General features: G+C 40.6%; 7 protein-coding genes across 9 annotated transcripts in view; 4 read left to right on the forward strand and 3 right to left on the reverse strand.

The window, feature by feature from the left end:
• Positions 1 to 3,844: 3,844 nt before the first annotated feature.
• Positions 3,845 to 8,816, forward strand: LOC133131549 (mesoderm posterior protein 2-like). The gene is made up of 2 exons (XM_061246924.1): positions 3,845 to 4,450; positions 8,790 to 8,816. Exons 1-2 carry the CDS (start codon positions 3,845 to 3,847, stop codon positions 8,814 to 8,816), a joined length of 633 nt encoding a protein of 210 aa, XP_061102908.1.
• A 54-nt stretch (positions 8,817 to 8,870) lies between these two features.
• On the reverse strand, positions 8,871 to 23,282 carry LOC133131550 (aminopeptidase Ey-like). The gene is made up of 21 exons (XM_061246925.1): positions 23,141 to 23,282; positions 22,597 to 23,059; positions 21,062 to 21,204; positions 20,823 to 20,959; positions 20,017 to 20,143; positions 19,363 to 19,517; positions 18,434 to 18,547; positions 18,107 to 18,250; positions 17,400 to 17,465; positions 16,807 to 16,872; positions 15,972 to 16,147; positions 15,199 to 15,275; positions 14,514 to 14,647; positions 14,234 to 14,289; positions 13,985 to 14,132; positions 13,524 to 13,615; positions 13,053 to 13,163; positions 12,268 to 12,435; positions 10,312 to 10,452; positions 9,790 to 9,871; positions 8,871 to 9,083 (listed from the first exon to the last, which is right to left on the reverse strand). Exons 1-21 carry the CDS (start codon positions 23,280 to 23,282, stop codon positions 8,871 to 8,873), a joined length of 2,955 nt encoding a protein of 984 aa, XP_061102909.1.
• Positions 23,283 to 24,614: 1,332 nt separating this feature from the next.
• Positions 24,615 to 48,223, reverse strand: LOC133130206 (aminopeptidase N-like). Its single transcript, XM_061244593.1, has 21 exons — positions 47,904 to 48,223; positions 41,102 to 41,862; positions 40,786 to 40,928; positions 39,829 to 39,971; positions 38,666 to 38,792; positions 37,582 to 37,736; positions 37,003 to 37,116; positions 36,643 to 36,786; positions 36,428 to 36,493; positions 36,178 to 36,243; positions 35,355 to 35,530; positions 34,917 to 34,993; positions 34,202 to 34,335; positions 30,660 to 30,715; positions 30,412 to 30,559; positions 30,021 to 30,112; positions 29,625 to 29,735; positions 29,135 to 29,302; positions 28,108 to 28,248; positions 26,554 to 26,635; positions 24,615 to 25,412 (listed from the first exon to the last, which is right to left on the reverse strand). The coding sequence occupies exons 2-21, from the start codon at positions 41,707 to 41,709 to the stop codon at positions 25,260 to 25,262; spliced, it is 2,904 nt and encodes a 967-aa protein (XP_061100577.1). The 5' UTR covers positions 41,710 to 41,862; positions 47,904 to 48,223; the 3' UTR covers positions 24,615 to 25,259.
• A 665-nt stretch (positions 48,224 to 48,888) lies between these two features.
• ap3s2 (adaptor related protein complex 3 subunit sigma 2) lies at positions 48,889 to 59,781 on the reverse strand. Its single transcript, XM_061246787.1, has 7 exons — positions 59,569 to 59,781; positions 59,040 to 59,131; positions 57,297 to 57,408; positions 54,324 to 54,395; positions 51,998 to 52,105; positions 50,894 to 50,995; positions 48,889 to 50,406 (listed from the first exon to the last, which is right to left on the reverse strand). Exons 1-7 carry the CDS (start codon positions 59,635 to 59,637, stop codon positions 50,380 to 50,382), a joined length of 582 nt encoding a protein of 193 aa, XP_061102771.1. The 5' UTR covers positions 59,638 to 59,781; the 3' UTR covers positions 48,889 to 50,379.
• Positions 59,782 to 62,805: 3,024 nt separating this feature from the next.
• On the forward strand, positions 62,806 to 81,818 carry LOC133131421 (aminopeptidase N-like). Of its 2 annotated transcripts, XR_009709015.1 has the most exons (21): positions 62,806 to 63,608; positions 65,352 to 65,494; positions 65,852 to 65,994; positions 66,961 to 67,081; positions 67,982 to 68,136; positions 69,004 to 69,117; positions 70,565 to 70,708; positions 71,009 to 71,074; positions 71,451 to 71,516; positions 71,663 to 71,814; positions 72,069 to 72,151; positions 73,029 to 73,162; positions 73,496 to 73,551; positions 73,903 to 74,050; positions 74,374 to 74,462; positions 74,633 to 74,743; positions 76,376 to 76,543; positions 78,493 to 78,627; positions 78,725 to 78,774; positions 79,040 to 79,115; positions 80,122 to 80,259. XR_009709015.1 is itself a non-coding variant. In XM_061246786.1 (20 exons), exons 1-20 carry the CDS (start codon positions 63,031 to 63,033, stop codon positions 80,284 to 80,286), a joined length of 2,847 nt encoding a protein of 948 aa, XP_061102770.1. In that variant the 5' UTR covers positions 62,806 to 63,030; the 3' UTR covers positions 80,287 to 81,818. The 2 variants fall into 2 exon arrangements, 1 of the variants encoding a protein (XP_061102770.1); XM_061246786.1 differs by lacking the exon at positions 78,725 to 78,774 and having other exon boundaries at positions 80,122 to 81,818.
• Positions 81,819 to 95,500: 13,682 nt separating this feature from the next.
• On the forward strand, positions 95,501 to 121,065 carry LOC133131420 (aminopeptidase N-like). Of its 2 annotated transcripts, XM_061246784.1 has the most exons (20): positions 95,501 to 96,323; positions 96,938 to 97,092; positions 98,901 to 99,043; positions 101,920 to 102,040; positions 102,942 to 103,102; positions 105,699 to 105,812; positions 107,333 to 107,470; positions 108,107 to 108,172; positions 109,153 to 109,218; positions 111,286 to 111,434; positions 112,438 to 112,520; positions 113,225 to 113,358; positions 114,294 to 114,349; positions 115,170 to 115,317; positions 115,451 to 115,539; positions 116,821 to 116,931; positions 118,970 to 119,137; positions 119,553 to 119,693; positions 120,236 to 120,314; positions 120,552 to 121,065. In XM_061246784.1, the coding sequence occupies exons 1-20, from the start codon at positions 95,749 to 95,751 to the stop codon at positions 120,720 to 120,722; spliced, it is 2,868 nt and encodes a 955-aa protein (XP_061102768.1). In that variant the 5' UTR covers positions 95,501 to 95,748; the 3' UTR covers positions 120,723 to 121,065. The 2 variants fall into 2 exon arrangements, with proteins under 2 accessions (XP_061102768.1, XP_061102769.1); XM_061246785.1 differs by lacking the exon at positions 120,236 to 120,314 and having other exon boundaries at positions 120,552 to 120,635.
• Positions 121,066 to 137,998: 16,933 nt separating this feature from the next.
• The window catches only part of LOC133130240 (insulin-like growth factor 1 receptor), a 107,145-nt gene continuing 100,964 nt past the window's right edge, over positions 137,999 to 144,179 (forward strand). The window contains exon 1 of the mRNA XM_061244655.1: positions 137,999 to 139,024. Coding sequence (XP_061100639.1) covers positions 138,931 to 139,024 — 94 coding nt within the window. The 5' untranslated portion in view covers positions 137,999 to 138,930. The remainder of the gene's footprint in view (positions 139,025 to 144,179) is intronic.

Raw genomic sequence — 144,179 nt, forward strand, 5'->3', positions numbered from 1 at the left:
GCTGGGTAATGGACTCGGTGACAGTTTAGACGGCTCCTTCGCACCTCCACGTCTGGGGGACCCGGTCCCTTCAAAGACCCCACTCCGAAGCTCCTTATCTCCCTAATCCTCTAATGCGTGAAGGCCGGAGCTGGATATGCGTGTGCTGGCAGGAATCCAGGGATTTAAGATATTTAACTGCTTGTTTTATTGGTTGGATAGGTGCATTTGAAGTGCAAATGCATGTAGACAGACCTCAGCCCACACAGTCAGACAGTGAAACATTTTTTAAACACAGGCTAGCATTGCAGGCTAGCATTTTACCGGATGTCAAATAATGAAATACTGTAGCCCTTCAGATAACAGATATTAAATGGTGAAACAGCTATTTTCATGAATATTCCAGAGAAAATTTCATATGATTGTACATATAATATTTTTCAAGGCTCAAAGGGGATCTGCAAGGGTGTTTTAAAACTTCACTCGCATCAAAAGGGTTTTTCAGACCTGTACTCGAACCAAGTCTGCTATCGCATAAAGGATATTCAAAATTAAAGGATCCCCATTAAAAACCATTGAGGCCAAATCTATACTTGCTCCCCTATTTCAACACTGGCTTATTGCAGAAGTCCAGAAGCTTGGTGAACATACTGAATTAATCTTGAAGTGACAATAACAGATTTGGCAATGATGAAAACCCTGCTGAGCAAATCCTACCAAATATAGATTACAATGTTCTGTTGTGCCTGCATACTGTCCTGGCCACAGTATATCACACAAATATTTTTTCTGGTGACTGAAATTAATGAAATTAACAAAAAAGAAATAATAAATAAAATCAATGACACCAAAATAATACAAAAACATATCTGGTTCCATGTAATTCATTTTCAAATCAAGTGTAAATACCTCCCTTATCAGCATTATAGTTTTATAGTTTTTCAGAAAATGCTTAAATGAGAAAAAGAAGACCAGGAAGACCACATTCAGGGCCATTTAAAGCTCACTTGGAATGGGCATTATTCCTGTCTTTGTCTGAGGAGTGTTTATCAGATCTGCATGTTCACATTCGCTGGACAGAATCACTTTTCTGTGTGTAACTGAGCCCTGAAGATTAACGGCCAAGTGTACCATGGTCAAATTTAATGTAGTTCGAACCAAACTGCCTCAAGTTAAACAACCAGATTTAATTGAATTGAACTGAATATAACAGATCTGAATTCAACAGAACTGAACTCAACCAGATACGTATAACAGAAAAGAATGGAAGTAAACAAAGCAGCTGAGAACTAAAATTAACTGAATTTGAGTCGAATTGAATTGAAATGAAAAATGAAAAGATTTTGTTTACTGAAAATGCCATGTGCTATATCCCTAACACTATATGTTGAAAACAACCCCAGAAAAGTTAACTTCACCGATTGACAGCTGCTCTCTCCTGCTCATCGTGAATAATTGAGCTTTCAGGCATGGCAGGGGAAATGTTACAAATTAGACAGTAAAATTGGTAGAAAACAGCAAAAAAACGAAGAGAAACACCACGGTATGTCTGCTCTGGGCTCGAAAAGCTCCATCACCGAAAACTCTGTGTGACAGAAAAATATAGCACTCTCATATGTGGGAACATTACCACCCACAGGCCCATTCCACAGTCCCTGCAATCCACTACCCCAGTACTGGGAAGAGCTGAGGTGTTACCTAACACCTCCAGGCAAAAAAACAACTGAAGCCTGCTAACACACAGGCTTGTTTCTGTTGATCTTGGCTCTGCGTTTGGGTATTGGGAGAAATATTAAGCGATTCCAGCCAACTCAAAGCTATTCAGCCTGACTTTGAACAGGATGGGTATTGTGTGAAAACTGACAGCAAGGAGCCCTCTCATTTAGCATCTAGCTAACAAGCACAAAGTAGCATTAACGGTTCAAACGGACCTCTAATTAGCTCGTACCCACTGTGTAAAATGTTTCAAAGCAGTCTCGGACACCTCTGGCGGATGTGTAGTCTACAGACCTTGATCTTGGGCCTTTCCCAGAATGCTTTGCCAGATGAAATGTTACCTCTTACATCCAGATCCTGGCAGGTATGACTCCACGTGATAAAAGTGATCTTCACATTTATGTTATTTCTGACAATGGATATGTTTTTTATGGAATTCTAGGCCAAATCTGTATTATGTCATTAGCAGGCACTCATCTACGAGTGCATACAAAAAGGTTCCAAAAATACCAGTAACTTATTTGCATGTACTGTATGTGTATAAACATGTATATGTGTGTATTTGACATTATAAATTTGTCAGCATTGATGTTTTTCTAAGCAACGGACTGCACTATGGCACATAAGAACTGTAGAACTATGAACACTTGGAATATCGTTTCCATAAATGCCTGTAAGTAATTAAAAACTGTAAAAACAACAGTAAATCAGACGCAGTGACACAGAGAAAGAGACGGGTGCCAAAAGCAACCCCCAGTGCTTGGACCAATGTACTGCTTTAATATGAAAAAGAAAACAAAGGAAACATTATTCATATGAAAAAGGAAAGACTGAGGACTTATAAATTCCCTTTGCAGGTTTCCCATAGTTACAATTCAAAACATGTTAATTCATCCAGTTTATTCATAGTTGGGTAAACAGTTCATTTGATTGAACAAGTATCCTAGCATTAACCTATCACTCCATTACATTAATCCCTCACATTAAATTCACTTATGTTTATTTGTATTACTTCACTTATTGCTGTGTCTTGCCATAGTATTAACCCCTCAAGGCGTATGATGACATTATGCGAATATGTTATGTTGAACTGCACATTCCAATGCTGATGAAACAACCCATGATTCACAATGATCATTGAAAGCAATGGTTGTTTTAGAAAATGACTTTTGAATTTTGAGGAAACATTCCGAAGTCCAGTCAGTCGTTAAAGTAGGAGGACATCACTCCCAAGATGCAGCAGCTGCTGTCTCCTGAAGCTGCCGTCAGCATTTCACAGACCAAGCGGTGCATCTCCTCACACCTTACAGCTGCTACGCTTTATGGGCTCAAGTGTGACCTGTAGATGCCATGGGTACTCACAAGCAAAACGTTCATAACATATACTCAGCAAATATATACTCATCACGAACATTGCCATCAAATTTCAAGTCGAAAATAAATCATTTTCTCCTCTGTATCAGAAAATAATACTTATTTACTACTGGATTATTGGATCATTATAACTTTGAGACTAAATATCACAGGTGCTCGAGCCAAAACCGGAAAGCTGAGGCTCGACATCATAACAGCCACATCACATGACCCGACATTTAACCCTGTCTCTGTGCTCTCTCATTGGTCACTAATCCTGAATACTGCTTACACCTATACACAAACAAGCTGTGGAGGAATACATTTCAGCAACAGAAGTATGTTTTTATGTGTGTGCCGTTTCATTTACCGCGTCTGGTATCTCACGCCTGAGTCTGTGGCTCTGCCGTTTCCCAGGAACCCCCTGCCTGCAGCGTCAGCCCTCCACCGGCGCTTTGAAGTCCCACAGTGGCCAGCGGAGGTGCAAGCTCACACCTCCAACACCTCCCTGGGGATAAATGCAGGAGACCAGGCAGGACCCCTCAGAACCAACACTGCTCTACCACAGAGAGAGCCTTCCTGCTCCACACGGAAAGCATTCATCCTTGGATCTTAGAGAGAAAGACCGCAGAAGACAAAGAGATACAGACATTTTCCTGCAGATTACTGTTGAATCCTTGAACTCTAGAAAGCCGGCAAAAGACCAAGATACAAAAGGAGATATTGAAATCTTCCTGCAGATTGCTGTTGAATCCTTGAGTCCCAGCGAGAGACAGCAGACACTCTTTCTCCAGCCATGGATGCAGCACTCTCCCAGTTCCTGCTCCAGGAGACCCGGGCCCCGGGGTGCGGGGCCACGTTGGAGCAGGCCTGCTCGGGCTCTGACCCCGGGTACCACAGCGCCTGTGGCAGCCTCTCCCCGGCCTCGTCCGTGGACTCGCTCTGCCTCTCTCCCCCTCCCGCCGACAGCCTGGTGTTCAGTGCCGCTGCCACGGAGACGGGGCCAAGGCCTGCACCCACGGCCCGGCCCGCCAGGCCCTCCCGGTCCCGCTACCCAGGCCACAAGCGGCAGAGCGCCAGCGAGCGGGAGAAGCTCCGGATGAGGGACCTGACCAAGGCCCTGCAGCGGCTCAACGCCTACCTGCCCCCCTCCCTGGCCCCCACCGGCCAGACCCTCACCAAGATCCAGACCCTGCGTCTCACCATCAGCTACATCGCTCAGCTCTCGGCCCAGCTGGAGGGGGTCCCTTCCCAGGCATGCCCAGAGCTCTCTCCCTCCTGCTCTGGAGCCCAGGAGGACGACCAGCGATCATTCTGCCAATCCACAGAGCAAGCCGCTGTGTTCCAGCCAGCTCTTTCTCACTCGATGGATCAGTACTCCTGTCTGCGCCAGCCTTACCAGGTAGGACTGACAGCAAGTTTTATATACAGCAGTCCTTCATATTATGTCTTTCTGAATGCCATTTCCTATAGCTTTGAGAGAAGTGCTTTGAAATGTTTTACTGCTTTCTCGGGTATAATAATTCATATCCTGGTAGTGATGCCAAAACTTGACATACTCATACTTGACAAACTTGACATTATTTGATTAAATGGGGAATAAAGGGGAACATTTAAATGCAAACTTTTTCTACAGAAATGTTAGCAGTAGTAGTTGTGGGGTTGCTGTGGTGTTCATTACAACTGCCTAACTTTCATTACTTAATTAGCGTAATGTTTTGCGATCATAAAGCTATAGAGCATGTAATCTACAATGTGGAGATAACACAATCACCAAAATATGCTGCGTAAAAATGAAATGCAAACCACTGGGTAGTCCACTAACCTTTGCCCCTATGTTCCTCTCTCCCTGCAGAATCCCTGTGGTGACTACAGCATTGCTCAAACGTTTACAGATGGATATTATACCCTGCAAAACCAGTTGCCTCTCTCCTCACTTTAAGAGCAAAAACACCAGCAAACTTTCACATGAGCCATGACTTGGACTGTTTCAAAGGACCTGACTATACACACACTGTTTAAATTATTTAATACTCAACTGTATTTTGTACATAGAAATATTTATATTTTGATATTCATATATTTTTTTTTACAATGTGAGAAAAATAAACAGATATAAACATTTCAACATTGTGATTTGCCTTCAGATGTTCTGTATGGTGCCAAAGGCCATTTTGAAGGGTGTCTACTCTCATTCTCTCATTAAATAAAATAACTCATATAAACCTGATATTTAGCTTCATCAAAGCAAAAGAAGGACCTTTGAGATTTTAATCTGTCTTGCAAGAGAGACGTGGACAAGGCAATGGTAGGCGATGGCAATGTCAACATAATAAATAAGATATTTAATTCATGATTCACAGGATATTGTTATGATATAGTAAAAACTAGTACTGAACTGGTATTGAACTCCCAAAATTAGAAACAAAAAAGCAAGCAGTGCATTTAAATGAACTCCCTTTTTCTGAAATGTATCATTCAGCAATGTAATTTCATCGAATAATGGTGGAGTATGTCAAGTTTTGGCATCATCACCAGGCTATGAATTATTATCCTCTAGAAAGCAGTTCAAAATTGTATTTGGTTTCCTTTAATCTATAATTTTTTAGGCTTATGATTTGGCTGCGCTTTTATATAGAATAATAAATAGAACAGTTATTTATTTAATCTTCATAGCTCACTGTCATAATATACATAGAGAGAATACACACAGTCATTCTTCACATTGCCCACCCACCTCATTACACATGATAGGATTATTTATTATCTTTAACTGATTTTTGAGTGCATAAACCAGAGAATGTTTTCTTTGAAGTGCACAGCTTTTGGCATCACTTGCTGAATTATGGGTGGGTATCATATCCATCTTATTTATTCCCACATCCATAGTTGTCTGTGTGTGTGTGTGTGTGTGTTTGTGCCCACAAAAATGTGCAGTGCCTTTGCTTTGCCTTTGCGTTTATAAGAAGCCTATCTTACAAATCACTTAAACTATTAAAGCACCCAACATTTCTTCAAGCTATAACAAGACCAAATTATAACTGTCACCTCCTAGTTTTTTATATTTGGAAGTCTTGGCCATGTCCACAGGCTAGTGATCAGAGGTTTACAGATAACCGGGCTGGTGCTATATATGGGGGAGATGTTCTTTGTATCCATGTTCGTATCCTGCTGGTGGCTGAGATCTAAATCTGCATTTTTAAAGGAGTTATATACTGATGCGGCTGTCATATCTATTCTACTGCTAGTCAAGTGAAGGACATCAGACAGGAACTGAAATATACTTATTTTGTGTGTATGTGCGTTTGTGTGTCATGTGTGTATGTGTGTGTTGTGTGTATGTGTCCTGAGGGGTTGCTAAGTTGTGTACTCTATTACTAGGCTGTCTGTGGTGAGTGCATATCTAAGGGGGACTCCCTGCTGTGCTGATGGGCTCTGTTTGTTTGCTGATCCTGACATAAAAGACCCATTAAGTGTCAATTAGCCTCACGTCCTGCCCACCCGGGGGGGGGGGGGGGATTCCTTCAGACCTTTTTCATGATGCCATGTGATCTTTCAATTAACACCAGTCTAAAGCGATGACAGAGTTCACGCTTGCTCGCCAATCACACTCCCTCTGGATAAACAAATGAAGTCTTCTGAAGTGTATCAGACGATGTGGATTTATTTTAGAACAACATACTAAAAAATGCAGTATTGAACACCCACACACACACGCAAGCACGCACACACACACTTTCAATTAATGGTCAATTCTCTGTCTTTATTTCTCAGATAAAACATTCGGCTGGCTGTTCAAACCACCTTTGTGATGCCCATCAATTTTCGCATTTCCCTAAAACCAGCCGAAAATAAATATTAACAAATTTGAACTTCAGAAATCTGAGATTGAACTCATTGATGAAGCTTTTTCAAGACGGCAAATGTGCTAGTGAGGTGAACTGGTGTTAAGTTTTAAGGAGAAACATGATATGAAGCGGAGCTTCAAGTACATGCATACACCGGGATGTGTAGAGACCCACCAGAGAGTTTCAGAATGTGTAGGAAGACTATGGACTATGGACTATGGACTACACTGTGTAGGAAGTATAAGAATGTGTAGGGAGTATCAGAATGCGTTGTGAGCACTAGAATGTGTAGGGAGTATGAGTATGTGTAGTGAGCACTAGAATGTGAGATATTGAGCTTCAAAGATACCAAAATGAATGGGCTCCAAGTAGATACAACCTTTTACATTTAGCATTTTTCTGTGTAAAACGTCACACATATAAACTATATAAACAAAAAAATTTACAGAACCTGACCCAGTGGGTGAACCCATCTGCCGCTGTTTGGTTTGCTGAAAGAATGGTTTTAAATACAAACAGACTCCAATTAATTAGTTGAAGCAGAGAATGGATAGGGGTATCAGAATGGATGGGGGTATCAGAATGTGGAGGGAGTAGCAAAAAGGATGGGGGCATCAGAATGTGTAGGGGGCAGCAGAAAGGATGGGACGCAAGCGTTGGAGTGATGGACAGAGGGGGCTGTGAGGTGACGTTTCCTCCTGTCCCCAGATCCTGACCAGCGACACTTGTGGGGGTTTGTGTCGGTGGTGAAATGTCACACATGGAATGGGACATTCTTTTCTGCACTCAGGGTGCCAGCTCTCCACCTTTTCATTCCATTTAAAAGCTTTCCAGTTTGATTCAAAATATAGACTTTGTCTTTGATTCAATTACAAAACAGAATAAAGCAGAAAGACAGCCCAGCGTTGGCCCAAAATGTGCCCCTGCATCAGCCTGTATGGTCACGTCAATAAACAGGTCAAAACTGCATCAGCGTGTATGGTCACGTCAATAAACAGGTAAAAACTGCATCAGCGTGTATGGTCACGTCAATAAACAGGTCAAAACTGCATCAGCGTGTTTGGTCATGTCAATAAACAGGTCAAAACTGCATCAGCGTGTATGGTCATGTCAATAAACAGGTCAAAACTGCATCAGTATTTATTCTTGCAACTGCATTTATTCATATTAAAAATATACTTTAGAAAATTATTTCATATTTACAATATCCAAAATCTAGTAGTATTTAACAATAATTATTTTGACATTGACTATACACATTATTTGAAAGAAATGTATCATACAATATGAATACATTCATAAGTATATTTACACATAAATGTATTAAAAAATGGCAACTTTAAAACACCAAATGTATTTTTGTTCCACTTGCTATGCATTTAATTATTTTGTTACATTGGTATTGTTCAAACAAGAGAAATTGCATAATTCTTCTTTGGGAATATGGGTTTTAGTGGTTTTACCACATGGAAGAGCAGGAAACTGTAAAAAATGTACCTTTGCTACCTTCATGAAAAATACTACAATTTGTGACTGCCATTTCTCTCTAAAAAAAAAAAAGATTAAAAAAACTTGCAATACCACAAATTACACTCTAACCCAGCCTTACATAGCTTATTCAAAGCGACTTACACTTGATTACATTAAGTAGGGGACAATCCGCCTTGGAGCAATGTGGGGTTAAGGGCCTTGCTCAAGGGCCCAACAGCTGCACGCATCTCATTGTGGCTACACCGGGGCTTGAACCACCAACCTTTCAGGGCCCAGTCAAACACCTTAGCCACTAGGCTATATGGTGCCACAATCACTTATTTGTCCCAAGTCTGTTAAAGCAAGTTGTACGTGTTTGTGGAAGTGGGTTTGTAACTCAGGGCATGTGGGTTTGATTCCCAGGTGTTTCCCCTGCTGTTACACCTGTGATCAAGGTACTTAACCTGCAACTTTTCAGCAAATATCACAGAACGAATGTAAACGTTAAGGCCTCCTCAGGGAAGTGCGCTGCAGCCGATGCAGGCTGCGGCTTGTCGTTTCCTGAGCTGGGATTTCGCTGAGGAACCAGTTCATCACAGGGTCCTTGTTCTCCGCCACCCATTTGATGTTGGCCACGGTCCTCTCGATGGCCTGCTCCAGTGCCAGTGCCCCTGAGCCAAAGCCTATTTGCGCATTGTCCTCTTTAAACCTCCTCAGCTGGCAGAAGGACAGAGCAGAGCTGATGTCACAAACGCATCCCCGAGACATGTCCACGTGCAAACCACATCATTATAATCATTTGTTCTTTCGGTGACACTTTTATCCAAAGAGACATACAGTTGATTAGACTAAGCCGGGACCAATCCCCTTGAACCACAAACCACAAACCATTTGGGTGCCAGATACTGTATGTACCTTAGCCATTAGACTACAGGCTGCTCCACATGTTTCAGATTTCATTCCTTTCTTGCATTTCTTCCAAATAAATAGGTCATGACAAGTGAATTATTAATGTATTTATATTATATATGTATTTGGAAATGCCATACATAACGTTGGTTAAAATTTAGACTTAATTATGAGAAATCTGTGGATGCACATTTAATGTATTCTGAAGTGTGCAGCATCATGCCGTTTTTCACAGAACCATTTAGTGCCAGGTTAAAAAAAATCACCACCAGATGGCACCAATTACAATTGCGAAAGATCAGGGGTATGTCCCAATACTTGAAAAAATGTATCCTTCTTTCCTGTGTGTGTCCCCTCCCCCCATTCCCCAGTACGGGGGAAGAGACACAAACAGGAAAGGAGGATACATTTTTTCAGAGTATTGGGGCTAACCCAGATTGTTAAGAGACTTCTGGGTGTGGAACCTAGAGCACATCCAATATAGAAGCACAAACAGACAAGGGTTAAGGCTTACCTGATTCAGCTCAAACTCTGTAGAGAACCTCTGGGTGACTCCATCAATAAGATTGGAGAACGAGAAAGAGCCACCACCATACCTTAGAGATGGGAGAAGAGAGTATATCAGAAACCTGAGGTATATAATCACCCACCCACACACACACACACGCACACACATACATAATATATAAAATTTTCACAAGTGTTATTTCATCTGTTTATTGGCAGAGATGGAAAATCCAGGGGTCGGAGAGTAAAAGTCCTGCTATGGTTTTTCACCCATCGTCAGCTGGTTTCAATTAATTAGTTCTACCTCCTGGCTGAGCAATTGTGCTAATTTGCAAATGACTAGGGAGGACTTCTGTGTTCTGAACCTATAATTTCCATCTCTTTTGAAGAGACAGAAGTACTCTCTTCAAACTGGCATCGTCTCATTGGCACATTGTTGTGTTCTTACTGCTCTGGCAGGGACAGAAAATTAACTTATTGTGTAATACTCATGAGATCTTTTGTAATAGGAATTTTGGGTGCAACTCACTGTGTGAAAATGTACTCCCATCTCTCTCTGATAAAGTCCCAGGCCATTGTCTGTCCCACCACATTTCCAGCGATGTACATGATGGTGAAGGTGGCATCCTGCTTCCGAATTTTATTTGGGTCCAGAGTGTATTCCAGGTACCTACATTAAACAAACAAAATAAATAAATAGATAATTAAGTATATATATATATATATATATATATATATATATATATATATATATATATATATATATATATCACAGCATATTAACATTGTGCTTTGTGCATAGGAAAGCATATTGGCTGAGTGATGTCTCTGCTCTCTACAGAAGTGATATTGAGCGAGTGCTGCAATCAATAGTCAGTGCCATAATGCAAACTTTCAACATAACTTAAACGAGGGCCATATGAAACTCTAGAGGGAGAATATAAATGTTAGTGCTAGAAGTAACATTATGGATTTCAGAATATGATGTTATAAGTAACATTATGGATTTGGAAATATAGTGCTATAAGTAGCATTATGGATTTGAGAATATAGAGCCATGAAAAGCATTATGGATTGGAGGATATTGTGGTAGACGTACCATACAAAAGTTTACTTCAGAAGATTCATCTTTTTATAGGTTTTTGCTTCAGTAACACATGTGGACTGCAGGAATGTTTTCAACATTTAAAGCATTTCTAATAGGAATTAGACCTAGGGTGTCCATCGAGGCTGTCTGAGAGTGTTTTTGTTTTTGCTGCCTGCCCTCACTTCACTGCATAGGATTCCTCCTGTCCACCCTTGTTCCCTCTCCATGTGTTTCCTGTCCTCTCTCTTCTCCCCAGGTCCCAGTCAGGTAGGAGGTTTGCTTCCCGCCAACATGGCCAGAATATCTCAAACCTCATCTTCCCTCCCAGATCCACTGGTGTTGATCTCTGTGTGGCTGGTGGCCTCTGGAACTGCCAGTCCGCGGTCCAGAAAGCAGACTTCATATCAGCCTATTGCCTCCCACCTCAGCCTTGACTTTCTTGCCTTAACTGAAACGTGGCTCTCACCAGAGAACACAACCACCCCGGCTGCCCTTTCTTCTGCCTTCTCTTTTTCCCACACACCCAGAACCTCTGGCAGAGGAGGTGGCACAGGTCTCCTAATCTCATCCTCATGGAGATCTAGTGTCTTCTTCTCATCCTTCTCCTTTTTTGAATTTCATGCGGTTTCAGTTACTTTCCCATGCAAACTCTTTATTATTGTTGTTTATTGCCCTCTGGGGAGCTTCTTGGATGAGATGGACATCCTCCTTAGCTCCTTACCAGTCAATGGCACTCCCCTGATCCTCCTGGGTGACTTCAACCTCAACGAAGAGGGTTTTTGAGAGTTGGGGCAGCCTGTAGCCTAGCAGCTAAGGTACATGACTGGGACCCGGAAGGCTGGTAGCCCCGGTGTAGCCACGATAAGATCTGTACAGCTGTTGGGCCCTTGAGCAAGGCCCTTAACCCCACATGGGTGCCCACTGCTCCTAAATAATTACGATGGGCCAATTGCAGAGGACAAATTACCCCACGTGATTCAATAAAGCATAAATATCTTCTATATTCTTCTTCTTCATAGGTTCTAATATACCACATAAACGTAATGCTAATCTGCTCCATGACAGCATGTCCGCTCCCCAGACAGCATCAATCTGCTCACATTGTTAACTGTAAGTCACTTTGGATAAAAACGTCAGCTAAATAACATGTAATGTAATGTCATTTTGGGAGGTGCAGGAGAGTTAAAATTTTAGTGGGATGACATTAGCTCAGGCGGTACGAGCAGTTGTCTGGCAGTCGGAGGGTAGCCGGTTCGATCTCGCCCTGGGTGTGTCCCTGAGCAAGACACCTAACCCCCAAATGTGTGGGTGTGTATGAATGGGTGAATGAGAAGCACAGCACTTTGGATAAAGGCACTACATTTACTGCACGGTGCCACAGAGCCAGGCCGAGCTCACCTCTTCAGCAGCCAGGGCTCCCTGGTGCAGGCCAGGGCCGACAGCAGCTTATCCGCCTCGGTGGCGATGGTGGCGCTCATAAACATCTCCCAGCCAAAGTCCCACTCTTCAGCGCCCCCTGCTGCGATGGCGCTGCAGTACACCGTCGTCCTCAGGTTGGGTGCAATCCTGGAGAGAGTCAAGCAAGGAGTCACAGGGCAAACTGTTCCCTCCCCTGGGAGTCATATGACTTCTTTTCAAGCCATAAGCATTTCCCAAAACCCACCCAAAACAGTAGATATTGACAGTTGGTGATAAAATAACCCCTTTCATATGCTACAGCAGAAACAGACAGCAGACCTGGGTCAAATACGTAATTGTTTTGGATTCAAATACATTTGATTGATTGTACCTGGTGCAGCTGATGGAGAGGGCCAGAAGGTGGGTTTTTTTAATTGCATAAGATCCAATACAACTGGCACGCTCAGTAAAGTGTAGAAAAGCATTTGAATCCAAAACTATTACATAGTTGAGCCAGTTTTGACAGACAGGTCTAACAAGATTGATAGCCGAAAATGAAGCCATCTCTGCAATGGCTGACATTTTCCATTTATTTGGAAATACTTGGCTTATCAACCTATTTTCTTTGAAAACCACCATCAGCCTCAGCGGCATATCTGTACATCAAAGGCAAGTATAAACGCAAATGATGTGTAGCCATCCAAAGTTGTACATGTGGTAGGCCTGCAGTGTTATTCATTCAGATTTGCGTCAGTGGAGGCTTAGTCACTAAGTGCTAAACTCACAGGTTATTGGCTGGGTTATTCATCCATTGACGATACCAATTTACGGTCAGTTCCTGGCAACCCTCCACTCCTGTGCTGCAGGCCAACCAGATAGCATTCACCTGGTTATACCTGAAGGCAAGAGGAGAATTTGTGGTTTCAAGTTCTGGTAGTAATTAACAGCAAAATGAGACAAAATACAGTGGAAGAAGCAGATGAGGTAAACAGCTTAGATCATGGATCATCAACTCTGGCCCTGGAATCCAAATTGAGCCCTGGTTTTCTTTTCTCCCAGGAAATTAGTGTTACTGATTGGTCAGACCGTCTTCCCACCTAACTCCCAGGTAGAGGGAAGGTGGAAGATGAGCAGTTGCTGATCCCAGGCCTAGATGATGATGGTGGTAGATGGTGTATATTTATCATTCATTTTAAAATCCTACATAGGGTCTCTTTGATTTCCACCATGGGCTTACAAAAACATTGTTGTCTTACTGTTCAGTGTGTCCAGTGGGTAGTTCAGTCCAGTCTGAAGTAATATTCTTGTAATACATGAAGAGATCTCTGACTTGGTTCTTGAGGTAAGTCTACAGAACAACCAAAATATAAGTACACATTTTTTGTTACATTTAGTATTATTATTATTATTATTATTATTATTATTATTATTATTATTATTATTGATATTGTTATTGTTATTTATGATATTTTTTTTATACTGAAATCTTATACTGTAAAACATGACAACTTTCAAGATTGTTTGAAAACAATAAATGAAAAGTGCACAAATCAAACATCCCAAAATGTTATTAGAACTATTTAGTAAACTATAAGCCACTCGAGAGTCATTTTTGTTAAATCAATACTATACTAATTTAGTTAAATTATACTAATGGTAAATTACTGTTATCACATAACACTAAAAATCTGATGCTGATTCAACTGATTCAACCCACCTGCATGGGGCCGTAGACCTCACTGCGGTCGAACATGAGAAAGAAGTAGTCTAGGTTGCCGATGGCTGACTCCCATGGCATGAAATCTCTTTCTTGGGAGAGATACTTGGTTGTTCTCAGAGCCAAAGTTGTGGCTACCATTTCTGCCCTTTAAAGAGATAAAATTGTGTTTTATATCTTGTGCTTTATGGATTGGAGCATTTGGAAGAGAAACTGACAGCAATGGCTGTTTGTGTGCAAAGGCCTCACCTAGCAAGGTTAAAAGCATCATCAATAATCTGGGCTCTGTTGATGACAGGAACCATCTACAGAGAAATCAGAGAGAAACCAACATAAATCCTGTACAGATATGTCTATGTCCAGAAATTCACTGCTACATTTCTTTCTACTGATATGGAGCTGGCAATTAAAATAATTAGAAGTAGAGTTTCATTTATTGTTTTAGGCAAGATGTTTTGTCCAAGTGAATATGTGATGTTTGAATGCCAGAAAGCCGTTACAATGCTCCATGATTGCTGAAGGTTTTTACTTGGTGGTCTGAGCTGAGTTGCGCGAGGAGGCGTTCCCAATTGCTGATGTCATAGTTCACTCTGTAGTAGCCAGTGACATTGATATTGGCCAGTACCCACCCTGGCCCAGTGATTTTCAATGGTCCGTGGATTGCTGTGCATTTAAAGAAGAGAACAATGTACAGGGATACAATTTTATTTTCAAGTATGGCATTTCTAGACATGAAAGCTAGGTAAGATGATGCATATGTAAGGAACTGCATTTCCAAAAGACTATAACACAAATCTCATGTAGTGGGTAGTATCAGAACATTCCTGCTTTCAGTTAAAAAAAAGTAATTGAAACTCTCAACTGAATACAATATATGGCCTCTTTTCATGGGAAGTCCCACTTCTAACACCCTTTCGCAAGAGGCAAATAAAAATATAGTGCAACATACCAAAACATACAGTGGGCTCCAGAATTATTAGCACCCTTGATAAATATACACAAAAAGTGAAGTAAACTAAATAATAATACAGTTACTGACATAAGCTTTATTTTCCAACCAAAGTAGTGCGGTTTATTCAATGGAATCAACCAAAGTCTTACACTTTCAAATTAAAAAAAATTCCACCAAAAACAGGTTCCACAATTTTGACAAAGGACAAAGGATGACAGCTATGAGTCAAATGAGTCATGAATGACCGGAACCCAAGCAGTACCTGTTTTCTGCAGTAGCCAGAATGATTCCTGTGGAATACCCATCATGGTCCAGGTTACGGGAACGTACCACTCATAGCTGAGGGCACAGAGAGGTGAAATTAGGAAATCATATGAAATGATTCCAATACTTAAATAAACACAACTTCCCCTTTGACAGCTCGTGGTGTGCATAAGTAGGGACAGGTGCGGGATGCTGAGTAACGTTAATATGAATGGCTGAGGTGCACATTAATTGCACAGTGGAACCACTCAATCAGCAGCAATATGGGGGTAATGACCTTGCTCAATGGCCCAACAGCTGTGCAGATCTTATCATGATCTTGATCCACCAACCTTTCGGGTCCCAGTCATGTACCTTAACCACTAGGCTACAGGATAGGCGACAGGCTGCCCTTATTAGCAATCTTGTGATATGACTCTGTCAAGGAAGTCCACCAGTCCATCAACACAAGCATGCATGGATAAGGCAGGGAGGGCAGCAGCGAAACCCCTCAGAGGGGAGCACAACAGATCCAGCAGCAATGAGAATTGTTATTATACTCTTCTCAGAAACACAGGGAGAACATGCAAATGCCACACAGAAAGGCCCCGGATTGGAATCTGGGTCCTTCTTGCTGTGTGGTAACTATGCTATTCACAGCACCATCATGCTGCCCCTGTGCTGCAAGTCCCACTGCTTAACTTCTCTCACTACATGCCACAATGCCTATACTGCACTGTATAATCAGCTGTCCCTGCCCACCCTGTTCAGATTGGCCAATTCGGGACTTACTTGAATTCTGACGGCCTATCAACTACGGACTCCGGGTCGAGGAGGAAGTGCTTCTGGGAGAGCTCCCCTGTGCGAGTGTCGATGGTGACAACAGGGAAGCCCATCTGGAGGATCCAGCGGTTCATTATGTCGTTCACGCTGTGCGGGAGAGACAGGCTGGGAGTGCTGTCCACTGCCTGAAAACGGTCAAAGACAGACCTGGGTCAAATATGTAATTTTACATTACATTACATTGATGGCATTTGGCAGACACTCTTATCCAGAGCAACGTACACCAATGTGCAAAGTGCATACCCATCACCAGGGATAAGCATGCTGAAAAACCCTAGAGGGAAGTACAATTTCAACTGCTACCTGTACAACAAAGATAAGGCCTAGAGCCTATTTGATCATCAGTTTTTTTTATTGAATTTTTTTATACCGCAACTCGCAAATGTATGAATAACCTGCTTATCAAACAGAACTAGCAAAGGTATCATTCTAATACACAAGTAGATAACACAGGTAAAGACAACATTTAAGGTTTACAGGAAGGTAGGGAGAGGTGCAACTTGAAGAGATTGTTTTGGATTCCAAATGCTTTTCTATACTTTACTGAGCCTGTCACATGTGTTGGAACCTATGTAAGTGCAAACCTTGCCTTCTGTTCCTCTTGGTTGGCTCAATTGCCAATAGAGAAGGAATCACAGCACAGAAAGTGCCATGAACACTGAGCTTCATTGGGGCTCTTACAAGGGTTGACCTGCTACCCTACAGTATGCATCACACTGTCTACAATGCTAATGTAACACAGCTAAAGTATGTTCTATGTTTGCTTGCAACCAGTTGAACTTACTTGTTGAAGGTGATTCCAGAGGTCTGTGTATACGGTGTTATTGAACGCAAACTGGTTCAGGTAGGTCTGCAGGGAGAGATTTTATATTTCAGTGAAGATATAAGCAAAGTCCTGAATTACAACTAAAAAAGGGTACATTCTTGGTACAGAATTAGTGGCTAGTGTAATGCCATTTAGAATCATTAGGACCAAAATAATGTTCAATAACTAGAATAGGTTATTCAGCTCATCGAGGTAAATTCCATTTAGGCATATTATGATGCATCAATACTGTGTCAAGCTTGGGTTAAAGCACTACATCAACTGTAAACAGAGCTTGTGTGGGTTCAATAGGGATGACATTCCCTTTAATGGTTGTTAAACATACTCAAGAGTACAGAATTGTTTTTACTGAACATTTTGCCATAGTAAGTTCATTAATGCATTATCAACTTCCTATGTGGAAAACACATCACAGAATTGGTGTAGAATTGATCTTGTAGCTTAATTCTAACTTTACAGCCTTGTTGTTGTGGTGGTGGAGCTCAAATGTTCTCTGAATTCGACTGTTTTTCATGATTGTTATAGCACGCCCAAATTGCGTCTCGACTCACTTGGAGTCCTTTGACGAACACTGCCTCTGACAGGAAGTTAGAGAGCATCCTCAGCACCGACGCCCCCTGTGGACCAAAAACATCATCAGCATACTACTTTCTACATTCTAGTTCTATGTTGTGATTAACGTTTTGCTGGTATCATTTGAAAATGTTCATTGATAAATGATATAGTTCCGTCAACATATCCACCAAACCCACATTTTATTGCAAGTGGCTAGTGCACACTATGAAGATATTAACAGTGTCTGTCCACTACAAGAAACACTCAATGAAACTGTGCACTGAAGTATTCAGACAGGTACTCTGCCTTGCTTTAGGTGATGTTCAGATATGTTACTTTACATTAGGAGTTGTCAAGATTGTAGTGAACTGTACCATAAGCAGGTGTTTATAGTTCCCCTTCAGCAGTCAGTAGGCCTTAAAATTCAGGGGTTTTAACTCAATTAGCGACTTAAAAGTAATCACGGTAGTACTTTAACCAAGAGTCAGCACATCCTGTTAGATGAGTTTTTATTTGCTTTCTCATATAACTCACCTCACTGAACCTTGATTTGTGCAAATACAGCAAATACAAACTAAAAGCACTGTACATGGCCGTAGGTGATGTACGTATGCGGCTGTGTACTTTTGCCATAGGTGATGTGTACAGTATGTAAATGTGGACTTTATCTTATGGGAGAAGATGTTTGGTTGTTCCACTTTACCTTGCTGTAGGTAATGCCATCAAATAGCTCGTTGATCTGCGCTGGCTTATTGATCTCCTCCTCTCTGAAGGAGAGAGGGTGAGAAGAGGCTAGGGCATCGACTGCAAACACACTGTGGACGTCATACAGAACCATCAGGTCTTTCTGTGAAGGAGAAGCAACATCACATCAGTGCTGTCCACTGCATGGATTTCAAATAAATGTGGCGGTTTTAGAACACATTTCTATGGCCTTAAAGGTGTAAATTAGCCATTACAGAAAAGAGCTTTGGGGAGTGGCAGGCATGAGTTGGATAGAATTAGACAAAACAAATAAGACAAAGCTTACCACGCCCCATTCTGGCTCAGCGTCGTTTGCCCCCAGGTATGAGACGTAGGTGGCGAATCCTTCGTTCAACCACAGGTCATTCCACCACTTCGTCGTCACAAGATTTCCGAACCACTGTGAAGATGAAAGCAAGCAGCATGTAAGTAGGCCAGGGCTAGAGTAGGGACAGGAAGTTGAAGGCTACATGAATCCCCACAGTGGGTAAAGCTACAATAAGCTGTAAATCACCAAATAGCCTTGACAAATCAAAAGGCCCGGGTCTCAATAGCAAAACACATTCTTGGGTTTACACCACTCAAGTCACTTTTTAGCATACCTTATGGTAGTATACACGTTTATGGTCTCATAAAACCCCGTCATGCCTTCAATTGCATATTGCGTATCATGTATATACACTCACTGAGTACTTTATTATTTTGACCTTGGCATGATTGTTGGTGCCAGATGGGCTGGTTTGAGTATTTTTGCAACTGCTGATCTGCTGGGATTTTCATGCAAACAGTCTCACAACAGTGTTTACTCAAATTGGCGAGAGAAACAAAAAACATCCATTACATTACATTATATTACAAAGCATTTAGCGGATGCTCTTATCCAGAGCGACGTACAATGAAGTGAGCAGCAGTAAAGTAATACTAATAAAGTGCTAGGTAAGTGTATCTGCACAGTATATGTATACAGTATATTATTCCAATTCAATTCAGTGAGTTCAAGAAATGAAATGACATTCAAAAATCTCCATAGAAAAATATGGCAATTTTTCAATTCATTAAATTCATTGTAATTCATTTGAATTGACTCAATTGAAAGGGTACCCCAACCTGTCTTGGAACATGTTTCTTGTTTGAAGCCGCAAAAAATGAAGACAAATTGACTGGTAGCATTCCCTGGCAATGAATGTTTTGAATCTGAAAGTCAGCCTTGCGTACCATATGAGCCAGTTCATGAGAAATGATGGTGGCAATGGTCTCTTTGTCTCCGTTGGAGGACCTTGTTGCATCGTAGAGCAGAGCTGTCTCTCGGTATGTAATAAGACCCCAGTTCTCCATGGCCCCGGCATTGAAGTCTGGCAGGGCAATCTGATCTGGAAGAAACAAGATTTAAATGTAAGTTTAATTTTTGCATTTTCTTAATATTCCAATAGTGTTCATCCAGATTGACTTATGTAACAGTGCAAAAGTTATTTTTAAAAAGTGACACAGACCTGGTTAAGAGGATACAGATAAAAAGAATACAAAAAAGTGGGCAAGTCTTTATACAATGTCACTACCAACATGGGCTGGGCCTTACTGCCTGTATATCGTTGTTTTGAGCCTGGGCTATGTCTTATTGGCTTATTAGCAAAATGCCAATGGGTAACTAGCTGTTAGCAGTGAGAGATACATGTAAACATCTCCTCCAATTGGTGCTAGCTCCCTGCTAATATTGTGTGTTCTGTTGGGAGCATAATGCTCATGGTTTCAGGCCATCACAGGAGCGAATGCACTTCAGATGCAGCCTGCTTGAAAGGGTGTGGATTTATTTAAAATATAAAGGCTAAAATATGACAGCTGAGGCTACTACCTTGTCTATCTCTGTATTACCTGATTTAGTGAGGGGGTAAGTGGCATTGTAGTAGCTTTCAAAAAACTTTAGGATTGGCCCTGTCACATTAAGGGCATATTCTCCCTGGCCTTCCTCGATGGCCTTTCTGCGAGCCCATACTCGAATCTGCAAAAGAAAAAAAGGATACAATATATAAAATTACTTTAAACCACCATGTTGAATCCTCATTCACTTATTGACAGCACTTTATGCAAAAGCAATAAGCAACTGACCTCTGATCTGACAACCAGACCGTGATTATGCCTGTAAATGGTCAGAAAGATTGAAAAAAGGAGAGAAATATGACCTGCGGCCATTACTATTGTACAGCTGCACAAATGCCGAATGTTTGCATGAAGAGAGAGTGATTGGAAGTGAATGCATTGCCACAGCAGAAGTGTGGTTTCACCTCAATGAGCCAGGAGGAAGATTCATTTCACCCACAGCAGACCTATTCCCATGACACGTGCAAGACGTGCTGCTGTTCATCATGCAGAATGCAAAGAAAGCCCACGCAGACTTTGCACCACAGCCAGCTGTCAAATGTACTCAGTTTGATAAAAAACAACGAACAAACGAACAAAGAAAAAGAAAGAAAAAGAAACAGCACATAACAATTCCCAGTCTTGCACATTGTATTCTCCATACTGGATTCTGGACTCTGAACTGAACTTCCCTCTAGGCTGTACCTGGTCACCACACACTTAGGCCTGGCATAGAATGTAGTTATAAAATGTTTACAGGTCTTTGTACATCAAGATAAGGAAAACTTAACTTATAACAAAATATTTAAAAAAACAATTACCAAAACGTCTTTCTCCATAGACTCTATAAATGTGAAGTCTGACACAATGAAAGCCAGAAGGTAGGTGGACATTCTCGGTGTTGGCTCAAATGTGGTCCTAATCACTGCAATGCCATCTATGGTGGTGTTCACCATCTCTACAAGAGAGGATAGAAGGCAGTGAGGGGATCAAAACTTAAACAATTAGAAATGTTTTTCCATTTAATACATTCTTCAATGGATTATTGAGCCGCTCGAACCCTTATCCATGCCGTTAGACAGAGCCACGGTCCCAGGCTCGTGGATCAGTGTGATGTAGAAGACTGCTTTCATCGCCGGCTCATCAAAGCAAGGGAAGGCCTTCCTGGCATCCGTGGCCTGCATCTGAGTCGTGGCTACCACTCTGCAAAAAATTCAATGTGTAAAGGTTAAAAAATTAAACATTAACGCAGAACAGATGCAAAGTCCAGAAATTTGGGTGGAGAATGAACCATGATCGCATTGGGGGGGTCGAGTACAGGTTGAGAATCAGTCACCATACGGATTCTCTACTACTAAAAGCTGTACAGTAGGTGAAATTGGTGAGTTTAATAATTTACACTTCTTAAAGGGACAATAGGTTTTTGTGTTAAAACATTGTCACAAGAAATCCCTTCCTATCATTGAAAAAGGCTCAATGACATTTTGATTCACTCTCTGCCTGTGTTTAGTTCTTAATTGAACAGCTCTACAATAATTCAAGCTCATTGGTGGAAAAATGGTTGTAATTGCCACAGGCAATGGCGTGGGGCCTTATTATGATTGCTTGTGTGTTGCTGCCCAAATTGCACTCCAGACTAGCTATCACTAAAACTCTGTATACCATACTATTGCTTAGCTCAACCTTTATTTGTCTAAACCTTTATTTGTCTCAAACTGTTATTTGCAGTCGCATCGTTTGTGGTACACTGTCATATCTTAGTTATATAGCCAGTTAGTTCCATAGCCAAATAAGTTGCTTGCTCATAATATAGTTGACTATAAATATATAATAAATATATAATATATAATAAACTTCAAAAACACAAAATAAATAAACAGTGTTGTGCAGCACACTAAAGTCAACATTTCATAAATCACCTGTTCTGCGAACATTTTCTTACTAGAACACTACAAAAAGACGTAGTCAAAGAACGGGGTGGTTCAAACGCAACCAAAAAGTTCATGTTGGAGTCCCTGGCTAGTGTTTAGGCAGTTAGCGAGACAGCTAATTCACAGAGTTTGGGAATGGATCACAGAACTAGAATGGAAACGGCATTACAAAGCTCGTATTTTCACTGCTTTTGTGAATCTAGTGTGGAGTAGGGCATACACTACACTTCCACAGATCTGTCTGTCCGTAAAACCCACCACAAAACGGATGATTAATTGTACCGTCAGAACCCACTGCCATGACTTTTTGTCGTCGATTAATGCCATGTATGGGCTCGAGTAATCTCATCTCAGTGAAACTACATGAATCACTGAATCACTGAATCACAGGTGGATACTGTAGTACTCTGGGTGAGTGGAAACACACTTTAAGATAAATTAATATTTTAAATAATTTAATTGTGATATGAATAAAAACAAATTTTCGACTCTTATAATTTAATATGTTTCTGTAAGGTAACATTCTTTCTCAGGCATCTTCAGGATATTTCATGATACTCAAGGAGTACTTCTGATACTGTCTGCATGATTTCACCCAGGTCTGTATTGCATACACAATCTGATTATACATTACAAATAGCTTCCTATAGAAATAATTCCTTACTTTTTGACTCCATCCTCGACATACTCGCTCCTGTAGAAGCCTCCGAGGTCATCGGCCAGCTCCCCCTGAAACTCGGTGTCCAGCTGGTAGGCCTGTCCCACAGTCAGCATGCCACTGAGCTGCACCACCAGGTACTGCGTCTCCGTCTGGAGCCAGGTGGTCTCCACGGTCGGCACGGCGGCAGGGCCAACAGCGGTCAACCTGGCCATGTCGAAGGTGGTGAGGTTGAGCTTGTTGGAGTGGATGAGGATCAGGTCCGTCTCCTTCACGCAGGTGAAGACCACGCTGGAGCTCCCGGTGAAGATGAACATGCCGTTCTGGTCCACGCTCAGCCTGGGCCACAGGGTCACGTTGTAGTACTCAGGCCTCAGTGTGTCCGGGAGCCTGTACTGGTCCCAGGGGTCATTTGAGGGTGCTGGAGTCAGGGTGGTCAGGGTGAGACCAGTAGTAGGAACATTGGTAGGAGCAGTAGTAGGAGCAGTAGTAGGAGTAGTAGTAGGAGCAGTGGTAGTAACAGTGGTGGCAGCAGTGGCGGTCGTCACTACACCATCAGTGGGCTTTACCTCATTTTTTGATTTTTCTTGGGTGTAGACCACTGACAGGGCAATGAGGGCAGCTATGGCCCCCACTCCCAGAATCAAAGCCACCACCCCCAGGGTCTTACTGATGTAGAAGCCTTTAGCCATGTTGAAGTGAGAACTGAACCAAAAGAAGGGAGATACATTGCACTTGGGGGCTTTTTATTAATTCTGTGGTGCAGTCTCCACCCCTGCTGTTAATAACTGAACGTGGGGACAGACGGACCTTGTTCACTCCTATCTGCAAAGGTCATAAAAACCCAGGGGATAAGATAAGTGATGTATTTCACTAAGTCACTCCTCTTCATTGTTACGTTGCCCACTGGCATCATTGCTTTTGGATCTTCAAAAGAATTCTAAACGCAAATACATAGTTTAAGTACATTGATATGTGAGCCCTCATTTTTATGAATAATTGGGGGAAATAATACATAAGAAATTTATATACTCTAAATATAACATTGACAATGAAACCGATCACCTACTGAAACTGATATTTTTGATATACATGTTCATAATCTCAGCCCTCCATAGTTTGTCAATTTAGATGTTATTGCCCGCTACCATGCCACTATACAGCATGGTTCTGTAAGTTTTGTAAATAGGGATTGTTTTGTACGTAGGCATGCATGGCTTTATTAGTTTTATATGTAAGCATATGATTGCCATTTATATAGCACTGTACAATTGATGCTTCTCATTCACCTATTCATACAAACAAACATTCACACACCAACGGCGATTGGCTGCCATGCAAGGTACCAACCAGCTCATCAGGAGCATTTGGGGGTTAGGTGTCTTGCTCAGGGACACTTCGACACACCCAGGCCGGGATCAAACCGGCAACCCTCCGATTACCAGATGACTGCTCTTACCACCTGAGCCAATGTCGTCCCATGGCTTGGTTTTGTATGGTTTTGTATGTTTTGTAAGTAGGCATGGGTTTGGTCAGTACCTGGGTGGTCTTCCATCTGAAGTAATGTGTACAGTACAGTACCGGAATGTGTGTGGTCGGAGATGCCATCTTTCTAATGAAACTAAGGTCCTGACAATGTTGTTAATTAATGATCCCAAATCCCAAAATCCCAGCTGATTATTCCCCCATTTAACTGACTGCATAATTCCCTCCTTCTCCACCTATGCTAATGTACAATGTCTAGGAATGCTAATGTATAGTGGACAGGACTGCTAATGAATAATGTACAGGAATGCGCATGTATAATTGATATAATCTGAGTCATTGTCGTTGTAACCTCTGAATTTTGCCCCCTGCATTTTGGCTGTCTTTATCTCCGAGAAAACATTCTAATGTTCTGCGTTGACACTAACCTGTGATTATATTGGTTTAGGACGTGTGTGAAAAGGATTCATTACAATCAGAATTTCATATTTTGACAAGCATATTTATTTTCACTATCAACATATGAAAATAAACTCCAGTGTCTTTAAAAAAACAGATCAACAATTTAGAGCTCATATTTACAAATATTAACATTGCTCAGTACAGAGAAAATATCTACTTTTATCATTATTGCTTCTTATCAATTTTAAAGTTTTTAAGAAAAACAGGAAAAAATGTAATACATGAGTATAAAAACTGATTGATGTCTACACAAGCATATGCAACAGTCTCAACATCTCAGCCTGAATTGGCCTCCTTCATAAGCAGTTCATAATGCAATTGTAAGAGCTAAAAGAGCATTCCTATACAGTCGATGTACTGCAGTTGATTAAATAAGTGTTTGGTCAATATCCATCATGTGGTATGTGTATGGTAATGTCACTTACGACATGATTAATAACTCATATGCTTATGAAGGGTTTATACGGTTAAGTATGTATGAACATGAATAGAAAGCTTTCCATTGACCACAAAAGACATGAAATAAAAAATGCTCACTACAAAGCTTTGGGACTTTGGTTCGATTGGTTCTGCATATTATTGTAATGCTGGGCTAACTGGCCTGCCGATCCTTCAGTGCATAGTATATAACTCATGTGAAAATAAATCCAGGTACATCTCACCACTGTTAGCATCTGCGCCAGCATAACGATACTTTGGTTTCCTGAGTTTCCAAAGGCTCTTCATTTTGTTTGGCTGATGAACCAGTCCAGCACAGGCTCCTTATACTCTGCCAGCCATTTTAAGTTGACTGTGGTACTTGCGATGGCCTGCTCCAGTGCAAGTCCACCTGATCCAAACCCGACATTCTCATTGTCCTTCATGAACTGTTGAAGCTGTGAAATAAAATGAATAGGTTGCTATGAAGTGGAAGTGGTAACTTTGGTGTCATTACCATGTTACATTATTATTACATCATTGGCATTTGGCAGACACTCTTATCCAGAGCGACGTACATCAACTGTAAGTCGCTCTGGATAAGAGTGTCTGCCAAATGCCAGTGATGTAATAATAATGTAACATGGTAATGACTAAGCAGGAGACAATCCTCCCCTGGAGCAATGCAGGGTTAAGGGCCTTGCTCAAGGGCCCAACGGATCTTATCGCGGCTACACCGGGGATCGAACCACCAACCTTGCGGGTCCCAGTCAGGTACCTTAACCACTACACTACAGTATATACAGGGTATATACTGTGCTGTGAAAAAGTATTTGCCCTCAACCTGATTTCCTCTATTATTGTATATTTGTCACACTGATTGGTTTCCGATCTTCAAATAAAATGTAATATGTAATATTAGACGGAGGAAAGGAGAATCTGAAGATATCATTTTATTGATTTAATGAAAAAAGTTATAAAACATCCATATCACCCGAGAAAAAAGTAATTGCCCCCTTAAACTGGCTGCACCACCTTTAGCCACAATAATTGTAACCAAACCAGTCTTTCAACCTGAAACCCATCAGGTGTGATTAAGAGAAGCCCATGGGAGCCTCCCGTGGCTCAGAGCAGGACCAGGCTGGGCCACCACCTCACAAATTATGCTTCAGCTTCAGCTCACCGACAGAGGACCAGACATTCTCCTTGAGAATTTCCTGGCACAGAGTGGAGGTTCCTTCTATGATAACAAGTTGTCCAGGTCAAGAGGCAAGTAAAGCATCCCCAGAAATATTCAATAATAGAGGAAATCAGGAAGGAGGCACCATTTTCACAGCACTGTATATTGTTTTTGTTTTTTTTACAGTGCCAGTAATTCTCGAGTCCACTATACGTTTCACAAGATACAATTATTCTGACATATTTCGCAATCCAGCATCAATCAAACAGACAGAGCAGTAAACCTAATCAATAGTCAGATAGCACTGAGGTCCAATAGCACACTTACCTCAAAATAAATGTTACTTAAGCTATTTTTGTAGAAATTCATATGTGAATTATACCTTTTTGGACTGCAAATGCTTATGTTGCCATGCTTACCTGCTGGAGCTCAAATTTGCTTGAAAATCTCCTGGTCACTCCACTAATAAGATTTGCAAATCCAAAGGAACCGGTGCTAAATCTAAGAGAAGGGAAATAGTTCAAAAACAAGTAACAAGAAACATTAGAAATTAATGTATTGATACCACAGAAAATGAAAGAAAGAAGCATCACTTCTAATGACTCAAGAAGCTGACTGCATGTTGCACCCATGGGAATATGATACTGTATGTTCACCCTATATGTTTGTGTATAGGGTGCAAGAGAGAGAACATGATACACTCTTAAATTCAACGTGTCATTGCCTTCAAAAACTTGGCTAAAAGTTAAAGCTTCCCAGGCAAGGCCTCCCAACTCTGGCCTTCACAATACTTCTTGGAACACTAGTTAATCTATTAATCACTCAGCTGTATCTTACAATGTAATGCTTCTGTTCATAAAACAAGTATTAAAATGTCTAGATATTTTGCCTGTGGCTCTCCAAGTGAATAATACAGATATGTTTAATAAAGGTAAATATTTACAACAATATCCTGTTGAAACATAGAAGAAAAGTGCTGGAAACATGCTGTGGATTAGTATTGCTTGGAGACTAACTGGAAACACATTTGGGAAGGAAATTGTGCTTGCGTTTTCCAAATTATGCTGACAGAAAATCTTAGTCATTCTGTGGGAATCAAACACATGCAAGCCTGCTTACTGCATTGCAAAGCTCTAAAAGCAGAAGTTTCCTCACTATGTACTGCAGTTTTTGAAGAATGCAGTTTAATGTAATTACAGCAAACATTGAAGGTATCAATGAATTTTTTTTGGTGGCTATACCTCTATAATAAATAAAACAGACATTAGGAAAGCTTATGGAAGGAAAGAGGTTTCTCTATCCTAAACTGAAATGGAATCATTAACTTATTAGACTTTTTTTTTTGTTTTTATGTTGCAAAATATTTTACATTTTGTCATTACATCTTGAATGGACAGAGTGGTCCGTATATATTTGGACAGCTGAAAAGCCAACTATCCAATTACTATTTGTCTCCTAAAATGGGGGGCCCTATGTATGAAAAGGGATGTGATTCCTACATGCATCACCAAATATGGATGTAAAAACCCTCTAAACAGGACAGTCTGTTCTTTGACCTCACATTTATTGTTTCCTTTCAAATCCAACGTGCTGGACTACAGAGCCAAAAGAACAGAAATTGTACCAACTGGCCAAATACATACAGACTGCACTGCACATCTTAAAACAATGTGGTTGCAAAAGTGGGTTTCCGAGCCTCTAATCAAGTTTTTATTATTCAGTGTCTATAAAAATTCCAGATGCATTTATTGAATATTCTTTCTGATTGAGAGCGTTGGTGAATTCCTGCTGTGATCCTTCTTTTTTGGTATTTATGGCAAATAAATGTAGAAGATACTACAAAATAGCATGCACTAGATTATGCATCTTCTAAAAAAAATCCTTATAGCATGTATATTTCATTTTGTATGCACAAGTTCTGGATTACTTTTGTCCAATGGAACAGACAGTTCATCCAAGGGGGGGCAACTCACTGTGTGAAAATGTACTCCCATCTCTCTCTGAGAAAGTTCCAGGCCAGAGTCTGTCCCACCACATTCCTGGCAATGTACACGATGGTGGAGGTGGCGTCCTGCTTGCGAATTTTAGTTGGATCCAATGTGTAGTCCAAATACCTTGGTAAAACCACCACAAAAAAGAAAAGAAAAGAAAAAGAAAATATAATGAATTAGTAGGTCTGTAGTAGTTCTATAAGTGTGGTGACATTTGATTTCTTTCACTTTGACATGGTAGACGCAGGAGCAGAAATATTCAGAAAAAAATATCAGTATAAAAACATTCTCACAAATATCAATGAAAATAGGTTAGTGCTCATGGTGTCATTCACAAATATTTTCTCAGAGAGTAGACAGGGGTTTCATTCCTTTTTTAATACATTTTGCAATCTCCTCCACCAGTTTGGAATTAACAAGCCCCTCAAGACAAGAAACCAGTCCAGCAGGGTAACCTGTGAGCCCGGGAAGGCCTCTGATAAGAACCAGTCCAGCAGGGTAACCTGTGGCCCCGGGAAGGTCTCTGATAGGAACCAGTCCAGGAGGGTAACCTGTGGAATCCTGGTCAACTAAAAGATACGTATTTCTGCAATTCCTTCATACTGGCTGCTATGTGAAGGTGAATCCTTGCTGTACCTGGGACAGCAGAGGTATGGGAGGTGGACAATGGCAAAACTATTGCCTTGTTAATCACTGAACATATGACTCCTTGCAAGCAATTTGATCCACTGGATGACAGTTCGTCTTCTGTGTCTTCTGACGTCAGACATTGCGACATCCCAAGAGTTTGCTGGGAATTACAATCACGCAACGTATAACATGACAGCTGATTCAGGGCAGACGTCAGACAGCACACGATTGCAATTCTGCATTGTAGTTTTCCCAGAATTGCTATCATGCAGCGCACGATACGTGTTGGTTGATGCACACACCAGGTGACGCGTTTGGCGATTGCTTTGGCAATGGTTTTGGAACTTTCCACTCCCCTTGTGCGGTGGGTAGAGCTCACCTGTTCAGCAGCCAGGGCTGCTTGGTGCAGGCCAGGGCGTAGCGTAGCTTATCTGCCTCCGAGGCAATGGAGGCGTTCTTGAACATCTCCCAGCCAAATTCCCACTCTTCAGCGCCCCCTGCTGCGATGGCGCTGCAGTACACCGTTGTCCTCAGGTTGGGATGTATCCTGCAGAGCGCAAGGGGGCCCGTGTCATAGGATGTACGGGGTTATTCCCTCCATGTATTTATTACTATTTCAAAAATTCCAGTTTCCTTTCTAATGTTTTGTTTATGATCTCTGAGGTTCTACTGTATTATTATCGTTGATATTATTATTACTATTATAATAATAATAATTATTATTATTATTATTATTATTATTGTTGTTGTTGTTGTTCCTGCTATTATTATTATTATTATTATTATTATTAGTGTTATTGTTGTTGTTGTTGTTGTTATTATTATTTCAGGTCTGCAAGCAGGTGAGATTAGTTCTGTTTTAAACTCACGGGTTATTGGCTGGGTCCTGCATCCACTGTTTGAACCAGCCTTTGGTGAGGGCCTGGCAGCTCTCTACCCCAGTTTTACAGGCCAGCCAAATGGCATTGATCTGGTTGTACCTGAAGTGGAAGGAGACAGGTATACATTTACAATGGCAAAAGACAACAGTGCAGAGCAGCAAAGAAAGAAAAATGGTTGGTTGATATTGACAGAGTGATCAACACTCAGCATAATCTTTTATTCTTATATTTTGTAAAATACATGAAATATCAATAACACATACAGTATAAATGTAACACGCACACATGCACGCACACTCATGCGCGCACAGACACACACATATATATATGCACACAGTACGGTATTTGCCTAATAAAATTACAGATCCCTCTAGATTTCCTTACTGGTCATTATGGTTAGAGGGTACTTTAGTCCAATTCAAAGTCATCTTCTGGAAATATGACAAGAGAGGTATGACAAGCTTCTTGAAGTAGGTCTGGAAGACAAAAAGAAAACACATTTTAAGTGTACAATATATATATAGTTATAATTCAGGATTAATTTTGTACCTACAGTGGGCCTTGTTAAATACAAAATATAAAAGAAGCCACACAGTACTACAGGAGTGCTACCGCCAGTCACTTACTCCCACTCTCACTGCTGGCCACAAGCAGAATCAATTCCCCTACCAAAAGTATCCTTCCACACAATGGACTCAAAACTTCTCACAACACAACTCTTGAAATATAGTAACCTCATGACTGTAATTCAAAGCATAATTTAATATCAGCTGACCTGCATGGGGCCGTAGACCTCACTGCGGTCGAACATGAGGAAGAAATAGTTCAAGTTATCGATGGCTGACTCCCATGGCATGAACTCTCTTTCTTGAGAGAGGTACACGGTTGTTCTCAGAGCCAAAGTGATGTTTATAATTTTTGCCCTTTGAGAAAGACCAGAGAAGCAAACATCAGTACTGTACCGCAATCTAAATGCATTTGAGCGGAACAGTGGCTTTTTGCACGCTTTTTGTACGGCTTTACCTAGCGAGATTAAAAGCGTCGTCCACAATCTGGGCTCGGTTGATGACTGGAATTGACTGTAAGGAAATAAGGGAGAAAGTGACGTGGAGCTGGGTCAAATCTGTTTAGATCAGAAATGATGCTGCTGCACACCTTTTTATGCACTGTTTAAATGCCCGCACGCATTAGCGTTCCCTTTCTGGTTTTAGTATCTAAAAATATTTGCAAAGAGCAGTGAGGTTTTTTTGTTGTTGTGCCTAACCCCTCAGCCTCCTGTGATCAGCTCTCTGTGTTAACATTGCAATCTTTTCACTTGTATCGGTATTAAACACAAATCAAAAGCTCCAGGATGATATATAAAATGTCAAAAACACATAAAATGTGTGTGTGCGTGTGAGGGCCTTTAAAATGTCATGGCACAAACAGTGCATCCTGAAAGTATTCACAGCGCTTCACTTTTCCCACATTTTGTTATGTTACAGTCTTATTCCAAAATTGAATAAATTCATTTTTTTCCTCAAAATTCTACACACAACACCCCATAATGACAACATGAAATAAGTCTTTTTGAAATTTTTGCAAATTTATTAAAAATGAAAAAATAAGAAATCACATGTATATAAGTATTCACAGCCTTTGCTATGAAGCTCAAAATTGAGCTAAGCATCCTGTTTCCATTGATCAACCTTGAGATGTTTCTGCAGCTTAATTGGAGTCCACCTGTGGTAAATTCAGTTAATTGGACATGATTTGGAAAGGCACACACCTGTCTATATAAGGTCCCACAGTTGACAGTGCATGTCGGAGCACAAACCAAGCCTGAAGTCAAAAGGAATTGTCTGTAGACCTCCGAGACGGGATTGTCTTGAGGCACACATCTGGGGAAGGGTACAGAAAAATTTCTGCTGCTTTGAATGAGCACAGTGGCCTCCATCATCCATAAATGGAAGAAGTTCGGAACCACCAGGACTCTTCCTAGAGCCGCCTTAGTCAGGGAGAAGGGCCTTAGTCAGGGAGGTGACCAAGAACCCTATGGTCACTCTGTCAGAGCTCCAGCGTTCCTCTGTGGAGAGAGGAGAACCTTCCAGAAGGACAACCATCTCTGCAGCAATCCACCAATCAGGTTTGTATGGTAGAGTGGCCAGACGGAAGCCACTCCTTAGTAAAAGGCACATGGCAGCCCGCCTGGAGTTTGCCAAAAGGCACCTGAAGGACTCTCAGACCATGAGAAACAAAATTCTCTGGTCTGATGAGACAAAGATTGAACTCTTTGGCGTGAATGCCAGGGTCATTTTTGGAGGAAACCAGGCACCGCTCATCACCTGGCCAATACCATCCCTACAGTGAAGCATGGTGGTGGCAGCATCATGCTGTGGGGATGTTTTTCAGCAGCAGGAACTGGGAGACTAGTCAGGATTGAGGCAAAGATGAATGCAGCAATGTACAGAGACATCCTGGATGAAAACCTGCTCCAGAGTGCTCTTGACCTCAGACTGGGGCGACGGTTAATCTTTCAGCAGGATAACGACCCTAAGCACACAGCCAAGATATCAAAGGAGTGGCTTCAGGACAACTCTGTGAATGTCCTTGAGTGGCCCAGCCAGAGCCCAGACTTGAATCCGATTGAACATCTCTGGAGAGATCTGAAAATGGCTGTGCACCAACGCTCCCCATCCAACCTGATGGAGCTTGAGAGGTGCTGCAAAGAGGAATGGGCGAAACTGCCCAAAGACAGGTGTGCCAAGCTTGTGGCATCATATTCAAAAAGACTTGAGGCTGCAATTGCTGCCAAAGGTGCATCAAAAAAGTATTGAGCAAAGGCTGTGAATACTTATATACATGTGATTTCTTAGTTTTTTATTTTTAATAAATTTGCAAAAATTTCAAAAAGACTTCTTTCATGTTGTCATTATGGGGTGTTGTGTGTAGAATTTTGAGGACAAAAATGAATTTATTCCATTTTGGAATAAGGCTGTAACATAACAAAATGTTGAAAAAGTGAAGCGCTGTGAATACTTTCTGGATGCACTGTATAGTGGCTTCAGAAAGTATTCAAACCCCTTCACTTTTTGCACACTTTATTGTGTTATAGACTTAATTTTAAATGGATAATATTTCAATTTTTGCCCAACAATCTACACTCAAAAACCTATCATGACCAAGCGAAAATGTTTCTCGAAACTTTTGCAAATTCATTCCAAATCAAAAACTGAAATCTCTCATTTAATTGATTGGACAATTAAATGAGGCACACAGCTGTGTATGTAATGTCCTACGATTCACACTGCATGTCAGGAGAGAAACCAAGCCATAAAGTCCAAGAAACTCTCTGTAGACCGCCACGATAAAATAGTAGTGAGGCATAGATCTGGGTAAGGGTATAAAATATTTTTTAAAGCTTTGTGTGTTCCCAGGAGCACAGTGGCAAGAAGGGTCTTAGTCAGGGAGCTGACCAAGGGCCCAACAGAGCTTTGGAAATCTGCTCTGCAGAGATGGGAGAATCTGCCGGAAGGGCGACCATCTCAGCAGCACTCCATCAATCAGGCCAATATGGTCGAGTGGGTAGATGAAAGCCCTCTTGATTAAAAGGCATATAAGAGCCTGCTTGGATTTTGTCAAAAGGCATTTAAAGGGTCTGGTGAGGCAAAAATAGAACTCTTTGGGAAGAACTCCAAGCACAATGTCTGGTGAACACCAGGCACTGCTCATCAGCTGGCTAATAGAGTCCCTACTGTGAAGCATACAGCCAAGACAAGGCTGGAGTGGCTTTGGGCCTTGAGTGGCCCAGCCAAAGCCCACACTTAAACCCCATAGAACATCTGTGGAGAGACCTGAAAATGGGATAACCTGCCCAAATCCAGACGTGCAAAGCTTGTAGAGCTGTACTTGCTGCTCTTTTTCAGTTTGTTATTTGTAATGAATTTGCAGAAATTTAAAAAAACATTTTTTTGCTTTGTTATTATGGGTTATTGAGTGTAAATAACCAACAAAAATAATCAGAATGCTTTCTGAAGCCACTGTAAGAGCAACCTATGCATTCCAACACTGATTTCCCAGTTAGTGTAGATCAGGGATTTAAAACTGTAGTTCTGGATGGTCACAATGTCTGACAGTTTGTGAGGTTGCCATTCAATCAGCAGCAGGTTTGTATTTTATTTGACTGATTGTGACCTTTTGCTATAAGCTTAAAAAATTAAATTTTGCTCAGCTGCGGTTGTTTATATATCTTTCTTGGCATATCCAGCATCTGAAACACACATTTTTGACTATGATGTACAGTATGACACTTCAACAATGAGATCCGGTATAACTGCCCTGGTGACAGGCAGAAACTGTAAAAAATTGTCAGTAACTGATAAAAATGCACTTTTGTTCAATTTAGCTCAGAATAGGTTCTTGAGAGTACAAATTTTATCTTGGGTTCTCCGATCTAGTCAGAGGAGGCTTACATTTTTAGAAGTACAGGAGATGGATTCTAGTTACAGATGAATAGCATGTTTTAAACATGTTGCTTTGTTCCCCTTTAAGGAGTCCACATCAACAGGGAAGCAGGAGGTGTTTACCTGGTGGTCAGAGTTCAGCTGGTTTAGAAGGTGTTCCCAGTTGTCGCTATCATAGTTCACTCTGTAGTACCCAGTCATGTTCACGTTTGCTAGAACCCACTCATTCCCAGTCGCTGTCAGAGGACTGTGGGTATCTGTACGATTGCATAAAAAAACCATGTGAGAATGTGACCACGTCTGCAACAGGATGTCAATGGTGGCAGTAGGCTTGCATCCAGAGGTTTTTGGGATAAGATCCCAGATGGAAATGAACTTTTACATTAATGTTATGATTATTCATTTTGTCAAAAGCAGCTCATAGAGTCATTATGAGAACATAAAGAGAACTATAAGCACTGGAAAAAGTTTACAGTGACACTAATGCAAAGCAGACTGGGTTTCCTCTCATCCAACACACAAGGGAATAAAATGAGATATTCACTTAATACTATAATAAAACAGAGAGAACATATATAATTAATACACAGGTATTAGAACATGACCCAGTAAAAAATATTCAGCTTTATAAAGAGATAATGCAGGTAAAGCACCCTGGGATTATAACTGATAGAAAGGGAAAACGGTCAACCCCAAAAACCCAAATAAAAGACTCATCTCTCACTCTCTGCCTTTATTTTGATTGTGAGTAAGTAAATTTGAGAGTGAGTGATTTGGTGAGTTAGTGAATTAACGATTTAGTGAGTGAGTTAGTAAGTTAGTTACCTGAATGTTATACCTGTTTTCTGCAGCAGCCAAAAAGGATCCTGTTCCACACCTGCCTTTTTCCAGGTGATGGGGACATACCATTCATAGCTGTGGCCAGAGTGAGGTCAAATTAGGAAATTGTTTCCAATACCAATTCTTTGACCAGCACACTGCTGAATAATGCACAGGACCATAATTTTGTCTAAAAACACTGCCATTACACTATGTTATTATTAATGAAATATTCACATGTAAATAGGATAATATCAGACAAACAATGGATAACAACGAATGGGCAAAGTGTAAAGTGAAAGCTGTGTAAGCTGCCCTGGATGGACTTGACAGCTTTGCAAACAGATGCACAGTACATACACAGGATTTCAAACAATACATCATTATAACTGTCAGAGGTCAGCCAGGGTTAAGCATCTGTCCATGTCAACCCAATTCCTCTTGAATGAGAGCATACTTGAATTCAGATGGTTTTTCAACTACGGAATCCGGGTCGAGGAGGAAGTGCTTCTGGGAGAGCTCCCCTGTGCGAGTGTCGATGGTGACGACGGGGAAGCCCATCTGGAGGATCCAGCGATTCATGATGTCGTTCACTCTGTGTGGGAGAGACAGGCTGGGAGTGCTGTCCACTGCCTGAAAACAACATTGAGATTTACAGCCACATTTTACGGTTTGTGGATTTATTTATACAGCTTACTTGTAGCAATGCGAAAATGTGGATGTTGTTTTTGACTAAAGCTGATGTTCTATATCTCATGTTTGCCATGTCCTTATTATTACTTACACTCAGTGAGCACTTTAATAAGTATTTATTACTTTTTTTTTTTACTTATTGGTCTTCTGCTGCTGTAGCCTATCCACTTAAGAAGTTTGACACGTTGTGTGTTCATAGATGCTCTTCTGCACACAATTGTTTGCAGAAGAGCATCTGTGTGGTTATGTGTGGTTATTTGCGTTAATGTCACCTTCTTGTCAGCTTTGACCAGTCTGGCCCTTTCACCTCTGACCTCTAATTAACAAGGTGCTTTTCCGTGTAGAACTGCTGCTCACTGGATTTTTTTTTTTTTGCACCATTCTCTGCAAACTCTAGAGACTGTTCTGCATGGAAATCCCAGGAGATCTGAGATACTCAAACCACCCTCTCTGGGACCAACAATCATTCCATGGTCATCTCTAACCACTACACTACACTACATTGCTGCTAGACAGCACAAAGATCACAATAAAGATGGTTATATTATTAAATGCTGAGTACACATAAGGGATGTATTAATGCTTACCTGTTGAAGGTGATCCCAGAGATCTGTATATACAGTGTTACTGTATGCAAACTGGTTCAAGTAGGTCTGCAAAGAGAGACTTCTATTTTATCAACACAGACATACAGTAAAGTGCAGCAAACTTATCAAAATGTTGACGGCTGTAGGTATTTCCTACAACACTCCAAACAGGGATTTCTTATTCTTATTAATTTTCTGATTCATTTAAATAGCGGATTAATAATTCGATTTTCATCCAGTTGAGACTCACGCTGAGTCCTTTAATGAAGACGGGCTCTGACAGGAACTCAGCCAGCATCCTCAGCACTGAAGCCCCCTACAGACGGAAACAAAAAAACAGAAACTCTTCTTAAAAAATAACTCCCATAATGCATTTAGTACACTTATTTCAAATTCATAACAGTTTATACTGTGGGTGCAGATTTGTGTAGATGGGTATCTTGAGTGGATGCGTTCAGACATTACCTTGCTGTAGGAGATGGTGTCAAACAACTGGGTGATGTCCTTTGGCATGTTGATCTCATCCTCTCTAGAGGACAGTGGGTGTGAGGACGCCAGGGCGTCGACTGAAAACACCCTGTGGACATCGTTGAGGACGATTGTGTCTTTCTGTGGAGGGACATCATGCTATTGGACGGGGTGGGGTTTAGCAAGGCAGGGCGGGAAGGATGGGGTGGGGCAAGGTACAGTGGGACAACGTGAAGCAGAATTATGTGGAGCAGAGTGCTGTGGAGTGGCTGGGGCAGGGCTGGGTGTGTCACTGGACAGGGAAGAATAGTGCAAAGAAAATAGAGGCCATTTTGTGACGGGTGATTTAGTACTTACAATGTTCCAGGTGGGCTCAGCATGGTTGGCGCCCAAGTATTCCACATACGAGGCAAAGCCCTCGTTCAACCACAGGTCATTCCACCACCTCAGAGTAACCAGGTTCCCGAACCACTGAGAAGGACATGTTATATTGTTGCATGACAGAATGCAAAGGTAGCCATTAACATACTCATCATCTGTCTTTTGGATAAGACTGAGGATAATCCTCCTTAAATCCTGACGCCTCTGGTCATTGAAGATACCATGATGGGCCCCCTGGCCAAATGGCCTGCCCGGCTCTGTCAATACGGCCAAATATTAATCTCAAACTTTAATTGGTTCAAAAATGTCCTCCCTCTCCACCTCAGCTAATAAGAAATCTGGCATAAAATGGCTGCCGTGCATCACCAAGATGGGTGCTACACATTGGTGATAGTTTCTCTGTAAAGACTATACCCCTGCTGCAAAATCCAGCTATACCAGGTTGAGCTGGTCATAAGCTGGTCTGAACTGGTCAACCAGCTACCAGCTTTTTTTCAGAAGGGAGTAAAAGCACTATATAAAGGCTATCCATTGTTATCATTGGTCATCACGTACCATGTGAGCCAGCTCGTGAGAAATGACGGTCAGAACTCTCTCCTTGTTCCCATTGGAGGAAATTTCACGGTCATAGAGCAGAGCTGTCTCTCTGTAGGTGACAAGCCCCCAGTTCTCCATAGCCCCAGCATTGAAGTCAGGTAGAGCGATCTGATCTGGAATGGAAATGGAATATGTGCCAACCATAGACTTTATTTTGGAAATGGAGAGGCAGGAGGAAGCAAAAGTTGCAGTAACCAATATGCTGACCAGTGTACCCTACCATGTCAATTTCCCATTCACTATAAAGAAGGAATCATTGCCTTTTTGTAACTAGTAAATTCACATGTATTATTATAATGTATACAAATAAAAATCATTACTTGATATTAGTTGATAAATAAGTCAAGTTGCTTTTGTCATGGATGAGTCAACACAAGACTCTGGTTGTGGTAATGAGCATGTGATGATGACAAGTAATTCTATTCTCAGTGTCTGTTCATCTGAACGAGATGTTCTTCTCTTTGCTCAGTGCTTATGTTTGAGCTTGTGGAAATAAATCATATTTTCATTCTGTGCTTGTTAGAGGACAAAGATAGCATTCAATTAACTACTGTATATGGGTAGCCAACTCATGTAATATATATACACATAACATGAATACAAAACATACAAAAACAAATTGTTCTCGGACAGCCCACATCAGAAATGTGTTTGCTATTGTGTAACCAAGGGTAATGGTGTTTTTTATTCTTGTCATAATGAAGCATGACAAGGAAGTAAACAAACTTCCCAAAATTCACCCATAACTTTTTTCTTCATATACACAGTGGGTGAGTTCAGCAATCACCCATAGCAAATGGCCAGATCATTTTTGTGAAGAAAAACAAACTAACTCATCTTTAAGTCAAAGAAGAAATGTTGATTGCGTCTAACTTTTCCAGATTTCAGAATACAGTTGGACTCATATAATCAAATTTCCCAAATAAGGACATCAACTAAACACAGATAAAGAAGAAGAACAACAAGAATAAACATCACCATCATCGTAATCATAAGCATCATCATCATCATCATCATTATCATTGCAGTGCATCTGTCTCACCTGATTTAGACAGGGGGTAGGAGATATTAAAGTAGCTTTCATAAAACTTGAGGATTCGTCCTGTCACTTCAAGCGCATAATCTCCTTGCCCTTGCTCAATGGCCTTTCTCCGAGCCCAGATTCGAATCTGCAAAAAAATAAAATAAAATAAACTATACTGTATATAATTGCACCCTAAGTGCACACGTAATCACTACCTTGACCCCTCAGTGATTAGACCACACTTTACTGACCGCAGCTTATCTCTCCATTCCCCACTCAGCAATTTTGGGTCTTAACCACAAGTTATGAAAAAGAGTTTTGACACTTTCTTAAAATAGTACTTCAAACAGGATGCCCACATACTGTATGATGGTGTAGCACTTACAGTGCCGTGAAAACGTTAACCTACTATTTCCCTCTATTATTCCATGTTTGGCACGCTGAATGTTTTCTGATCATTAGAATAAATGTAGTATTAGACAAAGGGAACCTGAGTAAACAAAAAACACAGTTTTTAAATAAATTATTTGTCTTTCATTCAGACAAATGTGTAGGTTTTCAAGCATGAACTGCTCGTTTCAGGGCCTGCCACTGCATCTCTATTGGGTCCAAGTAAAGACTTTGAAAAGGCAACTCTGAAGCCATTCCTAAAGCCCTGGGACTCGGCCAAACCACAGTGAAAAACATTATCGCCAAATCAAGAACATGTGGAACGGTGGTGAATCATCCCAGGAGTGGAATTTCACCTAGGGCACTGCAACAACTCATTCAGGAAGTAACAGCAGATCCCAGAAGAGCATCCAAATATCTGCAGGCCTGACTAGCCTTAGCTAAGTTCAATGCTCATGACACCATAATAAGGAAAATAGTAAAACGAAGAGTGGGCTCAAGCTCCTCCACAGTAATGCAAAAGACTATCAAATTATAGTGAGGGTTACAGTTGGTTGGTCACAATTAATGCTGCTAAAGATCGTGCAGCCAGTTAAGGTTATAAAATTAAATTTTGTCTGAAAATCAGATACCATTCAGTGTGACAAATATGCAATATTTGAGGCAAACAGGAAAATGCTTTTCACAGCACTGTATATGACAATGAATATGACATTGTTTGATGCTCTATTGGAAGAGACCAATAGCCATCACTTAAGGAAACCACAGTTACTGTAGGATAGCAGGATTACCAAAACATTACCACTGTCCTCTGGGGCAGTGACATGGGCAAAATCACAGACAATAAAGGCCAGGACATAGGTTGACATCCTCTTTGTGGGCTCAAATGTAGTCACAGTGACTTTGGTTCCTTCAATGGTGGTGTTAACGGTCTCTAAAAGAGAGGAAAGCGGAGACTGTGAGGAAATGCATATTAGCATTTTTAATGACAAATATTAAGACAGAGCTATCAAAATACACATATTAATTTATTTTATGTGTTCATTCATTTCGTATGACTGAAACAAGTTTATTTTGGCAACAATCCCAGAATGGGTTATTATTTTACGTGTTTCAAGTTAGATGGCTGATCTAACTTGAATGTTTGGCCACAGCCAAGTGAAAGTGTAAGTTTTATGGCGACAGTAGCTTGGCTTTAACTAAAAGGAAGTATATGTGTTTTAGGTTTATGGCAGGGATATTTTTCCCCAGATGATAACTCTGCTCTGCCTGAACCTGCATGACTTGTACTATGGGTAACATGCTCTTGCGTCTCAAACTATTGGAGGGCATTGCAGAGATGGGTCAGAGAAGGCCTCAGAATATGATTGGTCATTCCACAAGATAAGAGTTGAAAATAATAATTGGGCATAATAGCTGGTTATAAAGAAACTTCAAAGATGCACTAAGCTCTACCTTAGATTGTTTTCTGTTGGTAAGTCTAGAGAAATTGGTGGTGTCTGAGTAAGAAATGACTTCTTCTACGCACAGGGTCTGCTGTACTGGCTTGGATACAATGTGAGAATGTTCCTGCTCACTGAATACGGGCAGTGTGAACCCTTTTCAATGCTTTTTGTCAAGGCATTGCTGCATGCATGAGTAACATATCTGTGAGAGATAAGTGCTGTGCTGAAACTTTTCTTCATGCTATTAGACAGGCCATCACTATGAATGAGGGATAGATACTGTAGGAGGATCTGTGCTCAAACCTGCATCCATGCTGTTAGACAGAGCCACGGTCCCAGGCTCGTGGATCAGTGTGATGTTGAAGACTGCTTTCATCGCTGGCTCATCAAAGCAAGGGAAGGCCTTCCTGGCATCCGTGGCCTGCATCTGAGTCGTGGCTACCACTCTGCAAAAAATTCAATGTGTAAAGGTTAAAAAATTAAACATTAACGCAGAACAGATGCAAAGTCCAGAAATTCGGGTGGAGAATGAACCATGATCGCATTGGGGGGGTCGAGTACAGGTTGAGAATCAGTCACCATACGGATTCTCTACTACTAAGTAGTCTCCCCAACTTACTTCTCAACTCCATCCTCGACATACTCGCTCCTGTAGAAGCCTCCGAGGTCATCGGCCAGCTCCCCCTGAAACTCGGTGTCCAGCTGGTAGGCCTGTCCCACAGTCAGCATGCCACTGAGCTGCACCACCAGGTACTGCGTCTCCGTCTGGAGCCAGGTGGTCTCCACGGTCGGCACGGCGGCAGGGCCAACAGCGGTCAACCTGGCCATGTGACGGTCGAAGGTGGTGAGGTTGAGCTTGTTGGAGTGGATGAGGATCAGGTCCGTCTCCTTCACGCAGGTGAAGACCACGCTGGAGCTCCCGGTGAAGATGAACATGCCGTTCTGGTCCATGCTCAGCCTGGGCCACAGGGTCACGTTGTAGTACTCAGGCCTCAGTGTGTCCGGGAGCCTGTACTGGTCCCAGGGGTCATTCGAGGGCATCAAGGTTGGGGTGGAGGTGGGAGGTGGAGATGTAACACCCGCTCCTTCACCGCCATTGGCCGCTGCATTTTTGGACTTCTCCTGAGAGTAGACGATGGAGAGGGCGATAATTGTCAGGACGGCCACTGCTCCGAGCAGGAAGGCCACCCGACCTGCAGATCTGCTGATGTAGAATCCTTTTCCCATATCCCACCACAGCGCAGAGCAGGACTGTCCAACCGGCCGTCTTTATTCGCACCCTGAGTTAACCCAGCTCTCTCCTGCGTTAACAGCTGATATATTAACACTGCAAACTCTGGACAGGGGAGAGAGGTGTACAGCTGTCCCTTCTGGGGAAACCTGTGTGGAGAGAGCAACATAACAATTCAGTTTATTAAAAATTATTTTTTTAGCTGCTAAAACCTTTGTTCTGCTGACTCATGCCACTGCTGATGGGTTGATGTGTCCTGTATGGTTAATCCACAAGAGAAGTTAAACAAACAAAACACATTCGCGGTAACACAAGTAAGTCCAGGGCCCTGTTCCACAAAGCAGGATTACTGAGTTAGACAGATAAAAGCACAAAGTAAAACCTGGAACAGCTATCAAAGAAGAGTGGGCTCAAGCTCCTCCACAGTAATGCAAAAGACTATCAAATTATAGTGAGGGTTACAGTTGGTTGGTCGCAATTATTGCTGCTAAAGATGGTGCAGCCAGTTAAGGTTATTAAATTACATTTTGTCTGAAAATCAGATACCATTCAGTGTGACAAATATGCACTGATTTGGGCAGTATCCGGCTAACTCCTGCTAACTTTATGGAACCTGGATATTCCATAGGCCCAGGATATTGTTAGCATAGCAAAAAAGCTTTTTTTTTTTGTAGTGGTACTACTTTGAGAACTAAAAATGCTATGAATAATTGTAATGCAAATCTGGGTATTGTAACACAGTATATTCTAAGCATATGATGGGGGTTCTCAAACCTGTTGGACGTGTACAGTATTTGTCAAACTATAGGCCACTTCCCGGATAGATTTCAAAAGGACTGGTTTTTCAGGAAGTGGGGGTGACAGCAAAGAGTTTGCGGACTGCTGCCATGCACTCATGGGTTTATAGGTGTTACTTGATATTCCTGCCATAATGGGATTAGCCTAAAGCATACGTGCATGTCAGAGGAAAACAGGTTCCAATAAATTAGTAAGTTACAAAGTGGCAGAGAGTTATACAATTGCTTGCTTGTAAAGTACTTGATTACACTAGCAGAACTAAGCTGTCAAACAACTCCAACAGTCTAATCACAATGAGGAACCTCTTGCAGGCGAAAATGCTTGTTTACTCCAAATGAATATACAGGGCTGTCACAGTCAACACATAAACATGATGGAAGGAGCTAAGGCAGTGTGTGGGTTCTCAGAGGGGTTCCTTTAGGAAGGAATTCTGTTCTTATGAGCTCACACCTGGTCCATGATCTGTCCTGGACCTACAAAGCGGATGTCATTTGGGTCACATTTCTCCATGTTCGCAGCAGTTTTACAACCCCCAGCTGTTTGCCAATTCAGAGAAATGAGGGTAAATCGCGATTTTGTTGTCAGGCCCCAAATAAGTGTGCTGATCTGAAGAAGGTGGGCTTTCTGTTTGAGTGAGCTTTAATGTGTGTATTAAAACACATGGAGGTAAAAAAAAACAAAAAAACACTACTGTACCTGATATCTTAATGCAATACCATTACTTTGTTCCAACATGACTAATGTTTAACTCCTCGTTCAAAAGCTTATTGATTATTCTTTCATGGAGTAGTATCACATTGAACAAATGAGGGGGCCAAAACGTTGCGGTTGATGTGATGGTGCCATATATGAACATCAATAGGTATTAACTCATTATTACTATTATTTTGTGGGCTAAAATGTGTTTTTTAATCCAACCATGCATTGACTGAAATAGAAGTGTACTGCAGGTGGTGAACAGAAATGGCAACACAAAGATAATACCCTTGGATGCACCGGGGCCATGTATAACCACTCTGACCTGACTGTAATTTTTACTGTAATTAGACCTAGCACACAGTAGCACCTCAGTGAGTATGAAATAGGGGTGACAGTTTGAGCATATTCACCTGGACAGACCGAGACAACCTTCTATGGCTCCAAACAAAAGTTGGTTTTTTACGAGCTATTCTGCAATGAAGCCCAAGACAGCTTTTTCAACCTCCATCCACTGAACAGGATTTGAGACACTCTCATATGAATGGGTCCTCTTCTTCCTGCAGAACTCGTCCTGCAGATGCTGATGGACATCGTGCCATGGTGCACACAGACTATACCAGCCACACGTGTCATCAACACCCTATTGAGTGACTCTAGAAGGGTGTTCCCATTTTTTACACTACCTGTAATTACCAATGTTGATAAAACATTCATTCATTCATTATCCTAACCCGCTTATCCCGAACAGGGTTGCAGGGGGGCTGGAGCCTATCCCAGCCTACATTGGGCGAAAGGCTGGAATACACCCTGGACAGGTCGCCAGTCCATGGCAAGGCACACACACCATGCACTCACACACTCATACCTATGGGCAATTTAGACTCTCCAATCAGCCTAACCTGCATGTCTTTGGACTGTGGGAGGAAACCGGAGTACCCGGAGGAAACCCATGCAAACACGGGGAGAACATGCAAACTCCGCACATGGAGGCCCCGGCCGACAGGGATTCGAACCCAGGACCTCCATGCTTTGAGGCGGCAGTGCTACCCACTGCACCATGTGTGCCGCCTTAATAAAACATGTTTTATTAAAAATATATATATTGCACTCGGTATTGATAGTTGTACTGATGGTAGTGGTTGGTAGTGGTTTTAGGAGGATCCAGCCCTTCAGTATTTGTATTACCGTAACTTACACACTACAATGCCATGATATGTTAATGGCTCATCAAAGTGTGTTGCAAGAAGTGCATTCCTCACACAGACTGGAAGTTCATCATCTTGTTTGGGACAATAGCAAACACATTCTCTCAGCTGCAAAAACAGCATTTCTCACAACCATTTAATTTGATACTGTTGTTTTACGTCACACAAGAATGTCCTCCTTCTCACAATGCATCATTCAGCACCACTTGGGGATGTTATCTGGAAGTACAGCATCAAATGTCATCTTTATGCTGATGATACTCGGCTGCATATTCCAGTGAACCCTTACTCCTTCAAACGTCTAAACCTAGAAACCTGCCAGGCTGAAATTAAAACATGGCTGTCTGTGAATTTCCTTCTTTTTTTTTTCACCTTTGCAACATTGCTAAAATCCAAAAAATCTTAACAATGGCTGATATGGTAAAATCGATACATGTATGATTTCCAGATTAGCTTACTGCAATGTCCTTTGCACCGGTCTACCAAATACAGCCAAGTGTTCAACTTGTTCAGAACACTGCAGCCAGAATCCTTACAAAAACTTAGAATATATGAGCATCCCACTCCCATTCTGTATTCACTTGACTGGCTGCCAGTACAAGCTCGAGTGGATTCCAAAATACATATTTTAACATATAAAGCATTGCATGGATTGGCACCATCCTATCTCTCATTACATCATACATACCAGCACACACCCGGCACTCACAAGACATCACATTATAGATATCATTAAAAAACCCTGCTGGTACTCCCTACCTTTGGAATGCTCTTCCCACATCAATCACACATGTGAGTTCTCTGAATAACTTCCCACTCTATGACCCACCATGACCATTTCTGGGGCTTTTTGTGGCATTGTTTCATGACTGTTGCTATGTTCTTGCCCAATTTTTGTATATTATCTGTTTATTTAATATTTTTTATTTTGTTTTTAAATGTTCAGTGTGGGCGGCACGGATGGTGCAGTGGGTAGCACTGCCGCCTCACAGCAAGGAGGTCCTGGGTTCGAATCCCCGTCGGCCGGGGCCTCTCTGTGTGGAGTTTGCTTGTTCTCCCTGTGTTTGCGCGGGTTTCCTCCGGGTACGCTGGTTTCCTCCCACAGTCCAAAGTATGCAGGTTAGGCTGATTGGAGAGTCTAAATTGCCCGTAGGTATGAGTGTGTGAGTGAATGGTGTGTGTGCCCTGTGATGGACTGGCGACCTGTCCAGGGTGTATTCCTGCCTTTCGCCCAATGTATGCTGGGATAGGCTCCAGCCCCCCTGCGACCCTGTTCAGGATAAGCAGGTTAAGATAATGGATGGATGGATGTTCAGTGTGTAGAGGCCTCAGTGAAATGCACTTTAAATGAACAATCACTTGACTTGAATGGAATAGGCTAGTGTGATCGACCAGGAAAGGCTATTTCTGGAGGACATTTCGCTTGTATTCAAATGAACACTTAACTGGCTAAAATGTTATGTTATTCTTAAGGAAAAGAATGAAGATAAAGTTATTCTTTATTTTATACATACCACCTTTCTAGCAATGGGGCTTGCCCTTAAAGATGCATTACCACACTGCTGTATTGATGGCTAGACAATGGCATCTTGGTGCAGAGAAACTATTAGTCAGTTCTTGTGATCAGGCAACATCGTGTCAGTGCGTCTCTAATTGCAGTATGTCTATACGTATGTGCTTAAAATAAACTTCCTCTTTATTTTACTGCAGGAAAACTTAGACAGTTTGGGAGTATGGGCAGACACTAAAATCAGGTGATGTGCAACAAGAACTGTGGCACAAGTGAAATAATGTACAGCAACGTACTGGTTTAGAAAAAACGGATTTAAAGGTGAGGTTTGGATTTTACATAGATTATATATCCTCAAATTGTATAAAAAGTAATATTCATGCCACCATTAATATTCAGTTTCATGAATTTATGAATGCATTTATTAATTTCGCCTGACAGATGAGTCGGAGGTAATGACAGCATCAGCAGGTTAACAACATGGCCCACATCCTATCAAATGTAGTATGGCACAGTATATTTAGAATCTGTATACAACAAAATTAAATGCAAGCAAAGTAATTATAAAAATCAAATACAAATAAGAAACACAATAGGGCGGCTCACACCGTCAGCGCTTGGCCATCTAAAAATAGCACTTCTTCCCTTATCCTCATGACTGAAATCATGGAAATCATGCTGACCATTGACAAAATAGAAACTTTTTGCCCAAGCTTAATCAACATGTTTTTAAAATATACATGATGTTCACTGCCAGCCCCAACCAGGCTGAGATTAGATGTAGGAATGAAGTTCCAGCACATGACCCAGTCTGAAGTCTGAAGTACCCTGGTGTAAAATCCAGCTATGACCAGCTTGAAATACCAGCAGGGTAAGCATGTACTTACCTAGGCTATGCTACATGACTGCCTCATATAAATAAGCTCAAAGTGAGGGCCTATGAAGTAAGAAAACTATTAACAAAATCTTAACAGGCATTTCATTTGTCACATTAAGCAAAGAGTTTAGTTGCAAGAGAAAAGCCTACAAACGGGAAATACCTTAGAACTAATCATGTCCCCCCCAATTCAAATTCTTAAAATTCATGTCTTGTTTGTGTTTTGTTTGTTTTGAGTGGGAACCTGCATACTGCATACCGAATGTGGAGTAAGAGCATTAAAATGTGGACCTTGCACATTTTCCTCATGGTAGACTTTAAATGCTCAACGATTTTTGGATGGGAAATTTAAGAGGAGAGTGATCAATTTCAAACCAAAAGTGCCTACAAAGAAAAAGGCAAACAGGAAAACTACACGGCACAAGTAAGTATTTGCAAACATGTATCATTACCACTGTTCTGTTGCAGTGGTTGGCGATTCGCGAAACCCAGAAAAGCAGCTTTGAAGTTCGTGCTGCTAGTTTTCCGGTACTTCCAGGAAAGAGATCACAGTGGATGGAGTATTATATTATTTATTCCCACCGCCCCCATCGGGAACCTTGAATTCAACTCTTACATAATTTATGTGATCCATTTCAGAATGACTGCTGAGTTTTTACCTCTCGTGCCAGCCTGTAATTAGGAAAGCTGACCTTGACGCTGTTCAAAGAAATCTGTTGCTGCTTAGAAGCGAAAGCATTGAGCTGTTCCTTTGGTTTTATTATACCATCAAAATTGCTCATTTTTGTGTACAGTAGCTGTTCACCCATTTAGTATTACTGTAAAGGCAGTATCCTACATTTTGAACCGATTATATATCCATCTACAGTATGTTACATTACAAAACCACACTTTGCAACTCTCATGGGTGGCTATTAAATACGACAGCCAGGGGAGAAGAGGATCCAGAGGAAACTTAAGCAGTGAGTCTCTGAAACAGCCAACAACTCCACTCTCCAGAAGTGAAACAGAGGGGTCTAAATCATTTTACACAATTTAAGACCCGGGATTATTCACAAGTGCCCAAAAGCATACGAGCCGTTTGGTTTTAAAAAGACATACCAGAGTCCCTTCGGCTTGGGAGACCTCAGGAGCCGCTCCGTCTCCAGCCAGACGTGGGGTGCTGCCCGCGGAGGATTGTGAAGAAACAGGGAGAGTGGTTCAAAGCGGGAGTTTTGAAGTAGAGATTTCCTCCAAAGACGTAGCTACCCGCACTGGTGTGGCCTCCGATCGCAGTAACCGAAGGGGTCGGTGGAGACAGGAGAGAGGGAGTGCCAGGTGATCAGAGCACTGATTGCATTACGGGCGCGAACTGCGACTGCGACGGGCTCAGCCCAAACGACCCAGCTGATGCAAAACACACGCCGTTTCCTCCAACTCACATCTGCGAGGGGGGGGGGCACAGCGCATGTTTTTTACATTTTTCTTTTAAAACCACACACACACACACACACATACACACACACACACACACACACAGCGGTAACCAGAAGAGAAAAAGAGAAGTCCCTCCATTCTCACAAACTTACCCGGAGCAGGAGCAGACGGGGGGGGTGGGGGGGGGGGGGGGGGCGGAAGGAATGCACTCTCTGGAGCGGACGACTGCTATCCAATCACAGAGGAGACTCAGACTGCGCCACCGCTGGGAAGACACCTTGCCGGATACTCCTGTTCCCCCTGTTCGCTTGACGTGCGTCAAAAGGGTCCGCCTCCACCTCAACCCCCCCCCCCCTGACCCCCTCAGCCCTGACTCCAAACAGTCAAAGCCATGTGGCCCAGCACACAATAGCATCTCTGTTATTGTGTGGTGTTTAGTAACTGCATTTACCCCCTCCCCCCTCAACCTCATTTTAGCAGCAAATTACTGGTTCTTCTCTTAAGCTTGCCAACCTGCTTTCCATGAGTTTTGGAGACGGGTACGGCAGACCGAATTATGATTAACTCCTGATTTCTCACAAAGGAAGTTGTATATGCTGTTATCATGACAGCAAATTGTATTTAAACAAAATTACAATAATTCACTCACAAAAACCCCTCTCAACACAAATGTTTTTTCTATTGCTCATTTATTAATGATTCGGGAATTTACATTGTGTCACACAGTACAGCATCACTCCTCAGAATTCTAGAGAATTATTCAACAAAGGAAAAAAAAAAATCACATTTGTAATAAATAAATAATACCTGACTGATGCACGGCAATCACCTCTCCATGTTACAGTATATATACCCATGTAACCAACTGAAATATTGATGAGCAAACCATTTCTGGACGGCATGCAGTAGAACTTAAACATGTCTTTAATATAAGAGCTAATGTACAAGGCGGAATATATTTTTCAACAAAAAATTTAACAGTTCAAGGAATGAAATTCACTTTGTCATATAAACCCAACAACATTTATGGGAATTGTATGTGGGGAACAAAAACAAAAAAAAACTATGTCAATGGGATCATTTAACAAAGAAGTGTGACAACTTTACAGTCAAGCTCCTGAATATCGCACATCAGAATAGTACAGTAGTGCAGACACGGGCAAAAGCTGAGCGGTTCCCTTCAGTGCAAACAGCAGGTGTTTCCTATCACAGGCAACCCTTACCAAACTAGAAGTTGAACTTCAGAAAGGAAAAAAAAATAAAAAATCATCTCACATCTATGTGACTTTCAGTATAGTTTTTTCATATTTTCTCCAGGACTCAACAGCTGTAGATCAAATATGACAAACTTCAGACAAGAAGCACGGTTTCTAACCAATAATGACCCACACCAAGAAGCTATAGACCAATCAGAAGGCCTGCCCAGAGCTAAAAGAAACTCAGCGACTACCCTGTCTCCAAAAAACCCTCTCCCTCCATCTCACTCGCTGCCCTCTCTCTCCCTCACGGACATGTCTGAAGAGGAGCTGTAAAGTCATTTTGGTGAAACCCCTACCATACGCACAGAGTTTTAAATGTTTTCCTGGCCCGCTGTAACACTCCAATCCAGCAGGAAGCCGGCACTATGGACCACGGTGTTCCTTCCAAGCCTGTCTGTTTTTGTCATTTCAAATTCTCAGACACCACACCCCCCCCCCCTTTTTTTTCTGCCATTATCTTTATGTCTGTTCTTGGGTACACATTCTCTCTCAGACACAAAGTAGACAGGGCAGCCTGTAGCCTAGTGGCTAAGGTACATGACTGGGACGCAGAGGATTGGCGGTTCAAGCCTTGGTGTAGATCGGTAAGATCCGTACAGCTGTTGGGCCCATGAGCAAGGCCCTTAACCCCGCATTGCTCCAGGGAGGATTGTCCCCTGCTTAGTCTAATCAACTGTAAGTCACTTTAGATAAAAAGCATCAGCTAAATAACAAATTATCATTAATATTGTATGTTCCCCATATCTCAGAACAGGTGGGTGGGCGAGAGGAAAGAAGGCAGAGTAAAGACACCCAGCTAACAAACTGTTTCTGGACCAACCTGCACCCCAGAGCCCCCAGACTCTGCCACAGGCGTTTCCTTGCAACCCCCAGCTGCAAACGGCTGACATCAGGGTTCCTTCTTACTGGGCCTGGGCTTTCAAGAGAGCCTGAATCGCCACACAGGACAAACCCACACAAAGACAACACTTATCAATCAAAAACACTGAGACCGCAATCACTTTGATTCCAACGGAAAAAGAACGTACAGAGGTTCAGAAGCATTTCATCAAACCCACTGAGCTTGAAATGGTATAGACTGTTTTTCTTTTATTTCCCCAGATATCCCACATGGGAGTGCTAGCTCTGGAACATTATCCCTTACAGGGCTAGCGGTATGTAGTAAGACACAGGCAAAAAACCTCTAGCTGCTGCAGTCTGAAAGCCTACAAATGAAAAACAAAAAAAAGAAAATATATAATAATAATAATCTCCAGTCAATGTTTTTGGCTAAAATGTTTTCCAAGTGGGTATCTACAGAAAAAGTTGAGGGGGGGAAAAAAGGGGGCATCACATCATTGCCACACCCTCACCCAAACCCCGCCCATGACACCAGCCTCCACCGTAACCAGCTCAGAACGGGGAGAGGTTTGGCACCTTGATGTTTATGTCTCCGATGTTGATGTTTCGGGGGATTTCCGGAAGGTTCATGTTCTTGACGGCTGACACGGCGCGAGCCGGAGCGGCGGACAGGCCCCCCTGGGGATCGGGGAACACGGCAGACATGACGACACACACCTTACACCGCAGCGGGACTTCACACACTGTTACGCAGACTGGAGTTTTAAAAACCACCCTGGCCGACGGGCAGACGTCACTGGTTAACTGCGCATTAGGAGTCTTTGCGTTAACCCACGCAAAATGGCAGGTAGCCGACTAATGTAGGGTTAGAAAGGCCCCAGAAACTGGCCATTAGAAAACCCACTCTGTCACGTGCAGTCGGTAAACACTGCCACACCTGACTTTCAGGCAGCAAGTAACACGCAGGGGCTCCGACACATGATATTAGCTTGTAAATGTTAGTCTTACAGTCAAACTACTGTTTTACTGAGGAGATTTGGGAGATACATGGAGAGATAGTTTGAAGTAGGTCTTCTCTTAGTTAACCTATGAGAGAAAATATGGCTAAATTACCAGAAGAGGCAGATAACGGAGAAAAGAGACACATGAACAGAGATCATTTACAGGTAAGAGAAGAGATACTAAACAGGTGAATAAAGAGAAGGGACAAGTAAACTCAGAAAAGAGGAGTACTAAGAGAAGAGTCAAGGAAACTAAGAAGAAATGGGTGAACCCCAGACCTGGGTATCAAACAGTATTTGTTTAGGATTCAAATACTTTTCTGTGCTCTATTGATCTTGCCTGGTGCATTTCAGCCTGCAAGGAGGAGCCGATGGCTTTTATTTGTTCCAACACACAACAAAAGCTTAGTCAAATAAAGAAATGTGTTTGAATACTATTTGAAATCTGACAATAGACAGGTAAACAAATGAGGAAAACTAAGAAGAAACATACACACTTGACGAGACGGGTAAAAACAAACGACGGGTAAGCAAAGAGAAGAGATCTGAGAGAACAGAGAGTAATCTGAGAGAAAAGACAAGCGAACAAAGAGTGGATAAATGGAGAGAAGAGATGGGTAAATCAGGATAGGAGACAGGGGAGATGATGACCATCAACAGGATGGATTCAGCTGCTCACCTCGGATTTCTCCATGCGGTTCTGTAGCTCCACCTGAGCCACGATTTCATTCATGTTGGTCTCCAGCACCATTCCCCCCATCACCACCTCTTGAAGAATGTAATGCACCTGCAAGAGATCCAGGGAGCCCGCACATTCACACCAGCAATAAAAGGCACAAAATCCCACCCACAAAGGTACAATACAAATCAACATATATCTAGGCCATAACCACTCCATTACTGGCATGTACACCACAGAAAAGAAAACCACAATTCCCCACATGCTTAACAGTAATGCGCCTAAGCATTTTTTTGTCATGTTTCTACATTAATTTCATATCTCAACACCTAAAAGGCCACACAATATCTAGAGTGTTTTATCAGAAGGACGACCTTGTGAAATTTGAGTATTTGAGATCATGCCCTCCCTGTGAGTGTAGAATGAAGCAATTTCCCATAATTCGCTGCTCACAAAAACACGCAGGAGGCCATGAATGTGGTAAGTGCAGGCCTCCTCTGGGCCAAAACCACACACCCTGTGGGAACATTCGCATGAGCGCCGTGGAGCAGGCTTGCCGTATTCATTTCTATGGACTGCTGGAACATTCCCAATCTGTAAAATCTGAAATACATAACTGTAATAGAAAGAATTCTGTGGACGATAAAGCTGTCTGAAATATTTAAGCCACGTCAGCTCCACAACCAAAGGAGCAAAGGGCTAACATGAGAACCACACCCATTATACTTCAGAGTAGCTGAATACTTAGCAGGACTGGTAATGCTCTTTTTAGTTATTTATTTATCTCTTATTGAAACCCATTGTAATATTCACCCATAAAATGGACTGGTTAACGCACAATTGCGGGTGGGAAAGTCCTCTCAACAATCAGAAAAATGATTCACTTACAAGGCACTAGAAATTGGATAAATACCCACTATGCAGGATTGCCTGAACTACCCACCCATGTTGCTATTTCGGGTTATTCGGACAGTTGATTTTAGTCAATGCATGAAGCCAGACCTGTCAGCAGTATTTTTCAAAATACATTAAAAGTATACGTCTAGCTATTTATTCATATTTCACCTAATGTTATGGCAGTGATATTTCTATTGTAATATCTCAACATTGTCTGAATCCATTGACAAATAAGTTACAGAACTTGAAGGAACTAGGAAACTTTAAGTGAAACATTTACAAGTAAGAAAAGCAAAAAAATAAAAAGGGAAATGGGCATCTGTTTGAAAACTTGCTTTTTTTCTTTTATTTGGATAGCTTTTCAAAGTTACAGCAGTAGCGGTCTAAATGTGGAAAGGCAGCTAGCTAGGATACCTACAGTGCATTAATGTTGCGGACCACTGTAGTCAAAAAATAAACCGTTTCAAGAATTTGCAGACTCTTACCCAGGTTCAAACTCATCCTATATGATCACCAGTTGACATTTCCTACAATTCAGTTACACTAAAGTGCCACTGCTGCATCACCACCTCAGCTGCAGATTCATCATGGTAGCCAAGCTAACTGAAGCTTCAGAATAGGCATTTGCCAGTATAAAAATGTCATAGTAAGATTATCTTGGCCAACATTTTCACAGTATAAAATATTACCTTGATAATTATTGAAATTAGTTAAGTTTTATTGTAAATAATTAACATTTTGGCCATGGCAATAACAAAATAACATAATTCTCAAGTAAATATAAAATATTACTTTCAACAGAATTACATGTGGATTACTAAGGTACAGTAAATGTGAATTTGTTGGCCATTATCGTTTCTGATAATGTTATCTCCTGCTGCAGGGATGAATGACCTCCTTTTTCCATGGTAGAATGAAAATGAGATGCATTAAGAAGTGCTCCTCCGATACTTGAAGTGGACTATTACTCTCCAGTTTCATAAGCAGTGCTAAAATGTAACAGCCATTTATTTTGGTAAAGACTATGATTCATCTTTAGTGGTAATTAAACGGCCATTAATGTATATTACTAAGATAGCTACAGAATATTGATTGCCATCCCACCCCTACCCCTGCAAACTTCTCCAATCAGAGTGAAAACTGAATATTGATGACAGGTTAGCTACATATAATCAACAGACTACTACTTATCGAATGTAGAATGTTGCCATTCATTCTGTTACCATCTGATGACTGGAAATGGTTTTATGCTGGTATGTGGACACCGAAAGCACAACACAGAAACAAGAGATGAACTATTTCAGCTGCTGAATAATAATGATAGCCAACAACCTGCTGGGTGGTGCCATTCGTCTCTGAGCTCCTACTTCTATGCACCTTGAATAGGAAACAAAGTGTTATGTGTCTTATTACAGAACACTCAACTTGCCTTGTCCATGTGGAATATGAGGTCCAATTCACAGACATTTTCAAAGCATTTGTCAAGCGTTTCCACAAAGACCTAGACAAAGAAAGCAGAAAGATTGAAATTTAGGTTGAGTTTAAAGCAAAAATATGTATTGCTTGTATCTTTTACATTTAAGTCACTGTCATGTGAGCTGACAACCCCACCCTAATAAAATGTAGCCAGACACAATATGCAATTAAAGAAGTGTTAAACTTGACATTATTGTATTATACAGTTAACCTCAGAATTATTGGCACCCTTCATAAAAATGAAGAAAGAAGACTAATGGTCAAAATCCCTCCAAATGTGTTCTCTAACCCTATCACAGATTATAGGAAAATACACTCCCTATCACCTTTGCCAGGGGTGGTTTTTTATTTGAACACAGGATCTACAACACCTCTTCATATCACAAAGCAATCTTCTTATTGTTATTATTGCTGAAACCTGTACATGAAATGAGAATTGGCATTTGATTTGTATTGGATCATACAACAAAATAACATCAGTATACATCATAATAAACCCTTTGCTAACCTGCTTCCTTGTTCATGTCAATGTATTTTTGTTCTGCATGCTACGTAATTGCATCATATCACATGACTGTCAAATAGTTTGGCCACAGACAGCATTAATTATCTAGTGGTATCTGGAATCGGTCTGAAGTCATCATGTTTAATTACCTCCAGAGTAAATGTGCAGTGGGGTTAGATTTTTCATCACTAACACATGTAACCAAAGTAGCTATCTGAAAAAGCACTTGTGTATCATGGCAGTGATTAGATACAGCAAGATAAAGGCTTATAACCCGGCTTAGGCAACCGTCTCAAGGGTTCAATAGTGTGATCTGGGTGATAGCTCCAAGGCCAAAACTCAAGTTTGAAAAAACAATTGTGGTGAATGAGAGAAAACTTTTCAATGTCCTGTATCAGCAAAACGTCTCCAGAGCCAGTTGACTGTGGCTGCATTTACATTAAAAAGCAAGTGAATGCTCCAAATTTTCCTCAGCTGTGGAAATCATCATATGCCAACCATCCAATTTAAAATGATCAATTTAGCTAGCAAGAATGTTGATATAAGCTACAGTTTGTATTCTAAAATGTCCAGGGAATGCAGATGAAAATGACTGTAATCGCACTCGCATATTGCTTAATTGTATAAATGACATTACTTATAACTAAATGAAATTAATAAAATACCATAATAACTGAGAAAGTTGTGAGTGGAGTGATAAGGAAGCAAGCTATATTGACATTTGCAATTTGCATATGGGGCAGACCTGGGTTAAATACAAAATAGTTTTGAGTTCAAATACTTTTCTGTGCTCGACTGATCAGCTGGTACAAAGGAGCCAAGCAAGAGGACCAGAAGGTGGGGTTTGCAGCTTTTGAGAGTATTTAATAGGTTCCAATACACCAGACAAGCACAGAAAAGCACAGTATTTGAATCCAAAGCAATTACGTATTTAACCCAGGTCTGGTATGGGGTGATAACCCTGACATGGTTTTCATGGTTAGTTACCTGTCACTACTATCCATGAAAATATTACTCTTCATTTTATCAGGTCCAAAATGCAATGTTCAATTTCACTACTAGCATATTGATGATACCAGATAATAAGTGAGCTAAATACATTAACAGAGGGTTTGTATTTTTATACACTTAATGTCACAGGTTACAAATTTGCGATATCTAGTATAAATTTAGTTTGGGTAAGTATATTTCTTACGGACTTCATTTGATATACCTCTGTGACAATCCCCATTTGATGCGTCTCTAAATAACAGCTGACCTAAGATCCTTTTAGCTCATAAGGGAAAAGATGACCACAGGAAACTGATCCCAGATCAGTCCTCCTAATCTGACACTTCATGAATAAGGGTCCAAATTTCAAACTCCCTGCAATAAGCCTGTGTCCCCTCTGGTGTACAGATCGCTGTCATTTAACAAATCCGGATGTTGTCTCAAGGCTGTAGGTTGTGACCCAAAATGTCTGCACTCACATAATAAATATATATATATATATATATATACACTGAGTGACCACTTTATTAGGTTAAATTATTTTACTTTTATTTTTTAGTCTTCTGCTGCTGTTTTTGGTTTTTTACACCATTCTCTGTAAACTCTAGAGACTGTTGTGCATGAAAATCACAGAAGGAGAGCAGTTTCTTACATACTCAGATATTTGCAATAACAAGCTGGTGTACAGGTCTACCTAATAAAGTGGTCACAGTGTAGGGTACATCTGCAGTTAGATCACAATCACTGCGGCCCATTCCATTTATGCGTCCTTCCACTTCTCACTGATGTGATCCGACTGTTTGAAGAAAATACTACCACTGCACGTGAATTCCACAAAACTGATAAAGATCTACTAACAAACCACAGATAACCTTCTGGCTTCTCGTAAACGCCAACGTTTGTTTTCCCAAGCTGGTGGTTTTGCAGCTGGTTTTACCTTTCGTCCTCCGATCAACCACTTTAACTGTAATGAGCAGAAATCAAACTAAAGTGCAGCCGAAAAACAAACAATGAGCTGCAGTGGACTTTTTGACTGGGAATGAAATGTGGGAAAAGTAGGCCGCGAAACCTGCCACAAGGACCCTAAACACATGACGGACAGACATCACGTTTTATGAATCGCTTATCCCCTGGCTAAAGCTGTAATATTCGGGTGTAAGTCACCTGACAAAATTTTTACAACTTTAACGACACTTCACCAATCACACGGCTCAACCTTGAACACACACGCTTTTGCAGTATCAGTATAAATGATTTCCTGTCTGACGCAGAACCATTCCTATTAAATGGTTGCATCACCCACTTCCACAAAATTACATTTTACGGTAAAAAGCAGCATCCCATAACACCAGGAACTAGGGGGAGGACACAACAGATTTGGCAAAGATTTGTTTGGCAAAACTATTATTTTGTTCACTCAAATATGTTTACCTGTATCAGGTCCAGAATTCCAAGCTCACTTTCTGAAGAATCCACACAGAACACAAAGTAAAGTGTTGCGTAGTGTCGGTAGATCAGCTTGTAGTCAGATCCACCAATCAAACTACACATTGGGAGGGGGGGGGGGGGAACAAGAGTTAAGTTACTATTCCAACTGATCCAATTTGAAACTGGTTCTCAAACCTTTACATTAACAATCTGGTGCCAATGAAATCACATTTACATTTTACATTTTACATTTTAGTCATTTGGCAGACGCTTTTAATCCAAAGCAACTTACAAGTGCAAAAAATCACCAGAAATATAGAGAAAATGCTTTGTACTTAAAGGTCCAGGAAACTGAAATCTGGGATTTATTTGCTGATGTGTTATTTTACTACTTTTTGATTCCCAAATGGCCCAGAACAATTTTTTTTTATGATCTAGAAGACTTAGAAAAGTCTGTGTCTTTGGCTTGCTTGGTTAAACACCATGGTTAAAAGGGTTTTGCAAGAAAAGCAAAGAGCATATTTTCTTTTCCAAAAAATGAAGAGACCCTCAAGAAATGGGTGTTATTTCTGTAGGCTTGTGTGAACTCCACATAGCAGTTACCTCAGCAAGTTGGATTTATAGTTCCCAAGCAAGTAAAAAAAAAAAAGAAAGTGGATTCAGGCCATTAAACATGAGAGGAAAGGAGTAAAATTCAAGACACACCTTTGTAGTAAGTTAGCCATTTTACATGGGAGCATATATAGCTCCAGATCTAGGTTCTTAGCATTGTTATTTGTACAACCCAACAACTTTTCTGCATTTTCACAATCTTGTAAATCTACCAACAGCCAATAATAAAAATAGTATGGAGGACAACCACGTTCTGTGAGCACAGCAGATTATTTGTCATGTGCTTGGCCTTCATTGCATGATGCAGCAGCCTGATACACATTTAGGAATCGTTTACATATGATGGGTCTGATGAATATGAATATTAATGAATACAGGATTCACGGCCACTCTGTCCTGGTCTGCTGAACCAGTCACGATAATCTAATAGTGTTTATTACAATCTAATGCATATAATTGGGTTAAAAACTAGAAAGAACTACCATGAACACAAGCAATTGTCACTTCCGGGGGAATACATGGTGTGAAATGTTACAATACATGTATCTACAGTTTCCAAAATACAACTTTGGTATAGTTATCAAACCTGTGACAAAATTTTACTGAGCATTCTCATAGAGCCAAGACACTTAATTATCTGTTTGCTGTTAATTGAAGGCATGGTGTCTCTCTACTTCAGTGTCAAGTAAAATGGTTTTCACACCATGGGTGGTCTAAGATGATTTTTAAGGGACAAAACTATGTCACACTCGATGCACTGATGCACACTTACTCACTGAGCACTTTATTAGGAACACTTATTCATCTACACCTACTTACACATTATTTAATCAGCCAACTGTGAGGCAGAGGTGCAATGCATTAGATCATGCAGATACGGTCAGGAGCTTCAGTTAATGTTCACATCAACCAAAAGAAATCTCAGTGATATCAACCACGGCATGATCGTTGGTGCCAGACAGGCTGGTTTAAGTATTTCTGTAACTGCTAATCTCCTGGGATTTACACACACAATAGTCTCCCTTGTTTGCAGAGAATGGCGTGAAAAAGAAGTAACTACTGAGTGTACATCAACTTTTACGTAAATACAACTGTCATTGTATTTATCAGGTAGCTATCCTACAGTAACTTTACCTTCCTCCTTCCAAGAAATTACAGACATTGTCATCCCTCTTCGAAACGAGGTGGAACGTTTCCCTGATTATCTGTTGTTGCATGTCTTCTGCCTTTGGAGGGGTGGAGGGAAAATAAATTACAATAATTTAAATCTGGGACAAAAGACAGCATGTCGGCTGTCAATGGACTCTAATCTATAGCGATCTTAATTGTCTGTAGCAAACAGACAACTGACAACTTAAACGTTAGCTAAGGTGACATAACCAGGTAGAAGAATAATGTAAAATTAGGTTGCGGAAACGTAGCAAGCTAGCTAGCTCTGAGGTTAAACTGTTAAACGCTAAATTGTAATGAACAAGCAACAGAAATAATGGCATGACACATTAACAGCTGCGCAACTTCACAGTTAACTAGCGTTTGCATTAGGTAGCTACTATAACAATGATAGTAGCTAGATTAGCTAGATAGCGAGATAGCTAGATAGCAACATACTACAGACTACTTAGCAGGCTGGGTGGCTAGCCAACTAAATGTTGATTTTACTTACGAAATACTGGTAAAATCTGATAAGGCGCGGTTTTCCATGATTGTTAAAAATTAAAATAGCCTTTATCATATTTGCTAATTACACTAGATTCTTCTAACGTTCGTGAACCTAGTATTAATATTTTCCTACGAAGATGATATTTGCAAACTACGCTTCCCTTTCTTCTTCTTCCTCTTCTTCTTTTAGTCTTTTTTTAATGCGTGGTCAGCGCATTGCTGCCTCCAACCGGTTTGGAGAAGCCCTGCTACTCCTTAGCGCCATCCAGATTTATACCCTGGGATATAAACCCACTATACTCAGGAACTGGATTACTTTTTATTCCACAACACTCACAACTGTTCTCATTCTCCCCGTATGGTCTTTAAGCTTAATTTTTCTATGCCCACATCAGCCAGCTCCTTAAATAAGGCCCTCCTCTCCACTCCATACAGCTTGCAGTGCAGCAATACACACAGCACTATCTCTACCACTCCACATCCCTCACATTTCCGTTTTTTAATGAAGGCCATACTACTCCCCAATCCACAATGAACCTAGTAATTTTATTAACCTCATTCCCCCTGCTCAGGTTTACTTTCCTCTGCCTTTTAACACTAGGCTGTATTTAAAAAAACTGCCTACTCCTATTCTCCTCCTTCCAGTCCTTCTGGAATTTATTATTCAAACCCTCCCTGATTAAACTCCCACACTCAAAGCGGTGATAAGTTAAGAGAATGCAGAACTTTTTGATAGCCATTTTTTTATATTATTGATAGCCTTGGGTTTGCCCCTCTTCAGTTCAGACCCTAGGTTTTGTGTATGTCAGTGTTTTTATGTATATCAAAATAAAAACATGACTGCATTCCAAACCAATTGCCCACCCAAGCACTAATGAGGGGGGTGATCACCTCCTCATTAAAAAGTAATAATACATTTTAAACTTTTCATAGCTCACATGCATCCTAACCTGCATCCTAAGTATGGTGAATAAAGCAACTAAATAAACTGAGTCAGTCACAGAAAATGAAATATGTAAAATGGCTATGTAATTCTATATTTCAATTTCAATTTCCCGCTCTTGCTGGTGGTTACGTGGGCTGAGGAAGTGTGGGTGGGAGGATGGGGAGGAAGAGGGAGGGAGAATGAGATGAAGTCGTGATCAGATGTATGCAGAGGGGTAACGGTGACACATCCACATCTGGTGTAAAGACGCACAGTCTGCTAACATTCCAAGGACAGTATTTGGCTACTTGCTGGTGCTGTGCAGCAGCCGTGAAGCAGTCGTACAGCAACAGTCTAGATGCGGTGTAAAGTAGGTGTAAGGTGTTTTCAATATCCTCAGAAATATTCGCAGATTATTTTTTCCTCGGCCTCCAAAGGCAGTGTTCTAATTCAATGTAAGTATTTTGTTGTAAAACATCAACCTTTTTCTTTTCTCTTTTTTAATAAATGAGTTTCCGATTTTTTTACATTCTCCTCCCAATTTCGTGGCCTATTGTACCCTGTTTATTGTAAATTCCTGTGTGTGCAGTTGGATAAGAACGAGAACAACACGCCTTCTTCAAGCAGTACGCCTCCAGCCACCACACCTTGATTCTTAGGTGATCAGCGATGGTTGCATGCAGCGGTGGCCCAATTATTGCCACTCGGATCTGGAAGGTCCTTGGTGTGCAACTGAACGAACCGATCCTGCATCAAAGTCTGTGCACCACTGCAGCCGTGCACCACTGCAGCACAAGTCTAGTACGTGCCGGCGTATAATGGTCTCAGCATGTGTACCTAAAAGTTTACAGTTTGTTTATGCAGGCAAAAAAAGTTTTGTTTTATACAAGCCTAACAAACTATGCACCGTTGGAAACATAATACCATTCACTGAAATGCTACTCAGTCATCACTGTAATGCACTGTATGCTGAGCATAAGTTGAAAAAAAAGCATGGGTTTCACCAAAAAGCATACGGGAAAATGAAGAAATGCAGATCACTGGACTCCATATTGGTTTCCATAACTTCTGTTCAGTGGGCCTCATTTATGAAACATAAGCTGAATTAATTTGACCATCAATCATTTGGAAATGCATTTACACAAACAATGTGGGATTCATCAATGTTTTCATATGTCGATTTGTTAGTAGGATCCGAACAGATTTCATGAGTGCTCTAAGTGGCAAAATTATTTGAATTAATAAGTGAATGGTATATTATAATTTTTCATATAATATAAATAATTTCAGTATTAGCTAATTAACTAATGCTTAAATGGAGTTGAATGTAAATTCCATAAAACGCATAAACAAAGTTTGCTATAAATATGGCATAGATGTCTTAGCTTAGGCCTCCTTTACTATGGCTAACCTCTCTTTTCATTACATTTACATTACTTTATTAGAAGATTTGGCACATGGTACAGTTTGTTTGAGGCTTATGGCACCGCCTTCTGGCAAGGACAGGGAACATGTATTGCTGTCACCCTGCTGAATCCAGATAGCTATGTCTCTCCTATAATTTGGCCAAAGTTTACACACGGATTACACACTTTCTTGTCAATGCTAGTACTGTACATGAAATGACAAATGGAATTACTGAATTTAAATTTTGACACAAACTGTGCATATACAGTACGTATGACTGGGAGATTTTAATTCAAATATGGAACTACATTGTCATTTTACATATTTCATTTTCATTAGAATTTTGGTTGCAATATGCTTCCATAGTCAGTATCTAGAAAGTGAATAGATAGTATATGCGTTAATAATTTCAAAATCTCAAAGAATATTTAGAAAACATACATTTCCAAAGACTAGTCCAGACTCATGAACGGGAGGGCTGTTTATTTAGAATCAGTGAAAGTTAACTTTTTTGTGAAATGTATAGCTGGCCCAAGTCTTGAGCCCACACATGCTCTTGATTTCCTAAACACACAGTGTCATCTCTCAACCAGTGCTGCAAGAGCTTTCTGGGATTGATTAAGAGTTTTGAAAATATTTGCATGGGTGGTGCAACAAGAGCAGCATCAACAATGGGAAAACCGCTGAATGTGTCATCAAACTTAAACAGAGGGGCAGAAATGAATGTGTCCTACTGGCTTAAGGAGGAAACATTGTTTCTGTGAGTAATCTGAGTCCTCTGTATGAGGAAATCACATTTTTCTGTGGAGCGAGAGAGTGTGTGCGTGTGAGAGAGAGAGAAAGAAAGAGGGAGAGATTCCTTTTCCAGGTTTTTTTCCAGGAAAAGTATCCAGATGTGGGAAAGAAATAGACTGCTGGCGGCTTAGTAAAAACATGTCTCTTCATGTACTGAAACTTTTTAAACTTCTCTCCAACAATCAGCAGTGAATCTTTTAAAAGATTGTATCAGAGGGTCAAAGAGGGTCTGTGGGTCATTGATTGTTCCTGGGAGCTAAAAAGAGGGAATCTGAGATTCAGTGGCAGTAAAGCCAGCAGAGCAACTTCGTTTTGAAGAAGGCTTCATCCTGATCGGACATGTCCAAGAGGGTGTACGTCTCTAAAGCTGCAGCTGTGGCCACGGTGACAGTGGCAGCTTTGGCACTGATTACTGTCATCGGAATGATCATTTTCCACAACATCAGAACCAAAGAATGCCCTCATCTATTACAGACAACATTTCCGCCAACCACCACCTCAACCCCAACTGGACCACCACCCGACATGAGACTGCCAGGAGACCTGATTCCAGAGAGCTACAAGATATACCTGCAGACTCACCTGTACTTGAACATGACTGACATTGAAAATCAGAACTTCGATTTTACAGGGAATTCTACTGTGAAGTTCAAATGTGTGAATGCTACCAACACCATCTACATCCACAGCAAGGGTCTCGATCTGACTTTGATAGGCGTGGCTGATGAAAAAGGGAAGGAAATGGCAACTCACCAGGTCCAATTGGTGGAGGATGAGAGGAATTTTGTAACAATAGAGCTTGTTGACTCTTTAAGGGTCGATGGACTGTACTATCTAAGCACTGCATTTAAGGGGCAAGGTTTTCATCAGAGTGGCCTGTCTGTGGCACATTACACAGGTGAAAAAAATGAAGAAAGGTAAGGCTGCTGAATATTTTACACTTGATATTGTTTATTCTTTATGTTATATAAAGGTAGTATGAAAGCTCTCTTACGACTGATTATGTTTTCAGTAAATGAAAGCGTGAGAAAATGAGGTTCATGTGGTCGAAGTTGCCATTCTTATGTCTACCATAGAATCTGGAATTTCCTGAGTATTCACCTTTGTGTTGATATGTTACATAACATCACTGCATCAATTTAGCTGGCGCTTTTATCCAAAGTGATTAACAGTTAAATGGTAAATGGTAAATGGTTGGCATTTATGTTGATAAGACTAAGCAGGGTACAATCCCTCTGGAGCAGTGTGGGGTTAAAGGCCTTGCTCAAGGACCCAACAGGTGCACTGGTCTTACTGTGGCTAGACTGGGGCTTGAGCCACCTTTCAGGTGCCAGTCAAGCTCTTTAGCCAGTAGGCTGTAGACTGCCCCTACATATATAACAGCACACAGGCTATAAAGAGTGTGTGTGTGAGTGTTCTAACATCAGAATGATTATTATGCAGTCACATGAAGGAAATAAATTAGAATTCTTGGATTAGAATATATAAAATCTAAATGTTCTAAATGCTCTACACACAATGTTTAAATTCAAGACATAAAAATCAACTATCATAAAATCATAAAAACTATGTGCATGCATCAACAGACAGACAGCATTCCTTCATCAGAATTTTGATAACCAGGTACATTAAATACAAAGGGACAAATGTCTGTGTCTGTATCGTATCAAATTTTATTTGTTGACGATGTTTTATTTGTATATGAGGTACACATTGATAAGAAGCATGTGACAGGCAGAATATGAATTATAGCCTAAATGGCTTCCCATAAAACCTACATGAAACAGCATGCGTAGTCCTTATGTATATGACCAACTGGTATCATTTCTGTTCTTTTGCCTCTGTAGTCCAGCTCATTGTATTTGAAATGAAATGTGAGGTTAAATGCAGACTGTCACCTTTAATTCGAGGGTATTTACATCCATACTGGGTGTCTTGGAATCACATCCCTTGTCATACATATTCCCCGCCCAATTTTAGGAGACCAAAAGTAATAGGAAGGTTGGCTTTTTTCAGCAGCTTCTGAATAGTCAATATTTATTGTTTCATTTCAAATCCAATGTGCTGCACTAAAGAGCCAAAAGATGTCAGGCCAGCAAACAGAGAAAACAAGTGCAAGTGCAAGTAGGCAGAAAAAAGCCCAAACAGGACACAACACAGGGTGTGACAAAGGTAACGAAACACAGGTGAGACGAATTCATGAGATTATAGAGCTATGGAACAGACAAAACATAGAAGTGCATGACATGAAACAGAAAACTCTGAACAGGGAGCAACACGGGATGTTATAAAACACAGGTGTCAAACTCCAGTCCTGGAGGGCCGTAGTGTCTGCTGGTTTTTGGGGTGTTCTGGGTTCATTCAAGTCATTGATTGGTTAAAGTATCCACACGCCTTGTTCTCAAGGCCTTAATTGGCCTGAATTGGAAGCTGATTGAAAGGAAACCACAAAAACCCGCAGACACTGCGGCCCCCTGGGGATTCAGTTTAACACCCCTGTTATAAAAGAACAGCTATTGTACCAACTGTCCAAATATACTGTGTATGGACTGCACTATATGTGCTGAACACATTTGTTGAAAGGTTTATGTACTTGTGCTGTGCCTTCATGTTTGTTATGTTTGTTTTTGTTGGGGTTTTTTTGTTCATTTCATGTCTAGATTTCTTGTATTTTCCCAAATGGAGCCCTCAGATGCAAGAAGAGTATTTCCTTGTTTTGATGAACCAGCTATGAAAGCCATCTTTAACATCACTATAATCCACAGAAAAGGGTCTATAGCTTTAAGCAACATGCCACAGAAAGGTAAGAATCCAGTCATGTTTTATTATCCTAATTTGTTACCCTGCTGAAAGAAACAGTTAGGCTGGTTTTGCAGCTCATACCCAGATAGACCAGCTTATGACCAGCTTGTCTAGTTCAATTTTCAAGATGGTCGAGCTGGCATAGCAGGATTGTACAACAGGGCTATCAAGCCAAACAAATGAAGATCAGCCAAGAGCAATGAAAATGTCTGCCTCTTCTCTGTCAAACTCACTAGCCACTAGTGAGGTAGCCCATGTGCTGACAATTGATCAGGGTATTTCTAATTCAGGGTGTTGATGGCATGCATACTTGACTAGGCCTGCTGCTCTAATGCACTATATTTTCTTATACTTACAGATCAAGTGGAAATGGATATTGATGGCGAAGAGTGGTTAATCACTGAGTTCCATCCCACAAAGAAAATGTCAACTTATGTCTTATCTTTCATAGTGTTTAACTTTGAATCTAAGGAGACAAACTATGGGAGTTATACATTAAAGGTATTTAATGTGCTAGCAGACAATGGGCCTCATTTCTCAAACATGCGCAGAATGAATTTGACCATATGTCATTGGAAATGTATTTACACAAACAATGTGGGATTTATGAAAGTTTTCATATGTCAGTTTGTAAATTTAATAAGTTAGCCAGTTGAATTGTTTTTTTTGTTTTTTTCAGCAATCTCTTTAAATAGCCTGAATGGATATGGTATTTTATGGGTGTCGATTTATGCTAATCAGAAATTATGTGAACATGGTCTTGATGAGCGAATACTTGATACACATGTGGATACGAAAAAAAGGGTGCGTATACGCTTGTTTGATAAGTCAGGGCGGAATCGGTTTGTTTCCGATTGCTCAGAATTGTACAAAAATATATTTATGAATATATTGATAAATGAGTCCCAATATGAGTAAATAATTACATAAGCTAAATGTAAAAGTCTATGATTTATTTTTTATTAAAGATATCTTGAGAGTGGGCTCCCTTTCAAGTCCTTGCACCCATATCAAAGATCCTGAGTTACCCAACTTTCCGCACAAACTGCATTTGTACTGAAAAAAAGTGCCAAGTCATTCATTCGTCATTTCACTTTTCAGTACTGTAACAAATTACTTTGTCCAAAGTATTTGCTTCAGTAAATAAATAAGCAGCAGGGAAACTGACGTTAACAGAGTTCTCAAGTTTCCCAGCATGTTTATTTTCTCCACAAGGGTACAGTGTTTGGGGTCATTCTGTAATCTTTAACTTCATGCCTCCGTGTTCATGCTGTGATCTAAAAGAATTTTAATTTAAAATGTTGACATTTTAGATCAGCCCCTCAAATGTAGTCTAGTGGAGAAGGCGCCTTTGTCACTTTTAAAACATAACAATTCTTCTCTTCAAGCAGCCCTGATTTAACTTGAAAGAACTGGCACTGCAAAGAGCCTCCTCTTTCCTTATATTGCTGTGTGCTTTTACTGCAGACATGGGCAAGGCCTGAAGTCGTGTCTGCCGGGCTTGTGGACTATGCGCACAGCATCACTGGGAACATTCTGGACTTCTTTGAAGAGTATACTGGTATAAAATATCCCTTGGGCAAACTTGGTAAGCCAGAAACCATGAGAAGTGTCTTGACAAAATAATGTTTATCTACAAACTATTGTCGTGTTAAAAGTGACACACAAAGAAAATTTGGAAAATGCATTCTCATAGTGAATGCTTAATTTCTTCTTTATCTTCCATTAATTTAACTAGATGTTCCACGATTTAAAACATGCCCATTTTACAAAGATAGTTTGTAGTCACACAGAAATAAAAGGCTGTACTTCCAGCATCCAGCATGCATGCTTACAGCGATTTTCCATCATGCCTATTAGGTATTGTATGAAATGGCAAGAAAGACTTTACTTGACATTACTTATGTCTCCCATTTCCCAAGTTTTATGGGCTTTCAATCAAGCAAAAAGGATTTAACATCTGATAAGATGGTTTAGTCACAATAATTACAACCAGGATTTAACACAAAGAATTCTCAACAGAAAAATATACTTCGTGAGCACTTTCTTAGGTATTTATTATACTTCTTTTTAGACTTCTACAGGCTGTAGCATATCCACTTAGAGTTACGATGCGTTGTGTGTTCTGAATGGGGTAAAGATGATTCTAAGGGATCTGACTGACAGGAGCCTTCAAAATATATATAACTCAGGATCTTTCTGGGGTGGTAGGGCCCAATGTGATATTCAATATGCTTTTCATGGGGCCCCTGAATGCATGTAAGACAATAATGATAATAACCATAACTGTGCTTGTGATAATAACCATACGTTGTTTGGCCGGCCATAATTGTTGCAATTGCCTTTCACTGTAAGTACATGCCTCTGGATAACAGTGCCTTCTAAATCTAATGGAGACATAATGCATAGTAATGTCAGCATGGGGTTATGTTGAAGATCTCCCAGCGCACAGTAACAGTTCCTCTTTGTCTTGTGAATTCTATCACAGATCAGGTTGGTATCCAAGGATTTGAAGCAAGAGGCATGGAGAACTGGGGACTAATCATGTACTCTGAGGGCATTCTCACGTATAATGAAGAGGTCTTCACCACAACAGAGAAAGGGATTGCTGCCATAGTAATTGCTCATGAAGTGGCCCATCAGGTAATACTCTAAGTCAGGCTCTTTATTCATTATTATTATCTTCAGTAGCTTTTATTACAAATTCATATACTCAAACACGAGCTAAAAAGTGCATTTCAATTAGTCACTTTTAGCTTTGATGATTGGCGTGTGATATTAATGTCATGACTGTCCCTTCACCACATTTCCTCTACAAGCAATATTCTCTATTTCAAGTACACTCAGTGAGCACTTTTTTAGGTATTTATTAGACTATTTTTTTTATTATTATTAAGTATTCTGCTGCTGTAGCCTATCCACTTAGAGGTTTGATGCATTGTGTGTTCAGCAATGCTCTTCTGCATACCACTGTTATGGTAATGCGTGATTATTTGCGCTACTGTCACCTTCCAGTCAGCTTTTTAGTTTTTTGCACCATTCTCTGCAAACTCTAGAGATTGTTGTGCATGAAAATCCCAGGAGATCAGTAGTTTCTGAGATAATTAAAACTGTCTGGCACCAACAATCAATCAATGGTCAAAGTAACTTTTCTTCCCCATTCTGACATTTGGTCTGAACCTCAACAACAGCCGAACCTCTTGAACATTTCTGCATGCTTTTATGCATTTAGTTGCCGCCACATGATTGGATGGTTAAATATTTGCATTAACAAACTGGTGTCCAGGTCTACCTAATAAAGTGCTCAGTGAGTGTAAGTGCAAATAAAATCTATAAGGGAACAAGATTGCCAGACCCCCAGAATGCATGTGTACAGTGCAAGATTCAATATAATTGTGATTTAGCTCCTCTCAGACAGATACACATTACCATAAACTGTACATATTGTACATTTTAACAAGAGAGGAATTATTCATTGTTTGAAAAACTGTCTCACTTTGCAAAAAACAGTGGTTTGGAAACTTGGTCACAATGAAGTGGTGGAATGACTTATGGCTGAAGGAGGGTTTTTCTACATATATGTCGTACCTTGCGATGGACAGAGTGGAGCCTGGTGGGAATATGGTACAGTATGTTTTCCTATCTTTTCTTTGTTAAATTGACATTTAACCTTCATTTAATCAGGAAGTCCTTTGAATTGGAAACCTAATTTTTGTCTGAGATAATAAACCTTATGTCAATAACTATGATGTTTTTTTTGTTTCCAGCACTTTTTGTGCATATTTATCAAGGGTGCCAATAAGCTTATCTTGTTTATCTTCCCTCATAGCCCTTTCATTTAGTGTCTTTCTTCTCTTCTCTCTACCTCTCCTTTTCTGAAGTTCATGTTGTCACTTTCATTGTTCTGCACAGATTTCATATTGTAGTTCTCCGTTTTCCTGGGCAATTCCGTCCATTGGGATCCTTCCTGCTCCTTAGCTACTATCCAGCTTCACACCTTGCATTCTTCCGCCTTTATTCCCCTCCTCCAGACATTTGCCTTCACTTTAGCCAAGCCTCCACCTACATTTAAACTTAATCTTATCTTCACCACAAGCTCCTCTGCTCCTGACCCATCAGTAACACTTTTCTGAGCACTATATTATGTTCTCCCCTTTCCACCTCTTTCTTATCTCTAACTCCACCACATCCACCACAACACCTCGCTATTGCAATCTCCGCACTCTCTTTCCGACTTTCCAGTACTCTTTCCAGTTCTATCTTTCCCCCCTGCTGAATCAGTCCTTCACTTATCATCACCTTATCATCTCTTCTCATCCTCTTGACTCACACTGACCTATCTCCACCAAGGCAGCTCATCTGAGCCCTCCTAGTCCATGGCTAACTGACTATATATGCGCTGATAGAGCTGATCTACAGTGACAGGAATAAAATGGAGGAAAATCAGTCCCTGGACATTCTATCAATCCCTCCACTCCATCCTGGTCTCTTCCCCATCTACAAATTCCTCTGCTTTTCCCACTACAGAAGCCAGTCTGCTATATCTAACCCATGCAAACTCATATAACCCATAAAACCTACAGACGTGCAAACTCATTCACACTGGCAAGCCAAGCGATGAATGGTACTACTCATTCTGACTATACACTCCAATGAGACTTCTATGTTCTGCCTCCTCCAATCAGCTGGTTATTGTGTTTCTTTAAGCACCCGGCAGACATTCCTTACAGACTCTGCCCTCATCCCACAATAGTGGACTGACATTCCCCATTCAGTTAGGACGACAGACTCAGTGGCTACTTTCCGCAGATGTCTTAAAACTGTTTAAAAAGGACTAACCTACAGTAACTCTCCATTTATTTGCAGGTCCACTTTTACAGTGGCACATTTGATTGGAAATTGCACATCCCGAGCTCAAGTGTTGTTTCATGTTAAATGTATCTTTGTGAGCATCTGCCATACAAAATTGTACAATGTAATTTTATTTTATAATTATATATATTATAATTTTTTCATTGGTCAATCTGAAGTCGTTTTTTAAGTACTGTAATTTCTTCCCAAATGCTTCCAGAAAGATCTGATCAGTGTCCAGGAAATCCAGGCGACACTTGGTATGGAGGTGCTGGTTGCAGAACAACATCTTACGACTAAAGAAGAAGACATACAGAGTAAATCCGACATCAATAGTCTCTACAACATCATAATCTACAACAAGGTATATGGTATTTGCCTACCCTCAGTTTCTGATACAGAACAAAATCTTTCAACATTATCCTTTATCCAAAGACAATAGCTTTTAGGTTAGATACATAATATATGCACTTATCTTCCTATCAGCTTTGACCAGTCTGGCCATTCTCCTCTGACGTGTCTCATTAAGAAGGCTTTTCCTTCTGCAGAACTGCTGCTCACTGGATTTTTGAATTTTTTTGCAGGTGTAATAAAGTAAAAATGTTCCTAATAAAGTGCTCGGTGAGTGTATATAAAATAAAATAAAAACATCTTTTCCATCTAGGGGGCAGTAGTGTTAAGAATGATTGCAGAATTCTTACCGGAGGGTGTCTTTCAAAATGGTGTGCAGGTGAGCTGGAATATTTTTAAATGACCCAATATTGACCCAATATGGTCCAATATTTGCTCAGGAGTTCCCCAGTGGAGATGTAATAATATACAAATCCTGGATGATCATGTGTACACTTACAATGCTGGATCTTTACAACAGAAATACACCCAAAAAATATTTGCAGACACTGGTTCAGGGATGTTGCGATTGGGGTGCTTTGAAATGAGCTATTTTATTTAAAGCCTAATGTATGTTAGGTTTTTCTCTAAATGTTTCCACTGATGCTACTGACCCAAAGAATTAGGCATCTATGTACTGTATAATTACTGTAAACCTGTATATTTCATGCAACCTTTTCTATAGTACTTAATGAATATGTTATGTATCTCCTCAGTCATACCTAAAGGCTAACCAGTACAGCAACGCTGAAACACAGAACCTTTGGAGTCACTTACAGATGGTGAGTTTGTATACTGCATATAGTATATTTAGCAGGCATTGTTTTAATCTTTTCCCTTTATCTGTAATACATCTCTGGATTGTGATTGAAATTAATACTTGCGTTGCTGGGGTGAGACAAGAATTTAACTCTGATTTTATTTCAAGGCAGTGGACAACGCCAGCTTTGACATAGCTGTAGCAGAAGTTATGGACACCTGGACACAGCAATCTGGCTACCCTATGATAACCATAAACACCACATCTGGAGAAGTGTCACAGGAACACTTCAGTCTCGACACAGACAAAGAACAGACAAAGTCAGTCTTGAACAAGAGACATCACTTTTTGACATCACTTTAGGAGAGTTTAAATGTAGAAAGGCTTGTGCTTTGTTAAGTGATGTCCACAAAGCTGAACCTTGTACAAATCTGGACTATTCCACTGCACTAATGTTAGATTAGAATGAATGCGTGAATATGTAGGCCCACATGATTATGGCGTTCTCAGATGGTCATTTTAAATAAGCATACTTATTCCTTTCTTATAACCCCTGTCTGTTCCTACCCTACAGCCGCACCTGGAAGGTTCCGATAAAAACTATGAAATCAGACTCAGAAGTGATTGAATTGTTTTTGCTGACTGTGGAAGGACCGGGTAAGAAGTGAGCTCGCTCAGGAACACTGGCATTACAAATGCTGGTGATTCTTTTTGATTTGGAGTGCTTTATTCTTGGGTGTTTACACATGAATTAAAAGCCTTGCCAGTCATTTCCAAGGACTATTATTTCCATTGCAGTAAATGTAATACAGTAAAAGTATTGTTATTAAAAGTAGTGTTGATGATTATTGCTGCTTAAGGTACATAAACAATACTTCAGTATATCCATTCATCTTTTTCCTCAGTGACTTGAATTTATGTTTTCATCTATTGTTTAATACAATGAACAGAGTCATTCCAGTATTAATGCATGCAGAACTATTAAAAATGGGATTGTCTGGGCTTAAACATAATTAGTCTATAATTGTTATTCATAATTCAGTGCATTTTCTTTTACAAGTACAGAGTGAGGAATTAACTTTTAGTTAATACATTTTTTTTTATGTACTTGTTGGTCAGAATGACATGTTAGTTGAATCTTGACCAATGTCAATAATCAATAAAGTAATACATTTGGATAGTGTGTTATGAAATGAAAGGAAATTGTAAAACTGTAAAGTTTAAAATAAAATTGTGAAATATTAGCATTAAAGTTTATGAAGCAGGTGCATAGGCTTTGCCAGGTTGCGTGTCTAGCTACTATCACAATGTCTGTCTTGGTGAGAACAATGATGACCACTTGTACTTGTCTGTCCTCTCCAAAATGAATGGAGATTTCAGTGAAACTGAAATAGGTCGAGTTTAGAGTTTACAAATTTGATTGGGTGAGCCGGGAGATATTAGAAAAATCTGCGATAAAATTGGCTTTTTAAAAACAAATATTGCACAATGTCAATAGCACATTTTACTGAAAAGTGGTGTTTTCTATTAATAGTGTCAAATCCAGCATATCTGTGCAATGAAAATGAATGGATTCTTGCCAGTGTTAACTACACTGGATATTACAGAGTAAACTACAACCCTGAGAACTGGGAAAAACTGCTTCAACAGCTGGAAACAGATCACCGGGTAAATCCTGTACACATTCATCTTGGTTTTAATTTACTGTCAGTCTTTCTGACTGCAGTAAGAGAGATCCCACTTGAGGCAAATTTCTAAATAATTGTGTCAGTATAATTAATTCAAAATGTGTTCCTCAAGTAATCAGAGTAGAACCCATCCATATTTGAATAAAGCATGGCTCTTGATCATAATTCCAAGTAACTCGTATATGATAACTTAAGCGACTTAAACCATTTTCTAACACTTTTCTTTGGGGGGAAAAATAAATTACATGACAAGAATATGAAAAATAGGCTGAGCTGTCTTTTGCATATGCTTTTTTTTTACTTAATCTTTCAGAAAATACCTACCCGCAGCAGAGCTCAGCTAATTGATGATGCATTTACTCTGGCACGGTGAGCTCAATTTTGTCTTCATATTCCATGTGATGCAGTAGTGCTTCTACTCTGTTTGCAGTCATTTTTTAACTCTGCAATTTTATGAAAGTGATTCATACATTTATTCCATTCCTTGTTATGAAGTTGTTGTGGAATCATATAAATACCTCAGCAGTGTGGACCGTGTTGTTTTTCTGCAGAATAATAACAAGAAAAAAGAAATATCATTCTCATTTCATTTTATATAGTCAGTGAGCAAGAGTTTAAATATTTTATGTTGAAATCTTGAAAAACAATTGACAGCCTAACATGCCAAATATTATTTGTAATCACAGCACAGTCATTGTATTCTCTGTTCTTTTAATCAAGAAAAGGAAAAGTCAATAGAACACTGCCTTTGAGAATCACCAAGTATCTTTTGAAAGACACAGAGTTTATCCCATGGGAATCTGCTAGGAAATACCTGGAGAACATCATTCTCATGTTTGATCGCACTGAGGTCTACGGCACAATTAAGGTCAGCTATTCTCCTGAAACATTGATTGACCATCTCATAAATTCAAGCAGAACTATGTTAGCCCACATTTAAATGTTTACGTTTAAGTGTGTTGGGCGTATGGTCAACTGAGGGATTCAATCCAGGGCCCTGGCTAACTGGCTAGCTGCACAACAAGATATGATTACTGTAGCACATTGGGCTGAAGATCAAGGTCAACCAGCCCAGAGAGCTAATCATCACATCACATTGTTTCTCCAGGGGTGACGACTCATTCTGCAGACATCAACATGCTAACTCACCTCTCTGGAACACAAGGACTCATCATACTGCTCTGTTTTCAGGCATACGTGAGGAAGTTGGTTGGTCCACTTTATGACCATTTTGAAAACTTTACCTGGAATTCATCCATCCCAGACAGCTGCACTGCACAGTAAGTAACTTTTTTACAGAAAGTAAACCATGGAAAGGCCAATCTAAAGTGAACCTACTGAGTGTCACCATCACGTTTGATGAAACCCTGCTGTCACCCCAAGTTAAAATCTGCATGCAACTAGTTTGCAGACGCTCACCTATTTTGCATCGGTATGTTTTTCTCTGCAGGCTCAACCAGATTAATGCAGTCAAACTCGCTTGTGCCATTGAGCTTCCAAAGTGCCAAAAGATGGCAGCTGATCTCTTCGAGCAGTGGAGGAAATCTCCAACCACAAATCCGTGAGCAGAAATGGATTTCATTTGTCATTGGTGAAAAGTTCTAATGCTCAGTGTCTTGCAATACAAATTTTCTGAAATACATTTGGGACTGCAGGGTCAGTTCACTCATTAAAGTGCCTCTTGCAGCTGAATGTTTTTTTGGCTAGAACTGCTCGTGATGCATGTTTTGCTATTTATGGATTTGATGTTTTAACTTGTTGAAGCACCTACTTGTAAATTGCTTTGGATATAATCCGGCTGTGGCCAGTATCCCTGCTGCGGCCACACGCAAATGGCTTTGCATAATATTGGTTACGGTAAAACCGTTGTTCTCTGAGTGAAGAGACTCTCTCCACCCTACATACTCCTTAGAAGGATCCCCCCTGGCCATTAGATGGTGATATTCTTTAAGACTGGCTGTGTGGGCCACGCCCTGATTAGCGCTCTATAAAACACAGAGTTGGCGTGGTATCACTGAACATCAGGTAAACCCTGTCTCCGAGCGGCCTAAAGCTGGATAGAACCATGGTTACACAGTAACCAATGTGTTCTCTTTCGCATCTCTCCACATGTTACACATCCCATACTGTATGTACAGGGATACTCTGTGAGACACACCGCAAGGATATGGAGCAGTCTCGTCCAGCAAAGTACAACACAAGCAAACTTGAGCACAAGCCCCCCGAGGAGGTTCCGGCTGCAATAATAAGAATCCAGAAAGCGGGTTCAGGCTGCAGACAATCCTGGGGCTGTGTGACGTAGCTGAGCCCTCAGGAGCACTGTGGAGGCTTCCTCAAAGCATCTGATCCACACATGGCTGAAGGCTCAAGGGAAGCCAGACAGACAGTTCCAGTCCTCTAGCTGCACGCAGGACTGGGACACACTGTCCAGATTGTAGCCATGGAAGAAAGACTGACACCTGCTGGATGTGCCCCCAATACAACCATGCAAAAGGCTGTGTCCTGTTCATCCTGTAGCCTACGTGACAAGTGGCATATTGGCACCCGTATTGGCCAGCTGTGACTGGACTGCCATAGCTCCGTGCATCCTAGTGAGCAGATCGCTTGGGCATGTGGCTGCCCAAGGGTCTTTGGGTCTTCTGGTATAGAAACATCCACAGCCTAAACTAGCCTACAGATCAATGCCCTGATCCAGAGGTTAAGCCGTTCAAGTTTGCACACAAATATAAAGTAGTTCTGGGTTGGTCTTTGACATTGAAAGTGAGATATTCAGTTCTAAACTATAAAAACATAATACGTTTTTCTTTTTTTTGTGTATCTTTTGTGTACACTCTATGTACACACTCTGACAATTGGTTTTGTCTTGAATTTCTGAATGGTACAAGCCTCTTCTTTAATGTAAGTCTTCAACCCTGTGTGTGCAGTAAATTGTTTTTGAGATCTTGCCATTTATAGGACTAGCACAAAATATGACTGTCATTGCATCACCCTGCACTCAAATTGCTACACATTGGTAGTGGTTGAGGCGAGTTTCTCCCCTCATCACAGTAAAGCACTTTGAGTATTATAGGAATTATTATTATTATCACTATTATTATTATTATTATTATTATTATTATTATTATTATTATTATTAAAAAGTGAATGCATGTTAGAGTCATATTTCCCATAGTGAATGTGATGCTCATTGCAGGATACACCCCAACCTGAGGCCCATGGTGTACTGCAGTGCCATAGCTTCAGGAGGAGAACTGGAGTGGGACTTTGCCTGGGAGATGTTGCAGACCTCCCCCATTAATCAAGAGAGAGAGAGGCTTATGGAAGCCCTGGCCTGCACCAAGCACGTCTGGATCCTCAACAGGTCAGAATGGAGAGATCATGGATCTTGAATAGCATCACTGGTGTGGAGAAAATATGCATATTGTTGTGAAAACGTATGTGCCCCCTTCCTGATTTTCTCTATTATTGCATATTTTTCACACTGAATCGTTTCAGATCTTCAGACAAAATGTAATATTAGACAGTGAATCTCGCTAAACCCTCTAAATTATCTTTTGAAATTTAAATTTGATTACGAAGTTTGTGATGAGTGACAAAATATAATTAAATTCATTACGAATCAATTAACTTGCTTTATTTTAGGGGTTTAGTGAAGGTGGATCATTTTTGACCCTAAGGACAAGGGAAGTATACAGAATGTTAAGACTACACAAGGGTTAAAAAGAAATGTTTTTTTCCTGGACAATTTAGTCCAGTGCTGTGAAAAGGTATTCGCCCCCTTCCTGATTTCCTCTATTACTTTGTATTTTTTACACAGAATGGTTTCATCTTTAGGCAAAATGTTATATTAGAGAGAACGTGAGTAAACACAAATTTTTTTTATAAATTACTATTTAAAGGCATATTATGCAAGACTTCTTTCCTCGCTTCACTCCTGTGTTTACAAGCAAAACCGCCTGCATATCCCGCCCGCCCGCCTACATCCCCAAGATGAATTATCGTTTCATTGATTTAATGAAAGAACTGGTTTCACCACATTTAGCAGCAATAATTGAAACCAGAGCATTTCCTTTGCAGGAAGTCTTTCACATCGCTGTTGAGGAATTTAATCCAATCTCCTGCTTTAATAAAGACAAATTGGTTCTGAGCATGAACTCTCTTTTCAGGTTCTGCCACAGCATCTCTATTCGAGTCAAGTCGAGACCACCCCAAAATGTTTCAATTTTGATTCTTTTCAGTAAATTAGATGTGGACTTGCTTTTGTGTTTTGGATTGTTTTCTTGTGACATAACCCAATTATGCTTCAGCTTCAGCTCATGAACAGATGACCTGGTATTTTCTGTAAGAAGTTTCTGGTACAGTGCAGAATTCATGGTTCCTTCAATAATAACATTTTTGCTATTGTGATATGAGCATTATTTATCTTGGTTAGCTGTGGTTTCAACCTTCCTACTCTCTCATGAGTCCTTTCTTTTCTTACTGCAGAGTCATGAGCACTGATATAGCTGAGGCCTGCAGGGCTTTGGATGTTCTTCTGGGATCATGTCTGACTTTTTGGATTAGTTGTCACTGAGCCATTAGAGGAATTTAATCATCTTGGGGATGTAGGCGGGCGGGCGGGATATGCAGGCGGTTTTGCTTGTAAACACAGGAGTGAAGCGAGGAAAGAAGTCATGCATAATATGCCTTTAAATAGTAATTTAGAAAATTAGTTTTGTGTTTACTCACGTTCCCTCTAAGATAACATTTTGCCTAAAGATGAAACCATTCTGTGTAAAAAATACAAAGTAATAGAGGAAATCAGGAAGGGGGCGAGGACTGGACTAAATTGTCCAGGAAAAAACCATTTCTTTTTAACCCTTGTGTAGTCTTAACATTCTGTATACTTCCCTTGTCCTTAGGGTCAAAAATGATCCACCTTCACTAAACCCCTAAAATAAAGCAAGTTAATTGATTCGTAATGAATTGAATTATATTTTGTCACTCATCACAAACTTTGTAATCAAATTTAAATTTCAAAAGATAATTTAGAGGGTTTTCTCTGCTGTTAAACATAGTGTCATTTTTTACCCTTAAGACAACACAAGGGTTAAAGCCTTTTCATTTTGACAATTAAACTGTTTAACAGCAACCCAGTTATGGGACATTCCCCTTCTGATGTTATAAATATAGGTTGAGCAGCACTCAATAAAAACACTTTTGGAGTCATGTTTGGATAGGAATTTAAGAAACTTATAATCCTGATTCCGAATCCACATGGTGATGTGCATTACTAAAAGATTACCTTTTGTATTTTTCTGTTTCAAACAGGTACATGCTGTATGCTCTGGACCCAGATTACATGCAATTCATCGACATTGTTACCGTGATCGGCTACATTGCCAAGAATGTGATAGGGCATTCCCTTGCTTGGGACTTTGTCAGATCACATTTGAATTCGACAAAGTAAGTTCCCTCTACTATTTCTATTTCTGCAGACACAACACTTAGAAATAGAAATCACATTGTAATATTGGTATATTGTATGGTTTTCAGATTTCAGGTGTCTATACACTAATTCCCTCAGGGTTTCCCAAACTCAGCCCTGTGAAGGTATCTGCTCCAGTCTCTCCATAATTTGTTATAGAAACTGATTTTCACAGTCAGGTGTATCCATCATAATTTTTTTTCAGACAACAAGCTCTTTTAGAAACTCTGCTATGACCTTGCTAATGGCTATTTCAGCTACGATAAAACCAGTACACAGGGGGCCCCAGGATGGAATTTGGGGAACAAATTTATGTTTTTCACAGTGATATGGAATGCATTTTCATGTTACTTCCACGTAATTCCTAAAATGTTGACTTTCTTTTTTTAGGCCACCAAAGATGATTGGGTTTGTCTTAATCGATCTGATATCGCACAGATTTTCCACCGAGTATGAGCTACAGCAGGTAAAATTTTCAACACCGGCATCAAGCCAGTGCATCAAATGTATCAGTTCTCTAATGTGTCTGAACCTCTGTTTAGCTTGCATGTTATCTCATCTCATCTTTATTGTGGTGGAATTGTGCTTAACCCCTGGGTTGTCCACTGGGTCAAAAATGAGTGAAAACCACCAAAATATTTTTTCCAGCATGAAATTTGATTACTACTTTTGTTGGAGTGACCCTACCATTACAAAAATGTTTTTCTATTTTATCAAAGTGGTATTCCTGCAGGGCATTACGGTTGTCTTATGAATCATTTCTCAAAATTCAATGAAGAGGCTTTATTACAGGGGTTTGATAAGGGTGGGTCAGTTCTGACCCTGGGGGTGCTTACATAATATGAAGACAACACAAGGGTTAATCTTGTGGTTTGGGAAGGGGAGAGGGTACACTCAGCGGAAAGATGTACAGTGGGGTCCAAAAGTCTGAGACCAAATTTGAAATTGAAAATCTGGGGCGGGTTTTTTCATCTAATCCAGGAAATAAACAGAAAGTTTCTGGATTTTGAAAAAACAAATTCAATTTACTTCAAAGCTGTGCAAGAACTACTCGAAGACCAAAGAAGAGTAAGAGTGCCGAACAATCCACAATCACCTGACCTGAACCCCATTGAAGATTTATGGGGGCACTTGAATACTGGCAAAAACCAAGCATTCAGTAACATCACTCTTTGGAACATTGTCAAATAATGCTGGGATAACATGAATCATCAGGTTTTGCACAAATTTGTGAGTCCATGCCAGCTTGCCATTAATGCAAAAGGTGAAGATACCGAATACGAAGAAATTCTGAAATTATTGTAATTTTTTCAAAGATTAAACTTTTCACTCAAAGTGTTATGCAGATAATATAACTTGTAATGAAAAGGTTTGTATTAAATAATGCAAAATATAACCATTTTCACTAGTGGGGTGGGAGTCAGAAGTAAGCGGGAACTGAATTGAATTTTGATTTCTTTACCTTCATACAGATAAAGGAAATCCAGGCGCAGGAAGATGGGAAGTCTTATGGATCTGATATTTTGGAGAAAATCTCAGAAAAAATACGAAGTCAGATCAAGTGGATGGAGGAAAACAAGCAAACTGTTTCCCAGTGGTTTCAAAAGGAGGCTTCACAAGGAAGTTCCCCAGAATGAGGAACAGACACAGAATGAAAGAAAATGAAATAATATATATAATTCATTTTTAAATAATAATAATGATAATTTAGAGAACTTTATTTATACAGCTGTTTTCATACCAGCAGTCAGAGCGCTTTTTGCAATAAAATAAAAGGCAGTAAAAGTACCACTAGACAAATACACAGTTATAAATATGAGTAGTCATTAGTCAAACGGATATCCACAGCAGAAACGGAAATTGGAAGGTTATCCAGAGCAGTGGTTCTCAAACTCGGTCATGACACATTTTGCCATTTTGTTTCAATCACCTTGATTGAAGCAAGGGGTATTTCATGAAGCAGGATTACTGAGTTAGCTGAACTGACGTGAACCAGGAACAGTGCTTTTTACTTCAGTCCATATTTCAGATTTGGGAATGCTCCAGGTTTACTCAGCCCTGCTTCAAGAAATATCCCTGAGGAGGACTTTTATTCTTCATAGGATAAGCTATTTCAAACATAATGTGTATTAAAGGGCTAAATAATCCCTCTAAACATGAAAATCACCGAATTTAGATAAAATTACATGAACCAGCATACACAGGTATGCAAGTTTGGGAACCACTGATCTAGAGGGGCCAGGGGTGCCATGGTGCAATTTCAGTTTGTGAGGGCGAGTCTTCAGCTTGCATCAGAGCATGGGCAGGGTTTCTGCTGTTCTGACTGCAGTTGTGAAGTCATTCCACGACTGGGCGCCCAGACAGGCAGGGTCTGACGTCCAGAGGTAGCAGAATAGAGGAGTATAGAGTCTGATGATCTTTTAAAGATATACTGTAATGGAGCTTCCCCTTTAGCTGCAGATAGGGTAGCACCAATGTTCTAAATTTGATGTGAGGTACAGGTACAGGTAGCCAGTGCAGGGAGATAAGAAGAAGAGCATGGCTGCCGTAGAGCTCTCAGAGAAGGAAGGTTTGTTGTCAAGTACCATTCCAGGATTCCTGGCAGAGAAAGACGCACTGTGGTGCCAGCCGAAACAGGGAGTGACCACAAACACCCCCCCCCCCCCCCCCCTTCATGCTGCCATTGTGCTGGGAGCGCAAACAAATTCTGATGGCATGATTCAACCTATCAATGAATTGCTTGTTGGCATAGAAATGACCTTTAGTTCTATGGCTCTCATGTAATCAAGAGCTATGTGCTGCATCCAGACAGCTCTTTCTGCTTTGGGGCGAAGCCTTGGTAAAATGTATTTAAGGACACCAGGTGATTGCTTTATGACATTATGTATCTGCTAATGAAAAGAGTTGTTGCTATTTAATTCTGCTTAAGACAGTCAGGTGAAGTCCAGTAAAGGATGTACTGTACTAATTTTATTCTAGCACTGGGTTCATAGGGGAGGTGATTGTAAACACCATGACGTCACCCTTCCCTCTATTCTCAGGAGTGAACACTGACATTAGGACTGGATTCAATCGACCTTTGTCCAATTTGCAATCAAACTGAAAATGACAACTGACTTGTGCATAATATGACAAAAGTTTAATAAAATGCATTTAACCCCAACTAAAATGAAAATGAAAAAGCTATGGCGTGTTGCTTATTTACACTTACACCTGACAATCATTGAATGTTGCTGGGTTTGTGGGAAGGGAGGCAGGTAGAGTATATGAGGACACAAAGCAACTGTATATCATCATTCAGGACAGGAAAGCATCACGGTGTCCATATCCCACAATATGTTTATCAAACCACAGAAGGGAAAACTGATTTTTATTCTTAAATTTTAATATGACATGGCACATTATTGAATTTACATTTTCCTCTCATCAGTTTAATTTTAGTATTGTCTAGCTTTCCATATTTCATTATATACATTTATATGGGGCGGCCTGTAGTGTAGTGGTTAAGGTAAATGCACAGCCGTTGGGCCCTTGAGCAAGGCCCTTAACCCTGCTTTGCTCCAGGGGAGGATTGTCTCCTGCTCAGTCTAATCAACCGTACGTCGCTCTGGATAAGAGCGTCTGCCAAATGGCAATAATGTAATATGTAGTATATATCGCTCGAGCAATGAACACTGCTATCCTTGGATGATGCAAAGCCAATTGTGTTCCAGCCCTGCTGGGCTGCCAGCAGTCAACACTGGCGCAACACAAGGTTAATGAAGGAAATAACATATAAATACATATAAATAAATACATGAATTAGTAATTACCTTGTACTGTAGACATTTGGAAAATTCAAGTTTGCATCTTTTTTATAATAGCTGCATGAAACTTTGAAAGTTAAAAAAAAGATTTAACAGGGTCATTAATCCACATATCAGGGAATGTTCAGGAAACAGATGTTCCAAGAATGTGTTCCCTCCAGGTCCTCCCTTTGTCCCACAAGTGTGTGCCCATGACATGCAGCTCACAACATACAAATCTGTCCCTGAACACCAGTTCATCAAGTAGTGATGGTATGACTCCTATGGGAGCCCCATGATCTCTCCTCCTGGGATAGCATGTACATTACTCCTACACATAGCTGCTAACGCTGAGCAGGAAACATAGTTTCTGGAAATCAAGTCTTACAAATAACAAATTACAAATTGTTGTTTTATGCAGAGATTAAGATCTGGAATCTTAGCTGGAAAAAAAAACAGTGTGGGTCCAGGTTTTTTGTTTCAGCCCAGCACTAACACACCTGATTCTACTTATTAAGGTCTAAATTGAAGACCATGATTTCTTGAGTCATAGTGTTGGGCTAACTATCCATGACATTTCTTTTGTTTTTATCAAAAAGTGCAAAATGATAATAATAATCCCTAGTGAATATATTATATACAGTGCTCACTACAAAGCACAGATTTTAAAAAATGGCAAGGAGAACAAACCAAAGCAAATGCTAGCTGCCAGGCTATGTGCTTATACCAAGCACACTTTAGCTCTCTGCTCCCATTCCTTCCCTGGCAGGACAACCTGCAGCAGCATAAAACAACCTTTTATAATCTGCGCCCCTCCAACCGAAGTTAGCCAAAATCAAAATGAAAAACAAAAACTGAAAATCTTAAAGAACAACAAAAATGGCAACAACACAAAATTCATAAATAAAATGCAATTTGAAGCACTTCCATCACAGTTTTCAATTTGACAAAAGCATTAAAATATAATTTGTGGTACCACATCCCAACTGAAATGGTCTCACGGCCTCCATTGGGAAAAGCAGAAATGTGCAACACACAAGCTTCCCCGCTTTTACCTCATAATATACTGCAATAAAATTTACTTTAAAAATAAATTATGCTCTTCCCATCAAATTATATGTATTGGTGAGTAGCCTTAATGGCCTAAACTTTACTCACTTAAGGTCTGATCACCCCTCACTCAAGGACGTAGCCCAGATATGCGGCCTCCACCTTCACCTGGGCACAGATGTATGGTCAGCCCCGCTTGCTGGATCAGGGTGAACACGTGCTCCAGATGTCACAGGTGTCCTTCCCAGCTGCTACTGCTGACAATAATGTCAATAAAGAAGTGGCTGTGTCATAGATTGACAACTCAATTGAATAATTAGCGTTCAGACATAGAAGTACCATTGACAGAAGTTTACAAGTTTCGATTAAGCAGCAGGTGGTTTTGATTTACTGTTTACTGTGCTGTTAAAAGGCGGGTTGCCTGTAGTGTAGTGGTTAAGGTGCACGACTGAGACCCGCAAGGTCGGTGGTTCGATCCCTGGCGTAGCCGCAATAAGATTCACACAGCCGGATACAGTGAGACGGGTGCGTGGGGGTTGGACCCAAAATGCACGACTCAGAAACAATAGTAAGATAAAGTCCCGTTAGGGCTTTATTCGGGACGAGTCCCAGGAGCGTAGTCAATACAAACAAAGTCCATACACGAAGATCCAGCCAAACAAATACAAAACGAACAAAAAGCACGGTGCCGAGGGAAGAGGCAATCTCGTAGTCGGTAGGCGTGCAGGGAGGTCCGGTAGCAGGAGAGCAGTCAGCGGGGCAGATGAACAGGCGGACGGCAGGCAGAGGCGTAGTCGTGGGCGAAGCGGGAGTCGAAACCATGAAACAATCAGCGGGGCAAAAGTACATAAACGGTAGGCGGGGACGTAGTCGAAAAACAAAACGAAGGTCACAAAACAGAAATCAATGGTCGATGGTCAGTAACAGGCGTGGATCGTAACGTGTAATCAAGACAGTAAGTAATGCTCAAGAGTTGCGTGAAAAGACAGAGGCAGACAATTTCGCAGTGAACAGTTGCGCGACTGGGCTATAAATGCAGGTGTAGACAGGTGTAGACAATTAGTAAGAGCGTAGCAAGGAAATGGAAAACAGGTGCGATGGATGACAAGTTTAACAAGGAGATTAGTAATCGTTAGTAATAAACCTATCCTGCCCTAGCATTAGTAAATTAGTAAATGACATGCACGAGAAACGTAAGGTAACATGAACACATGATTAGTCTTGTTAGTTTCTACCCAATCCTGATCTAGCGTTAGTAGTTTTAGTAAATAGACAAATAGAACATAAGGGGAGTGAAGGACAGAACGAGAGAGAGAGAGAGAGAGAGAAGGCGGAACGCAAGGTTTGCGGAAAAACATGTAAAAGTGTATGCATAACAACGACCAGTTAACTAAACAATAAACATGCATCGAAACATAACACAACGCGAAACTAAGACGATAATCACTCAACATAACCAGGTAATAAAATCGTACGATAACATAACTAAACATGACAAGAAAATAAATCGTAACGAAACATAACTAAACAACATGACGAACCTAGACAACATAATACATGATAAAACACTACGTGACTAAGACAACATGAATAAACATAAATCAACATAAAACATGGTGAGACAGACCTGAAACGTGACAGGACCCCCCCCTTAACGACCGACTCCTGGCGGTCCTTGGAATTTATCAGGGTGGTCACGATGGAAGTCTCTGATAAGCGATTTGTCCAGAATGAGACTGGGAGCGACCCAGGAACGCTCCTCAGGGCCATAGCCCTCCCAGTCAACCAAGTATTGCACCCCACGGCCCCTCTTACGAATGTTCAAGAGTTTCTTAACCGTGAATGCGGGGTGGTTGTCAATAATGCGGGGGGGAGGTGGTGGGGGATCCGGGGGACATATGGGGTGAGAGGATACGGGCTTAATACATGAAACATGGAATGTGGGGTGAATCTTAAGGGAAGCAGGGAGTGACAGTTTAACAGAGGAAGGATTGATGATTTTGTGGATCTTAAAGGGACCAATAAAGCGGGGTTGCAGTTTGTGGGAAGTGGCTTGGAGGGGAATGTCCTTAGTGGACAGCCAGACGGAGTCACCTGGTTTGTAGGCCGGGGCTGGAGTGCGGTGGCGATCAGCAAAACGCCGATTACGGTCTGCCGTGCTTAGCAGCGCGGCCTTGGCATCCCTCCAAACCTTGGCGCACCGTTTCATGTGGATGGCGAGGGAGGGAACAGCGATCTCGGCTTCTTGGTCAGGGAACAGTGGAGGTTGGTAGCCCAGGGAGACCTCAAAAGGTGATTTTCCGGTGGCAGCGCAGGGTAAGGTGTTGTGTGCGTATTCCACCCAGGTAAGCATCTTGCTCCAGCCGGCTGGATTCTTTGCCGATACGCAGCGTAGAGCGGCCCCCAGATCCTGATTGGCCCTCTCCGTTTGGCCATTGGACTGAGGGTGGTAGCCCGAAGAGAGGCTAGCTGTGGCCCCGAGGGCCACGCAGAATGCCTTCCAAACTTGGGAGATGAATTGGGGGCCGCGGTCAGAAACGATGTCCGAGGGAAGTCCGTGAATGCGGAATACTTCTCTCACCAGTACCTCTGCGGTCTCTTGGGTGGGCAATCCAGCCAGGGGGATGAAGTGTGCCGCTTTGCTGAATCGGTCCACCACAGTGAGGATGGTGGTGTTACCTTCGGAAGGGGGAAGTCCGGTAACAAAGTCCACGCCGATGTGGCTCCAGGGTCGGCTGGGCACAGGCAGAGGTTGGAGTAAGCCAGCAGGGGCTTGGTGGGAGGCCTTGATGAAGCGTCTGGTGTCGGGGATCATGGTACTCCACCAGAATTTCCGCTTCAGCACCGCCAAGGTGCGGGTAAAGCCGGGATGGCAGGAAAGGAGGGATGAATGGGCCCATTGCAGCACCTGTGTCCGAGCGGCTGAGGGGACGTATAGGCGTAATCCGGGGTTGGACCTGGGATCGGGCTCTTCCCGTAGAGCCCTCTGGATCACCGCCTCGATCTTCCATGTGACGGATCCGATGGTGCAGGAGGTAGGAAGGATGTTTTCGGGGATCTCACGCTCAGAACAGGTGTTGAATTGACGGGACAGGGCATCGGGCTTAACGTTCTTCGAACCTGGACGGTAGGTGAGAGAGAAGTTGAACCTCCCGAAGAACAGCGCCCATCTTGCCTGTCGAGAATTCAGCCTTTTGGCTGTCTGGAGGTATGCCAGGTTCTTGTGGTCGGTCCAAACGATGAACGGCTTCTCGGCCCCCTCCAGCCAATGTCTCCACTCCTCCAGCGCCAGTTTGACTGCCAGCAGCTCACGGTTTCCAACGTCGTAGTTCCTCTCCGCCGGGGACAGCTTCTTGGAGAAGAAGGCGCAGGGGTGTAGTCGGTTGTCAGCGGCCGCCACCTGAGAGAGCACTGCTCCCACCCCTGTGTCGGAAGCGTCCGTCTCGACCACAAACTGGCGGGTGGGGTCGGGGTGTACCAGGATGGGAGCGGAAGCGAACAGTCTCTTGACCTTGGTGAAGGCCGTCTCAGCTTCGGGGCTCCACCGGAATGGCACCGCTGGGGACGTGAGCTTGGTTAGGGGAGAGACCACTTGACTATAGGAACGGATGAACCTACGGTAGAAATTGGCGAATCCCAAGAAGCGCTGGAGTTGCTTGCGTGAGGTGGGTGTGGGCCAGTCGGTGACCGCCAGAATCTTCTTGGGATCCGCCCTGATCTGTCCCCTCTCCAGGATAAACCCAAGGAACTCAACTGTGTCGGAGTGGAAGACGCACTTCTCTGCCTTGACAAACAATTTGTTCTCTAGAAGCCTTTGTAGAACTTGCCTGACGTGGTTTTCATGATCCTTGGCATTAGTGGAGTAGATCAAGATGTCATCCAGGTAGACGAACACATGGCGACCCAACAAGTCCCGAAGAACGTCATTCACCAGGGCCTGGAACACAGCAGGAGCATTGGTGAGGCCGAATGGCATGACCAGGTATTCAAAGTGTCCGAGAGAGGTATTGAAGGCGGTCTTCCATTCATCGCCCTCGCGGATCCGGACCAGGTGGTACGCGTTGCGAAGATCCAGCTTGGTGAAGATGGTGGCCTCGTGAAGTGGGTGGAACGCGGAGTCCATCAGGGGCAGAGGATACTTGTTCCTCACCGTGATGTTGTTCAGCTCCCTGTAGTCGATGCACGGGCGTAGGGAGCCATCCTTCTTCTGGACGAAGAAGAATCCCGCACCGACGGGAGAGGAAGAAGGGCGAATTAGTCCGTTAGCCAGGCAGTCACGGATGTATGTCTCCATCGCCTCCCTTTCAGGTCTGGAGACGTTGTAAAGGCGACTTGAGGGAAGTGACGAACCAGGAAGGAGCTCGATGGCGCAGTCGTAGGGTCGATGAGGCGGCAGAGACTGAGCTTGAATCTTGGAGAATACTGCGCCCAGGTCATGGTAAGGTGTGGGAACCCTTTCCAGGGAGGGCTTGGGAGTCTGTGGTGGAGCTGGTGCTCCCTCAGCTGGTGGTGGAGCGGAACGCAAGCAGGACAGATGACATCTAGAATCCCAGGCTTGAACTTGATTGGAACTCCAGTTGATCGTGGGGTTGTGTTTCTGGAGCCAGGGTAATCCCAAGATGAGTTGGTCATTGGGGGACTGGATGACGCGGAACTGGATCATCTCTCGATGGTTCCCAGAAATGACTAGTTGACAGGGAATGGTAAGGGCCCAAGCCGAGGACTTGGGCCCTGCCTGGGGTACGGGTTGCCGGGAAGGATCGGTCTCTCCGACCGGCGTTGTCTGGCGCGGTTGTCCAGGCGGATTGTGGTGCGCACAAGTTGGTCGAGCTGGGTGATGGGGTCCAGTCGCGCCAACTCGTCCTGGAGCGTCTCGCTCAGGCTGGCCAGGAAGAGATTCGCCAAGGCTGCATCGTTCCAACTAGTAGCTGCTGCGAGGGTGCGGAAGTCGATGGAGTGGTCTGCCGCGGTCTTCCGTCCCTGGCGCAGAGCAATCAGTCTCTGGGATGGCTCCTGGTCACTGGATGCGTGTTGGAACACCTTACGAATCTCGTCGGCGAAGGCTGGGTAACGGGGAGGGAAAGAACCCCCGGACCACACCGCCGTAGCCCAATCCAACGCCCTCCCCTTGAGTAGTCCCATCACATAGCCAATCCGACGGTCGTCGCTGTTGTAGGTCTGGGGCTGTTGTCTGAATACAAACTCGCACTGGAGTAGGAACGCCTTGCACCTCTCAGGTTCTCCACCGAACCTCTCCGGGGGGGGTTGTTGGGGCTCCCGGAATTGCCAGGCTCCCGAGGGGTTGACCGCCGGGGAAGTGGGTGGGTGGGTGGGTTCCTCCCGTGGTTGTGGCAGGACCGCAACGGCGAGCCTCCTGATCTCTGCACACAGTTCACGAATCTCTAGGTGAAGCTCGGAGATTCCTTGTGAATGCTGCCGGACGATGGCTCCTTGTTCCTGGAGGGCGTGGAACATGGCAGTTGAGTCAGCAGGGTCCATGGTGGCGAAATTGTTCTGAGACGGGTGCGTGGGGGTTGGACCCAAAATGCACGACTCAGAAACAATAGTAAGATAAAGTCCCGTTAGGGCTTTATTCGGGACGAGTCCCAGGAGCGTAGTCAATACAAACAAAGTCCATACACGAAGATCCAGCCAAACAAATACAAAACGAACAAAAAGCACGGTGCCGAGGGAAGAGGCAATCTCGTAGTCGGTAGGCGTGCAGGGAGGTCCGGTAGCAGGAGAGCAGTCAGCGGGGCAGATGAACAGGCGGACGGCAGGCAGAGGCGTAGTCGTGGGCGAAGCGGGAGTCGAAACCATGAAACAATCAGCGGGGCAAAAGTACATAAACGGTAGGCGGGGACGTAGTCGAAAAACAAAACGAAGGTCACAAAACAGAAATCAATGGTCGATGGTCAGTAACAGGCGTGGATCGTAACGTGTAATCAAGACAGTAAGTAATGCTCAAGAGTTGCGTGAAAAGACAGAGGCAGACAATTTCGCAGTGAACAGTTGCGCGACTGGGCTATAAATGCAGGTGTAGACAGGTGTAGACAATTAGTAAGAGCGTAGCAAGGAAATGGAAAACAGGTGCGATGGATGACAAGTTTAACAAGGAGATTAGTAATCGTTAGTAATAAACCTATCCTGCCCTAGCATTAGTAAATTAGTAAATGACATGCACGAGAAACGTAAGGTAACATGAACACATGATTAGTCTTGTTAGTTTCTACCCAATCCTGATCTAGCGTTAGTAGTTTTAGTAAATAGACAAATAGAACATAAGGGGAATGAAGGACAGAACGAGAGAGAGAGAGAGAGAGAGAAGGCGGAACGCAAGGTTTGCGGAAAAACATGTAAAAGTGTATGCATAACAACGACCAGTTAACTAAACAATAAACATGCATCGAAACATAACACAACGCGAAACTAAGACGATAATCACTCAACATAACCAGGTAATAAAATCGTACGATAACATAACTAAACATGACAAGAAAATAAATCGTAACGAAACATAACTAAACAACATGACGAACCTAGACAACATAATACATGATAAAACACTACGTGACTAAGACAACATGAATAAACATAAATCAACATAAAACATGGTGAGACAGACCTGAAACGTGACATACAGGGGAGGATTGTCACCTGCTTAGTCTAATCAACTGTATGTCACTCTGGATAACAGCGTCTGCCAAATGCCATCAGTGTAATGGAATGTAGTGTAATACTGTGCGGCCTGTTGTTGTGGTGACTTCACATCGGTTCCGTCCTGTGTGTTCTGTGTTTGGAAGCGGTCGTGCCCTGGAACACAGGGGGAAGGAGAGCTGCAGAGCGGGAGAGGCAAACCCGACCGTGCTGTGAGGGATTTGTCTCTCAGTCAGATAAGGAATGATTTAAGCCCTTGTTCCCCTGTTTGGTGTGCCTGTGAAGCCACAGCTGCTACATATGTGAAAGCCGCTTACTCCTATTCAGCTCCTGATTGGGCCAGGGGAGCAATGCCATTGCCATAGAGATTCCGGGATCTCACTGAGAGAGAGGGCGGAAGTCGAGGCAGTGGCATGATGGGAGATTTGAGTTTCTGTCTGTCTTTGTTTGTTTGGCTGCGTATATTGATTCCCTTCATAGCGAAACCTTTAACCTTGAGTTTCAGAGATGCATTTTCTCCTACACTGTTAAAAATATTCTAGATTTAAGAAAAATAATTTAAGACAAAGCATTCCCATACCAATTCCTTTTACTGAACGAAGACAAATCTGTCCACACCAGAATTACTGCTTTAACAAATTCAATAACTTTCCGTGGCAAGGAGTTGGTTGAGTGGAGCCATCTTGCCTTATTCTGGACTCAAAATTGTAATCTCCTGCAGCGATCAGCAGACATTCTGAAACTCCACGATTAACACACACAGTGAAAATGTGATAGAAAAAATCTGTCACACAAAATGGAAAAAAGTTGAGGTAATCACCCTGTAAAACGTCTCTTACGTCCATGTCTGCAGCATAGCAGCTGCCACTGAATAAGATTTGAACAGTGCAAAATTACTATTGTTAACTTAGCTCTGCTCAGGTGGATTTTTCTGAAAGATTAAATGCATATCATGGTGGACCTGTGGAAGAAGCTCGAGCATTCCTCTCCATGTTCCTGTCAACATTTCAAATAAAAGTGTTATTGCATAAAAATACATGAAAGAGGAATCAAACGCCAGGCTTTATTGAACCTTGTGTGTGTGTCTGTGATGATATGAGAAACACATTTTGAATGAAGAATATACGGACACAGCTTTTCGGAAATTAGCATCAGATGGAATCTGCTTTTGCTTTCAGAAAGACTGGCAATAAATTGAAACCAAGATGAATGTGTCCAGGATTTACCCTGTGATCTGTATCCAGCTGTTGTAGGAGTTTTTCCCAGTTCTCAGGGTTGTACTTAACTCTTAAAACATACTTCTTGAACTCAATTTTATTCTTTCTATTCTATTTCTAACTATTCACAACATTCTTGAATTCCCTCAAGAATGTAATATAATTTCATAATTTGCAGTCCACATTCATAATGTCAAAATATTGTTCTAGATTCATTCAATATTTGTTCTTCATTTCAACAGATATATACAGTCAGGTCCATAAATATTGGGACATCGAACAAACAAGATGTGCTTTAACTGCATACTTTCAGCTTTAATTTGAGGGTATTTACATCCAAATCAGGTGAACGGTGTAGGAATTACAACAGTTTGTATATGTGCCTCCCACTTTTTAAGGGACCAAAAGTAATGGGACAAACTAACAATCATAAATCAAACTTTCACTTTTTAATACTTGGTTGCAAATCCTTTGCAGTCAATTACAGCCTGAAGTCTGGAATGCATAGACATCACCAGACACTGGGTTTCATCCCTGGTGATGCTCTGCCAGGCCTCTACTGCAACTGTCTTCAGTTCCTGCTTGTTCTTGGAGCATTTTCCCTTCAGTTTTGTCTTCAGCAAGTGAAATGCATGTTCAATCGGATTCAGGTCAGGTGATTGACTTGGCCATTGCATAACATTCCACATCTTTGCCTTAAAAAACTCTTTGGTTGCTTTCGCAGTATGCTTCGGGTCATTGTCCATCTGCATTGTGAAGCGCCGTCCAATGAGTTCTGAAGCATTTGGCAGAATATGAGCAGATAATATTACCCGAAACACTTCAGAATTCATCCTGCTGCTTTTGTCAGCAGTCGCATCATCAATAAATACAAGGGAACCAGTTCCATTGGCAGCCATACATGGCCACGCCATGACACTACCACCACCATGCTTCACTGATGAGGTGGTATGTTTTGGATCATGAGCAGTTCCTTTCCTTCTCCATACTCTTCTCTTCCCATCATTCTGGTACAAGTTGATCTTTGTCTCATCTGTCCATAGGATGTTGTTCCAGAACTGTAAAGGCTTTTTTAGATGTTGTTTGGCAAACTCTAATCTGGTCTTCCTGTTTTTGAGGCTCACCAATGGTTTACATCTTGTGGTGAACCCTCTGTATTCACTCTGGTGAAGTCTTCTCTTGATTGTTGACTTTGACACACATACACCTACCTCCTGGAGAGTGTTCTTGATCTGGTCAACTGTTGTGAAGGGGGTTTTCTTTACCAGGGAAATAATTCTTCTGTCATCCACCACAGTTGTTTTCCGTGGTCTTCCGGGTCTTTTGGTGTTGCTGAGCTCACCGGTGCGTTCTTTCTTTTTAGGAATGTTCCAAACAGTTGATTTGGCCACACCTAATGTTTTTGCTATCTCTCTGATGGGTTTGTTTTGATTTTTCAGCCTAATGATGGCTTGCTTCACTGATAGTGACAGCTCTTTGGATCTCATATTGAGAGTTGACAGCAACAGATTCCAAATGCAAATAGCACACTTGAAATGAACTCTAGACCTTTTATCTGCTCCTTGTAAATGAGATAATGAGGGAAAAACACACACCTGACCATGCTGAGCAGCCAATTTTCCCATTACTTTTGGTCCCTTAAAAAGTGGGAGGCACATATACAAACTGTTGTAATTCCTACACCGATCATCTGATTTGGATGTAAATACCCACAAATTAAAGCTGAAAGTCTGCAGTTAAAGCATATCTTGTTCGTTTCATTTCAAATCCATTGTGGTGGTGAATAGAGCCAAAAAGAGGAGAATTGTGTCGATGTCCCAATATTTATGGACCTGACTGTAGATATATGCAAGTGTATTTTTTTGCTCACAGCTTAACCCATAAATAGTTCCGTTTATGCATCTGTTGTAGCCCTCATCAAAACTTAATTTAAAGAACAATAAAATAAGATCAAATAAAGGACAACATATAAACATTTACTGCAATGCAAATGCAATTCAGCATTGAAGAATATGTTCTAATGCATGCTCCAAGGCAAAGGAATCACCACCACTTGATGTGTCAGTGTTCATGAATCAATTCAGTTCTTTGTTGGTTCTTATGCCTGGGATTTTCATACACAACAGTCTCTAGAGTTTGCAGAGAATGGTGCGAAAAACAAAAAACATCCAATTCGAAGCAGTTCTGCGGGTCACAGGAGAATGGCCAGACTGGTCAAAGATGACAGGAAGGTGACAGTAACACAAATAACCACACATTACAACAGGAGAGCATCTCTGAACACACAACGCATATATCCTCAAAGTGGATAGGTTACAGCAGCAGAAGACTTAAATTAAATAAATTGGATAAAAAAGTCTAATAAATACATAATAAAGTGCTCGGTGAGTGAATATATCTCATTGTAACCCCGTATGTAGTCTTTCTGTCTTTCCTGACTCCTTGTCCTTGTTATGTTTCTGCTGTTTGCATTTTTATGTTTAGGGGGAGGTCTTCATACAAGCCCCTTTTGGTTTTTTTCTCCTGCACACTTTTTTCTTTGTTCTGTATGTCTCTGTCTTTTGTTTAACTTGCTTTGGCTGTGAAAATAAATAAAATAATAATCATTTAAAAAATCTCCCACCCCATAAAGCTCTTACCTTCCTGATTCTAGGTAAAACTTAGTAAAAAACTGTAAATATAATATAATCAATCCATAAATCACTGGTTGCACTTCCTGCTGGACTTCATCCAAATGTAATGAAAAACACTAGCAACTCCACAGAACAGAACAATACTTGGAGCCATTTACAAAACCATATTGATACAGGTGAAGCACTGTCGAGTACACCTAGCCCTAGTCATCAATATTAAGTTAACTGGCCATATTCTTCTCTTCTATCATAGCAATAAACTGTAGATTTTCCATTACTTATTATATGCGTGTCATTGTCTGTCTGGTCAATATTAATATTATTGTCTGAATCCAATACATGTTTTACATTTTCTGCATGTTCTTCTATCTTTTCAATTTATAGTTTTTTGTCCTTTTGGTTGTCTACATCATTTGATGCATTTTATTTTTTATATTAGTATGATTATTATTACGCAGTAAAATGTCCAGTGTTAGTTCAGCCATATGTCCCCTCGAGTTGATTTAACACTGAACATTTTACTGTGTACAAATAGGGTCATTATGATTATAAGTATCTACATTACCTGTGGGACACGTGTGGGTGGTATGAGCGAGTCTGTTCAGGTTATCCGTGGGTTGGTGCAGGTGGGTAAGAGCGGTTTGTGTGTCAGGATGTTTGTGGGCTGGGGGGTTCGGTAGGGTGATGCAGTTGGGTTAAGGGTTGGGGGGTTAGGTCTTTTGTGGGATCCAAGTCAGGAGGGTCTGTGAGGGGCCCAGTGCTAACAGGAGAACATCTGTCTACTCTGACCAAATAATTACATCATGTGTTCTTATGTTGAGTGTTATGTAATTTATTTATCTAGTCTCCCACTTTGTGTTGACTTTAATGAGAACAAATGGGGAGAGAGGACAAAGGAAAACAGACAAAAATAAGTAATACTAATAATGTAGAAATAATATAAGTTAAATGAGCCAATGGTAAATAAGGGCGGAAAAGCATACTGGGTGTCAAAAGTTAATATTGCTTACCTCTATAACACCTCAAAACATCAACCTTCTAGGAACTGGCAGACTTTAAAAGCACAAATATGTTATTTGAGAATGTGAGAAAGGGAGGGAGGTTTTCAAAAGAGAAATCCCACCCACCAAACCCCCAATAGCTCTGGCGCCAGCCTCATGCACTGCTGCACACACATGTTCCTGATTTGCCAAACACACTGTAATCTAGTCTCTGTGTGGATCCCAGACCTGCAAGTGCATTCTGGGATTTGAAAATATTTGGGTGGGTGGTGCAACAAGGACAACATTCTTACGGCAAACAGCTGCATGTATCATTATCAGGTGTGAAGGATCCTATGGGAGAGAAGATAATATGTCCCCCTGGCTTATGGAGGAAGTGTTGCTTTGGGCCCTTTGGATGTGAGCCTTTTGTTTTTGGAGATTCAAATCAGTGGGATTACTCTTCCCAGCAAGAGTGGGAGACTTTTCCAGAACTTTCAGAAGTATCCAGATGTGGGAAAACAGTTAACCGGTGCTGTTGTGTTCATTGTCTTACTCCCCAAACAACTTGTCCATACTCAACTTTGTTAGCGCTGGTGTCAGACTCAGAGGTTGTGTGGTCACACAGAACCTGATGGACTGTTCCTGGGAACTACAAAAAGGGATTCTGAGATTCAGTGACTGTTCCTGGGAACTACAAAAAGACATTCTGAGATTCAGTGACAGTTAAAAGCCAGCAGAGTACCTTTTTTTAAGAACATTTCAACTTGATCGAACATGTCCAAGAATGTGTACATCTCTAAGGCTGCAGCTGTGGTCACTGTGGCAGTGGCAGCTTTGGCACTTGCCACTGTCATCGGAATGGTCTTTTTCCACCTCATGCAAACCCAAGAATGCCCTAATCTGCTGCTGCCAACAGTTCTGACCAGCACTTTGGCCCCAACTGGACAACCACCCGATATGAGACTGCCAGGAAACCTGATTCCAGAGAGCTATGAGATTTACCTGCAGACTCACCTGTACACCGAGTTGGACAGCCTCAAGGAGCAGAACTACAACTTCAATGGAAATTCTACTGTGAGGTTCAAGTGTGTGAATGCTACCAACACTATCTACATTCACAGCAAAGAGCTCAATCTGACTGTGTTAGGTGTGATTGAGGAAAATGGGAAAAACGTGCTAGTTAACCAGGTCCACCTGTTGGAAGACATCAGAGAATTTGCTGAAATAGTGCTTGCTGAAACCTTAAGAGTTGGCAGAATTTACTACCTCATCAGCGAATTTATGGGAGACTTTAGGGGATCTAATGTCATGTCTCTCAATAGTTACAAGGAAAATGGAAAAAATGAAAGGTAAGAATTATTTCTCATTGAAGAATGTGCATGGCTTCTTCCTTATGAAATGTATGAGTTTTCACTGAGGAGTAAAGGAGTTAAAGGAAGTGACAGTGAAATCGATTTACTTCACCTGAAAGAACAGTTATTCCCATGTTCCCCAAATACTGTATCTATTCGAGCTTGCATATATCTTCAGCCTCTTGAATATGTCAGCACATTAATGGTAGGTGGCAGGACAATCTCTATAAAAACATTTGTCTTATCCTGGTGTTATGATTATGGTCCACTGAGGGATGCTCTCATGATTATGGATGTGGACCACTGAGGGATGTTCTGGTAAAAGCAAAAATAAGCCGAAACATAAGAGCATGATGTACTGAGATTTTGTAAATCAGAACATGTGTTCACTGTCAAAAATGGTGGTAAATTGTTGATTTGTTGCTTCCTTAACAATTCTCCTGACTGTGGTTCCATTTCATTTCTAAAATGAATACAAAATGGGCAATATACAATGAGAACCATAGTATTTCAGTGCACTTTTCAACTTGACCAGATGTGGCTTTTCTGTGTACATGTACTATGCATGTATTTATGTTTTCTCAAATCCTTCATTTCTTTTACACATCTAGTGTTATGATAGCATTCATTGCAGCTAGTAAAATGGAACCCATGGACGCAAGAAGAGTGTTTCCCTGTTTTGATGAGCCAGCAATGAAAGCCCTGTTTAACATCACTATAATCCACAGGGAAGGCTCTGTAGCTTTAAGCAATATGCCCCAGAAAGGTAAGAATTCAACCATGTTTACTCTCTTGTTGCCTATGAATGTAATACTTTTTCAGTGTTACAAATGATACAACACATCTAATGTCAGCTGTCGCTACATCTCGAGTTGCATGGGGTAAGTGGCCAGTCCAAATTATCTTCCTGGGAACAAAGCAGGGCTGGATCACAAGAGATCTGGAGCAAAGGTGGTGAACACTTTTGGTTTGGAGGGATTCAACCTTGATACACCACACATTCATTGCCTCAAACACACAATGCTGTACATGGGAATGCAGCTTTAAGCATTCTGCAAGCCTTTTTGCAGTTGCATTTTCTGTTCTCTCTATTCTCAATTTTGCGCGCTTGAATATCTATTTATTTGCCGAGAGAACATTATATTGTGACCCCTTACCTCTGCAGGAGTGGAATAAAACAACAAACCATATTCATCTAGCTTGTCAGTTAAATTGCATTATTCAAGATTTAACAAAGGGAACCTGAGTAAATGCAAAACATTTTTGAATTACTGTTTCACCCCTTCATCCATGTCACCCCTGTGAACCCTTATTGTGTGACTCTCTCTGCAAACAAATTTACCTACGGGTACAAATAAAGTAACTTGAACTTGAACTTGAACTTGAAAAAGTAATTGCCCCCTTAAATTTAATAACGGGTTTCACCACATTTAGCAGCAATAATGGCAACCAAACACTTCCTATAATTGGATAAAATTCTTTCACATCACTGAATTTTAACCCACTCTTCTGCTTTAATAAACATAAATTGGTAGATTTTTGATCATTAACTGCACTTTTCAGGTTCTGTAGCATCGCTATCTCTATAAAGTCAGGACTTTGACTAGACCACTCCAAAACTTAAATTTTATTATTAGATTATTTTCAGTCAATTGATGTGGACTTGCTTTTGTGTGTTGGATTACTGTTTTGATAGATACTGTAACCCAGTTACTGTACGTTTCCGCTGGAGCTCATAGACATTTTCCTTAAGAATCTTCAGGTGAGGAGCAGAATTCATGGTTCCATCAGTAAAGTTGTCCAGGCAGCAAAGCATTGACACAGCATCACACTAACATCACCACATTTTGATATGACGTTCTTACTGTGAAATATTGTATTTGCTTTACACCAGACATAATCTAAGCAGTTCTGCAAAGAAAAGTGGGCTAAGAATATCATCTTATACAAAGTGCTGGATTGTAGCCATTGCTGCTGAAGGTGGTGCCACCACTTTTTAAGATTAAGGGGACAATTACTAAAGTGCTGTTTAATAGTACTGTTTAAAATAAATTAAATGTTTAAAAGTGTTTTGTGTTTACCCATGTTCCCATTTTCTAATATTACAAGTTACAAATAAAGAGCAAAAGAAATCAGGAATAAGGTTAATACATTGTCATGGCACTGCAGGTCATTGGTGTTCACCCTACCCCATGTTAAGAACATTTCCATACCTTTATCTGTCTGACGTTATTCTATGTATATAGCATAACTCAGACCTAGAAGACCCAGTGCAGATCAAAGCAATTACTTTTGTTGTGGTAAGTACTGAATATTGGATTTCAGGGCCATACCGAGACCGAGTTTTCCTTTTTAATAGACTAATAAAAATGATATGTATTTTCTATGCCCAAGTGAGTTAACTGTATAATTGGTCAGTCAAGTGCTGAATAATAAGGAAAGCCTTTTGCTCTCCAGAACCTAAGTTGAAACCACTCATTAAATATGAAATATATAACACTAACTGGTACTCATATTGACCAAATATATGACACTAACTGGTCCTCACTGGCCCCAACTTTCTCATACTTGCAGACCAAGTTGAAATGGAAATTGATGGAGAACAATGGATAGTTTCCGAGTTTGTTCCTACTGTGAAGATGTCAACTTACCTATTAGCCTTCACAGTGTCCTGCATGAGATCCAAAGAGATCCATGATGAGAGGCTCATTCTAAGGGTATGCTATTCTGTCATCACTCTGTCCTTGAGGACCGCTTTAGCATAGTTTCCTGGCACCATGACACCAGATTCAACTTATTAATTAATTATGGTCTTCAATCAAGACCTTGACAAGGACTGGGTGAAGCCAAACACCTGCACCCACATTGGCTTTTTTTGGCCGGTATGAATCCAGTAATTTCTGACAAGATGAGACACCCCTGGTCTAAAGAATCCAACCTTTTTGGATAGGGATCCTTTTTGGATCTGCTTTAGGCTGTCAGGAATTCTGTTACTGCCTTGCTCCAGTCCTCTCTTTTTAAAAGACAAAGGGGTGCCCATTAATGGATTTTGAGATGCTTTTTTAAATTGGAAAGTTCTGACAAGACGAGGGAGCTGGAACATTCATTAAGACAGAGCTGAGTATCTGGTAGGTTAACTGAATATGTACCCAGTCCATTCAGCAAAACCCCAAACCATCTCCCAGCTCTAAGGTAGAGTAACTTTTAGAGTAACATCTTCTAAGGAAGATGGTGAGGGAGGCCATAAGTAACTGAAATATTGCAGTTGAAGAATGTAGCAATTGGTTGTGTCTTGGGGCCACCAAGTCTGAATTGATGCCTCCATATCAACAAACTTGTTGGAAGGGTGGCACAAAGACAGCCCTTACTGAGCACAATAAACAAAACCAAGCATCTTGAGTGTGCCAAACCTCGTTCGAATTATGACTGGAAGAGAATGCTATGGTCAGATGAGACCAAAATTGAACGTTTTGGTCATACAGACCATCAACATCAAATGTAATGTATACAAAGAGAAGCACCTTGTACCTACTGTCAGATATGGTGGTGGGTCATCATATTTTTCAGAAGCTTTGCGGCCAGTGGTCCAGGGGTACTATTTAAGATCAATGAATTCGACAAAGTACCAGGAAATCTGGTTGCCTCTGCTAGGAAGCTGAGACTTGGTCACAGACATACATCAACATCCACACAGAAATGGTTAAGTAAAAACAACAACCATGTTCTGCAATGGCCATCTTAGTCTCCAGACTTAAGTCCCATGAAAAACCTGTGGTCTGAACTGAAGATGTTCTGCATGGAGGATTGATCAAAATCCCTCCAAAATTCTCTAACTTTATAGGAAATGACTCATGACTGTGACCTTTGCCAGGGGTGTTTGCACAAAGTATTAAACCAGGGATGACAATAATTGGTGAACCTGTTTTTTGGGTATATATATAGTACTGTGGAAAAAGTTTTAGGTAGGTGTGAAAAAATGCTGTAAAGTAAGAATGCTTTCACAAATAGAAATGTTAATAGTTCAATATCAATATATCAATTAAGTGTCAATTAACAAAATACAAAGAGAGAGGACAGAAGAAAAATCAAAATCAAATCACCAAAGCTTTCAAACCAGCATCAATTCCCTTAGGTACACTTGTACAAAGTCAAAGATTTTGTAGGCATATAGTCAGGTGGGTGATTAACAAATTATACCAAACAGAAGCTAATGATCATCAATATGTAGGTTGAAATACAATCATTAACTGAAACAGAAACAGCTGTGTAGGAGGGTTAAAAGTGGGTGAGGAACAGCCAAAATCTGCTTCCAAGGTGAGGTTGCTGAAAACAGTTTAATGTCAGAAGTCATACACCATAGCAAGACTGAGCACAGCAACAAGACACAAGGTAGTTATACTGCATGAGCAAGGTCTCTCCCAGGCAGAAATTTCAAAGCAGACAGGGGTTTCCAGATGTGCTGTCCAAGCTCTGTTGAAGAAGCACAAAGAAACGGGCAACATTGAGGACCATAGACGCAGTGGTTGGCCAAGGAAACTTGCAGCAGATGAAAGACACATTATGCTTACTTTCCGTCGCAATCAGAAAATGTCAGCAGTGCCATTAGCTCAGAATTGGCAGAAATCAGTGGGACCCAGGTACACCCAAAAAGTGCGGCCAAAAAGCCATACCTCCGACATGGAAACAAGGCCAACCAAATCAACTATGCATGAAAACATAGGAACTGGGGTGCAGAAAAATGGTAGCAGGTTCTCTGGACTGATGAGTCAAAATGTGAAATATTTGGCTGTAGCAGAAGGCAGTTTGTTCGCCAAAGGGCTGGAGATAAGAATGAGCGCCTGCAGGCAACAGGGAAGCATGGTGGAGGTTCTTTGCAAGTTTGTGGCTGCATTTCTGCAAATGGAGTTGGGTATTTGGTCAGAATTAATAGTCTCTTCAATGCTGAGAAATACAGGCAGATACTTATCCATCATGCATTACCATCAGGGAGGCATCTGATTGGCCCCAAATGTATTCTGCAGCAGGACAACGACCCCAAACATACAGCCAATGTCATTAAGAGCTATCTTCAGCGTAAAGAAGAACAAGGAGTCCTGGAAGTGATGGTATGGCCCCCACAGAGCCCAGATCTCAACAGAAGAATTGATGCTGTTTTGAAGGCAATGGGTGGTCACACCAAATATTTTTTTCTTCTGTTCATTCACTTCTGTTCATGCATTTTGTTATTTGATAAAAAAATAAACTATTAACATTTCTATTTTTGAAAGCATTCTTATTTTACAGCATTTTTTCACACCTACCTAAAACCTTTGCACAGTACTGTATATATTTTTGTAACTTTTTTGATGTTTTTGGTTGATTCCATTTAATCATCAATAAAACACACTGCTTTAAACATATTAGAAAATAAGGCTTATGTCAATAACTGTATTATGTCTTTTGCATTTTTTGGGCATATTTATCAAGGGTGCCAATCATTCTGGAGCCACTTTATGTACACTCACTGAGCACTTTATTAGGTAAAGTAGACATGCGGTTATCAGAAGAGCACCTTTTATTCATAAATTACATTTATTGTGTTTCTTTACTGCAGACATGGGCAAGGCCTGAAGCCATAGACACAGGGCATGTGGACTATGTGCACAGTATCACCAGGAACATTCTCACATTTTATGAAGAGTATAGTCACATACAATATCCTTTGAGAAAACTTGGTAAGCAAAGATTTTTTTATGTTTCGACCTGTGTGTACATATGTGTATATGTTGATATCGAAATTGTACAAAAAATGATGTTTTTTGTGCAGTATTAACAAAAGTTTTTCTCTGTTGCTTGTATTGATGCCTTTTTGTTGTTGTTGTTGTTGATACCATAGGCGTAAAAAGTTGAAAGAGCATTTATTTGTCACCATCAAATATATGTCCAATCCAATTCCAAAAAAAATGATCTGAACTGTCTCAGCACTATAAAAAGGGTTATGATCCTTTTTATGTCAATGACATCATTTTACCACTGTCAAAAAAATGAGTAATCTCATTGGTTAGGAGTGGAGAAAGAGACTCAGGAGAAAAGATTGAAAGGTGGGCCTGTAGCATAGTGGTCAAGGTAAATGACTGGGACACCCAAGGTCAGTGGTTCTAATCGTGGTGGTAGCCACGATAAATTCCGCACAGCCGTTGGGCCCTTGAGCAAGGCCCTTAACCCTGCATTGCTCCAGAGGAGGATTGTCTGCTGCTTAATCTAATCAACTGTACGTCACTCTGGATAAGAGCATCTGCCAAAATGCCAATAATGTAATTTAATGTAAAAAATGAAAGTTGCACTGTTAGCCAAATAAATCTGCTTTGTTGTCAAGGCCTGGCTGATAGAAAACCAATATCTATACAAACAAAGGAGGAATCAAGATTAATTTAAAGATTTCCGGTTAGTAAGTTTGATCAAATAACTATACATCTGTATATCATGGCTTAATTAATTATTTAAATTGATTTCAGTTTCTTTAGCAGAAAGACATTAGTACAACAGGACCTTCTCTGCATTATTACAGTATGTTGTATAGATCCTGTACTATCAATTGCCATATACAATGTACTCATTTCTTTGTGTCCATCACAGATCAGGTAGCGGTGCCTAAATTAGCTGATGGCATTCTAGGTGTGGAGAACTGGGGTTTGATCATATATGCCGAGGACGCTCTGCTGTATGATGCAGGGCACTTCTCCACTACACAGAAACAGATATCTGCCATCATTGTAGCACATGAACTGGCACATCAGGTATGTCCTGTGATCATGCTCCGATAGTAAATGTGTAATTACAGAAATCATAGACACAGGGTCAATATGTATAAAAAAGTACAAAAACTCCTTAGTCAAACAGGGAAAGGAAATCATTTTCAGTAAATATTAGAAGCCCACTTCTGACCATAATACAGAAGTTTGTACACATTAGTGTTTGTCAACAGAGTTGAAAGTCAAGGCAGCCATTATGAGGCTGAGAAATAAGAACAACACAGTCGGAGATCATAGGCTAAACAATAGACTTACTGAATCTAACTGTTTGGAACATCATTGCAAAGAAAGAGAGCATTGGTGAGCTTAGTAATTGCAAAGGGTCTGGTAGGCTAAGGAACACCTCTACAAGACTTCTGCATGTGGTTCATTCTGCCAGGGATGGCCACACCCCATTTGTGATTGAGGGTATCTCTGGGAGGTTTTGGAACTGTTCTCTATTTCAAGAGGCACTTGTCAGGGCTGCCTGCTCTCACCCCTTCTGTTTGCTCTGTCCTGGAAGCCTCTGGCCAATCGATATCCATCAAACCGATAAATGTTAACAATACCCAGCATAAATAAACCTTCTATGTTGTGATGTTATTTGCTCATGACATTACAGCTTCATTACCACATATTCTATCCACCTTTAATGAGTTCAGTGCCATATCAGGATAAGAAATAGACTGGACAAAATCTGTAATGATGCCCCTTACCACAGGAATCAGTAAAAATGCCCTGCCCTCACATATACCAATAGTTAAAGGATTTAAATATCTTGGTGTTCATATCCATCCCTCACTCCATTTGATTGCCTTAAACAATTTTCATTTTTAAACAAATAGAGGCTGGTCTCAAGGTGCAGTCTCCATTATTTAAATGGACATTCTTCCACGTAAGTATTTCTATGCCAACTGGACCAAATTCCGTCTCTAATTTTAAATTATGTTTTTCGTATTTTATCTTACATCCAATTACAACTTCCAAGATCCTACTGTATTGGTCTCCTGGCGATGCATTAAGATCTATTCAAGAAAGGCTGGTACAGATGTCAGGATGTAATCCACACAGCTATTTCTATGTGACAAGCTAAATTGCATTTCAGGCCATAATCTCATTTTCTCACAATTTGGTAAAAATTCAAGAAACATAAAAAGACCATCTGTAAATGGCATTTAGCCGCTCCAGTTTTTTATAATTATACACTGTTAACGACAGTGTCATTGACTGTCATTGACTGTCATTCCTCAATGGACAACGTAGGGTGTGCATCCGATTTGTCGGAAAATGCAAACTCCTACACTTCATTACCACTGTCCTCCACTGCCCCAAAAGCTGATCTTTGTGGACTCTCTCCCTCCACTGTCCCATTTTCAAAGTACACAAACAAAATGGATTCAACTACACCCTCCTTTTCTCCCCCAGAGGACAACGATGTACGTTTCAACAGAAGTCTTTTCAGATTTCTGGGTGCTCACGCCCACATACTATGAAAGTCCAACCCACAAAATCTTGCACTGTCCAGACCCAGAAAGCAGAGATGGCAGGGAACTTGAATACCCCCAAATAAGGAAGATATTTAGCCAAATTTGGGTGTCATTATTATCATGCATAGCATCCTACCCAAATTGCTAAATGTCAGTTTGTTTATCCTACAAACATTAAACAATTTAAAACGGGGAAGTGGGTTTATATATTTTGTACATAAAACCAAAATGACTGCACGGCAGTTGCCATTATTTTGGTACGTGAATATGCATGGAAGAATTTATTCAACCAACCGTTTCCAAATGACATATTTTAGCAATAAATTTGTTACAGATGTTAGAGTGGAAAATTGTTTTTCAATGTGAACACTGAACTTTGATAACTCTGATTTAAGGCGCAAAGGGGGGGGGGAAAGACTGCTGAATGTTTTTTTTGCAATTTTTTGTTGAAATTCTTTAAAAATTGTATGATATGATCTGCTGTTTAGTTTTTGATTCTCCATTTTGTGTTATATCCAAGAGGTTATTGAGCTTGCTGGTTTACTTGCGCAAATTCAAATGTGGAATCACTTTCAAGATCAAAAGAGTAAACTGTTGCATCAGCAGATTCTTTCTTTTAGAAACACAGGAAATGGTTTCAGAGCCACTGCTGTGAAATTATTCAAGGTCAACCAGGGTTGCCACTAAAGCTTTGAAATATATCCATCCTGGGAAGTCCGTTTATGGAAATGCGTCAAATGTGTACAAATATTAATGTGAATGCATTATATTGACAGCTGTAACAATGTCCACTGTTAAAATAAATCATGTTCTTTTCATATGTTATCAGTTCACTCATCAGTGTGTTGTCAGATCCTATTAAGTTCAGCAATATCATTCTACCCTCTTGACTCCTCCACCTTTTACATACAGTCAACCTCTGACTACCGTTCATATTTACATTTGCTTGTAATGAAGGTGACTGTTACCTCCCACACCCATCATGCCGACAGCACAGATATTACACACATCACAAATGTGCACAAATGACACGTCAAATACCCCATGCCTCATCTATAACCCGTGTCTAATCTATTACTAAGCTTATCCTCCTTTTTCTGTTTTCCTCCATACAGTGGTTTGGAAACCTGGTCACAATGAGATGGTGGAATGACCTCTGGTTGAAGGAGGGCTTTGCAACATACTTGTCATATCTGGCTGTGGACAAAGTGGAGCCCACTTGGAATATTGTGCGTAATGTATTGCAAAATACACACACAACTCCTTATACTGCACGTTGTTTCTCATACTGTAGGTCAGAGGTGGCTAACCCTAGTGTTGGAGACTCAGACAAGTACAGTAGCAACACAACATAATCAGTTCACCAATACTGCACAATTAAACACCCACATATGTGTGTCCGAAAGTCCATATTGCAAGGTGCCCAGAATACTTAATACATTCTGGACTGTACTGTATTATATTATATATTATATGGATATCCTGCTGTAAATAAAACTAAAACTAAATATTTTCAAATGAAAATTTTTGATTTTAGAATAAAAAACATCTATGCACAGTGCATACTGTTGGTTTTTTTCTCAGCCTCATAATGGCTTCCTTCACTGTCATTGGCACAACTCATTGACACAACATTGGCCTCATGGTGAAAAACACCAATAACAGGCTCCAAAGGCAATCAAAAGCCTAGAATCAAGACTAGATACTGAAAGTTTTCTTATACCAGCATTAAGGAAGTGATTGAATCTAATCAGAAATAACTGAGAAGTCCAATTACCTTTGGTCCCCTAAAATGGGGGGGGGAACTATGTATAAAAATGGATATGATTCCTACAGGCATCACCCTATATCAGGGCGGCACGGATGGTGCAGTGGGTAGCACTGCCGCCTCACAGCATGGAGGTCCTGGGTTTGAATCCCCATCGGCCGCGGCCTCTCTGTGCGGAGTTTGCATGTTCTCCCCGTGTCAGCGTGGGTTTCCTCCGGGTACTCCGGTTTCCTCCCACAGTCCAAAGACATGCAGGTTAGGCTGATTGGAGAGTCTAAAATGCCCGTAGGTATGAGTGTGTGAGTGAATGGTGTGTGTGCCCTGTGATGGACTGGCGACCTGTCCAGGGTGTATTCCTGCCTTTCGCCCAATGTATGCTGGGATAGGCTCCCCCCTGTGACCCTGTTCAGGATAAGCGGGCCAGGATAATTAATTAATTAATGAATCACCCTATATCGATGTAAATACCTCAAAAAAAAAGGAGCCACTGCAAATTAAAGAGGACATAAATTAGCAAAACTCTTTGTCATTATTGGTTATAGCATATTTATAGCATAGATTGAAGGGCAAAAATGTTTATCCATTTAAAATCTACAACACAATAAAGTATGCAAAAAGTGAAGGGGTCTGAATACTTTCTGAAGCCACTGTACACTGTATATTATTTTTTCATGATGTAAAATGGTGACCTTGTAGAGACTGCTTTTGCATTCAAAAAGTTAATGTGGCCCTCAGTGTCTTGTGATTTTTGTTGCTACTCAGCAATTAGCCTAACTTTTCCATTACAGCAGTTGACAACATTTAATTTTTGATGACTGATATAATTGATTAGTTTATTACTTGTATAACTACTGCATTGTGTCTAAACTGATTGCTTATTTTGTTGTTGAAATAAAGACCTAGCAGTTCACTTGGTTGAGGATTGGGCTTGCTGGATTTATGGCAGTCCTTTCTGAAAACTGTTACTTCTGTTCCTTCCAGAAAGATCTCATGGTTGTTCAGGAAACCCAGATGGTGCTATCCATGGATTCTGAAGCCAATTATCATGTCCTCAGTGAGGACAATCTACAAACTCCTGATGACATCATGAACCTGTATGACTTAATCTCGTACTGCAAGGTCCTACTTTCAGTTCATTTTAAATGCTACAGTATATATTTTTCCATTTCCGTTCTCAGTCCTGCTGCTTTGTAACATTTCCTATAAGAAATGTCTGAAAGAGTTGGACAGGTGTTTCCGACTCCATATCCTGTCATTGCTTTCATTTTTGGTGTTCAAATGTATACATATGCAGTATGAGAGGGATCGGGAGTGAGGGGTTTGGGGCAATGTCTGACAGTACGGCTTTCTGGTGCTCCTTCTCTGTCTGTTATGTTTCACTTTGCCTTTGCCAAAGTTTAGGCAGAGCATGGCAGGGCTCTCCTTTTCTCAACAAAACACTGATAAAATTCAGCTAGCAGGCTAGCATAAAAGGAAATGTCAAGGGTGTCACTGTAGGATAACGGTTAGCTTATTCTCTACTGGGACACATTCTCTTCTTGTTCCCTTCAGCAAAGTATTTAACCTGAATTGTTGCAATAAAAGATTAATCTGCTGAAATGGATTGTATATACAAGGAAAATCCAATTTAAAAAATAATTCACAGTTTGGTCCACAAAGAGTGCTAAGTCCTGCTAACTTCAGAAAAAGTTAATTTGGCATCAAAAAATGGTTGTTAGCTATTGTAAAAATTATTATTATTTTGTTTACCTTTAGGGGGCAGCAGTGTTGAAAATGCTGGCCGATACTTTGACAGAGAGTGTCTTTGAAAAGGGTATTCAGGTGAGCCGATCTTCTATTGCTGTACCATTTCCATTGAGCACGTGTAAAAATTGATTTGAACACTTGTACACGCTAGCATCTGTTTATTTTCTATAGCCACTGCTACCAGGGTTATTCATTAATTAAAAATATTATATAAAATATATTATATAAAATTGATATAGAGCTCTTCAAGATAGTTGTAAAAGTATGTCAACCAAGAATGTTGGCACTCTAAAGCAGGGATACACAAATGTGTCCCTTAAGGTCAGTAGTGCTTCTTGTTTCTCTTCTGCCTGATAGTCCATAGTCCAAACATTTCAATGATTGGCCACAGATGGAGCCCCCTAAACACCCTAAGTTAAAAAATATATATTTAAATGCCAAAATCTCTCAGATTTGCCAGTTGGTCCCCTCAGTTTTGTAATCTGTGCATTCGGTTTGCCTGTGGGTACCAACTGGCAAACCACAGATTACAAAACTGAGGGTAACAACTGGCAAAATTGAAAATACAGATTTCCATATTTAAAATCTATACAGTCTAGGGGGCTCCATAAGATTCCACTCACCTGCTGTGTCAGGTTTAAATTAAGCCCTGAATAGAGGGGAGGAATGAAATCCAAGAGTACTGCTAGCCATGACAGCCAGATTTCAGTGTCCCTGCTCCAAAGGATCTTTGCCAAGGTTTTTAAATGAGACAGTTTGGACCCTGGGAGCCCTATGCTATAACATGAAATTGCAATGTTATTAATTCCTTTAGTCTTATTCATGTCTACTGAATGAAGGCTACACGTAAACTCTGCAGTATTGGAACGGAATGTATAATTTTATATTTACAATACAAAGCCTTGTGACACATTTACTCCCACCATTGCCATGATTGTCAATCAATACAATCAGAAAGTCTGTTTTTCACCCAAAATATGTTTAACCAGTTTGTGATATTCAACCAGTCGGTCCATTGAGTTTACAGTCATGGAATAAAGCTTGTATCTCCTCAGTCTTTTTTGAAGACTTACCAGTATGACAGTGCTGAAACACAAGATCTTTGGAGTCACTTACAGATGGTAAGTTTAAAATGCAATATTACAACATCTACAGCAGCTAAAACATATGCACTAATACAGAATCTGTTCCCTTACTGACATTTGCAGTACCTTCAGTGGAATAAATTAACATGTATACAACAGACTACAATGATTCTAACCCATGTTCCTATATTCTGTGCAGTGTATTAAAATAATGTAACATTTAGTATTATTAGCCTTCATATTATGTTTGGGGTCTATTTGGCCCCATTCAGTGTTTGACATCTCTCTAAAGCAGGGTTCCAGACTAACTTTTCCACTGGTAGCACTGGTGCTACCAACTTTCTCAGTTGGTCGCACCAGCATATGATTTGGTCGCACCTTTTTTCTTTGTACAGCATGGTATTAATCAATGACCTTGATGAATAGTTGCATACCCTAGTTTTGCATTGATGTAAAGATTGACAGTGACTCCAGACTTGTTATTTGCAAAATATTTTAATCTGAACATAACTGAACATAACAAAACATAACAAACATAAAAGCAAAGCATAACAGCTTTGCTTAGCATAACACTGCTGTATCCTTCTTACGTCATTTACATAGTTACAGAACTGTCCGATCACGCCGAATCACTGATAGAAACAAGATGAATTAATGACGATTCAGAAAATGTATAACTTTTAAAGATTTAAATAAATCCTATGGTGGGACTTTTGCCATTTATGCACGGTACGACAGGAAATTCCGGTGCCGTCGAACTTAATCGAATGCTTTTATTTATATCGTCCGAATGACCAAGTGCCGTTAAAAAGCAAATTGTATGGCTTTGTGCTATTCGCGTATGCTAGCTACATCATGCTAACATCGTACAGGGACCAGTAAAGGCTTAGAACACACTAGCACTTAGTTATTGTAAGTTTGATCACCTCTACTGTGAAGTAAAAAAGTGGACAAATTACGTTTTCTGTGAGAAATCTATTGGCGAGCTCACGTGCACACACAGCGGTCTACATTCTAAAGCTCCACTTTGCCCTCCCTACTAACAGCATAACTTATTAGCTGCAGCATTCATACGTGAACTGAACACTGCCAAACATTGAATGTTTTGGACCCACAAGATTAATGAACAGTTTTTATCCCAAGGCCATCACCAAACTGAACTCTGAATTTTGTGGTATTCCAATGTCAATAAAGGAAATCTGAATCTAAATTCACCCGTTCGTACCGCAACCACGGGTACTGCGTTAGCCATTGTGTTCGAAAGCAATACTTTTTTTTCTTCAGTCGCACCCTGCTTCCACCTGCACTCTTCTCCCTGCTGCCTGCACTCTCATCATCAGTCGTGTGTGATTCGGGACATATTGTTGGCTCTCCCTCTCCACCAGCCTCCTTCTCTCTCTCCTCACTTTGTTTTTTAAAATAATCTGTAATGGACCGGTTCATTTTTTTGATTGTTTGTTTGTTTCGCGCCTTTTGTCTTCAGCGCCGCTACGTACACGCGCACGCGCACTAATGATGAAGGTACAGGCAGTAAGAGTGCAGGTAGGGAGAGAGCGACTGAGCCAGGGAAGAAGAAAAAGTACTATTTTCAACCACAATGGCTAAAGCAGTACCCGTGTGATATTCGCTGCCGGAGCGGCACCAAAACACCGGTGATCATCATGCACTCGCACTAATGCGACTACGTGAAATTGTAGCTCGCACACTCTCAAAAAATGGTCGCATATGCGACCATTTTGGTCGCAGTCTAGAACCCTGCTCTAAAGGTCAGCCCAACCACCAGTTAACCAGTTCTTAAATCTTGATACTGTATGATTCTTCTCATTTGAAATTTTTTTGTGATTAAACAGGAATTAAACATAATGCTATGTTTTCAAAAGTCCTGTACAAACTGTGCATACAAAGGGGTGTGGGGTTAGCTTTACCCTCTGTAGTGGTATGAAATGGAAGAAAAGATACAACCATTTCTATTTTTATGTCAGATTTCTTTGTGAATAATTCTGGTGGCACTTTCCCATACATTTAACCCCAAACATAAAATCACAACATAACATGAGGGTTAAAAGATTTGACATAAATCATTTTCTTTTATTTTATTTCAAGGCAGTGGACAACACCAGCCTTGACATAGTTGTAGCAGAAGTCATGGATACCTGGATACTACAATCTGGCTACCCTATGATAACCATCAACACCACATCTGGAGAAGTGTCACAGGAACACTTCAGTCTCAACACAGACAAAGAACAGAAGTCAGTCTTGAATAAGATACCATTTTTAACACCACACTAGTAGAGATTAAACTAAGACAAAGGTGATGGAAAAAAGAAGGAAAGAGTAAAATGTCCAGTGTTAATTCAACTCAGACAGAGTACATATGAGGCCAGTTGGAGCCACAGGAACCCTGTAAGAGTTGGTTTAACACTGAACTTTTTACTATGTACGACTGGCCTTGTCTTCTTTATTCTCCTGGTGCTTGAAAGTTCCCATCCAGGCTATTCCCATAGTTTTGACACTGCCATTGGATCACAGTGACTTGGATTTTATTATCTCAAGTCTTAATAATCTTTGATTACAATGTTCTTGTGATGCCATAATGCCTAATTGTAACTTGCACATTAAACTGTCCAGTGCTGATTAAATTCAGACAGAGTTTATAGTATGAGTTCATTTGGGACCGTATGTACACTGTAATCCCTAGATTAGTTAACTTTACTAGAAAGTTGTGTGGAAACTCGCTGCCTGAAGTCATTTAAGTCTTTACATATGGTTAAACATAACTGGTTAAATAGTACTGTATGCACTTAGAGCTCAAGTTGAATAGAGGAGACATTTTAAATTCAATACACTAAAACTTAGTAAAAGCTACGACGGCGTATTAGGGCCATTAAGCTACTCGTTAGTTCACATAAATAATTTATTTTCTAGAACTCAAATGGCACTCACGCAGTTTAGCGGTAACTCCTCATGCACCAATCAGGAGCCAGTACCCACTGTTGTTAGGCAGAATTTTGAAATATTGGTTTCTACCCTGCAGAAACTTATTATACTGACTAATATCTGCCTAACACAATTATTACATTTAATAATTCACCTGAATATTGCAAAACACTTTAGTGCTGGTTTAGTAAATTCCTTTTTAACATAAAATAATAAGTAATTGTTTCAGTGTACTCTGCAAGAGATGATTCAACACTGAAAAGTGTACCGTTTACATTCTTCTTTCTTCTGTCTTTGTCTGTTTGCACTTGACAGGGTTATTTGGCAGGTTCCAATAAAAGTGATGAAATCAGGCTCAGGAGAGATTGGATCTGATTTGCTGACTGTGGATGGACCAGGTAAGAACAGACCTGATTCAGGAACACTTGGTAAGAACAGAGCCCATTCAGGAACATTTGGTTAGAACAGAGCTCATTCAGGAACACTGGGTAAGAACTGAGCTCATTCAGGAACACTGGGTAAGAACTAAGCTCATTCAGGAACACTGAGTAAGAACTGAGCTCATTCAGGAACACTGGGTAAGAACTGAGCTCATTCAGGAACACTGGGTGAGAACTGAGCTCATTCAGGAACACTGGGTAAGAACAGAGCTCATTCAGGAACACTGGGTAAGAACTGAGTTCATTCAGGCGCACTGGGTAAGAACTGAGCTCATTCATACACTGGCACTACAGATTCTGTGATTTGAGAGCTTAATTAATGCGTAATCGCATGTTATTACATGTGATTACACATTAATATACATGTGAAACAATATATGCTGTAGAATTTTTCTTTTTTCTTTTTCTTTTACAAGGGTGTCAAATAATAATCTTTCATGTCCATCATCGCTAAATAACTCATTTGAATTTATGGTTGAAACTCAAAATACAAAGATGTGAATTCCAGTCCTAATGTCTGCAGAAATATAAAATGTGATATAAAATGATGTTGATGAGCATTTACTAAAAGCAAGTTATGGGATTGTAGTGATCTTAAAAGGGATGGATTTGTGGGGTGAATGACAAAAATGTATCTGACAGGTGCTGTTTTCTCTCACTAGTGTCGAAGCCGGTGTATCAGTGTAATGAAAATGAGTGGATTATTGCCAATGTTAACTGCACTGGGTATTACAGAGTTAACTACAACCCTGAGAACTGGGAAAAACTCCTTCAACAGCTGGAGACAGATCACCAGGTAAATCCTGTACACATTCATCTCCATTTAAATTTTCTTTCAGTCTTTCTGGCTGCTACAAAAAAAGGTGCCACAGCACGTGAATATTTTTGAATATCTGTGTTAAGATACATAATTAAATATATTTTTCACATGTAATCATAGTGTTGTAATAAGATTGGTTGGTGTTGCTTTAATGATTTGAAAGACTTATAATACATTTGATAAAAGTAAAGTTTAATTAATATCACAGGAACATTCGTTTTTCGAAAATGCAATCTTACAAACATAATAAAGTGGGTACAATCAGTGCTGATGTTTAATTAAAATAGCTGTATATACCAGTATATTATAGTGCAAAGGACTAACATATGTTAGGTTTCAGTTCCCAGTCCCGGGTGTTTGAATGTAGTCAAGCGGACAACAAGTGTATCATTGGTACCCTTAATAAAAATGTCTTCAAAAAAAAAAAGGCTGCATCCAGACTTAAATCCCATGAAAAACCTGTGGTCTGAACTGAAGAGGGGGGTATCCCAAAGATATCGATGATTCTAAAACATATTGCATGGAGGAATATTCAAAACGTATTAAACCAGGGGTGCCAATAATTGTGGAACCTGTTTTTTGGAAATACAAAAAAGGAGGACTTAATTCCATTGAATCATAAATAAAACGCATTGCTTTATACTTGTTGGAATATAAAGTTTATGTCAATAACTATTATTCTTCAGTTTACAGCATTTGTGTTATTCATTTATAAATAAAGGTTGCCAATAATGCTGGAGCCGATTGTACACTGGATTGCATCAGAAGAATACCCTACGAATACCTACCCTAAGTCTTGTCAGTCACTCCGCTAAGTTAATAAAGAATAATGGTATTACAGGAGCATGTGGAATAGGCTTAATATCCTCCATTTTGCACACATTCACCATGTTTTGCATTTAATCTTTCAGAAAATACCCACCCTCAACAGAGCTCAGCTAATTGATGATGCATTTAATCTGGCAAGGTGAGCTCAATGGTCTCGTCTCTTCCCTTCTCCGGAAAGAACACACTATTCTCTTCTCTCTTCACATTACAGGCACTATTTTCCGGCTGTGTTGCAAGCTGTCACTCTGTTATTTTCATCATGGACTTGAAGCACCTGAGTGCTTTGGTCATTTTGTGTGCTGCATTGGGAAGACAGCCACTGCTCAGGGTGTGTCAGTCGAGATCAAGCAGCATGTTACATTTTTGGTGCGGCTTGTTGAAACTTTCCACGCAGACTAGTCTGCCACCCGAGTCCACAAGTATTCACTTTTTATTTATTTTTATTTCTCCCTTATTTAACCAGGTGACTCCCATTGAGATGGTTATCTCTTTTACAAGGGAGTCCTGGCCAAGGGAGAAACAAGCAGAGACTACAACTTAAAATGCATTACCATACAAAAGCACAACACAGTTACACATTAATACAATCTTAAGTAAAACAGTCTCAAGTAAAACAGCAGCAGACCTCAGTTTTTAGTGTCTGAAGTAAACTTTTAAAATAACCGACAGGGATGTAGTGATCCAGTTTGATAACTTTCTGGAGCTGGTTCCAGGACCATAAGCATGATCATGAGCATAAAAACATCCAGTGTCCTCACACCCCGCAACATAGAACATACAACTTTCCTGATTCTTGAATATAGAGCCCTATGTGTTTGATAGTGATTCTTGAACAAATGTGTTTTGAACAAAAATGCAAGTATTGTTCGATTCATTCTTAGGATGAATAAGAGGCATCGGAATACCAAATATTATTTGTAAACCTTAGTATCTTCATTGATATCTCTTTTCTTGTCAAGATTTAAATATGTTGATATCACCCTGGCTTTGAACACCACCAAGTATCTCTTGAAGGACAAAGAGTTTCTGCCATGGGAAACTGCCAATGAAAAGCTGCTTCATCTAATCCTCATGTTCGATCGCTCTGATGTCTGTGGCCACATGAAGGTCAGTCAGTCAACCCAAGCGTCAGCTCACCATCACATTTCAATAGCAGTATGTGTGTAATCATATTAGTCTAAATAAAAATAATTCATACAAATTGAATATGATGGCACCCATCTCACTACTGTGTTCCCAGGCATATTTAAGGAAGCTAGTAGGTCCACTTTATGACCATTTTGAAAACTTCACAATGAACTCATCCATCCCGGACAGTCACACTGCCCAGTAAGTGCCATTATTATTATGTCTATGACATTCTTTGCAAAACTTTGCTAAACTTAGCTAATTATTTGGGTGATTTACAGGTCAGTTCACTTTTTAAAATCACACATGTACATAGTTTATCATGTTTTAAATGTGTACAAAAGTGAATTGCTGCGTCTATGGAGCATAAACTGAATGGTATAGAATGGTAGTTGATCACATCACAAAAAAATGTATGTAGGCCTATGCATCAAAAATATTATTGCAATGTAAAATGGAGCTGGATAGTTCTGAGGCGATGTCACTGTTTCAGCTTCTGTCTCCATAATCTTAGCAGCTCCTTAGACAGCCTCAAGTTGCTATTGCTAACATAACTTAGCTTTCACTAATAACTAATAAATCATTAGTTTTATGGTTCTCTACATTTTCCTAAGGTGCTTAGGAGAGTAGTTCTTCACCAGTCTCCACTTCAAATCACTACTTGGTCTTCCAAAAGACCTTCGTGCAATTGGTAGTTTACAAATTCCCATCAATGCACTGACTGACACGCAGAGGTTTGTGTGTAGAAATACACTTACAGAGTATGCTATTAGATATAATCTGGGAGCACACACAACAATTACATTTGAAGTGATTTGGGTGATTTGTGATTTGGGTCACCGGTTCGTCACAGGTGATGTTACTAATGGATGGCATCTAAGTGAAAGTAATTTAACAAATAGCAAAACACCTCACGGTAGTATAAAGTGTAGGCTATGATATTATGTGTACCAGGTAGACGTAGCTAAGCATTTTTTTTCATCTGATGCAAGATTAATTTTCCACCCTTTGGAGTACTTTAGGCATATGGGCACCCATGGCCAGCCCACTTTACTGAGGAGCGCTAATGCTGTGCACAAATTAAAAAGATAGAAAAGGAAACAGGCGAATGAGAACTATAGCCGATTTATTGATTGCCTGCATGGACACGCTTGCGACAGGCGTTTGAGGCTTGCAATTGCGATTTCTTTGTGAAACGCGCAAAATGGTGCAGGAGAAATCTGTCGCATCTCGCAGATCTTTTCAACTTCCGTGAAACGAGCCCTGCATCACAAATTCGAAGTTTCTTGTACAGTTAAAAACATTAATGCTGTTAATGCTGTAATGTTCAATATTACCATTCAGGGTAAACACCTATGATTATCATTACTTTAAAATATCATTTTATCCACCCCTTGTTACAAGCCCAGTTCTTTAAACCACATGGTATGAATGAATCGTATGAGAAAATCATTTAGCAACTGAGTATGTTTTTCTCTGCAGGCTTAACCAGATTAATGCAGTCACAATTGCTTGTGCCATTGAGCTTCCAAAGTGCAAAAAGATGGCAACGAATCTATTCGAAAGACTGCGGAAAGACCCAGCCACAAATCCGTGAGCAAACATTTCTTTCAGTTGCGCAATGAAAATGTTTCAAATATTATAGCTGGGGGAAAGCTGCATGACATATGCTGATCTTGCCCTAAGTTTTGAAAACTATTCTGTTTGTGTGTGTGTGTGTGTGTGTGTGTGCATGCGTGGGCATAATTATTGCTCAATTCATGTCATTAATTTCTTTGTTTATACGTTTGAGTTGTGGCCAAAGGATTGTTTCAATATTAAAAACAAGCATCTGAGGGATTGTATGGTGTGTTCACAGAAAATGGCTGATTTTCAACATCTTTCTCTGGATAAAGCTATGGAAATAAAAAACTACAGAAAAAAGTGACAATATAAAGAAACAACATGCACAGACACATAAGAGAAAGTGTACAGTGGTGTGAAAAAGTGTTTGCCCCCTTCCTGATTTCTTATTTTTTTGCATGTTTGTCACATTTAAATGTTTCAGATCATCAAACAAATTTAAATATTATTCAAAGACAACACAAGTAAACAATATTTTAATAATAATTTAATAATAAAATGAAGGTTTTTATTATTAAGGGAGAAAAAGAAAAAGTGTGAAAAAGTGATTGCCCCCCCTGTTAAAACATAACTTAACTGTTGTTTATCAAACCTGAGTTCAATTTCTCTAGCCACACCCAGGACTGATTACTGCCACACCTGTTCTCAATCAAGAAATCACTTAAATAGGACCTGCCTGACAAAGTGAAGTAGACCAAACGATCCTCAAAAGCTAGACATCATGCCGAGATCTAAAGAAATTCAGGAACAAATGAGAAAGAAAGTAATTGAGATCTATCAGTCTGGAAAAGGTTATAAAGCCATTTCTAAAGCTTTGGGACTCCAGCGAACCACAGTGAGAGCCATTATCCACAAATGGTGAAAACATGGAACAGTGGTGAACATTCCCAGGAGTGGCCGGCCGACAAAAATTACCCCAAGAGCGCAGCGACGACTCATCCAAGAGGTCACAAAAGACCCCACAACAACATCCAAAGAACTGCAGGCCTCACTTGCCTCAGTTAAGGTCAGTGTTCATGACTCCACCATAAGAAAGAGACTGGGCAAAAATGGCCTGCATGGCAGAGTTCCAAGATGAAAACCACTGCTGAGCAAAAAGAACATTAAGACTCGTCTCAATTTTGCCAGAAAACATCTTGATGATCCCCAAGACTTCTGGGAAAATACTCTGAACTTTTTGGAAGGTGTGTGTCCCATTACATCTGGCGTAAAAGTAACACCGCATTTCAGAAAAAGAACATCATACCAACAGTAAAATATGGTGGTGGTAGTGTGATGGTCTGGGGCTGTTTTGCTGCTTCAGGACCTGGAAGACTTGCTGTGATAAATGGAACCATGAATTCTGCTGTCTACCAAAAAATCCTGAAGGAGAATGTCCGGCCATCTGTTTGTGACCTCAAGCTGAAACGATCTTGGGTTCTGCCGCAGGACAATGATCCAAAACACCAGCAAGTCCACCTCTGAATGGCTGAAGAAAAACAAAATGAAGACTTTGGAGTGGCCTAGTCAAAGTCCTGACCTGAATCCTATTGAGATGCTGTGGCATGACCTTAAAAAGGCGGTTCATGCTCAAACCCTCCAATGTGGCTGAATTACAACAATTCTGCAAAGATGAGTGGGCCAAAATTCCTCCACAGTGCTGTAAGAGACTCAATGCAAGTTATCGCAAATGCTTGATTGCAGTTGTTGCTGCTAAGGGTGGCCCAACCAGTTATTGGGTTTAGGGGGCAATCACTTTTTCACACGGCCATGTAGGTTTGGATTTTTTTTCTCCCTTAATAATAAAAACCTTCATTTAAAAACTGCATTTTGTGTTTACTTGTGTTGTCTTTGACTAATATTTAAACTTGTTTGATCTGAAACATTTAAGTGTGACAAAAAAAAAAAAAAAAGAGAGAAATCAGGAAGGGGGCAAACACTTTTTCACACCACCGTATGTGTCTGTGCAAGATCTGAAGCAAATGCATGTTAGTCATATTTTCCATGGTGAATGTGATGTGCATTGCAGGATACACCCCAACCTGAGGCCCATGGTGTACTGCAGTGCCATAGCTTCAGGAGGAGAACTGGAGTGGGACTTTGCCTGGGAGATGTTGCAGACCTCCCCCATTAATCAAGAGAGAGAGAGGCTTATGGAAGCCCTGGCCTGCACCAAGCACGTCTGGATCCTCAACAGGTCAGAATGGAGTCAAACACTCAATTACATCATGGCTTTCATAATCTGCTATACGGCTCTGACTCTAAACATCTAAGTTGTAAATGAGTATGTACGAAAGATATGAGCCCTCCAAGGCCGCAAGTCAAGTTAAAGTACTATTCCTTGGTACACACTCTCAGAAGAAAGGATTCCAAATCCCACAGAAAAATCTCATAGTTGGGGTTTGCAATTTTTGAGTGTATTTCATAGGTTCCAATACACCAGACACACTCAGAAAAACATGTAAGTATCGGAATACAAAATTATGTATTTGACCCTGGTTTGATCCTCTACAGTTGACAAAGCATATTACTCCGATAGGAGAGCCTATAAATATGATCAAAATTGGGGAGGGAAGGGAAAAACAGGAATATAATCCCATTCTTTGTGACAGGTACCTTGAATACACTCTGAACCCAGACAAAATCAAGCCAGAGGACTTCATTTCCACTATCAGCCTCATTGCCAAGAATGTGGTAGGGCAGTCACTGGTCTGGGACTTTGTGGCATCCCAGTGGTCCAACATCATCAAAAAGTGAGTTCCTGTGCCTTACTGAACCCATACAATATGGCTGGGATCATCAAATATGTCCCTTGAATCCAAATCCAGCCCTGGTTTTCTCTATTCATACTACTGATTGACCTTCAGGTCTTCATACCTGACTCCCAGGTAAAGGGAGGGTGGAAAACCAGGAGTTCTCTGCCCTTGAGGATCGTGATTTGATGATCCCTGCATTCAGTTTCAGTACTAAAGATTTTCTTATGGTGGTAACACAGCAGATCCTAACTGAGCAGTGCATCTGTTGACCAGCCCGTCCTCCTGTTCTTTCTGTGCAGGGCTGTGCCATATGTTTTGTATTGTGTTGTCTTATGATACTGCATATGCTATAGTTTTGTGTTTTTATACTCTTAGCAAAGTCAGCCTTGATCTTATCTGGTATATACATGTTAAATTAACTTTGATATAACTTTGAACTGTGCCATATTTCTGGATTTCTACATTTTAATTCCATTGTAAATGGCTCCTGACTTCCACACTCAGATGTTGTTTAACATGAGTGAGATTATTCTTTTCAGGTTCGGGAAAGAATATTCACTTTATCCCTTAATTCATGGGATGACGCAGAGAGTTCCTACGATAAATGAGCAACAACAGGTAAAACTGTTTGTAACTTAACCCAGTTCATTACCTGTGTCACTTTGTTGACGTCCAGTTCTCTAGCTCTCTGTTGCTTTCTCCCTCACTGTGACTTAGTTGAGTGGAATTGTGTGTCATTGCCTTTATTTGGGAAAGGGGCATATCCTCTGTGACAATGATGACTGAGTTTCTGATGATGGGGTCAAAGTTCATCTCCTAACCATGTTCCATTTTGATTCCTTTGCCTCGCTACAGTTAATGAAGCTAGAAAAAATCTACAACGAAATGTCCCTTTACCACTCTGGTGAAAATTTTTTTGAGTACATCCTGAATATGAACAAGATCAACATCAAGTGGGTGGAGGAACACAAGCAAACTGTTTCCCAGTGGTTTCAAAGGGAGATTTCACAAGGAGACAAAGTCTGACATTTTTATATTTTTGTTTTATTTAAGCAAGACTGATTTTTTTTCTTCTTTTTTGTATGCTTTCTGTTCTGTGTTAACAGCTGTTGCATGAGTAGTTATTGTACAGTACATATTATCCTCGCTCCCCAAGGTACACAGCATACAAATTCATCAAAATTATTTGTATGTTATGTGCAGCCAACACTAACATACCACATTGACACATTTGATATCATGGGATGATATGTGAGGAGGGTGTTCTTGGGATGACAATTCTGGATGCTTGTTACTTGTTGATGTATATGTTCAAAGTTTGTATTAAATATGGTTTTTGTTTTGATTTTCAGTGTCACTCTCACACTTTGAAATTGAAATTTTACATTTGTTGTTTGATATTGCAGATATGTGTATCAACATTAAATTACGTTAACCTTCCACCAAAATTTTAGGTTTAATGTTTATATTACTTTACACAAAATGCATTAAAGGCCCATAAACTTCAAGGTACTAAGATTGAGCTTTATATTTATCATGCACAAGATCTGTTAGATTTCCTTTCAAATAGAAGTCAGTAATCCTTTCAGTAGCAATACAAGAAGTATTGTCAAAAAGGAAAAATAAGTGTACGTTTAGCAAATCAAGCCACATCGATTATCTGATGTTGTACACCATCTTGTGGTTGCTGATATTATTGCACCAAAAGATCATTGGAAGTAGTAGCAATACAATAAATATATTACATTACAAGGCATTTAGCAGATGCTCTTATCCAGAGCGACGTACAACGAAGTGCAGATCGAACACAGGGACAAGTGTGAAGAGGACCCTAGAGGACAGTACGGTTCCGAGTCCAAGCGTGACCGTACAGATACAATTGGAAACCTTGAAGAATATTAACTTACGAATTAGCATACCATGGTTGGCAGCTAGAATAGGCCGAGTACAACAACACAATATCTAATACAATACAACAATATCTATATATAGGCGGCACAGATGGTGCCGTGGGTATAGCACTGCTGCCTCACAGCAAGGAGGTCCTGGGTTCGAATCCCCATCGGCCAGGGCCTCTCTGTGCGGAGTTTGCATGTTGTCCCCGTTTCCTCCGGGTACTCCGGTTTCCTCCCAGAGTCCAAAGACATGCAGGTTCGGCCGATTGGAGAGTCTAAATTGCCCATAGGTATGAGTGTGTGAGTGAATGGTGTGTGTGCCCTGCGATAGACTGGCGACCTGTCCAGGGTGTATTCCTGCCTTTTGCCCAATGTATGCTGGGATAGGCTCCAGCCCCCCTGCGACCCTGTTCAGGATAAGCGGGTTAGGATAATGAATGAATGAATGAATGAATGAATATCTATATATAACTATATATAAATGCCATTATAATCTATGGCATGCACAAGGCTAATCATGGTGGTGAGGTAGGTAGTGAAAGGTGCAGCCTGAAGAGATGAGTCTTCAGTCTGTGTTTGGTCAGAGACTCTGCCGTTCTGACATCCACAGGAAGGTCATTCCACCACCACGGGGCCAGAACAGGCAGCGGTCGTGACCGAGAACCAAGTATGCACTCAAGATAGTCTGAATGCAGTTAGCAATGTCAACGAGTTGCTGCCCCACAGTTTTGGTTGTATTATGCAAGCAATGACTTAAAGGTCTTCCTGGCCTGTGACATTAATTTTCAATCATATGAAGGGTGAAAATTCATAGTTTTTTAGATGCGGAAACCGTTCTGTCAATCCAACAGAAATAAAACAATGCCAATCTTGCAACCCAAAAATGCACCAAAGTAAAATATGATAGACACCACAGAAACCGTAATTAAGCAATTTTCATTATATATATATATATATATATATATATATATATATATACACAAATAAAATTTTTAAAAATAAAATAAAATTAAAAACCTCTGCTAGGCGGGTGAACCAGTCCTCTTATATTGGCCAATAATTAGGTAATGGGTAGGCACGCACGGAATCCGCGGACGCAGAACCACGCGAATTTGAACGTTGAAATGAATAAACAAGTGAAAACAACATTGTCCCCTCTCGCAAATTAGTAGTAGCTAGCTAGTTAGCTAGTGGCTAGTTCGTTTTAAAAGTGAAAGAAAACAAACAATAATGTTCAAAAGTAGATTTACTATAGAGGAGCCAAGTGGGCTTAATTTATGTGCAATGAATACGGCAAGGACTTTTACTAGAATGGGGGAGTGTACATTGTTTTGTAGTTTGTCAATACTACGCAGACTACCTCACGCGGCAGACGCTACTTGTGCATCTCAAGTCACATCCACAACATGCAGGAATGCGTGGTTGGTATAGGCCAGGGGTCGGCAACCCTGGTGCTGGAGAGCCGCAGGGTGTGCTGGCTTTCGTTGTTACTTGGCATTAATTGATCAATGAAAGCCGTTGATTACACAGTTAACTCACCTCACCTGGTTTCTTGGGTCTGAATCGGTTGCTTATTTTAAGGTGGAGACGAAAGCCAGCACACCCTGCGGCTCTCCAGGTAGTGCTACCCACTGGTTTAGGCAAGTACCGCGTTACTACTAGCTTGATAACATTTAGAATTCAGAATCTAAGAATTCAGAATCTTAGACAAAATTGGCTGAAGTTAACACTAGACAGATTTGCCTGTCACAACGATTATCTCTCTAATCGCTATTTCTGTCACTTAGGCTACATAAGTAGCAAGTTATTTATCGGTGCTCCACCGAAATTACGCAAAACAGTTGATAACATTTCCACATTTACGGTACCAGTAGTGCCGAGCGGAGCTGGCGTTGAGCTGTTTCAGCATATATACTCGCACACGTATGTGGGTTGTGCTCACAAATCTCCATGGTGCAAGGCTGAGACCGGAGCACATAGAGAGCGAGCGAGTCTGTGACACTGAACGTGAAAGTAAAGCAACCTGGCTGGAAACGTTATCCATCCATCCATCCATTATCTGAACCCGCTTATCCTGAACAGGGTCGCAGGGGGGCTGGAGCCTATCCCAGCATACATTGGGCGAAAGGCAGGAATACACCCTGGACAGGTCGCCAGTCCATCGCAGGGCACACACCATACACTCACACACTCACACCTACGGGCAATTTAGACTCTCCAATCAGCCTAACCTGCATGTCTTTGGACTGTGGGAGGAAACCGGAGTACCCGGAGGAAACCCACGCAAACACGGGGAGAACATGCAAACTCCGCACAGAGAGGCCCCGGCCGACGGGGATTCGAACCCAGGACCTCCTTGCTGTGAGGCGGTAGTGCTACCCACTGCACCATCCGTGCTGCCTGGAAACGTTATGTGTAGCTTAAATGCTTTTGCGATTGCCAATGTGACAATCGCCGCATCTCACAATCCGGGGGTGTCACACTGTGCATGAAGATATTTTTTGGGTGGGTGCTAACTTTTTCTTTGTCAGCTGCTATGGTCTATTAACAATTAAATTGGTATATTACTTGGTTTCACAGAACGTGGTGGTTCCAGACAGACATCCAATTTAAGGTTGATCATTTTGACCAGTGACCTATTAGGGAATGTTCATGATATTTTACAAAAAGTAAATGACATCAATGAAAACGCCTATCTGACATCAAATTAATACAAAAAAATATTGATGAAAGTGTACAGGAACGCCGGTGTTTAGCCTGTTTCTGCCCACTTCACACTTTTAAAAGATGAGAATCGGGGTTGAGAGTGAGAACACAGTGGGGAGGGGGGTGAAAGGAGGGGTGATAGAACCAGTTGGTAACGCATCGTAGGTACATACTGTAGGCATTGCTACTACTAATGAACTACTCAGTGCCAAATATACAGTGATATGACATAGAAAATAGAACTGGGATCAAACAAGTAAAGAATAAAAATGATTTCTTGCGAAACTAATCTAAAGACAGAAAAGAAACACTGTCCAGCCTGTCTCAGCTGAACCACAGGTGGTTTGCAATGAGCAGGGTAATTTGTGTAGTCATATTAGATTGTTTTGAGTGCATAATACTTATCCGTCAAGATGAGAGGCGGAGATGGGGCCTTGACTTGCTTATGTAGAAGGAGGTTTTTCCTGTACCTACCTCTATGTCACAGATATGGGCTGGGTTCCAGGTGAAAAGATAGGCTTCTGATAATGTGATTTTGCTCATTCTCATGGGGGAAAAAGATACAAAGTTTCCCATGTTTGACAACCTCATTTGAATCACACGTTGACAGCATACTGACTACATCTGGACTACGCAAGAATGACGTATGTATTGTGTTCAGAACTATTGAATACGGGAGCATAAGTCAGGTCAAACTGGATATTTATTAAAGATTAAGCAGAGCAGTAACAAGCAGTAGCACACTGTTCATTTTCCCTTTTCTGTTTTCTTTTACCTGCCAGCTATATCACACATCCTCTGAATAAGTCAGCAGCGCCACCTACTGCTGTATGAGTAGAACGCATTGGTATGGATTGTCAGAATCATATGACTAGGATCTGGGCGGCACAGTGGTGCAGTGGCTAGCTCTGTCACTGCACAGCAAGAAGGTCCAGGGTCCCAGTGTGACGTGTGCATGTTGACCCCGTGCCCATAGGTACCCTGGTTTCCTCCCATCCATCCATCCATCCATTATCTTAACCCGCTTATCCTGAACAGGGTCGCAGGGGGGCTGGAGTCTATCCCAGCATACATTGGGCGAAAGGCAGGAATACATCCTGGACAGGTCGCCAGTCCATCACAGGGCACACACACCATTCACTCACACGGGCATTTTAGACTCTCCAATCAGCCTAACCTGCATGTCTTTGGACTGTGGGAGGAAACCGGAGTACCCGGAGGAAACCCACGCAGACACGGGGAGAACATGCAAACTCCGCACAGAGAGGTCCCGGCCGACGGGGATTCGAACCCAGGACCTCCTTGCTGTGAGGCTGGTTTCCTCCCACAATCCAAAATCCAAAAGACATGCAGGTTAGGCTACTTTGTGGGGGGGGGTTGTGTTGTGTTTGTGTGTCTACAAAACACAAACACAATTGCATGCTGACAAAGCTCATACTGTAGGATAGTGGATGTGGATGTAATATGTATTGGATTGTTATTGTTTACACTGTTATTCTCCATAATAATTCACAGTACCTATTTTCTTACATTATTGATTTTCAGTTTTCATTGGAATTTTGGTGTTCAGGCGTGAACTTCTGCCCAGAAACATCCTGAAACATTTCATAAAATTTGAAGTATGCCTGTCCATGATCAAATTTCTTCTGTTTCTAACCCCTTCACTTTTCCATTTCAAAGTGAACCACAGACTCCCCACTGTGAAATAACAGGCATTTCTGGAATTCCTGGCAGATGGAACAGGCCTATAGTTTCAGCTGCAGAACTGTTTTTTTAAGGTGCTGTGGGTCTTCTGAATGTGGGAATATTAGTCAGTTTATGGGACATTTAAGGTGTTTGGCACCTGTGCCCATGCAATGAGGAACCTGCATGTCCCATTAGAAACAGCAGTTACAGATGAGTGATGTCACAGATATCGGTACCACAGTTTTGTATTCAGATTTACAGCTGCTGCATTGTGACATCATCAGGTGATATCATCAAGGGCAGGGTGTCACCCCCACAGATTGTACATACCCACCCACATACCTGTTCTGTGAACCCAACATATCATTTTCTTCATACTATTTCCCTGTCAAAAACAGTACTACCCTACTGTTTCCCTACTGTTTAAGCCAAAAACACAATATTTGTGAAGTTGCGGGCACTGTAATATTGTAAAACAAATGAAGAAATAACAGCTGATTGTCTGGTTAACCTAAGCCATATATAATCAGTGTAAAATCAAGTACAATACTATAATGTACTTCCAAAACTAAATTGTCCCAACTGAACTTGTTAAGGGCCCTCTGTCCATCTGGGGAGCTGGTGGGGGCAGAACCTTGCTGTACCTCAGGGATCATCAACTCCAAATCCAGCCCTGGTTTCCTTTTCACCAAAATATATACAACATACAGTACAAAATACCCTACCAAAATAAATGACAAAACACTGCAACCACAAATCTATCAAAATAAAATACAATATTTTGTATTTTGAAAATATATTGAAATACATTTCCTGGGGAGCATTAGATCAGTGATTCACAAAACCCCACTCTAAAAGTAGAATGAAATGTGTTCCGCTCACATGATGCTCACAAACATGTCTGCTCACATGAGGCTATATATAAAGCACCAACCTTACCTGTTCAGGCCCTTGCTCATTTTGATGGCACTCTGCCTCGCTATGCTGCCTGCTATCTGTTTCGGCATTGCTTGAATTGCCCAACTCTGGAAATCATGCAAAAGCTGCCGTGCTGCCTTCTCTTTCTGCATGCTAAAGCCATAGCCTGCCTGACTCTTTCTGCATGCTAAAGCCATAGCCTGCCTGGCTCTTTCTGCATGCTAAAGCCATAGCCTGCCTGGCTCTTTCTGCATGCTAAAGCCATAGAGCGGCCTGGTTCATTCTGCATGCTAAAGCTATAGTGCTTGCCTGGCTCGCTCTGCATGCTAAAGCCATAGCGCTGCCTAGCTCTTTCTGCATGTTAAGCCATTGCCTGCCTGGCTCTTTCTGCATGCTAAAGCCATAGCGTGGCTTAGTTCATTCTGCATGCTAAAGCTATAGCACTTGCCTGGCTCTTTCTGCATGCTAAAGCCATAGCACTGCCTGGCTCTTTCTGCATGCTAAAGCCATAGCGCTGCCTGGCTCTTTCTGCATGCTAAAGCCATAGCGCTGCCTGGCTCTTTCTGCATGCTAAAGCCATAGCGCTGCCTGGCTCTTTCCGCATGCTAAAGCCATAGCGCTGCTTGGCTCTTTCTGCATGCTAAAGCCATAGCCTGCCTGGCTCTTTCTGCATGCTAAAGCCGTAGCGCTACTTGGCTCTTTCTGCTGCAGAGCTCGTTTTGGCATGCTGTCGCTCATATGCTGGCATTGCTCACATTACACACGTTTGCACGCCGCATTTGCTTGAATTACCCTGTTTATTCCCAAATCATGCCTTCAGAAATGGCTCTGCTTCTCAAGATCCCCATGAGGGGGGGGTTTGTAGTCACTCCCTGTTGTTTTGGCTTGCAACAGGGAGCAATGAAAGGCAGAGCCTTGACACCAAAGTTGGCATTTACATTAAACCTCAATAAATATTTCTTAATTCATTGTGAGTTGTCTTACTGAAATACTATAATGCCCCCATCACCATGTTTCACAAAGTTTTCTATAAAGATAGGATATTTGAAATCTCAGGTCTAGATACTTATTTCCAGGGTTGCACTGAGGATATTTAAGAAGTAAAGGTCCCATAAATATGATGCACTGCTTCACTTTAAGAATGAGGTGCAGCTTTGATGTTTTCCCTCAAAAGCAATGACGAAATGTGAGCAAGACATCTTATCTTATGATAGTTTTCACATAGTGCCCTTTTGCATACTAAAAAGTATGCAGGGTATGCATAAGTACAGTCCACATACAGAGTACATACACACAGTAGGTAAGAGGCTCAATTGGAGACAGCCATTTTCTTCTCATACTTCCTGCCCCCACCACACCCCACCCCCCACACATGTTTTTCCCCCAAATTCCAGATTCTTTCTCTCCTGTTCGAGAACGTGCCAGAAACAAACAGGGCCTCATTAGCGTGTGTGCTCCTCTGGTGGTAAACACACTTTATTTCCCCATGAGTGCAGGGAGAGAATGACCCCAGCAAGAGGCACTCAAGGTAGGTGGGCCCCCCGCCCTCCCATTATGGGAAAAACACTTATGGGTACAGTCACGCCATTCATCAAACAAACCAGAGGTGACGCTGGTACAGTATGTACAGTATGTACTTTTTATGCCTATGTAAAGTACTGTGAATTATCTTTGTATATGAAATGTGCTGTATAAATAAACTAGCCTTGCCTTTCATGTTGTTATCACAAGAATTTTCCGGAAGCTTCGGCTGTTTGACAGAGCTGAGGTAATCGGTGCCATTTTTAATAACGCCTTTGTGCCGCCCTCTTTCTCCTCTTCATGGCTGACAAACTGCGTACTGTAGGCCCATAATTATGGGCATAATCGAAAGTGTCAGGGATTATTCACCAACAGCGAATACTCATTGGGCCCCTCTTTGTTTTTGCTCTTTTCCCCCCCGTGTTCTTTTATTTCTCATTATAACGGCGGCGGACCACCAACATCCCCCTTTCTTCCTTTTCAAGCGCCGTCTGAATGTTTCTCGCCGGCAGAGGCATTGTCTTTGCCCGCCTCAGAGTCACTCATTTCCATTGATTACTGAAGAGGGCCCCCCATGCCTGATCTTTCCTCCTTTAACATCGCTGGCTAATGATTCACTCCAATAAAGCCCTTTGTGGTTCATCTGAATCCTGAGAGCGGATATGCCCTTGGCCTAATTGCCGGCCGATCCTTTCTGGTGTCGTTGGGCATTCGCTAACGGCCAAAATCCACCCTTGTATTCCTCCCTACAGACACACGGATTTCTGGTTTGTGAAGTCCTGGTTTGTGAAGTTCTGGTTTGTGAAGTCTTGGTTTGTGAAGTCTTGGTTTGTGAAGTTCTGGTTTGCGAATTTCTGGTTTGCGTGACAAGGGGCAGCTGGGGGGTGATGGCCGCTTTTATTTGGCTGACTTTGTTAGATCCTTTATTGGACTGGTTTGGATCCTTTATTGGACTTTGGTTTGGATCCTTTATTGGACTTTCTTTCTTTGAGGTTTGAGCACCACTCAGTCTACCTGAGGGGAAGGACAGGGGTGGCTGTTCAGTTTCCTGGCAGATTCCACAGATGTTTTGTCTTCTGTTATTGTGTCTGGTTCCTGTTCTTCCTTACTGCAGGCAAATCCAAAGGTATTTTTCATTTCCAGCGATACCTGTGCACACATTGCAATCGATGACCTTTTATCTTTGGTTCATACTGTACTTTTTGGTTGAAAATAAGTAAGTATGAATCACAATTCATTTCACCCATCTAACTGTAGTATTAATTTCCCATAAATTGTGGACATGGACAAGGATACACAAGTGTCAGATGTTAAAATAGGATTGACAAATGTGCAGTATACAGGAACATATTTTACTAAAAGTCAGGGGCAAGTCCACCAGAAGTTTTAGAAACCAACAAGAGCACCTTAAAATCCATTTTAAAATCAACCAGCTACCAGAGTAATGATTTTAAAATGAGAGTGATATTCTGACCTCGGTTGTAAGGTTCTGTCTGCGTTCTGAGTGGTGAGATATTGAGCTGCAAAGATAAGCAAATGGGCTCCAAGCGGATACTTTTAAATCTGATGTATCTAGTGCCCTATAAACAGTGCATTTACAGGTTTTTTGTTTTTTTTTGTTTTTTTTTTTTACAATCACTTTTTTTCAATGTTTTTCAATTGCTTGGATACAATATACATAAACCAAAAACCATTTGTTCGCTGAACCAAATCACTTGTTCACAATGACACAATTTAATGTTCAAAGTATTAGCATTTTAAAACGAAACACACATTGTGTTTTCATAGATCATAGAACAATCATAGAACAATGATTTAAAAAAACCTTAACAACCAGTGGCATTACAGTAGATGCACTATTTTCTATAGAAATGTATAGATTTTCGTGGTTCAGCCTGATCTTTTGTAAAAGCAGTGAAAAATTCCACATACAATGCTCTTCTGCTAACTGTGTGAAAGGTTCTAAAAAAGTAAACTATCAAAAAATGCTTGTTTGCAAGTGGAAGCAAAAACTGTGAAATAAACCCACAGTATATTGTAATTATATATTTTTTTTACAGTATTCTGATTTTGTCCAATGATTCCACTCTCTTCTACCATTTCCACTATTCCCTTTATTTAGAACCACATGAATAACCATTTTGAAGCATGTATCAAGTATTTTTTCCTGCTATAGCAAAGTATTGTAAAAACAACTAAACAGTGAAGCTATATGTATCTTTTGTCTAAACAAATATTCCTATAGTATTTATGAAAAAAGAGGAATTTGAACCAATGAGTTTGGAAGTGCAAGATTTCTTCAAAGATATGAATGCACAATGCATGTTTTGAACATGCGAACAGGCTGTGTTACAAGTGCTTACCATTTTGAGTGTTGTGTCTAAGGTTTTGAAAACTAATTTTGTATAGTCCGTATAATAAATCTGAAACAAGCAAATGTATTTGGTCTAGTTAGTAGGCTGGCTGCTATTTCAAACTAGTTGCAGTTTATTGGTTGCTTTGCCCGGAAGGCCAGCAAATAAACCATTGCAATAATCCTTGACTTGTTACAAATGCATGCATCAGTTATTCTTCTTCGGAAAGGAACAGCAAAATGTATTAAATGGTAGAATGTAATTTTGGTCACTAGTCTGGTTGACATTGATTCACAGAGGGGGAATGTAATTTAATCAACAAAAACACAAAGGTGACAATATGAGAGCTGACAGTCAATTAGTATCTTTACATATTATTAAAATAGTTTATCATTGTTCAGGGGATGGTTACATTAATGTAGTAAAGTGAAGTAGTCAAAGCAAATTACACAGAAGAAAATGCATAATAAAATTGTCATCACTTTCCCAAATAATGTATTCTGTATAGTGTGCTTATATATTTCTGACAAAATGTGGTCTGAATATGACCAATGTCATAATCGTTTCAGGTGTATGATTTCTAAGATCAGGTGAATTTAACAATTAGTAGGCTGTTACGTCTCAAAAAACCAGCTACACAGTGAGGACCACGTTTGTGAACCACAGGTGTAGCATATGAGGGAATGTGGGAAGGGCTGTGTAGACTATGTGAACAGGGGCAGCAGTCAGAGTTTGTTTGACAAGCATAATGGAAGTTTTGAGGCAATAAGAATCTAAAAGTTTGTGTATAAATTCTTGGGGCATCAGTGTCCTGCTTGACATAAGATTAAAATGGAGACCAGGTTCCCTGACTGTATATCACCAGGTGTTCCAGCTAGGCATTTAAAGGCTTAAAAGACACAACACATTAATTGTCGGTTACTGTAGAAGAAAAGCAATGGGATAACAGTAAGGACTCTTTCCATGGTGCCTGCTTGGATCATTCACACAAACACTAAACAAAACGATAACCTAGGATACCGCCCTGTAGTCTACATGCACTAATTCAAGATAACTTTGTTTTTACTAATTCAGCATCTCTTCCTGAAATAACTTGATCGCTTGATGATTGCCTTCCTGATCTGAGTCAAGATCACTTACTGTTCTTAGAGAGATAACAAAGTTTATTTTATGTCTGCCGGGTTGGCCTATACACACTCAACATAACTTAAGCTGAGAAGACAAATAGGAAAGTTTGTGTATGTGTGTGTTTATATGTACTTCTGTGTGTCAAGATCTTTCTTATTAACAGGAAATTCCAGAATGCTGAAGTCATGTTATCGTGGTCAGACTGCTAATCACTGAGGAAACCTTTATGAACCAGGTCTGCTAGAGTCAGCTGATGGTGTAGGACACAAGACCAAACCCAAGTACAAAGACAGTGTTGGGACAGACAGAGCAGGTGGGCCCGAATTTAAAAAAAGAAATGAATGAATATTTAAGTGAAAATGGTTTGTGAAGCTTTTGGGGAACACATAGTCAGGCAGGTTTTTCTGTGCACCTCCATGCCACTACTAATGTTAATACTACTACTACTACTACTAATAATAATAATAATAATAATAATAAGAATAATAATAATAATAATAATAGATTATGAATATCATATATAATATAGATGATATATCATAATAATAATATAATATAAAAAGCTCCGCACAATGGGGGATCGGGCATTCTGCGCGGCCGCTCCCAGTTTGTGGAATGCTCTCCCCGACCACCTAAGGGACCACAGACTGTGGATACTTTTAAACGAAGTCTAAAAACCTACCTTTTTTCTAGAGCCTTCTGCTAGATTTTAAAAAAATTTTCTCATGTTTTGTATTTCTTTTTTTAGCACTTCTGCTTTTTCATCTGTAGCACTTTGAGATTTAAAAATATATATATAAAGCGCAATACAAATAAAATTTATTATTATTATTATTATTATTAATAACATTCCTTTTTAACGGACTGTAACCTATTTATACTGGATCTCATTGGATGTGGACAATTTGACACTTTTCTATTATTATTATTATTATTATTATTATTATTATAAGTATTATTACTATTATTATTATTATTATTATTATTATTATTATTATTATTATTATTATTATTTTATTATTATTATTATGCCATGTTTTACTCGTTTGTTTCAGAGGCATTGTTGTGCTCTTTGTGTGGCAACACTACCCGGTTTGCAACGCTAGATGGCGACAGAAACAAAAGTCGAAAGTCATGATAAATGCTTCCCTAATTGGAACTACCGATCAAGCAGGCTGGAGAATAACAATTTATATCTTTCAGATAATATGCCCAATTTCTATTAAGTGACCACACATTTTTTATTTTGAGTTAAAATGCTCACTTTACTTAAATTTTAATTGTTGCAGTTTTTTTACAATCATTTTGACACTAATTTCAGGACCTTGAGGTCATTTTTCAAAACTGTAGACACAAAACTGAAAACGGATAATCAAAATGTATTTTTCAAAACTCTAAACACTTTTTTCAATTGTTTGGATACAATATACATAAAATCATTTGATCATTGAACCAAATAACTTGTTCACAATGACTCAACTTAACTTTCAAATTATTAGCGTTTCAAAATTAAATTCACATTATATTTGAATATACTGTCTTTTCATTCATGACAATGCATCTAACTACCAATGTATCCGACTACTCAAAATGATAAGTAACTTTAAAATTACTCCTGAAGCATAGTTTTATGGAAACAGATTACTTGTAACAACATTCCATATTTAGATCATGAATATTTTAGGATAAATAAATCGATTGACACCAATTACTTTGGAACAGGATACATTTTACCACATTATCAGTGAATATTGCATCACCATCCTTTGAGGGGTTTTCAACCTTTTTTGACACGCACGTTTGAGCTGGAGGTCAAATGACTGATGATTGATTTTACATCGTAGTAAGAGCAGGAGTAAGGATGTGTATCCACCTGCAACAACATACCGACAACATGGAGCAGTCAGATGATCCATGTTAAAACAGAGTCGAGCAGTGAGGAGGAGGAGGAGGAGGAAGAGGAGGTGGAGGTGGTCAATGGAATGGCAGACGACAAGTACTCCTCCAGAGAGATGGCCTTGTTTCTCATCTTAGAGGTTGGGTGGGGGGTCTTTAACAGCAGTTCAGGATTTTTTCCCACTTTGTACCTATAATTTTGTTGCAATGATTCTTTTTTTTTTTCAATCACTAAAAATTCACTTTTTCTTTTTCTAAAAAACTGTAATATCTTTCTTTTTCAGTTGGCTGCATTATTTTTGATTGGTGTTCCTACACTAAAAGTGGGCGAATAGGTACATTTTTATTTTGCCAGGATCACATTTCCCAAATGTACCCTGGAAGCACAGTAATGTTCTCTTTGGGTACAAATGGGTATGGTTCCAAGCAAAAAGGTACAAATTTGTTTTATATTGCTATAATAGTATGCACCTATAGGGTACTGTGGCAGTGACAGGCATTTGTACCTTTTTAGGCACTTTTGGTATGTTTATTCCTGAGTCTAGATACAAGTAGTTAATTTAAAGAATTTCAGTGGTAGTACTTAATCATTATCTATTTCCATGGTTACATTTATGGAAAAAGCGTAGTCACTCAGATCTGAGGTACATGGTTAATCTTTTACTGCAGCAGGTTGTTTCTTTCCCAGAGAGTGTTGATACCATAGGTAGTGAAACACGGGTAGAGACGGGACTTAATTGTGGATTCTTTATATCTTTATATCATGGTTAGGCTCATCATTGCTGTGAATTAACAGTATAGCACAGGTCAAACATTAATTATAGATTCAGTTTCATTGCCTCTTGCTTCTTTGATGGAAAGAAAGGGTAGACCATTCCGTACTATTTTGTCAACGTTTGCAGGGTTTTTTCACTGTTAAAAATGTGACTCACTCTACTGCATTTGTTTTATTCTTGCTAGGAATTATATTTATTGAACTGTATTTAGATAAATTTCCACATCCCAAAGTGTGTACATGTTTTCCTTTAAAATAGTGGATTTTTGTATAACTACAACAGAAACATCACAACCTATAAAGCCTGTTTAAAAAAACTTTTGAATGATTTTCCTCTGAGCATTTACGTCCGTATGTATGTATGTGCGTATTGATTAATCAATTGTTTGATACCTTAAAATTTATTTGACATTGCCTTACAAGTGAATTGTAATTTTTGGGACAACGCAGTGCCTTTCAACCAGATCAAAATGTTAAGTTATTGAATTTCATTTTGTTGTGCGCTGATTGTTTGCTTTACTTCCAAGGTAATTTTGTTCTTTAATGAAATCTAGGCTATCCCATGGAAGAAGAATGTGAAGTCAACACACGCCTTTATCAGCTGCACAAAAATGCTTTGTGAGAAGATGTTTCTGAAATTCCTTGCATTCCTTTGCTATGTATCAGATCTCCCGTCCACAACCAAGATAAACAATGTAACATTTTTTCACAAAATAAAAAATGTATTTCGGGCAAATCAGTTTTATTTCATAAAAAGGAAGAGGAAACACTTGGGAAAAATGTTGATTTGTTGATAATGTACTCCAAACAGAGCCACTAAAACTGTGATGCACGTACACTTGTCTGAATCTTTCATTGTGTCGATGGTGAATTCGTCTGGAAACAATTCCCTCGGTCCAACAAGCAAAACCAAATTGACAGTTTCTAAACAGACTGGGTCTTACAATAAATTGTGCTTTTACAGAAACCTTAAACCTGCCATGAACTGGACTTTGATTAGACTAGTTCTTCAGTTAACCAGGATAAACCTGACTATGTCCTTTGAACTTATTGAATGAAATGATCCAGACAAAGGAGGCTGAGGAAGTGAAAGATGATGTATCTCTGTATGCTATTTGATTTTTGCAAATAATAATAATAATAATAATAATAATAATAAATCAAATATCAAAGTGGGTTTTTTTTCTCCAACAAGAGCAACACTTTGGATTGACCAAACATTCAGACCAAATATTGATGTGCGCATTAGTTTCAGCATACAAACACATATCCTGAATGAGTAGATGAAAGAGATTTAAACTTTTAGCAATTAAAGAGCAGTTCATCTGGTCTGCTCTGGAATGGGACGCATGTTACACCATAATCAGATATAGAAAAGTTCCAAGTATTAGCAAATTCTTCAACCTGTGGCGATTAAAATCAACAACACCAGACAGTCGCACGCCCAATGTGGGATGACTGGGTGATAGAGTCTGATCCGCGTATATGAATGAAACTCTGTGGCAGGTTTTATATTTTACTGCAGGTTGACCGTGTGTCATGGGCAAAGTATGTGCACATGCAAAATATGGAACTGCGGAGCCGACTAAAATTACGGAAAACACAACCGAATCTCTCTCTCGCTCTCTCTCTGAAAAGTCGCTCCATCAAAATTCTAAATAGCGCACCCTCGCCAGCCCGATGCCATGTAAAAATCTTGTGAATGTTAGGAGAGTGACTTTGACCATCGGGTTACGAAAAGGATGAAAATAACTCTGGTATGGGGTTGGGAATTTTGTTCAATGCAAAAAGGTCATGTTTGTTATATGTAATTGGGTTGAAGGTACGAAATATTGCAATTTGTAACTCTTTTTATAATATTGTTTCTTTGTGTAATATTTACATATATTTACATATATTTTCAAGTCAAATTTAGGTCATATTATATATTGCATAAATATTTAATAATACATGTTCATTTATAAACAAACAATAATAAACAGATCAAACAGGTTACATTTCAAGAAACATTGTGAACTGGCTGAATAGAAGATAATTCTGAGAAGCATCACAGTTTAACTGGCTGAAGAGTAAGAGCTTTGTGTGACATCTCAACTTCCTCAATTGTATCGTTTTTATATATATATAAATAGTGTGTAAATATACACATACACACACACACACACACACACACACACACACAATTTACAGGATATGTATTGCAATGATGTGAATTTTTCATTGCTTAAATTTGATCCTTATATGTTGTTCAGTTTGATATTTAGAAGAATTGCTCCTCTGTCTGTTACTGTGCTCATATTAGTTTCTTTTTTATGAGACTTTATTATGTGGAACCATTGCTTGCCTCTGCCAAAGGCAAATTAATAATATCATGCAGCCGGTGTCACTCACTTTATGTTGGTCAGTGTTATACACACACACACACACACACACACACAGTCTTCTCTTTCTTCCTCCAACTCTGTTGTTGTTACAATTATTATTATTATTATTATTATTATTATTATTATTATTATTATTATTAAGCACACATATTCCAAACATAATCCGCAGTAAAACTATTCTCAAAACATTTGATCCGTGGTCCCAAATAAGAAACAAATGATCTCCACTATTCAGCACACAACAACAAAACACAAGTTGAATGTAATTAAACAGAATCAAATCATTCATTTTAAACATTTTAAAACTGAGTGCCTATAGGCTAATGTTATTTAATTTCTTTATAAACAAGAACAATATTATACCTTACAAATACCTACAGGTTTCAGTGGGACGTCAGTGACAATAAGCTGACAAAGCAATAGTCAAATTTAGGTTCTGTACATTCAGAGATATGTCTTTTGCCTAAAAAGGCGTAGCCTATGTGAAGACCAGGTTTACGGGAAATATCTTCCATAGTGATAGTCAAACAACTTGGTTATTTTGGTGTCCAAAAAGGAACGGGGTTTCCGAACTAGACCATTGTTCAACAGAGGCGAAAAGGCTGTTATTTTCATTTTACCAGAAGCTGTATGAAATCATCACTGTGGCTCTTAGCTGTCGTTTTCACCTCACTAGATAATCGGATATAGCCTATAGCCTAGCCTACATAAGGACCCTTATCTAGATCTTCGCCGTGACAAACCTGAAATGATCAGGTATGTTTTTTAAATGCAATGCAAGGAAGCATGCACCAATATGTGTGTGTTAGGGCTACGTGGTCCGTGGACGGTGGTACGGTACAGGTTAATATGACATACAAGAAAAAAAACCCATTTACTTTTAATGTCCATGTCCGTAATCCAGATCCATTTTTTCCGGGTGACTTTGCGTAGCGTACTGTAGCCTACTAGCTGTGTCTGTGTGTGTGTGTGTGTGTGTGTGTGTGAGAGAAGCCGAATCTTGTTTACAGCGTTGATTCCACGGAGCAGAGAGCGACAGGGAAGGCTAGTTGTAAGCGTGGCCACTGGTTTACGGTGATGAAACCGAAAGAAAAACATTCATTACATGTACATTCACCTTACTCGCAATAACAAATGTATTCAGAATTAGAAAAATCCCAGAAAGAAGCCTTCAAGCTCGACATCTCCATCCCCGTATAGCAAAAAGGGATACGATTTTCAACTGCAAAACCAATCCGACCGTGTGAGCTTTTGAAGACTGGAGAGGGAGGGGGAAGAGAAAAGGGGGGTGCAGTTGGTGAGACCATTTTTGTCCTGGCGGATATTTTGGATAGGGCGCCGCTGGAGTCTCATTGAACGAAGGAGTTGGATTTTCTTCATTCATTTACGGAAACCAACGTTCACGAAGCTCCGAACCTGGCCCCCGATTGTCTTCCACGCCCAGCGGATTCATAATTGATTGAATGAAATTTGGAATACTTGTTTGGGGAATTTGTGCATCTGTAAGCTGGTACCTTTGGCTGAGTGGCTCGCTAAGCTAAGTGTGCGTTCCTCCTGGTTTTTCAAGAAATGGAGGCTGAAGATGCGGATTGCCATCAGTCGAGTGGAATCTGTGACTCGTGTTTTTTGTTAGCCACCGATACATCTTTATATCGTTGGCAAGAATAACACAGTTTAAACCTTTGTTTTTTTTTGTTTGTTTTTTGTTTGCCTGGAAAGATTAACTTAATTTTGAGGGATTTGGTAGACTCGATGCAATTCTACATTAGCTAGCTACAGAATTTTTACGCCGATTTGGGTAGTTTGTCTCGACTAGCTAACCAATTGAAGGAGTAGCCAGCTAACTTGGATTTATATTTCACTTTTTGGGAAATTGGAAGTCTCCATCTGTGACTGTTCGTTCTGCGGAAAGGACAATTGTGGGTTCTGTAATTTATTTCTATTTTTGGAAACGTACTTAATTTAACAGGAATGAGGTCTCGGACAGAAAGGGATCATTTGACCTTGTTTTGGGGTCTGTTGCTGTCTGTCTACACGATCTGCCTACTACCAGCTAATGGAGAAAGTAAGTAAGATAGCTAACATTAGCTATCCAGTTTGAACTACGTTTCTCAGTTGTCTCTTATCGACCAACATTAACATGCTTGTGTTTTGTTTTCATTGTGCCGTTAGCTATTTGCTAATCAATATATTTGTTTAACGAAAATGTATGCAGCCAATTTCCTAGCTAGCTAACATTACAGATAGCAGCCTAATGCAAGCTATCTGTTTTATTCATGAATTGCTAGCAAGCTAACATGGCAAGATATAGGGATGAACATGATTTTAGACGGTTCCCCTAACGTTAACCTAGTCCGTTAACAGTTTGTAGAGCGCGCAAAAAGTTAGCTAAGTGTAACAACTATTTTAGTAGTTTTTCAAAACAGTGATGGATTTAGGACTACTTTAAACACGTGCTTCTTTTCCTTCAAAATTTCAGATCAGGAGCAAAAGTCGCGCCATAACGTTCTCGACAAGCTACAGTACCTGAGCGTACCTAGCAAACTGCGGGTGCGGGTTATTTAGCTATACATTATTATGGTTGGGGGATTATATCATGTAGCTAACAGTTAGCTAGTTACTTACTTTAAACTTTTCAGCTAACGTTCGCGTAGTGGAATCATACTGCAATGACCTAATCTTTTGCCACATGATTAGAGCGACTGTTTTGGTTAGCAAGCTAGCTAACGTAAACGATACTAAACGGCGGAGTTTTTTTTCCACAGAACTTCATTTACTGAACATTCGTGGTGTATCATGAAAATATATATTGTAATGTTGAGCACATTCCATCATGTAGGCTACTTAAGCTGACGTTACCACTCAGCCACCTAGTTCATGTTTCCACAGTTTAGCTACCTAATTTAGCTATATTGTAGTCCAGCTGTTAACTTAATACGTTCATGTCGAAGAGAATGATGTAGCGAGTTGTTCCTACATTATGTTGAGTATTATGCTTTTAATTATGAAAACGCACAGATTTAAAACGGCTAAGAATAGTTGGCAAACGAAAATTAACCTGACTTCCATTCGATTTGGATCTCACAAAAGCACGTAGATCTTCAGTCTGTACAGTATCCTACTAACTAGCTACCAAACTCGTAATACGGACTCACTATTCCGAACAGAACACGGGTAACCGGCCACTTCCACCAGAAGTTAACGTCCTGTCGAATGTGGTTTATGATTCTTTATGATGATGGAGGCTTATTGTCTATCCCAGGCACTAAAACACTTTAGTTGATCTAAATTGAACCAACAGTTATAGAGAAAACGACAAATAACTGCACAACTTTCCGGTGTTCAGAAGACTGCTAGCTCACAATGTTCCAAACACCTATTCACGATGGTTCGAACAGCACCCACCATTATCTGGTTCATCTTAACATTAAAAAAGCGATAGCATTTAAATACAACGACGTGTGTACGCGCGTGAACAATCTTATAAGGATCACTTAGCAGAGCCTGCCCGGTTAGTGGTATCTCGTTAGCAACAGCTTCCCCACCACACTATCACAGGGGAGCATCATTACAATGTCACTGTATGCTGAGTCGGATCGCATGCGTGTCTTGTACCAAGTTTTTATGAAAACGGGAGTAATGAGACTAAATACACACACACAAAACTAAAGATGATGTGGAAGCAATTTCTTATTTATTTGTCGTGAAAGTTTCACTGTTCTGAACATCATGAGCTAACTTGGTGTTCGGAATACAGTGAGTCTAGTTGATGACAACCCCCTTAGGCTATAACTTGGGTTCACAGATTTACACAAATATTCTTCAGTAGGTAAGAATTTCGACGTAGTCTTTAGAGGTCCAGTGCGACACTGGTGATGGTTACGACTGCTACAGAATATAAAGTTCGTTGAACACATTTAATTAAAGTATGTATTTATTGCTATGGCTAAATAAATTGTACAAATGTAGTCTTCTACGGATAGTATAATTTCCAATGACAGTTTAAAACAGTCTGCAACGTCTCTTATTCTGGTTAAATCGTATCATATATAAAGTTTTTTTTGCTTGTTTTGTTTTTGTTTTGATGAGCTGATGCATGGCTTTTAGCTATACAATTTGAATGCTCCGTGATATAGATTTAGCGAATTTAAAGGCGTTCGGCCACTTGTGTTACAAAGTAGCTAATCTTTAAGGCTACGTGGGAAGATACAGAAACACATTGCAATCGAGCTGCGAACATCAGGTGCGGTCACTGCGGTGACACCGGTAGCAGTGCATGATTGCCTAGATGCTTTGCTGTTCTAAGGAGTCGGGAATTCTGTCTGCTTTGGTTGCAAGTAACCTACTCCGATGAAACTTGCGTATCGCAAATGACAGCAGTGTACACCTCGCAGCGGTTAGTTATACAATATAGCCATTATACAGAACAAATGTGCCAAACCAGCTATCAGCTACTTTGGAGTAAATTAGCAAAATAATACTACTTGGAGCCATTATGTTTTAACGACAGCAAATTGATTGCAATGGAAAAGTAGCCAATATGATCTATAGAAAATAAACGCTTAAGGGGAGAAAATAAGTGCATCATAACTCGCAGCTGCGTTGTCCTACGTAGCTAATTAGAAATGGCGGAGAACGAACCTTTTTTTCCACAGCGCAAAGCAAGGTTAACGTTCGGTAACCGAGTCTACCTATAGTCACCGGGTTGTCGGATGTAGGGTTAGATTCTGTGAGAAACGGATTGAAATGACGGTCTGCACAGGCTAAGCAAACAGAATCGTCACTGGACAGCCATTGTGTTTTAATGAGCCGAACGAGTAAAGAGAAGGGTAAACTCTAGAGGAATGCAGTTAGCGGACGTTTGACGAATGAGCTGTAGAACAGTGCCACATCAGTTCTTGGGTTCAGTCACCAGAACACCCATGCGTTTGTTTTGAGCCCTTCCTGTGTGTTGCAATGGGTTGTAACCCCGATTCTTCACACGCGTTCGAATATAAGCAACTCAAATGTTAAACAGACTTGGGGTATGCGTCCTTCAAAACACAACATTTTCGAAAATTTCTTTGTAGCCTACTTGTACGCGAATTATGCAATTTAAATGTTTTTTTTTCTCACGGCCTTGTGAGTTTACATCTCTTTTTTTTTTTAGTACTGTTTATTTTGACATAATGATTCTCTTTTTAAAAGCAAAGGATCCGAAAGCTGTCTCGCTGTTAAGCGAGCATTTACATGCTATTTCTCAGAAACACGTTTGAAGTCACCCATATAAAAATTGTAGGCAGATTTTCCATTAAAGTAGATGGGGATAAATTGGACTAGCATCTTTTCTGCGGTTCTTTTTGCGATATTACATTTTAAACTTTTTTATGATTTTTTAAAGATCTATTAGGTGATAGGTTAAATCTAGCGGGTTGACTGGCTTGCTGTCTAAAACCGAGGGTAGTTTTACCATGGATATAGTATCTGTCATTTTCATGATTATGCTCTCAATAGGTTTAGGACCCAAGACCTTATTATTATTATTATTATTATTATTATTATTATTATTATTATTATTGAAGGTGTTGATCTCTCATCTCCCATTCATAATAGATCCCTAAAAGACATGCCTAAAAATGCAGCAGTGATTTTGACCAGTTATCAATGTAGTGGAAGAGCAGTTTAGTTTTGTGCACATTTAGGCTGCTAGTAATGCCTGACAAGGTACAAGGAAAGAAAGTTAATCTGTAACACCAAACATTGGTAAAACATGCACATTTTTGGCTGGTTATGAAATGGTAGAATTGGTTATCCAGCCAATTCTCTTTCTAGAATTTTTATTGACAATTTGGATTGTGTGAGTGTTCTGTATTGGGTTTGTGTCAGTGATCATTGGCATTAATATACTCCTGCAAAAAGCAAAGGTTAAAGAAAATCTGTGAGCCCTTGGGTCCTGGAGTTGTTTGTTCACTTTAAATTATTTTTTGGCAGAAACAGCCCTCTCAGTGAAAGGTAAAGTGACTCCAACAGACCTAGTATTGTAAAGGGAGTCATATGCCACATGATGTTTGTGGAGCTTGAGTTTGCTCTCTCTCCCTGTACATATTATTAGTGTATGTAGTGCACTCTAAATGGAATGACTTCCACATGATGTAATATCTAGAGAACTGGAATAATCTGTGTGTTACGGGGATTGGTTGGACTATGAGTGAGTAGCCTTGATTGGCTGAAATTGGAGTCAGTGGTCCCTCCTCCTGCAGAGATCAACATTTATATATATCTCTGACCACTTTATTAGGTAGACCTGTACACCAGCTTGTTAATGCACATATTTAATCAGCACCAACTAAATGCATGAAAGCATGCAGATGTGGTCAAGAGGCTCAGCTGTGTTCCAGATCAAATGTCAGAATGGGGAAGAAATGTGATCAAAGTGTCTTTGACCGTGGAATTATTGTTGGTGCTAGACAGGGTGGTTTGAGTGTCTCCTGGCATCTTCACACCCAACAGTCTATAGTTTGCAGAGAATGGTGTGGGGAAAAAAAAACATCTCGTGAGCAGCGATTCAGCAGGCAAAAAACGTGTTGTTAATGAGAGGGCCAGACTGGTCGAAGCTGACAGGAAGGTGACAGTAATGCAAATAACCACACATTACAACAGTGGTATGCAGAAGAGCATCTCTGAACACATAATGTGTCAAACCTCTAAAGTGGATAGGCTGCAGTAGTAGAAGACCAATAGGTAAAAAATAAGTCTAATAAATACTTAATAAAGTTACCAATGAGTGTATATGCTTGAGCAATAAGCTTCGTAAGCAAACCCTACAGATTATTGATTCCAAACTCATCTGCTTTTCACCCAGGATGCTGCCAACATGTACCTTTCAAGCACATTCAGAGACATATGGACTAGTGAGTTAAGAACTGTGAGGTTTTATTTCCCGTTGATTTATCCAGATCACTTTGTGTGTGGAAATGTAAAACATGTGGGCCAATTCAGCATGTATTAATGTAATCTACATCTGTACCTTATGGGTTTAAGATTTAAGAATCCAGCCAGGTAGGCGAGTGTGATTTGGTGTGGATTTGGAATGATCCTTGATGTTTAAAAAAGAGAAAGAAGGACCAGTATTTGAAAGTATTATGGCTGTTTAGACTAATAACTAATGTCGGTCTAAACCTACAGAGTACTGTCCTACTGCAGCATCGAGAGAATAATGGTCTTGGAGCCTAACGTTTTAA

The sequence above is a fragment of the Conger conger genome, chromosome 6 (genome assembly GCF_963514075.1).
Source record: "Conger conger chromosome 6, fConCon1.1, whole genome shotgun sequence".
NCBI classification, from domain to species: Eukaryota; Metazoa; Chordata; class Actinopteri; order Anguilliformes; family Congridae; genus Conger; species Conger conger.

Bases quoted from the DNA above. Each gene is read 5' to 3' on its own strand.
- LOC133131549 (XM_061246924.1), top strand. From the start codon at position 3,845: ATGGATGCAGCACTCTCCCAGTTCCTGCTCCAGGAGACCCGGGCCCCG. The intron at 4,451-8,789 runs GTAGGACTGACA...TTTGATTCCCAG, and splicing joins GTCTGCGCCAGCCTTACCAG to GTGTTTCCCCTGCTGTTACA.
- LOC133131550 (XM_061246925.1), bottom strand. From the start codon at position 23,282: ATGGCTAAAGGCTTCTACATCAGTAAGACCCTGGGGGTGGTGGCTTTG. The intron at 18,251-18,433 runs GTAAGCTTTGTC...TCTCCTTCACAG, and splicing joins CTGAGCCAGAATGGGGCGTG to AAAGACCTGATGGTTCTGTA. The intron at 9,084-9,789 runs GTAAGCCTTAAC...TCCTTCTGCCAG, and splicing joins CAGAGTTTGAGCTGAATCAG to CTGAGGAGGTTTAAAGAGGA.
- LOC133130206 (XM_061244593.1), bottom strand. From the start codon at position 41,709: ATGGGAAAAGGATTCTACATCAGCAGATCTGCAGGTCGGGTGGCCTTC. The intron at 36,494-36,642 runs GTAATGTCTGAA...TTCCGTCTGTAG, and splicing joins ACACCATCTCCTACAGCAAG to GGGGCTTCAGTGCTGAGGAT. The intron at 30,113-30,411 runs GTCAGCTGATAT...TTTGTCTTCCAG, and splicing joins AGGTCTACGGCCCCATGCAG to ACCTACTTCAAGAAGCTTGT.
- ap3s2 (XM_061246787.1), bottom strand. From the start codon at position 59,637: ATGATAAAGGCTATTTTAATTTTTAACAATCATGGAAAACCGCGCCTT. The intron at 59,132-59,568 runs GTAAGTAAAATC...ACCCCTCCAAAG, and splicing joins TCAGATTTTACCAGTATTTC to GCAGAAGACATGCAACAACA. The intron at 57,409-59,039 runs GTAAAGTTACTG...CCCAATGTGTAG, and splicing joins AATTTCTTGGAAGGAGGAAG to TTTGATTGGTGGATCTGACT.
- LOC133131421 (XM_061246786.1), top strand. From the start codon at position 63,031: ATGTCCAAGAGGGTGTACGTCTCTAAAGCTGCAGCTGTGGCCACGGTG. The intron at 72,152-73,028 runs GTAAGAAGTGAG...TTCTATTAATAG, and splicing joins GCTGACTGTGGAAGGACCGG to TGTCAAATCCAGCATATCTG. The intron at 76,544-78,492 runs GTCAGAATGGAG...TGTTTCAAACAG, and splicing joins CACGTCTGGATCCTCAACAG to GTACATGCTGTATGCTCTGG.
- LOC133131420 (XM_061246784.1), top strand. From the start codon at position 95,749: ATGTCCAAGAATGTGTACATCTCTAAGGCTGCAGCTGTGGTCACTGTG. The intron at 97,093-98,900 runs GTAAGAATTCAA...TCATACTTGCAG, and splicing joins AAGCAATATGCCCCAGAAAG to ACCAAGTTGAAATGGAAATT. The intron at 115,540-116,820 runs GTAAGTGCCATT...TTTTCTCTGCAG, and splicing joins CCGGACAGTCACACTGCCCA to GCTTAACCAGATTAATGCAG.